The sequence below is a fragment of the Jaculus jaculus genome, chromosome 6, assembly GCF_020740685.1.
Source record: "Jaculus jaculus isolate mJacJac1 chromosome 6, mJacJac1.mat.Y.cur, whole genome shotgun sequence".
NCBI classification, from domain to species: domain Eukaryota; kingdom Metazoa; phylum Chordata; class Mammalia; order Rodentia; family Dipodidae; genus Jaculus; species Jaculus jaculus.
This window is the reverse complement of record NC_059107.1, coordinates 118,785,025-118,896,314: the sequence shown is the minus strand read 5'-3', so window position 1 is coordinate 118,896,314 and position 111,290 is coordinate 118,785,025. Positions and strand designations below refer to the sequence as shown.

The 111,290-nt window shown below is 37.4% G+C and overlaps 3 protein-coding genes and 1 non-coding gene across 8 annotated transcripts; 2 read left to right on the top strand and 2 right to left on the bottom strand.

The window, feature by feature from the left end:
• Positions 1 to 732: 732 nt before the first annotated feature.
• LOC101598926 (GLIPR1-like protein 2) lies at positions 733 to 19,086 on the bottom strand. The gene is given in 8 exon segments (XM_045152243.1): positions 733 to 1,039; positions 1,119 to 1,143; positions 8,768 to 8,815; positions 8,818 to 8,852; positions 13,926 to 14,015; positions 14,017 to 14,027; positions 16,001 to 16,246; positions 19,039 to 19,086. Coding segments are annotated over 8 exon segments (810 nt in total).
• A 21,120-nt stretch (positions 19,087 to 40,206) lies between these two features.
• Glipr1l1 (GLIPR1 like 1) lies at positions 40,207 to 57,898 on the bottom strand. The gene is made up of 5 exons (XM_004650526.2): positions 57,725 to 57,898; positions 49,891 to 50,136; positions 44,924 to 45,024; positions 42,693 to 42,781; positions 40,207 to 40,292 (listed from the first exon to the last, which is right to left on the bottom strand). Exons 1-5 carry the CDS (start codon positions 57,896 to 57,898, stop codon positions 40,207 to 40,209), a joined length of 696 nt encoding a protein of 231 aa, XP_004650583.1.
• Positions 57,899 to 63,342: 5,444 nt separating this feature from the next.
• Caps2 (calcyphosine 2) lies at positions 63,343 to 109,424 on the top strand. Of its 5 annotated transcripts, XM_045152923.1 has the most exons (18): positions 63,343 to 63,382; positions 67,998 to 68,112; positions 69,944 to 69,993; positions 72,936 to 72,981; positions 73,073 to 73,198; positions 75,152 to 75,322; positions 79,257 to 79,379; positions 82,758 to 82,825; positions 85,906 to 86,025; positions 90,381 to 90,455; positions 91,162 to 91,257; positions 91,343 to 91,436; positions 93,182 to 93,300; positions 96,051 to 96,124; positions 97,534 to 97,688; positions 103,163 to 103,288; positions 105,399 to 105,495; positions 108,672 to 109,424. In XM_045152923.1, exons 2-18 carry the CDS (start codon positions 68,032 to 68,034, stop codon positions 108,845 to 108,847), a joined length of 1,797 nt encoding a protein of 598 aa, XP_045008858.1. In that variant the 5' UTR covers positions 63,343 to 63,382; positions 67,998 to 68,031; the 3' UTR covers positions 108,848 to 109,424. The 5 variants fall into 5 exon arrangements, with proteins under 5 accessions (XP_045008858.1, XP_045008861.1, XP_045008860.1 ...); XM_045152926.1 differs by lacking the exon at positions 73,073 to 73,198 and having other exon boundaries at positions 75,155 to 75,322; XM_045152925.1 differs by lacking the exon at positions 73,073 to 73,198.
• Positions 97,065 to 97,228, top strand: LOC123461998. Its single transcript, XR_006638036.1, has one exon. It is a non-coding gene; the product is annotated as a U1 spliceosomal RNA (small nuclear RNA).
• Positions 109,425 to 111,290: the final 1,866 nt, after the last annotated feature.

Below are 111,290 nucleotides of genomic sequence, written 5' to 3'. Positions count from 1 at the left end.
CTACCTAGTTAATTCTAAGTCAGCCTGGACCAGAGTGAGACCCTACCTCAAAAAACCAAAAAAAAAAAAAAAAAAAAAAGTTCAGAAGTTAATTTTGTATTAGTCCTACACTAACCTATTTCACAAATCAGTCAACTTCTTATTTCAAAAATGGAGGTAATATTATTTCCAAACAGGGTTCTTAGTGTGAAGTAATTGTGAAAACACTGGCAAGAACTATAATAATAATTATAATAATATAAAACAACTCTCTTGAGAATCATCCCCATTTCTCATCTGACCTCAGGATGTTGGGTAGAACACAGGTGGTATAAAAACAGAACAAAGACCTTTAAACTGAAGACATCTTTTTGTTTTGTTTTGTTTTTATTTTTCGAGGTAGAGTATCACTGTAGCCCAGGCTGACCTGGAATTCACTATGTAGTCTCAGGCTGGCCTCGAACTCACAGTGATACTCCTACCTCTGCCTCTCGAGTGCTGGGATTAAAGGTATGTGCCACCATGCCTGGCTTAAACTGAAGATATATTAAGAAAAATGGCTATTCATGATCCTAACCTGATATGAATAGTTGTTTTGATACACCAGAAATTTACAAATGCATTGTAGAAAAGCAATGAAATTAAATATTGTTTTATATTTTCTTTCTTGTTAAAGCTCAGTGTTCTATCTTTATTTGATTTTTTTTTTTACTTTTTTTGTATTATACTTTTGGCTTATGTTGATGGTACATGTTACTGCTCTTCATCCTCATCTTCCTCCATTTCTTCCTCTCTCTCTTCCCCCTCATTCTCTACTTCTGATTCTTTTCTCTTCTCTATAGCCTTAGTTTCTATAGTGCTTGTGTCTAATTCAGATTCTTCATGGGTAAATATCATTTGTTTTTTCAATAAGGCATTTGGAAACTGACATTGTGTTGTGAAGACAATTATGATACACAGAATAAAACACAGTATTCTCAATAATAAAATAAACATGCACAATGGATCACACACAAGTGGGTGGGGCACTTCCCAATGTGGATACCAAAATTGGTAATATGTAAATAAAGAAGCAATTGAAAGCTGTATTTCATAGAAAGTAGTTAAATTTTTCAAGAAATAACGGGCAGTACATACATGTGGCTTGGTCATGATCTGCATCACCTAGAAAAAAATAAGGTCTATAAAGAATTACATAACCTTTATTATTTCTCAATTAGAACTTTTCTAACAATGGTGCCACCATTTATTTATTCAATTTTACTTATTTACTAATTTTTCAAGGTAGGGTCTCACTGTAGCCCAGGCTGACCTGTTCACTGTGTAGTTTCAAGCTGCCCTTGAACTCACAGTGATCCTCTTACCTTAGCCTCTCAAGTGCTAGGATTAAAGGCATGTACCACCACATTGGGTTTAAGGTCTAATTCTTTTTTTTTTTTTTGTTCATTATTTATTTATTTATTTGAGAGTGATAGACAGAGAGAAAGACAGATAGAGGGAGAGAGAGAGAATGGGTGTGCCAGGGCTTCCAGCCACTGCAAATGAACTCCAGATGCGTGCGCCCCCTTGTGCATCTGGCTAACGTGGGACCTGGGGAACCGAGCCTTGAACCGGGGTCCTTAGGCTTCACAGGCAAGCGCTTAACCGCTAAGCCATCTCTCCAGTCCTTAAGGTCTAATTCTTACAAGTATTTCCTTCACTACAGTTTTCCCATTCATTCCCATTAGAGGGTCATCTAAGGTTTTTGAGGAAATGCTCATGTGAACTATGTACTGAGTTCTATGCTTTAGAGCTCATATTTAATTGTTTATACTTGAATAACAGGTTTGTCTTTATATATATTGGTGGTTTACTCTCTATGAGTGAATGACAAATACACATCACTCTACTGTCTCTTAGGACTAACTACTGTTGTAGAGAACTTTGAGGACAGGTTGATATTTTTCCTTTTATGTGTGATTCTCAACTGCCAATGTGCCACTGTGGTGTGTCATGGCTACCACACGAGCGTAAAGTTGACTCTGTATTGTAGAGCTGAAACCAGAAGATTATAGTCCTGTGAATTGTTTCCTCTATAGAGCTTCAGGTTAGAAACTGCAAATAATTAGGACATAAGCAACATTAGGGAAGATGCGAGGGAATAGAAGCCCTAATTCTTCAGAAATGACTGCAGGTCACAGAAAGACTTGCATGCATACAAGATTTAGAACATCTCTTAGTAAAATGAAGAACGGTTGGCTTTGTTGTTACTTCTCTGCTTCTTGGTCACAGTTTGTGGATCCCTTAAATATAGTATTCATATCAAACTGTATTTCCTGTGCTAAACATTTTATTGCAAGAATACCCAGAGTGCTGGTTTTCTTATGTTGTTAAGATTGTTGGAAACATACCACTAAATGACTTTTCGCTTTAGCTTGCCTGCTTGAAGTGCTTTTAATTATTCCCCACTTAAGTCCACAAGCTCATACAGCTATGTTGACTATGTTGACCATTTTGTGTCACCTTTTCTGGAACTTCTAGTGCTTAAAGTTAAAATTTTTATTTATGTACTTTATTTTATTATTTTCTTAAATAGCTTTAATATGTACCTCTATATTTTCTGCTCTGCTATTTTGCTTCTCTTGTGCAGGGTCTATTAATACTCACATTGGATGTGGCTTGTTAGCACATACTTACAGAAAAAACATTAACATTAAAATCATTTGATTGCATTTCTGAGTCATGATCTAAATACTTGTCACTGTGTTTCCCAGCATTTTTTAATTCCTATGCTATTGCAAATGATATTTCCATTTCTACAATGGGCTTATTTATTTATTTGTTTGTTTGTTTATTTATTTATTGTGGTCTTTTCCAACTAGGATCTCGCTCTAGCCCAGGCTGACCTGCAATTCACTGTGCAGTCTCAGGGTGGCCTGAAATTTAGGACAATCTGCCTACCTGTGCTTCCTGACTTCTGGGGTTAAAGGCATACACTACCATGTCCAGTCTACAATTACTTTTTAATTAGTGAATTGTCTTTCTAAGTAAGACAATCTTTTAACATTCTTGGAAAAATTAAAAATAGAAAGCATTATTCAATCCTTTACAAGCTGCCTTCTCTTTTACTTTTCAGTGTTGAGAAAGTTGTTAGGAGTTCTTGATTCTATCCTATAAATTCTGTCCCAAGAAAAAAACTTGTTGAGTTTGTTTCTTAGGGCTTGACCTCCATAACTTGAAACTGTAAAAATTTAACTTTGAAAATGTGCTGCATGAGCTTTGTAATCTATAGCTATAAAAACCTTCTCTGAATTTGACTGCCTTTATATACATTTAGTAGAGCTGTACAAATGATTCCTACTTTTAGTGAAGGTGTAGCTTATTTTTATTTCTTATAGTTTCCATGGTTTCTGGATGATTTACAAAGAGGAAAGACTAGAGATGAATCAATATTTAAAAAATGATATTCCAGTTCTGCCTAGAGAATAGATGGCATAAACATATTTCAGCTTGTCTCTTCCACTATTGAATAAAACTATAAATCCTGCATAGAGTGCATAGACAGCTATTTGAGAACTCCAAAGAGTAAATATCTGTAGGCAGATTGAGAGAATTCCAGAATTCAAAGTGCTGCTGAAATGGTTGTTTGTTTACCAGTTTTCCATCTCTGGCACTTCCCCACCGGAATTCAGTACTGCCCCAATCTGGAGGTGAGCATTAGGGAGCAGACAGAAGGAATCTAGGAGAGCCTGATTCTGGCTGAAGAGTGGGAAACAGGTGGAGAAACCACCAAGTTAGTCTTATGATTCTTGTTCTCAGTTCTCTCATGTCCAAGCTCCAGACTACCTGGTGGCAGTGATGTGGCAATGTAAGTGGCAGCAAGAAGTAACCAAACAGCCAATCATCTGAGGAGGGAAACTGTTTTCACCATTTGCTTGATTTGTGGTTTCAATTGTGGGTCAAACTCTTTGCTTTCTTTTTCTATATGTTCTGATATTTTGGCCCTGAACATGACTCAAATATGGAAGTGGATTCCAAAAAGATCCAGGAAACTGGAAGGTATCAAATAAACTGCAGGTAAAAGAGTGGAAGAAAATAGGAGTCTTTATAAACTTGTTCACAAAAGTTGCATATACCTCTGTAACCCTAGCACTTGGAAGGTGTAGGCAGAAGGATCTTGGAGTTTAAGAGGAGAGACTGTCAAAAAAGCAAGTAAAACAATTAAAAAGAAATCCTAACTTTTCATGAACTTCTGGGCTCATCTAGCTATGTGGACTTGGCACAGATCTGAAACAAATTAGTTTGAACTGAGCCAGCTTTCTGTCCTAGAGTGACCATGGTTTTACTTACATGACAGGTCTGAGTAGCACTGAAAAGACTGTGAAAATGGAACCTTGAAATAGAAGCACACAGAAGAAGGCAGGTTGGAAATTCTGATCTGTCATCATTTTCTTGCCCATTAAGATTCTATCCTTACTATACTACTATTATCTCTTATACCCTATGTTGCAGACAGGTTGTCAATGCTTGTAGAAATCACCCAACCAAGAGCAGCATGTGGGATAAAGTGGTTTATTTTGCCTTATAGGCTTGAGAAGAAGCTCCACGATAGCAGGAGCAAATGAAGGCATGAGCAGAAGGTGGACCTCACCCCCTGGCCAACATCAGGTGGACCATACCAACAGGAAAGTGTGCCAGACACTAACAAGTGGAAACTAGCTATAACACCCATAAGCCCACCCCTCCAACAATGCACTTCTCCAGGAAGCTTTAATTTCCTATTGCCATCAGCTGGGGAACCTAACCTCCAGAACACCTAAGTTTATGGGGAACACCTGAATCAAGCCACCATACCCTACGTAAGTCACTTCTCTCCTATAAAATATAAAATAATTCCATCTGTAGGTTAATAATCCTCAAATATCACTCTAATATGTACCTTAAACTTGCTAGTCTTCTCTACTGCAGGTATTTAACAAATATTTATTTTGTATGCAGAGGGAGGTAAAGAAGAGACAGACAGAATGGGCATACAAGGGCCTCCAGCAGCTACAAACAAGTTCCAGATGCATGTGCCATTTTGTCATCAGCTTTTACACGGGTATTTAAGAATTGAGCTGGGTTGTTAGGCTTTGCAGGCAAGTGACTTAACCACTGATCCATCTGTCTAGGTCATCTACTCAGGTATTTTTTTGCATCAGAGCGTGTTTGTATGTGTGTGCATGCATGTGGAGGCCAGAGGTTGATATCAGATGTCTTCTTGAATCACTCTACTTTAAGAGATAGGTGTCAGCAGAGCTTTCCAACTGGGCTAGACAAGTCCCAGGAATCCTCTTGTCTGCCTCGCCAAAACAACAATTCCAGGTGTATGCCACCATGCCCGACATGTTACATTCCTGCTAGGGTCCTCATGCTTGTAGGACAGGCACTTCACCTAACGACCCTCCTCAGACTCTGACCTTAAACATGTGTTTAAAACTAATGATGATCCACATCAAGCGTCATGTACTTGCTACAGCTTTTTTTAAAATTAATTTTTTTGTTTAATTTATTTGAGAGTGACAGGCAGAGAAAGTGGGAGAGAGACAGAGAGAGAAAGAGAGAATGGGCGCACCAGAACCTCCAGCCACTGCAAACAAACTCCAGACACGTGCGCCCCCTTGTGCATCTGGCTAACGTGGGTCCTGGGGAATCGAGCCTTGAACCAGGTTCCTTAGGTTTCATAGGCAAGCACTTAACTGCTAAGCCATCTCTAGAACCCTGCCACAGCTTCTTTACATTTACTCCTGCCACATCACATTGCCCCACTCGTAAAACCCGACATTTACCTCTGCTTCCCACCACCAGATCAGATCTGCCAAGATTTGCTTGACAGCTGTTACCTGAATTTCGCCTCATCATCTTTTTCTCCCACAAGTACTCTAGCATGAATCTGTTTTCTTCCCTAAACTTCAACAAGAGTCTCTAAGTCTTTAGATTTTGCAAATTTTTAAAAAAGAAACTCAATAGTTTTTGAACTAACTCCAAACACATAAAAAGAAGTCTCATTATAGGCTGGACATTTACTTAGAAGCAGCTGAATGCAAGGTGCCAGTCTGACTTTTGTCGTCCCAGGGTAGGTAGTGTGCACATGTACGTTGTCATGCAGGCATCCATATCAGGAATCTGACAACTGCCTTGCTGCTGTCTGCTCAGACCACACTTGTTCACCAGCAAAATAACCCATCTCAGAAGTGTGCATTTTATTTAAATTTTAAGTCTCCTCAGGGGTGGTCTTTACACTAACTTTTATGTCCTCCACATTCTACATTTTTTAAATTTCTTTTTTTTTTTTTTGGCGGGGGTGGGGGAGAGTTTTAAGGTAGGTCTCACTACAGTCTAGGCTGACTTGGAATTCACTCTGTAGTCTCAGGGTGGCCTTGAATTCATGGTGATCCTCCTATTCCTGCCTCCTGAATTCTGGGATTTAAGTAATGTGCCATGATACCCAGCCTAAATATTTTATTGTTTGAGAGAGAGAGAGAGAGAGAGACAGTGAAAGAGAGAATGGGCATGCCAGGGCCTCCAGCTGCTACAAATGAATTCCAGACATGTGCACCACCGTGTGCATCTGGCTTATGTGGATCCTGGAGAATCAAACCTTATTATTTTGGCTTTGTAGACAAGCAACTTAATAAGACATTTCTCCAGCACGTCCACATTTTAAAAAAGAACAATTCCATTGTTTTGTGAACATCTTCAATTGAAAGATAGCATTTTGAACTTCTATTTGATGGCACTGTGTGTTTGAATTACAAGTCTTGCCAGAAAAACCAGAGAAGCAGTGCTGCGTTCTTCTTGTGCATCTTCCTGGGAGACGTGTAGTTTGCCTGACCCTCATGAGGTTCACTTTCATCATCTGATTAGGGTGGTGCCAGCTGCTCCATGGTCACTTACCCCTTTTCCCACATGGAATTAAATATTTTTATGTGGATTTACTTTTAAATTAGGTAATTACATGTCTCTCACCAAAATTTTCATTCATTCATTTTTGAATTTATAGCAATATGATTTCATCATTTTGTCATTCCCTGACTTGTAATTGATTACTATCATTACTTCTGTATTCAAATGGTTCTACTTCATGTTAGTGAAAGCCCTTAAAGATAATATCTGTCCTTTGCATTTCAGGTCTCCATCATTCTCTGTGCACTTCCTTACTTTCAAATATATATATATATATATATATATATATATATATATATATATATATATATATATATGAAATTTGAATTTGTCTTAGTCTTTCCCTGCGTGAGTCCTGGAAGCAGGTCTTCTACTATCACCACCTCTACCCTTGTCTCACGACTGTGTGTTCTCCTCTCACTGACGGGGCTAGACACCCAGCACAAAAGTAGCCAGGGTTAGCAAGCAAAAAATTCAAATTTAACTAAATGTTCTCTATTTAATCTGGTAACCTACAGGCTGACCTTCTGAACATACTTTCAGACTGTGAATACTTCAGAACATGGCTCTAGGCCTTTCCATTATAGCTCTGGCCTCACTTATGTCAGGTTACTTTCCCTACATGGAAGCCTCATTTAGACTCCAGTATCTCATGTGAGTTTTCACCTTAAGAATGGATGCCCTTGCCAGCTTAGGTCATGGTATCTGTTTGTCAGGCCAGCTGTATATGTAATTCCTTCCTTACAACGTTAGAGCATCCAATATGGATACCTTCTTCCTCTGCTCTGACGGACAGCCTATGCCAGGATTTCCTTCCTACCTTATACTGATGTTCTCTCCTTCTTCAGCACAGTATACATGCTGAGCAGATCCTGCACAGACACAACTTCATCCTGCTCTGACTTGAATATCCCAAGTAATCCTGGCCTCATGCAGGGATATACATTCACTTTGCTTAGTGAGGCTCTTACATCTCATCCTGGTCCACAACTCCATGTGCATATGAGCTTTTCCCTGCTAAATGTGCTTCTATCCCTATGCCTACTGCACTTTGATGGACCCATTTCATGTTTGGTTTCTATGATTTCAACATGTGCAGATGCTTACTTGCCAGTGATTTAATTAGTGGCTCAGAGATGGACCAAAGGAGATGAAGAAGAGAAAGATCCTGCATCTTGATTAAAGTAAAGCAAGGGCAGTGGTGTGAGGGCACTGAATCACAATACTGCTATTCCACCGAAACTCCACTGGTGTGGGTGCACTGAAGCATAATAAACTCTGAATTTGTCCTGTGCTACATTCTTTGGAGCATTGCATATTCCAAATGTAATTTTACCATAGAGTATAGCCACTTATGTTTGGAATAAAAGTTAAATCAAACATATTAGTGACACCTTGTTCTCTGAGTGTTTGGGGGATTTCATGTCTTCTTTTTCTTTCTTTCTTTCTTTTTTTGGGGGGAGTGGTTCATTGAGAAAAAGCAAATTATTTAATGTGTTAGTTTACTATTTTTCCCCCAGAAGTAATTTTTGAATTTCCTTTACTTAAAAGCAGTCATTGTGAAACTGCCCTATTTCAGGAGTTAGGTGTAAAGCTTTTTTTAGGGCATAACTGTTAGCCCTCATTCCTTATTCTGATATTCTGGTTTTATGGGGATGAAGGATGGCACAGGAAAGGATCTGGAGGTTAGAAAGGTCTATAGCCTATAGTGACTCAACTCTTTTTGATAATAAAGTGGCATCACAATCAGAGCAGCAATGTTTATGTCACAATAAGGCTAATATTCTATGAGGGCACTTTGGTTATTGTGTTATGCATTAGGGAATTTTTACTTTTCATTTTAAGGTTATTTTCTTTCTCTTACTGCACAGAAGATCTGTGTACTTGTCATGAGGACCACATTGAGTGCAAATACTCCTGCTTCATAAGGCCTTCTTGTTAAAGTTTCTCTACAAAAAAGCAGACAGTAAGAAAATACACCATTTTATATGTGATTTAAATAAATATTTTGAAGCTTAACACATTTAAGAAGATGATTTAATAAATAAAATGGTTTCAAGGAAGTATTTTAATAAGGAATGCAATTATATGCTTTCCCTATCTCAGAATCCTATGTTTTCTAAAATTAATTCTTGCATTCTTAAAATGGGGACTATAACTTAAATGTCCAAAGACTTTAACATTTCATTTTATTTTTTAAGCAAAATGTGTTTTTAAAAATGGTTAGTATAGAATGTTTCATAGATAATTGTTTCCTCATTGGCACAAATGTATAAAAAGTTCTATAATGTGTTAATTACTTGAAGAGTTGATAATATCCTTAAATGCCTATAGTCCCAAAGTCCCAGCTACAAGAATGATTTCATAGTCTACAAAAGGAATACACAGATACATGAAAAAGAAAATGAATATAAGGATGGATTTGCCAAGTTGACTTAATCTAATAGAATATGGCATAATAATTATGGATAAAGTATTGTGTCATATAATTGGTTTTTGGTTTTGTCACTTATAGTAAAGGTATAAGAGTGTGTTGTTTTGTATATTTTTTCAGTCATATTCTGTATTTCTTTTCTTTTTGGCTTGGTTTTTCTGGTTCTGGGAGTCAAACCCAGACTGGGCATGTTTGGCAAGTGCTCTACCACTGAGCAACACCTCCAGCTATATTTCATTATTTTAAAAAGCACAACTTTTCATACTTTAATATTTAGTCATAATATCTGAAAATTTGTGGTCTTAAAAAAAATCACAGCTGGCCAGACAATGAATATACATAGTTAGCACTGCATTTTTTCTTCTTTTTCTTTTTTCTTCTCTTTCTCTCTCTTTTTAAAGTTATTATTAGTTATGTACACAGTTTGTATACAGCCATGTTGGTACCATCATTAGCCTCTTCCCTGTCCTCCTCAATCCACAGGGATCCTGAATCACTGGAGAATGTTAGCTGTTCATTGTAGGGTTAGCCATCAGTTATGGGTAAGAGGCAATGTCTCTGTGCATAAGATCCCAATTTATGGCTCTAACAATCTTTCTGCCCCTGCTTCCACAAATTTCCCTGAGCCATGTTGGGTTCGTTTTAAGTCGACTTCAGTGATGAGGTCTTGGGAGCCTCTGTGTCTCTGGATATCTGGTTTGGTAGGAGTTGAGTGTTCTCTGTGTCTATCTACTTCACCCTTGTGCTGGTACCAGGTTCACCAACAAAGCAATTGCTCTTGCTAATTTCCCCAATTACTTTATGGTTTTAGCTGGAGCCCTGGTGAGGTGAGATGGGCTGATTCTCTCCTCAGGATCTGAGTCTATCTGAAAAAGAGCAGCAAATTCTCTAATGGAGAGTGAAGACAGCACCAGATAAATGGGATACCCATTATTCTTTTAGAGAGATTTTAATAGGTATAGGCCCTCTTGTAGCTCACAATTGGTGGGACCTTAATAATAGAGAGCAGGCTTGTGACAACATATGCTGTTGGTACGGAACATGGAGTGACATGCCTGGAATCTGGAAGAAAGTCAGTCCCAAGACAGCTCATCTAGTGCCAGAAGGTGCTCCATGAGTGACTGAGGGAAAATAATCAACATCTGTCCAAGCAACTCTTGGTCTAAGCTACTCAGCAACAAGCAACCTGACATGACGCTCACACAAGTGAAACAGTGGCACACAGCCATGGTGGGTAACAAACTGCTCTTGATTTGGCTAACAGATATGCTCCGTGGAATGGAACACAGAGCTGGTTCTGGGAAACAAGTCAAAACCACTGCAGTTTTTTTTTTTTTTTTTGATTGGTTAGAGTTCCTCATATTGTCCTCATTTTAAATGGTCTCTAAGAATTGTTCTCCCTTTTGTAAATGGCTATTTAAGTATGGTGTTCATTGAATCATAAATTATATAAAAGCAGAATAATATGGAAAGAGAGCAACCTTGTGTATTAAAAAAGACTGAAAGCAAGCCTATATATTATTTAAATCTCTGCCAACACATTAATGTTTTATTTCTTTCTTCACTAGGCTCTCCTCACACACTTCTGCTAGCTCCACTACCTGAGGTTGAGATATTGTAGTGGATGCAATTATTCTGAGGTATTGCTATCCTCTAGGATGTTTGAATTCTGTAACCAATCCTTTGCATGCAGCCAGATGATGAGAGATGCCCAAGAATGGGAATAATAACATGGAATGTTTTTAATGCTAGATTTGGAAAATGGCCTCTGTCTTACCAGCAAAAGCTTGACCACATGACTCTATATAAGGAAGATGGGAAATACAGTCTAGCTCTGTCTGCTCAAGTATATAAAACAATACGACCCATCAGAATGCATTCCATAACTATTAATTTCAAGTCATTGTTCTTTACTAAATATTTTTGGATCCTATAATTTACTTATTTTAACAGTTGATACTTAGATTTGAGTAGATTTTATTGCCTTCTCTTCTGGCCTCTTTCTCCTCTAAGTATGTTGTATGCACAAGGTCTACTGGATCTAAATGTGCATCTAGGTGAATTACTTCAATAATTTCATAGCAACTTTACAAAAATATCATTTTCATTTAAAAATAGTGTGTGTGTGCATGTGTGTGTGTGTGTGTGTTTGGCTCATGCAGTTTTATGTGTGTGGGGGTAGTGTTTTTACATACTTCACAACAGACTAATACTGTTTTCAGGATAGATGACCATGTAAAAATGTGGAATTCTATCACCAAGTCAGCACCTGTTACATGTACTATAAAACTATAATTAAATGAACAATCCTGTAGTAAATTGCAGATCAAGTCCAAAGTCATTTTGTTCCTATCCTATATCTCTTCATAATTCAGATAAACATGGTTTTAAAAAAATATTTTATTTATTTATTTGCAAGGAGAGAGAGGGGACATGAATATGGGTGCACCAGGGCCTTTAGCTGCTGTAAACAAACTTCAGATGAATGTGCCACTTTGTGCATCTGGCTTTATGTGGGTACTTGGGAATCAAACTCAGTCATTAGGCTTGCAGGGAAGCACTTTAACTGCTGGGCAATCTCTCAAGCCCTAAACTGATGTTTTAAATGCAGAGAGTTTTCTTTGGTTAGGTACTAAAGAGAATTCCAAGAGTTGAAGTGTGAGAATCTAACATCCCTTTGTTTAGTTGATGGTGGTTGTTTAAGGAGTACAGAGCTTAGCAGGTGAGAGCAGTACCTGGCTGACCTCCAGCAAGGAACTGGGAGCCCAATTCCCAGAACCACTTAGACCTGAACTATTCTACTAACAGCCTGAGTAATCTTGGATGCACACTTCTTCAGAGAGTCAGTTACAGAACTTAATCAACACACTAATTTTTGGCCTTTGGGGCCCCATGAATCCAGTCACTTTGTGATTGAACCTACAGAATTGTGACAATGAGTACTCTTTAAAATAACTGCAATTTTGGTAATTTAATATGCAGCCCTACTCCAAGATACCACAGTGGTTCGCTTGTTCTGGTCAAACTGTACTTCCTCTGTGACCCTTATTTCTCTGCTTTCTGGGCCATATGAGACTCAGCGTAATCTTTTTGAAAACTGTTCTTTTTTGGAAGCTTCCACCTACCTCTCCTCCTCAGTTACTCATCTGTCAAATGTGTGAAATTCTGCAAACTCAGAGATATGTTATGATATTCTTTCTTTCACATGGAATATAGTTTAGTTACTATTTGGCTTAGAGCTAAAGTGACACTACTTCTGGGACTAGGTTTTCTTCCATAACCATCTTCCCTTACTTGCTTTTCCTGCTTTATATTTATGGCATATTTTAGATAAAATATTATTATTACTATTATTATTTTGGGTTTTCAAGGTAGGGTCTCACTCTGGCCCAGGCTGACTTGGAATTCACTATGTAATCTCAGGTTGGCCTCGAACTCATGGCAATCCTCCTACCTCTGCCTCCTGAGTGCTGGGATTAAAGGCGTGCGCCACCACGCCCAGCTAGATGAAATATTACTTTTGTGTTCATGTTTTGATATGTATTTATCTCCTTGTTAGACTATATACTGTCATCAGATTTTCATAGGAAAGGGGTTTTCTGAGATTTATTCATCTTATAACACAATTCTATTGTTTTCCCCATGTAGAGAAATATAATTAGTAATTAAAGGATTTTATTTTCTTTTTGGTTTAGTTCTAAAGTCTTATTTAGCAGATTCCTCTTCAATCCTAGTAGGCAGTCTTTTGAAGTGTTGATGAGAATATTTTCTCATCTGTTGAGAAGTTATAGCATTGGTATTGATAGTAGTAATATACTGATTTAGGAATTTCCAGTAGAGGTCTTCAGAGATAAAGGCTATTTTAGAAGGCAGTTACTTCCCATAAATGGCAGATGATTACATAAGTAAGTAGAAAGAACTCAAGGTTTATATGGATATCTTGACTAAAGACTTAAAGAATGTGTTTCCATTTTTGACATTAATGAATTTTTTTTATATAACAGATTAGTCCCAATGAATATCTCCATTATGTAATCTGTTAGGTGTACTTACACTTAAAAATATTTTCCTGTATCTCTAAAACAACTGTTACTAAATATTTTTATTATAAATATGTGAATGAACTATTATAGAAATAAATCCTGAGCCGGGCGTGGTGGCGCACGCCTTTAATCCCAGCACTCGGGAGGCAGAGGTAGGAGGATTGCCATGAGTTCAAGGCCACCTTGAGATGACAGAGTTAATTCCAGGTCAGCCTGGACCAGAGTGGGAGTGGGACCCTACCTCGAAAAACAAAAACAAAAACAAAAACAAACAAACAAAAAAAAAGGAAATAAATCCTGTAATAGCTAAGCTAGATATTATGAATTATTGGTAACGTTAAGATTCTTTTAGGAGGTATCAGTCAGCTAGTATATAAGTAAAAACTATATGCCCAAGTTATAACATTTCATTATGGAACTAAAATGCATTAACATAAAATTTTATATTAAATGCTTTTATAGATCATAAAGACTCAAAATGTCAAGAAAATTTAAACATGAAGTATTCTTAATTTATTTTTATTCTTAAATTTAAGTTAATTCACCCTGGAGCATAATTGCATATGAAAAGTGCTGTATTAATGATATTTCCAATTTTTTAACATGGAGTAACAGCACAACCAACTTTGTAAGAGTTCCCAAACAAGCTAAAATAAAAGCATCAGAAAAATACAAAATTGAATTGTAAGAATCTGTTTTGCTTATATCATAAAGAATCTTTAATCAAACAATTCAAGGAAAATGAACAATTCTCATTCATTAGAGATAGTTAGAGCTTTGTCATGGATTTAGGGTAGCATTTCCAAATTTTAACCTGTTTCATTTTATGAAAAACAGTTGAGGACCATTTATCCAGAATAATGTTACAGAGCCAATGAATGTCACAAAAGATCAGTCAATTTCCAATACCTTATTGAATTTGAAAGCTCTAGTTCTTTGGCAGAGAGGAAGGAAGATTAGAGAGGAGAAAAAGTTTTACAAAAATGAAAGTTGTTAATAGAAGAGAGGAAAGCAGGGAAACTAAGGTTATAGAAGGGAAGCCAAACTGGATGCCAGCAGCATTTCTTTTTCCTTTTGTTGAGGAAATTACAAAATAAAACACAATTTGTGATTTTTACTAGAAAGACTATGGAACATTCAGGTCCCTATAAAAGGAAAAACAGGTCTTGAATTAAAATCAAAAAATGGGAATGATGAATGACATTCCAAAAATTTTCTGTATGTTCTTAGTATTTCTAATACTCCAACTAAACAAAAGGGTCTTGTTTTGTTTTATTAATCTGTGTGCAACCAGATCCATTTACTATGATTCTTAAAGAAATACAGGGTGAAATATATTAATAGCAAATAAAAAGCAAGCTATAAATCTAACTCAGTTTATAGGGCATTTGCCTACTGTTGTGAGGTTCTGAGATAAATAACTCCTACTAAAAATAAATAAAGTAATATAAAATATAAGAGTTTAAATTAAGCTCAGCAGATGGAAGGTAGGTGCAGAAAAGGGATGTAAAAAGTAAAATAGCAGGTCAGAGACATAATTTTAGTTACTTTGCAAAGAGTTTTAAAGTTATGTATGAGAATGATCATAAATTACTAGAATAAGTAACTGATAAAAGTTCTTTGAAGTATGATTCAGTAGATCGAAGAGGTGGAGTTTGAAAACATGAACACATTTCAAATTTTATGTTTTACATAAAACATTGCATCAGAGGACTAAAAAAAATCATGTTTGAAATGAACTTGTATGAATTGAAATTTTCTTGATTTTTGATACAAATATTTCTTGAAAAACTAAACAGTATTTTGTTGTCTTGAGATATTTGATTGAAAAGACAAGTTCTCTGCTTTCAGTATAGTATTCGGTATATAAGCAGAAGATAAATAAGCAACATGTTGGTGAAATAAAAAAGTCATGTATGGGAGACTCGTTTAGAATTCTTGGAGGTAGAGTGTTAGTTGGTCTGTTGCAAATGAGGCATGGGAATAGTACTATAAATCTACATTTAAACATTTTAATCAACTAACTACATATTATATACATTGACCTCGGCAAAAACATGAAGGCATTTATTTGTTTAAGGTGTAATTTATAAGTACTTTTTATTTACTTGATTAATACTTCCTTTTCCAGTTTGAACTATTCTTAGAAAAATTCGTTTGGTCTTTTGCTATACAGACCAAGATGATTATATTAAAAAGAATGTGTGGGGGCTAGAGAGAAGGCTTAGTAGTTAAGGTACTTGCTGAGAAGCCTAAAGACTTAGGTTCCATTCCCCAGTATCCACAGGTAAAGCCAGATGCACAGGTGGTGCTTTCATCTAGAGTTCGTTTCCAGCGGCTAGAGGCCCTGGCACACTCATTCTCTCTTTCTCTCCCTCTCTCTCTGTCTGTTTCTTTCTCTCTCTGTCTCTAACAAACAAATTATTTTTAAAGGAGAACGTTTGGTTGTATGATTCATATAATAGATGGAATAATGGACAATTTAAAAATATAAACCTAATTAGAATTTTTATTTTATTTGCAGTAGTAATTTCAGCATTTAGTTTAAAAACTTAAAACTTAAAACTAGGTAATGAAATTAACACTTCTATTGAACTTATAACAATATAAAGATAAATACCTTAATATAATGAGAACAGTTATCAATGCAAGTGCCATTTGCAAAATTATACTTTTTCCTCTCTTCAAACAAAATTCTGATAGCAATATTTGAAGTAAATTCTTTTTCAAGGCCAACCCACATATTTTTGCCAATACCACAAAATATGGGATGGACCATTCTTATGTCGTCTAAATAAATATTACATTCAAGCACACATTTTTTCCCTCATGCTCTTGCAGTTCATGCTAAAGCTACATCCCAAGTCTGAAAAAGAAGCATAAAAAGCAGGAAATAAAAAAACAAAATAATGAGATTTTTTTGTGCTCCAATTTATTTACCTCAGGTTTTCTACTTTAAGGAAAACCATTCTAATTTTGTATGTATAGGTCTTATCTGCAGAGTAGATGAGGTTATCATAAGTGAAATGACTGAAGTCCTGAGACAAAAGAACATGCATTATATTTTTATCTAAAGTGTTAAAATGATAACACAACTTTTTATATTACTCATGCTGATAGACCCTTTGGAATTACAGAATATGCTTATTAATGAAGCATTCTGAATATACATTTTTAACATTATGGCTTTTTGTGTCAAATCAAGCAACAATTTAAAATATTATCCATTTAAAGATATTTATTGTTCAACCATTATGCACATATGATTTTAGAAATAAAATGAGAAGTTAACATAATTTTGTCCTCAAGTTGCTCACTGCTAGAATAAGATACTATATAAATACATGTATACTTTTAGCCTATGTTGGTAAATTTATAAAATTCGTATATAAACATTAATGCTAGTTCTCAGAGATATTAGCAAATCTGAAAATTAAGTTATCTGAAAATTTCTATAGATATGTGCCTTTATCATCATAGATAAAGTTTACTGTATACTTAGGGACAATGAAAGTAACACACTACAGAAATCAAGAAAATAGCTGCCAAATCAAAGATTAATTAGCTATGGTACACTACATTTAAGAAAACGTGTTGGGCTGGAGAGATGGCTTAGCGGTTAAGTGCTTGCCTGTGAAGCCTAAGGACCCCGGTTCGAGGCTCGGTTCCCCAGGTCCCACGTTAGCTAGATGCACAAGGGGGCGCACGCGTCTGGAGTTCATTTGCAGAGGCTGGAAGCCCTGGCGCGCCCATTCTCTCTCTCTCCCTCTACCTGTCTTTCTCTCTGTGTCTGTCGCTCTCAAATAAATAAATAAAAAATTTAAAAAAAGTGTTAAAAATTTACTAAAAGGTCCTGCTTCCTTTGACTATTTCATAGATGTTTTCATAAACATTAAAGATATAAATAAATAAATTGACCTTGAGAATATCCATCTACTGTTTCTTCCCAAAGAAAACTCCCTATTTATTCATTTCTCTCTCTGGATGCACACATATATCACAATTTCAAATGAAAGTTTGGTTGTTCTAAATAGGCCTTTTGTGATTTTTTTCCTTTCTATTGGAATCAAATCATATGTGATATTATTCGCCAGCAACTTGCATTTTTCATGTAGAGATTGTGCCATACTAATACACCTAGATAGGCTTAAATTTTGTTTTGTTTTTGAGGAATTGTCTCACTCTAACACAGGCTGACCTGGAACTCACTCTGTATTCCCAGGCCAGCCTTGAACTCATAGTGATCCTTATCCTTCTACCTCTATTTCCCAAGTGTTGGAATAAAATGCATGTTCTACCATATCCAGTTAGATATGCTTAATTTTTATAAATACTTCATAGTGTTATAATACTGTGGAGAAGATTTCGTTAATGTAACCATTCCATTCCACAATTAATAGGCTTTTAGATTATTTCCTATTTTCAACATACCATGGCTATTTTCCTAATGACTTATTTTGCATGTAGTACACAGATCTCCCACATACCACTCATGTTTTAACTTCTTTAAAAAAAAAAAAACAATTTTTCGGGCTGGAAAGATGCTTAAGTGGTTAAAATGCTTGCCTGTGAAACTTAAAGACCCAGGTTCAATTTCCCAGTACCTATTTAAGCCAGATGCACATGTGTCTGGAGTTTGTTTGTAGTGGCTAGAGGCCCTGCTGTTCTTTCTCTCTCTACATACATACATACATACATACATACATACATACATACATACATATATATGTAATAAATAGTTAAATAACATATTTTAAAATTTATTTCTTTATGAATACAGAGACATATAGAGAGACACAGAGAGAATGGGTGCAACAGGGCTTCTTGTCATTGCAAATAAACTGCAGATACATATGCTACTTTGTGCATCTGTCTTTATATGCATACTGGGGAACTGAACCTGGGTGGTAGGCTTTGTAAGCAAGCACCTTTAACCACTAAGCTCTCTCCCCAGCCCCATTTAACTCCTTTATTTGTACTAGCTCATTTAATTTTCATAATAAACCTATAAGGAATACATCATTACCACCATAACCTGAACATTTAATAACCAAGACACATTTTAAGAAAAGTTATGGGAAACTTTGTTATGTGAAAGTCACAGTAATATGTACGCAAACATTGATGGGATAGCTTTGTTATATATTTAGGCAATAAGGTAAATATCACAGCATATTCAGTCTGTCACTATCTATATTTCTTTTTCCCACAGGACACAGGCAAAGCAAAAATAGGTCAAATAGATTATTCAATGTCTCACAACCAATAAAGTGTATAGCTTGCCTTTAAATTCAGAAATCAAATCCTAACTCCAAATGTGTAACCATGTTAATGCATTGCTTCACATGACTGTGAGTAAATGATAATTCTTTCAAGTTCCTTCATTCAATCATGAATAAAATTATGGTTGTAATCAGAGGCTAATTTTTTTTTGTTTTTTTTTTTCTCAATTTTCATTAACATCTTCCATGATTATAAAAAAATATCCCATGGTATTACCCTACCTCACCCCCCCACCCCACTTTCCTCTTTGAAATTCCATTCTCCATCATATCCTCTCCCCATCTCAATCATTCTACTTACATATAAACAATACCAACCTACTAAGTACCCTCCTCCCTTCCTTTCTCTTCCTTTTATATCCCCTTTTCAACTTACTGGCCTCTGATACTGAAGTTTTTCCTTCTCCTGCAGAAGCCCAATCATCGGTAGCTAAGGATCCACATATAAGGGAGAACATGTGGTGCTTGGTTTTCTAGGCCAGAGTTACCTCACTCAGTATAATCCTTTCCAGATAAGTCCATTTTTCTGCAAATTTTATAACTTCATTTTTCTTTATCACTGAGTAGAACTCCATTGTATAAATGTGCCATATCTTCATTATTCACTCCTCAGTTGAGGGACATCTAGGCTGGTTCCATTTCCCAGCTATTCTGAACTGAGCAGCAATAAACATGGTTGAGCATGTACTTCTAAGGAAATGGGATGAGTCCTTAGGATATATGCCTAGGAGTGCTATAGCTGGGCCATATGGTAGATCAATGTTTAGCTGTTTTAGGAAACTCCACACTGATTTCCACAATGGCTGGACCAGATTGCATTCTGACCAACAGTGTAGAAGGGTTCCTCTTTTTCCACATCCCCACCAACATTTATGATCATTTGTTTTCATGATGGTAGCCAATCTGACAGGAGTGAGATGGAATCACAATGTAGTTTTAATCTGCATTTCCCTTATGACTAGTGACAGAACATTTTTTTAGATGCTTATATGCCATTCATATTTCTTCCATTGAGAACTCTCTATTTAGCTCAATAGTCCATTTCTTGATTGGCTTGTTTGATTCCTTATTATTTAACTTTTTGAGTTCTTTGTATATCCTAGATATTAATCCTCCATCAGATATATAGCTGGTGAAGATTTTTCCCATTCTGTAGGTTGAGAGGCTAAATTTTTAAGAAGTAGTTAATAAGAAAATATTTTGAATGTGCTTTAAGAAAATAAAAACAAATATCCAAAATATAAGACCGTTCTAGAAACAAAGAAGACCAAATTAAAATAATCTACTAAAGCAAATTTTGAAAATGATGAATACAATTTTTAGCTTAAATCTCTGAAATTGCTTCAGTTTTCTAAGTAAAAAGTAGTTGAACAGTAACTTCATATTGTTTAATGTACATATTATAAGACTTTTAAATTCACAGCTGGGCTTAAATGAAAGATAATACTCAGGTAAAGCTAAAATATTTCATAAAAATATAAATTATGTTTAAAATTATCAAAGAAATTAGTGTAGAAATAAAAATAGTAAGAATATGACACTGGAGGAAAATAGCAAATAAGATAAAGAACAGAATGTCCAGAAGGTTGAAAATGAGCTAGTTGGAGCTGGAGAGATTGCTTAGCGGGCTTGACACTTGGCAGCAAAGACAAAGGAACCAGGCTCATTAACAGCCAATTTCAGTCTTACTGATAGACATAAGCACAGATTCTACAGGAACAAGTCCAAAACAGAATAAATGAAATCAAATAAATACTTGGAACCACTACATTAAAATTATAAAACAGCCAAGGTAAAACGGTTAAAACAGTCAAATAAGAACACCTGTCTTTAAAAGAGTAACAATAGCACCAAAGGACCTCAAACATCAGTAAATTTTAGAATCATCTGTGGACCTGTTAAAATATAGATTATTTGGTTCTAAACCAAGGTTTATCAATCAGTAGGAACAAAATAGGAGCTGAAAATTTTCATTTGTGACAAGTTTTCAATATTGATAGTGGTTGAGGGTCCATATTTTGGGCTATCTGATCATATAGCAAAAGAAATGTCACAAACAATGAGGGAAGTCAGAAGCCTATTAAGGGGAGAAAAAGAACATTATTTAAGTATATTAAATAAATGTTATGTTATATAGGAAAATACAGAGTTTACTACTTATACCCTAATTGAAGGTTTATTAATGAATATATTTTAATCACAAGAACATTAAATTCAGAAACTATGATGAATTTGCTAAAATAGCATGCCACAAAATCATTACACAAAATTTCAAACATTTCTATGCATTAACAATATAAACAGAAAAAATAAGGGAATAATTCTATCACAATGGCACTAAAAAGAAAAAATAAGGGAAGACACATTCAAACCCTCTCTCTGCTGTGAGGTGTGGCTCTCGTCCTCTCCAGGCCCCAGTCAATGGGTCTCTCCATTTGACCTTGACTGAGCTGTATGTGACAGAGGATGACCAATGTTTTTAAAATGGAGACATTGTTTTATTTCTAGAAAAATTTAAAATATTTAAAGTGAATAATGCTTCTTTAGCTGATCATGTTGGGGGTAGTGATTCCCCCTTTTGTTTTTGTAATTGTGATTTAAGTGTTTGGTTACATCTTTTAACGATAGCTTGGCCTCAAGGGTTATATGGAATGCCTGTGGCATGTATAATTTGCCACGTCTGGAGGAAACTTATAAAGTTTTGACTTACAAAGCAGGGGCCATTAGCTGTTTTTACTTGATCAGGCAGCATGAGAATGGCAAAACATTGAAGCATATGACTAATGGCATGTTAAGATTTCTCCCCAGCATGTGTAGATGCCCAACAGGCATGGGAGAAAGTATCAACTGATAAAAAAGATGTATTTAAGTTTTTTAAAGGGGGAATAATGAGTAACATCTATTTGCCAAAGATGGTTGGGGCAAAGGCCCTGAGCGTTACTCCTGGAAGTTTGGGGGGGGGGGCGACTTGGAGGAAGGGCTGGCAAGACTTGTATGTCCTAATAATCTTATTAAAATTTTTATTTGGGGGCTGGAGAGATAGCTTAGTGGTTAAGCGCTTGCCTGTGAAGCCTAAGGACCCCAGTTCTAGGCTCGGTTCCCCAGGTCCCATGTTAGCCAGATGCACAAGGGGGCACACGCGTCTGGAGTTTGTTTGCAGAGGCTGGAAGCCCTGGCGCTCCCATTCTCTCTCTTTCCCTCTATCTGTCTTTCTCTCTGTGTCTGTCGCTCTCAAATAAATAAATAAATAATTTAAAAAAAATTTAAAAAAATTTTATTTGGTGTTTGGGGGAATCTTTGTTTCAGGCCTGTCCAGTTGGTGTGGGTTAGGGAATGAAATTGGATAGCCTCTGAGACAGTGTGACAGTGAGACACAGAAGCCAATTGATCAGCCAAGCTATTTCCTTCAGACAGGAAACCTGGTAAATTTTGATGGCCTCAAAGATGTTGTATGAAGATAGGGTGGACTCTTTGTTTGAGTAGGGTGCGAGCCTGGATCTTTAGGGGGGATAAAGGGTTGGAATCAAGTCTAATGTGAGCTTTAATAAGATTGGGCAGTAGATTTACCACATAGAGGCTGCCAGAAAATAAGTTGAACAGCTCCTGAATAGTATGTAGAGCCAGAACAACTGTAAAAAGTTCTTTGTTGTGCTGATCCCTCTATTTCCGGAGAGATGGACTTGATGGGCTTAGGTTTGACCCCCAATTTAAAGGTGGGATAAACCACCAGGGAAGCCCCCAGGCATCCCCCATCTTTAAAGGCAATGAGGAAGTCAGGGTTGGGTTGAGGATGGAAAAGCCTGGGGGTCTCCACTCCAACCTGGAAAAAGAGCTTATCCACTTATGAGGGCCATAATGGCAGTTGATGGTACCCAGGAACCCTTTAAGTGCCATAGCGACCCTTACATTATTTCTTTGGAGCCAAGTGAAATCAGTTATATGGGGTAATAATGGAGTGAGGCTTAATACCAAAGAGTCAGTTTCCCTTACTTGAATAATGTAATCAGCTACTTGGTTACTTAAAGAATAGACCCTAGGGGCCCCACCAATCAAGAGGTGAATCCACTGAATAGGCTCACCCTTTTGAGCCAACAGGGCAGTGGTCAGGGTCTCCCCAGGGAAAAGATAGAGGGAAAGAGGAAGATCAGGGTCAAATTGTTTGAGATTAGAGTTACATATGGCCTCCTGGATACTATGGAAGACTTGTCTCTGCCCAGGTGTTAGGGTTACTTGGGATGAAACATCAAGGCCCCTTAGTAGGTTCAACAAGGGGGATAATTCCTCAGTGGTTATAGGTATACAGGACCTCATTCAATTACTTTCTCCCAAGAATTTCTGGAGTTGAGGCAAGGTGTAAGAATTCTGAATATAAAGTATTGGGCCCTGAAAGGCCCAGGCGTGAGGCCTAGGGGAACTTCCTGAGCCTACCTAAAGTTTGGTGACCTGTCTCTGGCCAGCTATAACTCAGCAAGATGCCTAATGGCTTCTGGCCTGCTACTTCCAAGCAGGAGTTGAAATTACCATTTCAATAGTTACAGTTTACTATTGGCCCTTACCTCCCCCATCCTTAAATCCCCACCTTCATCCCCAACATTATATAGGCAACTGCTCATAGCAATAAAGCGAGTTCCTGTGAGTTCCTGCTTAGAACAGACTCCTGACTCAGGGTGGTTTTTCTCTGGTGGCTAGGAGAGGTCTGCGTCATCCTGATGCTCATCTTCCTCCTCAACCTCTTGGGAGGAACCAGCAGGCCTGGTCCTTCCTTCAGCACTACCTGCCCCTGCCAGTGGAGCCCGGCAATAAAGTTGTGGTTTAACAGGTGAAACTGTATCTAGGGTAAGGACCAAGTCCAAGATCTTTTTTTTTTTTTTTTTTTTTTTTTTTTCAAGCCCAAGATCTTAAAGGGAGGCACAGTTTGAACTTTCTTAGGAGCTACTTTAAAGCTGTGAGTATGAAGGATAGTTAGACATTGGTGGGTAAGGTCCTGGAGTGTGGAGGAATCTAGGCACCCAAGAATAATATCATCCATCTAAATATAAAACAGGGTATTGGGGAAATTGATCAGAGAAGAGAAAATGGATGTCAGGTAATATTGACAAATGGGTGGGCTATTAGCCATGCCCTGAGGTAAGACAGTCCACTCAAATCTCCTATCTGGGCCACAAAAATTAACAGCGGGTACAGAGAATGTAAATTTTTCCATGTCTCCTGGATGGAGAGGGATAGAGAAGAAGGAAACTTTAATGTCAATGCTAGTAATATGGTATATATTGGGAATAGCTGGGATCCATGGGAGTCCCCTCTGGGGATTTCTGAAGGGGATTATGTGTTTATAGATCTTCCTTAAATCATGTAAAAATCTCCAGGACCCATTAGGCTTTTGTATGACAAAGGAAGGTTTCAGGGACTAGTGGAAGGACTGATATGTCTGGCCTCCAACTATTGATCAATAAGTATGTGGAGATGGTGTAACTTAGAAGAAGGGAGAGGCCACTGTCCAACACATATAGGATCCCCCAGTGTCCACTGGATATTAAACGGTTGGGGGGGGGGGCTGGGCAGTGGCCCTTAGAATTGGGGTGTTCATTGGAGTACTTTTGTCTGAGTTGTTTAAAGGGTCATCTTTATAATTGGGATGACATTCCCTCCCTTTCTTAAACTGTTGTTGATATTCTTTTTTTATATAACAAATTATTATAAAAGGCCTTATGGTCAGTAGTGATGAAAGCCTTGGCCTCTCCAAGGATGTCTTACACCAGTAAGTTAGCAGTGAGCCCTGTCACCACAAGAGGGTGGACTTCTCCCCTGTCCCCACCTGGGTCAGTCCAAGGGAGCCACATGGAAGTCTCACAGGAGGTGAATTGCCTGCCAACTCCCAGTAGGGGAGGGCTGGGCACAAGCTGCCAGAAAGGGGACACTTCCTCCTTTCTCAGGACCATTCAGTCTGCTCTAGTGTCAATGAGAAGTTTGAATCTTTTATTGCCAATATTTAAAATAATTTTGGTTCTAAGTCTGAGGACCAGAGGGATGGTCCAATGGGCTTTGATGGTCTCTTTTCCCTTATTTAACAGGGTTGGGGTAGCCCTGGGAGGAGTTTAAAGTCTTTCTCTGTATGTCAAACTTCTACTGACACTCCCAATGAAACCCCTTTTTGCATTTAGGGCAGTGGGTGTGAGGGGCATTGGTCATCTCCACAGAGGGCAGGGGAGGCTTTGTCTTGTTGGGGCACTCCTTTTTAAATTGGCCCTCATTCCCGCACCCAAAACATGTTGATTTTTTAGGGTTTAACTGTAATGTGCAGATCACAGTGGCCAAATCTCTCTGTTTATTTTCCTGAAGAGCAGCAGCCATGGTCCTAGCTTGATGGGAGATAGTGCCAATGTCCTTGGTGGCTACAGTCCATCTACTCATGGAGTTGTCCTTGAGACCCACACAGGTGAGGTGGTGATCAGCCGTCATCCCTTCCTAGACCAACATTGTACTAAACTGATCCTGTAATGCCCCTGGGGGGAATTTTCTTTGGAGACTTTTTTCCACCCTATCTATAAATGTAGCCATGTCCTCAGATGGTTTCTGAGTAATACCCATAAGGGGGTTTTAGAAGGTCCCTCATCAAGCCTTTTCCATGCCGCCAAGCCCACTGCCCTGACCTGGTCCCAATACAGATCAGGTATACCCTGTTGAGTGCCTGTAGCATATTGATCAGAGGTACCAGAGGGCATCCCAAAAGTTATCGACACAGGGTGCTGTTGACTTTGGTTTCATTCTGCCTGTATATGGCACTCATCTTGAAAAAAGGCATACCACTTAATGAATAGGGGACCCAATAAGATGGCCTTAACTAGATTTTTCCAATCTTGGGTTGTACAAGTTTGATGGGCAAATCCCTGTAACAGGGTCTCAGCCCAAGGAGAGTTAGGTCCATCCTCTGAGACCACCTTTTTAAGCTCCTTAAGGTCCTGAGCTTCCTATGGATACCAGGCAGCAGGGCGATTGCCCCCAGGATTTAGATTGATGGGAAATAAAAAAGTAGCTTTATTTTCTGAAGGCTTGGCGGACAAATATGAAGGAGGGTCTGAGGGGGTCCAGAAAAGGTTAGTTGATGGAGGAGGTGGAGGAGTTTCCCCAGAAGGCCAGGGAGTACTGTCAAAGGGATCGAGTGAGGGGTATAAAGATGTACCCTTTTCTGAGGTTTTTAAACTGTATCTCCAGGAGGAGTAGCCAGATCAGGGTGTATATTCTTTTCCCTCTGTCTTTTGTTCATGTTTGGTTGGCCTTGGAAGGAAGCAGCCCTTGAGGACCGAGATCATAGGGAGGACCCCTAAGGGGGTTATTTGACCCTTCTCCACATTTGCCCAACAAACAAGGGTCTCTACTCTATCCCAAGTGTTCCAGTCAAAGAGATTTCCTTCCAGCAGCTCTGGCACCAGCTTAAGAAGGCAATCCCAGGTCTGTCAACCCTGATTATCAGTTAAATTAAGCCCTCTACTCTTTAGGAGTGGCCTGAGAGATTCTAAGGCAGGATTGGATTTAGAGGTAGACTGTCCCATATTATAAAGTCGAGAGAGAAATATCCATAAAATTAGGGCTATAGTAACCCACAGACACACAAGTACAGCACAAACACAAGGATCCAAAAGATAGGTAAACATGCTGTACAAAAGCTACAGATGCAGCTTCCAATGAACCGAAAGTGAAAGGAAAGAGAAAGAGAGCAAAGAGATGTTGATAAGTAAGTACAGGTTATAGAAGCAAAGTTTAGCACATTAAATATGAAGACTGCCTCATAACTTATGAGGGTACACTCACCTGCATATGCACACCAATTGACCTCCTCAATGAGAATGCCTCACATGGGGCACCAGTTTGCTGGGTTCCTGTAGCCCACGTTGGGCACCAGATGCCGGGCTCCTCCCCCCCCCCCCCCCGGGGCAGGTAGTGCTGGGGGAGGACCAGGCCCGCTGGTTCCTCCCAAGGGGTTGAGGAGGAGGGTGGTTGTCAAAGGCCAGGAGCAAAACCACCAAGCTGGGAGTCTTGTCAAAACAGGAACTCACTTTATTGTTACCGGCAGGTGTTTATATAATGTTGAGAATGAAGGCGGTGATTTTAGGATGGGGTGAGATGTAAGGGCCGATAGCATACCGCAACCTCTGAGATGATTGGTTCTAATTCTAACTTCCTGTGCAAAATGTAAGAGCCACAGGGTGGAAAGGAATATCCAGAGACAAAACCCTCCCTGCAATGTCAGACTGCTGCTCTCACAACTCACAACCTAAAAGTACATGGTGAACACCAGCAATCCCACTAAAGAGGGCTCTCTGTGGATTGGGGGCAGGGAGAAGGAAATGATGGTACCAACATATGATGTGTCCATACAAAGTTTCTACTTAATTTAAAAAAAAAAAAAAAAGCTTTTAAGCTGGGCGTGCAGGCACACACCTTTAATCCAACACTTGGGAGGCAGAGGTAGGATCCATGAGTTTGAGGCTATCCTGAGAGTACATAGTGAGTTCCAGGTTAGCCTGAGCTAGAGTGAAACCTCGAAAAACAAAATGCTTTTAAGAAGCAAATTCTGGGCTCATAGCAAAATTGACAAGGTACAGGCATATTTTTTGGTACAGACATTTTTAATGTGCTCATACACATGCTCATATGTATGCAGCCTTCTCCATTATGAATATACCTTAGTAAAGTGTTTTGTGGTGGTGGTAATGCATCATGGTACTCATGAGTGAGAGATCAGAAGGAGAGAGACCAGTACAGGTCATCCTGTACTATACAGAAAATTCTAGGCCAACTTGGGTTAGGCAGACTGTACCTACACATACAGAAAAAAAAAAAAAAAAAACAAGGAAAACTAAAATACTCACCTTCACCTCCTCCACAATCCACTAGTTTAGTACATTTGTTACAACCAATGAATACAGAGTGACACATCCTGAATCGAGGTATTTAAGGTTCATGCTTCATATGGTACATTCTATGCATTTGGCAAATTTATAATGACATGCATACACCATACAGAGTAGTTTCATTGCTCAAAAGTTCTTCATGCTCTTCGTCTTCCCATCCCTCCTAACCCTTGGCAATCATGCCTTTTATGTCTCCAGTTTGCCTTTTCCAAATATTATATAATTGAAGTCATAAAGCCTGCAAGATTTTCAGATTAAATTCTTTAGTTAGTAATGTACACTTAAGTTTCTTCCATGTATTTTTATGATTTGATAGGTTATCTCTTTTTGTCATGGAATAATATTTCCTTTTCTAGATATACCACTGACAGACATGTTTGCTGTTTCATACTGTTGGCAATTATGGGTAAGACCACTATAAACATGTGTTAACATTTTTGGGAGGAAATAAATTGTCAATAATTTTTTGGCTAATACAAAGGTGCTTAAATGTTGATTAAATGATGAGTATGCTCAGTTTTGTAGTAAGGGACCAAACTCCTTTCTGAAAGACTGTACAATCTGAATTCCATTTAGTAATGAAGGAGAATTCCTGTTGCTTCATATCTTTGCTATTGTTGTTTTTTGACAGGAGGGTAAGGATTCACGATATGTAGCTTTCCTGGGAGAAAAATGTAAATACCACCTTAGTAATGGTCGGGGTATTTACTTCTTTCCCTTGCTGTGGGTTTAAGAGCTCACCTACATTCATAGATTACATTATCTAGTGTAGCAGTCAGCCTCACATCGTTGGGTTGAACTTCCACACTAGAAACCGTCATAGAGGAAGGGATTTATTGAAGCTTACAGATAGAGGGGAAGTTCCATAATTGCAAAAGAAGCTGGCCCACTTTCACAGATCCATGCAGAGAGAGAAACCACCATCATCACCAGGAAGCACACTTCAGAATCTCCAGTCAGAATTCTGGCACTTTGTATATTTAGGCTGGAAATTCCACATCTGTCCCCACACCTTAGGCTGGATCCACTTACTGTGATACCTTCTCCAGCAGGCTGCTGGAAATCTAATTTGCAAGCTTGAATAAAACTACTGAATCTATTGGGAGATGCCATTCAAACTACCATACTATTTGCAACTAAACTAAATCAACTTAAAATGATAGTATTGATAAGCAGATGAAACAAACTTTTATAAAGTTGCTAGTGCAAGAAAATAATATGAAAAATATCAAAACCTTCCCCTCTTTCTTTCTTTCTTTCTTTCTTTCTTTCTTTCTTTCTTTCTTTCTTTCTTTCCTTCTCTCTCTCTCTCTCTCTCTTTCTTTCTTTTTTTTCTGTCTTTCTTTCTTTCTAAATGCAGGGTCTCACTGTAGCCAAGGCTGACCTGAATGAAATTATAATCCAGATTGACCTTGAGTTTATAGTGATCCTCCTAACTCACCTTTGTAGTGCTAGATTTAAAAGTGTGCAACACTAATGCCCTACAAATGTTTCTTATCATTTTCCTGCCAGAAACACATCTACAGCACTTATTGTTTTGTTTTTATCTTCATTTTTGCTCTGTCCTCTTTAGTTTTAATTTTTTTGCATTTTACAAACTAATCTACTCAACTGTGAAAATACATCTACATAATTAAAACCACATATGTGACATTTGTTTTGAGCTTAGAGTCACCAACATACTGACTTTTTAGAGAATATCTCAGTTTTGGCATGCTTCCTTATGTTCTAGGAAACTTCTCAGTCTCAAATTTTCACTTTTCTCTAGTAGCTGTGCTTCTCTAGAGAATATTTACTAATGTAAAACCACTTGGCTTTCTTTTAAATAATATTACAACCTCCCAGTGATGTGTGAATTGAAGGCCTACTATAAGTTATAAAAGCTAACTTCTCAGTTCTGTCAAAATGTATTTGAAATGGATTACCTATACATAGTTCATGGATGGAGGCTGATGTTTGCATTAGCTGAGAGAAAGAATAATAATGAAACCATAGCATTTGTGGCTTTTAACTGAATTGAATCTTTTATTTTTGTCTTTAGACAAAAGTAGCAGAAGTGAGCAACTGTTTTGTTTGTACAGATTTTTTGTTTTTATTGTTTTTAAAAAATATTTTTATTCATTTATTTATTTGAGAGAGAGAGAGAGAGAGAGAGAGAGAGAGGGAGAGAGAGAGAGGGAGAGAGAGGGAGGGAGACAATGGGCACCCCAGGGCTTTTAGCCACTGCAAATGAACTCCAGATGCATGTGCTACCTTGTGCATCTTGCTTATGTGGGTCCTGGGGAATTGAATCAGGATTCTTTGGCTTTGCAGGCAAACACTTTAATAGCTAAGCCATCTCTCCAGCCCTATTTTCATTATTTTATTTTATTATTTTTTAGTTTTTGGTTTTTTGAAGTAGGGTCTCACTTTAGCTCAGGCTGAACTGGAATTCACTCTGTATTCTCAGGCTGTCCTTGAACCTATGGCAATCCTACTACCTCTGCCTCCAGAGTGCTGGGATTAAAAGAGTGTGCCACCATGCCCAGCAGATTTTTTTTTTAATCTGTAATATAGGTAATTTTTATAGTATGGCATGTCTTCAAATAAAATCCCCTGAAATAGTGAGATTTAGATGCTGGAGAGAGGGCTCAGAGGCTAAAGCCTTTGCCTACAAAGCCAAACAAACTGTGTTTGATTCCTCAGTACCCACCTAAAGCCAGATATATAAAATGGTGCATATATCTGGAGTTGATTAGCAGTTGCTAGAGACCCTGGTGAACCCATTTTCATTCCCTCTCTCTCTCTCTCTCATTCTCTTTCTCTCTGCCAAGTGTAGTGATTTACACCTTTAATCCATCACTCAGGAGGCTGAAGTAGCACTGTTGTGAGTTTGAGGCCAGCCTGAGACTACATAGTGAATTCCAGGTTAGCCTGGATTAGAGGTCCTCCTTCTCAAAAAAAAAAAAAAGAGAGAGAGAGAGAGAGATTGAGATTTTGGTTTTCAGAACATATTGTTCTTACATTGGTGCAGTTAGTTTATCATTGCTGGCAGAAAATACCTGACCAAGAGCAGCCTATGGGAGGAAATGATCGATTTTGGCTTACAGACTTGAGGGGAAGCTTCATGGTGGCAGAGGGAAATGATGGCCTGAGCAGAGGGGTGGACATCACCTCTGGGACAACATTACATGAACAAAACCAACAGAAAAGTGCACCAAAGACTGGCAAGGGGAAGCTGGCTATAATATCTATAAGCCTGCTCCAAATAATACACTGTCTCCAAGAGGCTCCAATTTCCAAATTGCTACCAGCTGGGATCCTAGCATTCAGAACACACAATTTATGGGAGACACCTGTATCAAATCACCACACCTTTCAACTCTTAGCAATCTAGTTGGTTTTCCTTTTTGAGTATAATCTACTGATTGAATCTATTAAATCATTCAATTGTGAGATTTCAGTATATTGGCTTATTCTACAACAATTGATTATGACCATAAAATATATTACATAGTTTCTGAAACTTTCACAAAAATCTTTTCTGAATGATACTGATGTTTTCTTTTCTTCAATTTTTATTAACATTTTCCATGATTATAAAAAGTATCCCATGGTAATACCATCCCTCACCCCGCATTTTCCCCTTTGAAATTCCATTTTCCATCATATCCCCTCCCCATCTCAATCAGTTTCTCTTTTATTTTGATGTCATGGTCTTTTTTTTCTCTTATCATGGTCTTGTGTAGGTAGTGTCAGGCACTATGAGGTCATGGATATCCAGGCCATTTTATGTCTGGAGGGAGCATGTTGTATGGAGCCCTACCCTTCCTTTGGCTCTTACATTCTTCCTGCCATCTCTTCCGCATTAGACCCTGAGCCTTGGAAGGTGTGATCAAGATGTTACTCAGTACTCCAGTCACTTCTTACAGCACTATGATACCTTCTGAGTTATCTCAAAGTCACTGCCATCTGAAAAGAGAAGATTCTTTACCCAAAGTGAGAGTAGCATTAATATAAGGGTATAAATATTAAGAGAAGTGCTTACTGGACAGATGTTTTTTATTTAAAGTTAACTGGCATATGACCGAACTAATACATGAAATATATTGAGTTTCTTTATTTTGCTGTAACTTTTAAATCTTATTTTTAGATCCAATTTCAAGTTATTTTAAATCCAATTTCAAGTCATTTTGTAACTAGAAATAAATAATGATCTACCTTATTTCCTTTACAAACTAAGCTTGAAGGGCCATGGAGGTGGCTCATTGGATAAAGTACTTTTTTTGTATATCAGTTATTTTTCATTGCTGGGACAAAATACTCGGAATCAACTTAATGAAGGCAAGGGTTTATTTTTTTGCCTTATAGTTTTGAGAGGAAGTGTCTGTTATGGTGGGGAAGGCATGACAGGTTTGAGTAGGAAGCTATATCACATCTTCATATCAGCAGGATGTAAGTAGAGTGAGCCAGTAAGGTTGGGCTGTGAACATAATGACATACTTCCTCCAACAAGAAGTCTCCATGTTCCACAACCTTCTCAATTGTGTTACTAAGTGGGGATTAGTACTCAAATACCTATGGGGAATATTTTATATTCAAACTACCATACCACGAAAGTAGAAGGCCAATGTTTAGGTAACCATTGTCCTCATGAAAAGGACAGGAATTTGTAAGCATTTATTTTTATTATATATGGACATATTTTGCATGTAAACATCACATGTTGGTACCATCCTTTCCTTCCTTCCTGCCTCTTTTCTGAAGAGGCTTTCCTTGATGGGGATACAGGTCAACCACATGAGGATTGTGGGTCATGTATTATGGGGGCAATAGTCATTTATGAGGGAGATGCAATATCTCTGTGCAATATATCCCAACTTGTGTCTCAACAATCTTTCTGCCTCATCTTCTGCAAAATTCCCTGAGTCATGTTGGGTGCATTTTAAGTCTACTTCATTGGTGGGCACTTAGGATCCTCTGGATCTCTGATTTCATGTGTGTTGAGTGCCCTTAATGTCCATCTCCTTCACCCTTGTGCTGATATTAGATTCACTATGAAATCAGCACTCTTGCTCATTTCCCCAATTCCTCTGATTTCATCTGGGGTTAGGGTGGAGTGTGCTGGGTCATTTATCTCCTCAGGTTCAGCTCCCATCTGTAAAAGGGAAGCAGATTCTCCAACAGAGAGTGAAGTCAGAACCAGTTAAATAGGATAACCATAATTAATTTAGAGAGAATGTAAAGGGTGTAGATATTCTTATGGCCCAAGATTAATGGGAGCTTGACAAGGGAAAGCAGAGTTGTTATCTGGATGTGATTCTGACTTGTTACCCAGTTCCAGCTATGGGTTCCTTTCGACTGAGCAGATTGGTTAGTCAATCCAAGAGCAGTTGGTTGCCAACCATGGTTGTGTGCCACTGTTGCCTTTGTATGGGCATCACATCGGGTTGTTTGCTTCTGAGTCACATGGACAAATGAAAAAAACTGAGTTACATGGACAAATGTTGATCACTTTCCCCCAGGACCTCATGTAGCACCTTCCAGCACTAGATGGGCTAATTGTCTGGGGACTGGCTCTCTTTTGGATTCTAACCAGATCTCTCCATGGTTTGTGCCAACAGTGTATGGTGTCTTCAGCAGTAAGGTCTTATCATTAACCTTTCTTGGGTAATCAAGTGCTCTGACAGAAGTCTGTCTTTAATCCTAGCACTCGGGAGGCAGAGGTAGGAAGATCACTGTGAGTTTGAGGTCACCTGAGACTACATAGTGAATTCCAGGTCAGACTGGACTAGAGTGAAACCCTATCTTGAAAAAGCAAAAAACAAACAAAAAAGAAGTGTGTCTTGTTTGTTTTGGGAAATCTAGTAGGTCTCTTTGATCAAAAGCTCATTTTGGATGTAATCTACATTCTGGTATAGGGAGTTATAGGCCAGTGCCAAGGGTAAAGAAAAAAAAAAAGAAAAAGAGAAGAAAGATAAGCAGGGCAAATTTAAAGTTAGGCTTCATCTCACCCTCTCCAAATCCCTTCAATTTGTGCTCCACCTAAGGTCCTCTTGAGCATCCTAGCTTTTAGTCTAACTTCTAGGATATGATACTATGGTACCAGCTCAGTTTGGGTTCAGTTTTGTGTCCCTCTGGCCCTTTCCCCGTCCCCCAAGCCCTACCTTTCCTATTGTCCAAGCCTCAAGATGCCATTCAGGTATGTCAACAACTAGGGATGATCCAGGATAGGTACTACAGATGAGTGAGACCATGCAGTGATTGTCTTTCTGTGATTGTGTGAGTTCACTTAGAATTATCAGTTCCAAGTGCAACCATTTCTCTACAAATTTCATTGTGTTTTTTCTAACTGATGAGTAAAATTCCTTTGTATAGATATACCACATCTTGATTATCCATTCATCCAGTGATGGTCACCTGGATTGATTCCAGTTCTTAGATATTATGAATTGAGCAGCTATAAACATGGTTGAGCAAATATCTCTGAACTGAGATGTAGAGCTTTTAGGGTAAATGCCAGTAAGGGAACAACAAGGTCTGTTGGTAGCTCTATATTCATCCTTTTTAGGAGTCTCCATATTGATTTCCACAGTGGTTGTACCAGCTTACATTCCCACCAATAGTGAATGGGTGTTCCTATTTCTCTGCAGCCTTGCTGAAATTTGTTTTCATTTAATTTTTTAATGTTTCCTATCCTTACTGGGGTAAGGTAGAATATAATAATTCTTTTAATTTCCCTAATGGTTAGAGGCATTGAATATTTTCTTAAGTGTGTGTTAGCCATTTGTAGCAGACAGCTTCAGGTTCACTGAGATGAACTTTCAGACCAGGCACAGTTATGGAGGAAGGGACTTATTGAAGCTTACAGATCCAGGGGAAGTTTCATAATGGCAGAAGAAGCTGGCCTGCCTTCACAGGCCCAAGCAGACAGAGAAAGAAGTACAAGCCTAAAGGTCAAAATCCAGAGCACACTTCAGGAACTCCAGCTAGGCACACTTTGCATATCTTTAGGTTGAAATCGGAAACCCATCACCACAATTTAATATCCACCCAGTGACATTGCCTCCAGCCACGTAGCCAGCAGATGCAAACTACAAACAAACAACTGAGTATATTGGGGGCCATCTATTCTATTCAAACCACCACACCATTCATAATTCTTCCTCTGAGACTCCCTATTTAGTTCTCTACCCCACTTTTGTTTATTTTTATTTATTCATTTGAGAGCGACAAACAGACAGAGAGGGAAAGTGGCAGAAAGAATGAGAGAGAGAATGGGTGCATCAGGGCCTCCAGCAACTGCAAAGGAACTCCAGATGTATGCACCACCTTGTACATCTAGCTTACATGGGTACTGTGGAGTTGAGCCTCAAACTGGGGTCATTGGCTTCACAGGCAAGTGCTTAACTGCTAAGCCATCTCTCCAGCCTTGTCTGATTTTTTTATTGCTTAGTTTTCTGAGTTCTTTGTATATTCTAGATATTAGGTTTCTTTCAGTGGTATAGCTGGCAAAGATTTCCATTCAGTGGGTAATTTATTGGCTCTACTTATGGTATGTTTGTCTGTGAAAAACTTTTTAGCTTCATGAAATCCCATTAGTTGAGTACTTGTTTAATTTCCTGAGCTACTAGGGTTTTGTTCAGGAAGTCTTTTCCAAGTCTTATCTTGTGAAGAGTACCTACTATATTTTCTTCCAATAGTTAAAGAGTTTATATGGCGAAATGAATGGGTCTAGTTTTATTTTTCTACATACGGTTACCCAATTTGTCCAACACCATTTGGTGAAGATGCTTTCTTTTCTCCAGTCTACATTATTGGCACCTTTGTCAAAGATCAAGTAGCTGTAGTTACTTGACGTAAGGTCTGGGTCTTCAATTGTGTCCCTTTGACCTATGTTTCTGTTTTTATTCCAGTACCAGGATGTTCCTGTCACTATGTCTTTGTTATATACCTTTAAATCAGGTATGGTGATACTGCCAGAGGTGAGTTTTTTGCTGAGGATATGTCTGAATATCTTCTGCCATTCCATATGAATTCTGAGATAATTTTTTCAATCTCTGTAAAGAATGATGCTGGTATTTCTATTAAATTTATGTATTGATTTTGGTAGAATTGCTGTTTTCACAATATTAAATCTACCAGGAGCATGGGAGGTCTTTCTATTTTCTCAAGTCCTCCTTGATTTCTTTCTTGAATAGGGCAGCCTCACTGATATTTGTTCTTTGCAAATAGAAAAGCTACTGATTTTTTGTGCATTGATTTTGGATCCTACCACTTTGATGAAGGAATTTGTCACCTTTAGAAGTTTTGAGATGGAAACTTTTGGGTCACTTATATATAGGGTCATGTTATCTGCACACAGGGCTAACTTGACTTCTTCCTTTACCCTTTGAATCCTTTTTATTTCCTTCTCCTACTTTATTGCTTGTGCTAGTTACTTCTAGTACTATGTTGAAGAGCAATGGTGAGAATGAGCATCCCTGTCTTGTTCCCAATCTTAGTTGGAACTCCTTGAGACTTTCACCATTAAGTATTATTTGGGCTTTAGGAGCTTTATATATAGCCTTTATTGTGTTGAGTTATAAACCCCCATGCCTATTCTTTCCAGTGTTTTTGTCATGAAGAGGTGTTGTATTTTGTCAAAGGCCTTCTCTGCATCAATTAAGATGACCATGTGTTTCTTATGGTTCAGTTTATATATGCAATGTATTAAGTTGACTGATTTCCATATGTTAAACCATCCCTGCATCCGTGAGATGAAGCCTACTTGATCAAGATGGATAATACTTTTGATTTGTTGTTGTTTTGGTTTGCAAGGATTTTGTTCAGGATCTTTGCATCTAAGTTCATTCAGGATACAGGCCTATAGTTTTATTTCCTTGTTGCATCTCTCTCTGGTTTTGGTATTTTGGTATTTGGTATTAGGATACTGCTTACTTCATAAAAGGAGTTGGGGAGGACTCCCTAGTTTCCAATTATGCAAAATAGTTTGAGAAGAACTGGTTTCAGATCTTCAAGGAAGATTTGATAGAATTCAGGCGAGAAACAATCTGGTCATTGACTTTTCTTTTTGGGGAGACTTTTGATTACCTTTTTGTCTGTTGTAATCTCTCCTTTTTCATTTCTGATCTTGTCTATTTGAGACATTTTCCCCCTTGCTTGATCAATTAGGCCATGGGTTTGTCAATTTTATGTTTTTCCAAAGAACCAGCTCTTTGTTTCATCAATTTTTAAAATTGTTTTCTTAGTTTCCAATTCATTAATTTCTGCTCTAATGTTGATTATTTCTTTCCATCTGGAGCTGTCTGGGTTGGATTCTTGTTTTTCCAGTGCATTTATGTGGACAATAAGGTTATTAATTTGGAATCTCTTTGTCTTTGTAATGAAGGCATATAGTGCTATTAATTTTCCCCTAAGGACTGCCTTCATTGTGTTCCATAAATTTTGGTTGGTTGTGTTTTCATTATCATTCAATTCTCGGAATTTCCCAATTTCTTTTTTCATTTCTTCCATGCCCTATTCACTTTTTAAAAGTGTGTTGTTTAGTTAGTTCTCCAGGAACTAGTAGAGTCCTTGATGTGTCTCTTGTTATTCATTTCTAGATTTAAAGGATTGTGATCTGACATGATGCAGGGAGTTACTTCAATTTACCTGACTTCGTATAGGCCCATTTTATGGCCTAATATATGGTCAGTTTTGGAGAAGGTTACAAGGGCTGCTGAGAAGAATGTGTACTCTGCAGAGTTGGGGTGGAGAGTTCTGTAGATATCTGTTAGGTCTAGTTGATGTTTGATGTTGTTGAGCTCTATTATTTCCCTATTGGTTTTCTGCTTGGATTATCTGTCTGTTGATGATAGTGAAGTATGGAAGTCTCTGAATATGATGGTGTTGGTGTTTATTTCTGTTTTATTGTCAAGTACATTTTGATTTAGAAAATGTGGTGCACCTGTGTTTGGTGCATATATACTTGTGATTGTGATGTGCTTGTGTTGAATCATCCCCTTGGTGAGTAAGAAGTGGCCTTCTTTGTCCTTTTTGATTACTTTTGTTCTGAACTCTATTTTATCAGATATTCATAAATATAGCAACACCTGCTTGCTTTATATTTCCATTTGCTTAGAATATTGTTTTCTAATCTCTTACCCTGAGGAGGTGTCTATCTTTCGGGGTGAGTTGTATTTCTTGAAGACAGCATATAGAAGGGCCCAGTTTTTTGATCCACCCTGATAACCTTTGTCTTTTTTTTTTAATATTTTTGTTCATTATTTATTTATTTATTTGAGAGAGACAGACACAGAGAGAAAGACAGATAGAGGGAAAGAGAGTGAATGGACGTGCAAGGGCTTCCAGCCACTGCAAACAAACTCCAGACGTGTGCGCCCCCTTGTGCATCTGGCTAACATGGGACCTGGGGAACCGAGCCTCAAACCGGGGTCCTTAGGCTTCAAAGGCAAGCGCTTAACCGCTAAGCCATCTTTCCAGCCCAACCTTTTTGTCTTTTTATGGGTGAGTTAAGCCCATTAATATTTAAGGTTATTATTGTGAGGTTTGAATTAATCCCTGCCTTGGATAGGGTGTTTTATGGGGCTTGGTGCTTTCTTGTGTTTTATACTATTTTGAGCCTGGCCTATTGTGGTTGTTGTGATCTTCTTGTTGGCTCTTGGATTGTTTGTTTGACTCTTCTGTGTGGAATATTCCCCCAAGTATTTTCTGTAGGTTTGGCTTTGTTTTAATATAATCATAGAATTGGCTTATTTTTCATGGAAAGTTTTTTTTTTTCACCATATATTATGAGGGATACTTTTACTGGGTAGCTTAGGATGGAAGCCATAGTTTTTTAGACTTTGAAGTGTTCAATTCTTGGCCCTTCTGGCTTTCAGTGTTTCTACTGAGAACTCTGACATAATTCTGATGGGATTGCCTTTGAGTCTTGTGAGTTGTTTCTCTCTTGCTACTTTTAACCCTTTCTGTTTTCATTGTTGAGAATTTTAACTATGATGTTTCTTGGATGGTTTCTTCTTTGGTCCTGTCTGTTTGGTATTCTGTGGGCTTCTTGTCTCTGGATGGGCCTCTCTTTTGAGAGATTCAGAAAATTTTCTTCAATAATTTTGTTGAATATGTTCTCTATGCCTCTGGCCTGGAATTCCTCTCCTTCTCATATACCCGTAATCCGGATATTTGGTCATTTTAGGTATCCCACAGCTCCCTTGTATTCTGTGGTTTTGAGTTTTTTGAACTTAGCAAAGTTTCTGGCCTCCCAATCAATTTTTTTGTCTTGTTTCCCAGGTCAGAGGTTCTGTCTTCAACATGAGTAACTCTCTTGGTGAGTGGTTCTAGAGAGGGTTCTATAATTTCTATTTGATTTTTGTTTTGTGTTGTGTTATTTTGTATAATGTCCATCTCTTTTTTTGAGGTACAATTTCAATTTGAGTTCTGGTTTTCTTGATGCTTCTTGGAGTTCATTGTTGAATTTGATCAAGTCTTCATTATGCTTATTCAACCAGTTGTTGAGATCTTCCATTTCTTGACTCACCTTCAGTTTATTCATATCTCTTTAGAGAGTTCTGTCATTTTCTTCCATCATGTTAAGCCTAATGTCAAAATCTGAACACTCTAGGAGATTATTCTGTTCAATTTCATTGATATGATTGTTGGTTCTTTGATGGTTTGCTTCTAGTTCAGCAATTTTTTTGATCAAGGTCTCATTGGTTGTTGTGTTTTCATTTTGGGAATGAATTTCTGTTGATTTCTCTGTAGGCTTCCATTGTAGGACTGGGCATCTTTGGTGGAGATCTCTCAGTTTTATGACTTTCGTTGGCTTCTTTGTGTTGTTGTTTACCCATTTTAGGGAGACTATTTTATTGAGGAGGAAGCAAGTTTTTGTCCTTTGGCCTATGCACCCTGAGACTCAGGAGCAGGAATGTGGCTATTCAATATACCAGAGAAAAAGTCCTGATTCCATAATTCACTCAGGAAGCAATTCTCCCCAAGCAAGGCACAGTGGAACCTACCAGGACCAGGGCACTGGGAGTAGCTGAGAAGAGCCAGGAAACAGGGGTCTGGCCAACTCAGGCTTCCCACACATAGTCCACACAGGCAACCCAGACCATGGGTCTATGAGGAGCCAGGATACTAGGGTCTGACCTACTCACTTCACACCACCACACCCATCTGGCACACAATCTGCACAGGAAACCCATACCAAGGCCATGCTAGGCATTTTTACAGGTGCGTGTCTGTACTCCTCAGCAATCTCTAAGGTTCATTGGCTAAGTTGTGTAGTCAAATAAGTGAGCTATAGTTTCAGGAAGAAACACTATCACAAGCAATAAGATGGAGAGTGATTAAGGACATACAAAATTGGTTCTGGTTCCTATATACACATGCACATGCATGGATACACACACACACACACACACACACACACATGCACATACATTCACATAAAAATGCACATACTCAAACATATCACACATGTGCAAAAAATAACCTTGAAATTATTCTACTTCTCATATCCTATACTACAAAATATATAATAAATTATAATACACATTAAATTTATGTTTTAGGTAAAAGTGTAGAAAATTTATTAGAGAACAAAACATATTTTGAGTTACAGTTAAGTGCTATCCTCTTTATAGAAGTAATAATTAAAGCATTCTCTGAAGTATAAAACATAAGCTGAGAAGATGATATGTTGTCAGCTGAGGTAATTTCCCACTGTAGATTTCTGTAACTAAAACACAATTAACAGCAAAAAGAATATCTGAATTAATATTGAAATATATTGAAATATATTGATAAGTATAGTTACATATAATTTTTGGAGCTCTTAAAATAGAAAAAAAATCTATAAAATTAAAAGCACTTACTTGTTTTCTGGCTTTTAAAGTGAGGTAACCAATTTAGAAAACTTAGTTTGACTTCTTGACTTTAGGAAATAAGTTTCTGTCTAAACTCTAACATCCTTAAAAATCTTTGGTATGGTTTCCATCAACAGAGTCATGCCACCAGAAATTTCTAAAATTCCTATTTATTAAAAGCACTGGTGCACTGACAAACTAGACTACACAATAGTTTACTTTTGGCACTGTATCTTGCCCAGTTTATATACCTAATAAAATGCAATTTTAAATTAAACCTATTTTTGTAGTGATAACTTGCTCTAAATTTTTTCCATACATTTTCCAACTCAAAAAAAATTCTCCTTAGCTTAGCATTTTCATAGATTCTAGGGTTTGTTATAATTTCAGTTTTTCAGGGCTGTAGAGATTGCTTAGTGGTCCAGGTACTTGCCTGCAAAGCCAAAGGACTTTACTTTGATTCCACAGGACCCACATAAGCCAGATGCACAAAGTGGCACATGTGTCTGGACTTCATTTGCAATGGCTAGAAGCCTTGGTGTGCCCATTCTCCTTCTCTCTTTCTCTCTCTTCTCTCTCTCTCTTACTCTGCCTCTTTCCCTGTCTCAAATAAATAAATAAAAATAAAATAAATAAAGCCAAATATTTCATTCTTTCCATTTTCTTATTTTTATCCAGATATACATATATATTTTCAACCCTGTAATAAGTATGAGTTTAGAATTTGGACATAACGATATTCACAAATATAGTCCCATTAATTATAGACAATAAAGGAGGAAAACATTAATTTTAAAATGGAATAAATAAAAGTGAATAAATGTTATCACTTCACAGTGATAAGTGTTCTTAAAAATCTACAATCTGGGTCAAATAGAAAATGACTAGGAACTTGATTAAAATAATAGGTATAATTTATTGATAACTTTATTTTATAGCCACACCACTTTTTTTTTTTTTTTTTTTGAGGTAGGGTCTCACTGTTGCTCAGGCTGACCTGGAATTCACTCTATAGTCAGGGAGGCCTTGAACTCATGGCAATCCCCCTACCTCTGCCTCCAGCATGCTGGGATTAAATGCGTGCCCACCATGTCTGGTGTCACACCCCTCTTAATTCTCTTAATCACCAGGTCAGTTAAGCTTTTTGACCTAAATAATTAAGCATCATACTATATGTCCTGTCTCTTAAAAGTAGAATTCAATCAAGTGAAATTTGGCTTTCATTAATTACTTATCAACAAAACGAAAAGAACACAAATTTATAGTCATAGGACTTAGATGGAACAAAATTACAGATAAAACAGAGATAGGAGTATGAGATTTGTTAATGTCTTCCCCAAACCTGTATGTCACATAAATATTAAAGATATTAAACTATTGAATAAATTAAAGTCACTAAAACAAAATATACCAGATCTCTATTGAGAATATCTCCCAAATATTAAAAAATGAACAAAACAGGATAATACACAACTGTAATTGAAATAGTAAAAGAAATAATGCTCCCAACTGCAAGCTTCTCTTGCAGCTACTATTGTCTTGAAGTCAAGATAAAATAAATGAGGAAGGAAAAGAGACCAATTATAATTCTAAGTTTAAATTAAGTCATTTGTAAAGGAAACTACATGGCCAAATTGATTTTGTCAGAGGAAAGAATGTACTTAGACATATTCTTACCTCACTAAAGTTGCAAAGCCTGCCAAACAGGTTTCAATTCCCAAGCCACCCATGTAAGCCAGGTACAAAAATATAGCACAATTGTCTGGCATTTGTTTGCACAATCTAGAGGCCTTGACATGCCCATGCACACACACATGCATGCATATGTGCATGCATAGACAAATAAATAAAAAATTTAAAAATGATGGAAAAGAAACATGTTAGCTTTTAATCACAACTAATATGGATATTGATTAGTGTCTACTTCTACATCTAGTAAATGCCTAGTAAAGGATGCCTAGTAAAGGATGAATGGATGTGAATACACATAAACATTATAACAGGCACTAGTTATTTTTAAGTGCAACAGTAAACTGGATCACAGTTACATAACTTTCAGTCTTGCTTGAGAGGGAACAAATCAGTGAGGAGAAGCATTATATAAGTTAAAATGTATATAAAATTTATGACAAATTATTTATATCATTACATGGGAACAATCAAATTATATTCAAAAATTATAAAGGGGTCATATCTGAAAATATGATGTATTTGTGGAAGCATTACTGTCCAAATACAATGTTCCAATTGTTATTTTTCTTTTTGTTGCTTACCGCAGAGATTTTCTATGCATCTCTCCCCTTCTAAACACAGTGAACAACTTTGTCCTTTAGTGTAAGGGCGCCTGTTTGCATAATTTCCTCTGCAAAATAAGAGAGAGCCATTTATTACCCAAATTACTGCTATTTTGAAGTTTTTTAAAAAATGATTTTAAATATTTTTATTTGTATGTGTAGATATAAGAATGGGGGTGCTAGGGTTTTTGCCACTTCAAATGAACTCCAGATGCATGCCTCACTTTATGCATCTGGCTGAATGGGAATTGAACCCATGCTGTCAGGATTTGCAAGCAATCACCTTTAACCACTAAGCAATCTCTTCTGCTCTATTTTGAATTTTTAGTGCACTTATGCAAGCTCTTTTGGTCATTCCCTAAATCGTGAGCATTAATAAGGTAAAAGTAACAATTGTTGGCTAATATAAGGCTCATTTTCTTCTTCTTCTCCTTCTTCTCCTCCTCCTCCTCCTCCTTCTCCTCCTCCTCCTCCTCCTCCTCTTCTTCTTCTTCTTCTTTTTTTGAGGTAGGGTCTCACTCTAACTCAGGCTGACCTTGAATTCACTTTGTAGTCTCAGGGTGGACTTGAACTCATGGTGATCCTCCTACCTCTGCCTCCCGAGTGCTGGGATTAAAGGCATGCACCACTATACCTGGCTAAGTCTCATTTTCTTTGTTAGGAAACATTAAAGCAGGGCTGGAGAGATGCCTTAGCAGTTAAGGCACTTTTCTGCAAAGCCATAGGACACAGGTTCAATTCCCCAGAACCCATGTAAGCCAGCTGCACAAAGGGGCACACACATCCATTTGCAGGGGCTGGAGGCCCTGGAGAACCCATTCTTTTTCTGTCTCTCTCTCTGCCTATTTTTCTCTCTCTTTCAAATAAATAAGTAAAAATAAAATATTATTTAAAAATGGGACCAGTGTGGCGGTGTATGCCTTTAATCCCAGCACTTGTGAGGCAGAGGTAGGATTACTTTGAGTTTGAGGCCAGCTTTGGGCTACATAGTGAATTCCAGGTCAGCCTGAACTAGATAGTGAGACTAATGTATGTGTTAGATCTGCACCAGCTTGCTGACTGCTTCTCTTCACAAAAGCCCAGCTTTCCTGTTTCTTTGCATGACTGCTAGTACTGCATTAGATGTCAGACATTGCCTGTGTTGACTGCTTGATGTCATGTATTTCTAGACATACTAGAGCTTATGGTTTTTTTTTTGTGTGTGTGTGTGTGTGTGTATATGCATAAGCTTGTATTTCCTGGGATGCATGAATGTTATTTGGGTACATTTGTGTTCTTTTAGTTTTTATGAATTATTGTGTATTTCTTAAGCAATCTTGTTAAATGGCAGTATCTACTGCCTTTATTTTTTCACATGGTTTTAATCTCATCCTCAGATAATTTCTTCACAAATATGTGCTGAGTATTAAGGAATCTGCTTTGCATAGCTCCAGGGTTCATTCTGTGTGTAGCTCTCTCTTTCCGTAAACTCCTGCTGTCCTGGTTTCCCTGCAGCTCAGCTTCATGTGTTCAGCTTAGCAAATTTAACAGCTTTCTCGTTAGTATTTCCCCTTCCACATGTTTCACCTCAGCACTACCAGAACTTACAACACTGATTAGAAAATTAAAAATTATTCCTTCATTTATTTTGCCCAGTTTCTTGCTTTGGTGGTGGTTTTAGTGGTAAAATACATTAGTCTCTATTAGTAGATTTCTGGAAAAGTTTGTAAGAAATCTGCTATAAAATAAATAAAAAATAACACATAGACAATGTGTTTAGATCTACAAACCTGATTCATTCAAGGAAATATTGTGGTATTATCATTTTCATCAAAACTTGAGCATGAACCTCCTATTTTTATCTTTCAAATTCAGTGAATAATCTTGAAGGAAACGTGGTTATAAATGTCAGCAGTTATGTGATTTCCTTGATACTACACAGATTGTATTCTGCCTCAACCTTTAAAGAAATGTATTTGTCATTCTTGCTTTTGCTTCCAGGTGAAATGTAATAGAGGAAAACTAAGACTAAAACACATATATTTCTATTTACCCATAGCGTTTTTGGCATGTTTCACCTCTTTGCCAATCCTATACATTTATTCGTTTTGTTTTCATCTTATAAAAATTTTATTTATTTTTTTGTTATTGAAGAGCCATATTATTACTTGCTTTAACCACTGAGTAATCTCTCCAGCCCTTGAAATATTTTCAATAGCAAAATAACTTACGCTGGCCCATAGTTACATACAAATAGTGCAGTTGAAGTTGGTCCGAGGTTAGGGCAGTTTGTAACTGCACAGCCAACTGTATATGAATTGGCCCAAACTACCTATGAGAAAAGGAAATATAAAGTGAAATATTCATAACAATCTACAAACAATTCATTATGAGAGTTTGTTGAAGTTATGCTATAAAATATACATACATGTTTATTTACTATGTTTTTTTAAAAACCTCATGTATTAAGTGATTATTTGTAAAGGCAGCTGTCATGAGCATAAGATAATCAGTTTTCCTTCAGATAATTATCATAAATCAAGAGGATAATAGTATATCCCAAATCGTAATAGTTAAGAAAATCATAATTTCTTTTAGATGATTGGGGAAACTTGTTTTCATTCTATCCATACACACACTACCATCAATTTCAAAGTCAGATGAGGAATAAAAATAGTAATTGAGTTTTTTCTTAGAAAAGATCCACTAAATTTACCATTGCCTTTCCAGTTGTGCAGTTTTAAATGTACTCTTACCTTTTCCAAGTCACAAGAGACAGGTACGGAACATGTTCAGTTTATTTAACAACATCTACCATAGATATGATGATGTTTACTTGCTATTTAGTTATAAGGAATAGTGAAATTATGGAAAAAAAACACAGGAAAAATATACAGACATGAAGATAAATGCTAGTTTCTTGTAGCAATGATAGGTAGACATAATAAAATTCTACACTTCAAAAATAAATAATCTATGGAAAAATTTTGACAACACAATTTCACGACTTTATTTTACAATTTCATTAACAAAATGTATTAAACTTTTATAATATGAAGTATCAGTCACAATTCCATGGCTGTGATATAACCATAATTCCTACTTTTTCAAAATATATCATTTTGAGCCGGGTGTGGTGGCGCACTCCTTTAATCCCAGCACTTGGGAGGCAGAGGTAGGAGGATCACCGAGAGTTCGAGGCCACCCTGAGACTACATAGTTAATTCCAGGTCAGCCTGTGCCAGAGTGAGACCCTACTTTGAAAAACCAAAAAAAAAAAAAAAATCATTTAAAATCTTTATGTGCATATGTGTATTCATGAATTAGGGACTCTTTGTCACTGCATATGGAATGCCAGCTGCTTGTAACACTTTTGGGATCCAATTTTAAGTGGATGCTTGGGGTATTGAACTGGGGACAGCAGGCTTTGCAAGCATTAAGCCTTCTCCCCAGCTACATAAAACATATCTCAAGGGATTTTTGGCTATCACAAACAGTGTAATACAACAAATACATAGTGAACTGAGGATTAAGAGATGGCTTTTGCTTCTCGTCATGTGTGACTTGGAGTGACAGATCAATTCTGAGCTAGTTTCTTATTTTATAAAAAATAAGAACAAGCTAGATCATTAAAAGATTCTTTTCATTTTGAATGTTACAAAAAGCTTTTAAAAATAACAATTGCATGTATATGTATTTTCAAGGAAGCATATTTAAAACTTTGATTCATAAATAAATTACCACAAAATTCTATTTTATTAATATACTCAGGGTGGAGAGAGGTTTAGAGGTTAAGGTGCTGGCCTGCAAAGCCTAAGGACCCAAGTTTGTTTTTCCAGGACCCATGCAAGCTGAACACAAAAGGTAGGGTAAGCATCTGGAGTTCATTTGCAGTTGCTAGAGGCCCTGGCTTGACCTCTCTCTCAAATAAATAAACAACAAATATAAATATAATTAAGTTGTGATTTTTTAAAGATGGGAATAGTGAAAATGTACACTGACAGTATAAAGTTTTAAAATACACTGCCTTCATAAAATGAACTGGATTGATATTTGTACAAATAAGTGTAATTTAATATGAATACTAGTAAATGGTAAAAGCAAGGCATTTGTAATTTCATTTTGTTTATAATGCTTATCAAGACATAGTTGAATCAATAAGAAGAATGCACATATTCCTAATTAGTTATGTTTTTTTACATACTAGCCAGTGAAGACTAAGTTCTTATGTCTAATGAACAATGCTAAGGGTCAAGGGCCATGTTTGGGATATTTTTATCGTCAGGACACTTGACATTTTATCCCTTTCTCTCAATTTTTTAAGACATAGCCAAACTATGGCTTGATAAATTTACCAAACATTGCCAACAACATCTATTTTGTTGTCATATAGAGTATATAGAATTGGAAGAGCATCTTGCTCTGAAAGATTAAATAGAAGCAAAACACAGAAATCTATAGATTTCTTTGTTTGCCAAATCTCTGATTAAAATCATGTACTTTATGTATAGATATGGCTAAATTTTGAAATGAAAGTAAGCTATTTCTTGCTTCAATAGGTTTAATACAAAGACTGGAATTAATACTTTGCTAAAATGTGATTTTTAACAACAAGGAGTATCAGGGACAAGTTTATACTTCTACCTGAAACCAAAACAACAATTAGAAATGAATATAAGAAATAATGATTATTATGATTTTCTCCATCAAGAGAAAAAGGCTAATGACCTCAACTTTTGGACAAAAGGACGTGAACTGTAAGATTACCTCCGTGTACTGTCTTTGATGTTTTCAGATCATGGGTCAGGGAGGAAGAAAATTAGAAAAGGCTTCAAGGACTCATATAGTAGAAAGGGTCTCAACTGAGAGTTGAGTGGGAACAAGGAGATGGAAGTTAACAGGACAGCACTGGAGAGCTGAAAAGTACAAAGTGACCCTGTGGTGATGAGGAAGAGGTATCCATTATTCAGCACAGTGCTAAGCAGAGCAGATGTGAAGAAAGCACCTCTAAGAACCAGGGGAAACAATGCCACGGCCAGAAACAGGGCCTTCCATTCTATCCTCAGTGTAGAACTTCATAATTCTCAGGACACTGGGTATTTAGAAGAATCTTGCTTCACGTATGAGATACAATAAGCTATCAAATAACCACTGCTGTCCTTCCAAATTAATTTTATGTCCTAGGATATAAACTCAATATGATAACTTTAAAAACGTTTATTCTTACTTATTTGAGAGAGACAGAGAGAGAAAGAGAGAGAGAGAGAGAATGGACACACCAGGGCCCCCAGCCACTGCAAACAAACTCCAGACACATGTGCCACCTTGTGCATCTGGCTTACGCGGGTTCTGGGGAATTGAGCCTTGAACTGGGGCCCTTGGGCTTTGCAGGCAAGCACTTAACCACTAAGCCACCTCTCCAACCTGAGAATATGATAACTTTTATGGAGCATGATTAGAAATAGTAAAACTCTGGGGTGGGGGAGATGGCTCGGAGGGTAAAATACTTGTTGTGCAATCCTGAGGATGAGAGGACAGATGCCTCAGCACCCACTTGAATGCTGGTTGGTTGTGTTAGGCTGCAAGTGACCCCAGTGAGCAGAACAGGGAGAGAGGGGATCCCTGGGGCAAGATGGCTAGCTGTACAAGCCAAACCAGTGAGATATGTGTTCAAGTTAGAGACCCTGTCTCAGTAAATGAAGTGGAGGGCAATTGAAGTCTTAAGACTATGAATATTATCCTTTGTCTTCCATATGTTTGTGCCCACAATCATATGAATGTGCATATGCATACACAAAGGAAAAATAAAATAAAAATAAAAATCTGATTCATAATGAAGACAAAAATCCATTAGAATGAACACAGAGATATCATCAGCTAGAACAAAGAAAACATTAAAATAATTATTTTAATAGTATACTATATGCTCAAAAAGCTAAATGAGAGATCAAACATAGTAAGTATATTTATTAAGGATACAAAATACCTGAACTTCTAGAGATGGAAATTTTAGTGTTTAGTACTGAAAATGAATGAAATGGAATTAACAGATTAAATACCACAGAAAAATATGATCAAAGTAATTGCCTAGTGTGGTGGTTTGATTCAGGTGTCCCCCATAAACTTAGTTGTTCTGAATGCTAGGTTCCCAGCTGATGGAGATTTGGGGATTAACACTTCCTGGAGGCATTGGGGGCAGGTTTATGGGTGTTATAGCCAGTTTCCCCATGCCAGTGTTTGGCACACTCTCCTGTTGCTGTTGTCCAGCTTATGTTGGCCAGGGGGTGATGTTCACCCTCTGTTCATGCCATCATTTCCCCCTGCCATCATGGAGCTTCCCCTCAAGCCTGTAAGCCAAAATAAACCTCTTTTTTTCAGAAGCTGCTCTGAGTTGGGTGATTTCTACCAGCAATGCAAACCTGACTGCAATAAAACTATCTGAAATTGATCACAGGGCTAAAAATGAAAGAAAAAATGATGACGCCACCAAATACTTCTCCTACAATTTCAAGCATTCTTTCTCTTGAGTTACAGGTCATAGAGCATAGAGAGAAATATTTTAAGAAACAGTGATCCATATCTTCCCAAATTTGCTTTAAATTTAAATTTGTTTTTCCTGGACTTGGAGGTCCAGGAAGCTCAGTGAAACGCAGCATAAGAAGCATTAAGAAAACTATGATACCTTATTAATAAGTTGACCAAGACCGATGATAAAGAAAAATGGAGACTGGGTAGATGGCTCAGTTGTTAAGGCATTTGCTTGCAAAATTTACTGGCCCAGGTTCAATTCACCAGCCACCTATGTAAAGCTAGATGGACATTTGTTTACAGTGACAAAAGACTGGCAAATACATGTGCACATGTGTACGCCCACCCCCACCCCCCACACAAATAAATAAATGATTTTTAAAAGAGAAAGAAAAATGTAAAAGCATATGGAGAAAAAAGAGTCAGTTACAGCAGTAAATCAGAGGATCACAGATTTCTTGATGGATTCAATGCAAGGAAAAAGGCACTGTAAGTAAGACTTTTAAAGGTCAAACTTAACCAAACTTATTATATAGAATTCTATCTTCAGCATAGTAACTCTCAAGTACAGGTGAGTTTTTCAGAAATGCAAAAGAAAATACTAACAAAAAAAGGTATCTTGTAATTGGTATACAAAAACAAATCTAAACAAGCCACCATAAATATTTACCTGTGTATAATGACCACAAACTTGAGAGCATGTTAGATTATCAAAATCATAGTATTTATATTCATTAAACCAATCATCTATAGCACTTTTGGGTGAAAATTGTTTTAATCCACCTAACCATATATTTTCTCCGACATAGTCAAAATCCTGATAACATCCATATCGCTGTCCAGAGCAGGGGTTGTGGGCAAACTTGCACTTGCTTGACCATGATTTAGCCAGTTTTGCTAAACCCTTATCCCAACTCTGAAAATAACAAGATTTTAAATTGATTAGTACATACTTGTTCATATTGAAACTATAAATTTTATTTAACTTTAAAATATTTTCCTCAGTGTTGTTTTGGTGTAATTCAATTAGTATTTTACTTATTTTTCTTGTCACTATGACCACTGTGACTTGTCACTATGGCAGCATAAATAAGGAACAAATTACTTATTTTGGTTCCCTGTTTCAAGGTGATTAGTGCATGGTTATGTGGTTTGTTCCATGCATCTGTGCCTATCAAGAGATAGATCATCATAGCTCAGGGAGTGTAGTAGTTCTTTATGATGGGCAGGAAGCCATAGAAAAGGGAAAATAAGAAAAAAAACAAGGTGAGGACCAGGACCACATACTCACTAACCTGTTGCTCTAAAGAGGCCATGCTTTCTATCTTTTACTACTTCTCAATAATGGTATCATATTATGAATGCATGAAATGATCAATCTGTTATAAATCCCAGCTCTCATATCTAACCTTTAATCATATAACTTTAGTAATTGAATCACCACATTGTCTCACAGTTGTCATTTTCCTATGGCCTCACTTTCTTCATCTTCCTCTTCTAAACAGACTTTTCAACCCAACATTTTCATTGTTTTTTTTTTCCCCATGAATTTATTGAGAAGTTTGTTTACACTTTGATTTCATTCAACCTTATAATCATTCTTTTGAATTGTTTAGGATTTAAACTAATTTACTGTCATTATAATTCATTACAGTTTAATTAGTAATTTTTGGCAGAATCATACTTCCTTAATATTTTTATATTTTGGGGCCTTCTGTGACTACACCTGCTTATCTGGAGGAGTAAGGCCATGGATGAATTTCTGAAAGATCCATTTCTTTCAGTTAGATTATTTTCAGTGTTATAGCAGGACTAGCACATAGAGGGGTAGATGTGCCCATATTCCTCTTTGAATTTGTGGTATAGCACAGAATTTAAACTCTGTCTACATGCCTAAAGCACTGGGCACACTCTCTAGCATCAATTTTTAGGGATTAACTGGCCATAGAAACCACCACAACTGATACATATGCCTCTACAAATATCTAGTACTAGCAAATTTAAAATATTCATTCCTTCAACTCTAAAACTTTTGGAGAATAGGCAAAAAGGATAGCACTGCCTGTATGAACCTATTAATCAGAGTAGGAATGGATAGTGAATATCCCAAGTTAGAACAGCAGTAGAGAAACTGAGAAAAGAAGCAGGGGAGAAAGCAAATAGAAGAGGGCAACAGTAAAGAATTGGAGAAGACCTTAAGCAGTAAGAAGTATGTGAAAAGAGAAAGAGCTAACAAAATAAATTCCACAAGCAAAAATGATCCCAGCATTCATTCCCAGACTAATCTATGTCTTTGGGAGAACCCATATATAAAAAAAGAAAGGATGGAAGGAAAGAAAGACAGAAGGAAAGAAGGAGAGAGAAAAATGAAATACAACACAGTTTACAAAATTAAAATTATTTATGAAACAGAACCTCTTTGTGGGTGCATACTTGAGCCCAGGGAACAGACCATGTGATCTGGCACCTGAGCACAGATGCATACTCTCTAAATGGTCACTTACACGTGGGGGGGGGCACAGAATGTGTGCAAGTGCAAATTGTTTCAGTGTGATAACTTGCATGTGTACCCTTATATCTCTGCATCATCTCTGTGTGGCCCCACTACTGAACACAGGTTCAGAGTGTTCCTATGCCATCACTTGCCTGAATGCACATGGTGATCCTGTCTCTACATCATTTTGATTTGCCTTTTCTGGAGGTTTGGGTTGGTGACATCTGATGAGAGCAGAACCTTTGTGGCAGTAAGCTTCACATGCTATCTTCATAGTTATTTTCTTCACAACCAGAAATAGTGTGTTATAGATGAGACAACAGATACTATGTCTTTCAGTCTCTAGGTACTGGAAAGAACTATCAGCACATTTTCTACTGGTGTTCCTCCTAGTACCTTACCACTACTCATCTATCTTCTAGGGAGCTAATGAGACTTACTGCAGTGTTTTCCTTAAGTCATATTTCCACTCTACTGAAGACTGTATGCTTCCGACTCAGCATTTTCTTCATCTAGCCAGAAGTATCCTCCAAGCCCCATTGGATTACCAGAGTGGGCTATAGTGGAGAGGGAGCTTTGCCTAGAGCTCCCCAGCTGCCAACTCAGCAGGGATCTTGTAAAAATGGCTTGGTTGCATGCCAAGAAGTGGATTTTTGGCAACAACTATATGGAATACAGACCTCCAAGTTACATATGTGCTTGGGCTGCAATTCTGGTCTGCAATGCATCCATCCATTGTTGGATAGACTTTTCTAACTCTGGTTTGTTTATCCTTTGGATCTTGGGTATGCATGGCTTTTCGTTGTCTGGTGCAAAGAGTAGGATGTGAATTTTCTGAAGTTCTCTCGTTGTCTTCTGCTGACTTTCTAACCATTTGCAGCTGCTGTCACTCCACATTGGAAATATGTCACTCTCCAAATGGAGCTGAGCATTCTGGAACAGATATCAGCCTCTCCTGCTCTGCTTATTAATGCTTTTTCAACAGCGTTTTGGTATCATTTAACAATTCACAGGTTGTCTGAGATCCAAGTATCACTTACCTATTTATTCCCTAGAAATTCTGCTACTATCTATATCATCATTATAAAATTTAATCTACTTCTACTGAAGCTGGTTGTTGAAAAGTACAGACTTATGCCTGTCATTTTAAATTTTCTTCTAGTTGTTTTGAATAGTCTTCGTTCTTTTTCTTTCTCACTCATTTTTGAGGGCTGATAAATTATTGTATGGATAATGTTTGATTCCAAGTTATCTTTGTGTTTAGTCTTTCAATGGAATTTATGTTTTCATGCGCTGTCCTGATGGTTGGTCATTATCTTCCTTTCAAGTCTTGATTTATAGCTTCTTTAATCCTCTTTCACAGGGATGTTTTGGTAGTCATGAGTTTCATACTTTTGCTGTTCTTGGAATGTTTTTCTTTATTTCTTTGTTTCTGGAGGATGGCTTCTCTGGGTTAGTGTAATCTCACTTGGCAGGTATTTTATTTCAGAACCTTAAACATGCCATTTTATGCTCTTCTGACCTGTTGGATTTCTGTTGAGAAATCTGATTTAGTCTAACAGGATTGCCTTTGAATGTCAGTTCGGACTTTTTCATATTTCTAACCCCTTTGCTTTGTATTTTTGACAGTTTAACAATATATTAAAATGAATATCTTCTGTGTTCATCTTTATTTGAGGTTATATAATCCTATAATATATAAAGTGTATATATTTTTTGAGATCAGGGAAGTGTTTTGCTATTATTTCCTTAAATAGACTTTTCCTTTCTATTTTTCTTCTCTTTTTTTCATTTTATTGATCCAAAAACAGCTATCAGTTCTCTGATGTGGATGTCTATTCATTTAATAGTGTCCAAAAGGTCTTGAATTATTTTTCTTTGTACTTCAGTGTATACACTGCCTATTAACCCATCTTTGAGTTTACCAATAATTTCTTATTTTTATATCCAAACTTCCATGAAGCCTATCCAATAAGTACTTAATTTCACTTTTTTTTCAATTTTAGAATTTCTATATGGGTCTTACCATTTCAATTTCTTTGGAGTTCTTCATCTTACCACTTACTATGTTTCTATGTTCCTCCTAGTTCTCTAAAATGTTGCTTAAGGAATTTGTCTACTAATTCCAAATTCTCAGCATCCTCTTTTCCATTTTCATTGATATGATGCTATGAATCACATTACTGGCTCCTTTATATTTGTTTTCCTAAGTTTTGATTGAATGCCAAAAAATGATATAGATAATCCCCCCCCCCCACTGCCTTAAAAGGTTTGTCTTTTTGTCTGTCCAGCTTAATAGAGGCTAGGATTAGGGACTAATATGCTCAGCCTAATAGTGAGATCTTTGATTGGCACTGAATTTAATTGTGGTTTCAGTTAGCCTCTAATTTCAAGTATATTGGAAGTGGGATAGAATGCCTCTTTCTTGGGCTTGAAGTACATCACAATCTGGAGACTGTCCAAAGTAAAATGCTTTCCAAGCCTAAACCCAGTTTTAAAGCACTGGCTGTTCCTCTGAAGATTTCTCTCAAACACATTGACAGGAATGGAGAACTACTGTTTTGGGGTTTCTTCTAGGATACAACCTACAGGCAAGCTGCACAGAGCCATTAGAAGAAACCGGACTTTTCATTAAGGTTGCTAATATACTTGATCTATGGCTAGCTGGGTTTTCTTGTATCTACCAATACCTCCTGTATCACAACTTTCTCAGTGATGAAAATAACCAAAGATATGTTTTGAATTGTAAAGACTCCCTTTCTCTGAAATTTAACTCATTTAGAGTACATTATATCCATAATATTTTAAGAATATATTATTTTTTCCTTCCTTCCTTTCTGGTTTTTAATTTGTTCTGGGCCAATGATGCTCACATTATCACACAATTACAGCCTTACCAGGCTCCAGTGGCATGCCTGACATGAAACCCCACTGGCCATATCATGCTGTTGAGAAAGGAAATGATGGAGGATGATCCATTGAAGCTGAAACTTTGCTCAAGTCTGGACTCAGTCTGGAGGGCCAAACCACCATGGCTGCATACATTAAACTCTCCAGATATTAGACAAAGCTACAAAAATTAGACCAGGGACCATAGACTCCTTTTTATAGTTTATAAAACACACCATTCAAGGTATTTAATAATGTCAACAGACTTAGAGATCCAGAAGGGACAAATGGGAGAAAGAAAGACATAAATAACTAACACACAAGCCTAAGAGGCAATGATTGCCTCTTCTCTGCATATCTCAAGAAATGTTAGTGCTCATTCTACTGGCCACCTGATTAAGCCCAGGAGACTAACCTAGACTATCTGAAGGAGGACTCCTTCCTGTGATTATTGTGGTAGGACAGGACATTTCAGTTGGAAGGGTCCAAGCCACTGGTCTATAAGCCTCCCTTAGGGCCATGCTATGTTCATCCAGCTGTTTCACTTGTGAGATTCCCTTGGTTACCAGTTGAGGGTGTAATCTGATCAGTTGTCAACCTCTCAGAAGTCAGAGCCTCATTTGCACTAAGGCCATTAGCCACAGGGAAGTCCATTTCTGTGCACACCCTTCCACCATGAAACATTGTTTTAGATAGGATAAAAACACACTCTCAAGCACCCCCAATTCAAGACAACATACAGATCTCACAGGCATTTCCTCTTAACACATCTGACAAAACACTTAATAAAAAGCCCCCTAAATTCAATCAAGTCAGCCAGACCACCTTGTCGGAGTTTGGAGCCGAAGCAACCACAGACACAGAAATGAGGAGTAACACCAGCATCAGCAGAGGACTCAATTTCTCATGGAGGAGGAGTGGGACATAGTGATATTTACTGTGAACTAAGACAAAGAAAAATGTTTGTGCCTATGAGGTAAAATCAAAAACAGTTCTACCTTAAGTGAGACAGGAGCTGTGCCCCTGAGCAAAACAGGGCAGATGAGTGCAATCACTGCTTTGTATGTTACTTATAATATAAAGCCATAAGGAGCTAACCCAGAAACAGTGCAGGAAGTTCAACACAAGAATGTACTTAGGTGGTATGCCACCAAGCACGTCCAATTAATCTTTTTGTTTGCATGACAATTCTTTGGTCTCCTGATTCAATGTCCTTCTTGTTCTCTGTTAATTCCTTCACCATCTACTTGCCACAGTGTGTCTCCTTGGTAATATTATGCCTCTTCTTAAAAATACTTTCAATTTTTTTTTCTTCCAGTGACTAGTGGGTCCAAATAAACCCTCAAAAGTTTTCCCTGCAGTGGGAAAATGAAACAGTCTTGGAATCCCAACATCAAATCCCTCAACTTCAGTCCCTCAATGGGATGTTCTTGGTCTCTTATTGCTTTTCTTTTGCAAATTTCCTCTTTTTCTAAAATGACTAACCATTTACTCTTCTACCTACACTTCACTGCATGCCTTTACTCCTGGAGGCCTTCTTTCTGTGTGGAACTTATCATGCCCACTGCTCTTCCAGCTAATTGGATCAGGACCTGCATTATTGACTTCATTGCTCTTGATATCCAAGTTGCCTCTAACAACCTCTCAAGCCCCCCCCACCCTTTTTGGGGTTTCTTGACCCAAGACAGATATTTAAGTCATACCGCTCTTAGTGCAGCTAGCCATTGCTACCAGAATGAGCCAGAATAAGTGGAATCATGTTAACTTCTTATGCTTCTCATAACTCATTGGCCCAATTGGCTGTGGGACTAGAGCACATTTCAGTGACCCCTGAAATGCTTCTGGCCCAGGTTTATCCCCCTGCTTTAATGATATGCAAACCATCCTGCCTTTGGCATGTTTATAGCAGCCTGGAGCACACCTGCTTGATCCTGGAAGAGAAATGCTGCACCTATGCTAATCAATCAGGGGTAGGATGAGATAAGAAGGGCACATGAAGTGGGATAGTTCTCCTTGTTTACATTGCTTAACCTTCTGGTAGGGTTGGTATCTTCTCTGGTACATGCCCTTAAGTTCAGAACAGTATTGTCTTAGGGATATCAAGCATTGAATTTACCTCCCACTACTTAACGACCACCAAGTGATGGCACATATGGGTCTTCAACCTCTTATGATACCCATCCCCTTCAACATACAGCTCACACCTTTTATGCTGATCAGGAATGCAAACCAGGGCTGACATTCCCTTTCAGTTCTGAAGCAATCCCAGATGGAAAAACCTTTCATGGCTTGTCAGTCCGTAAGAAAAAAGATCCTCAGCCCTTGTCAATGGTTTGACCTTGCTGATACATCAAGTGACAAATGTAGAGAAAAAAGGCCAAAAAAAAAAAAATAAAAATGCTTATACTTTAACAGTCAGACTCTGACTACTTGGAGACACTGACTTGTGAAGCCTTATACACACATTCAGAATCTATTAGTCATAGAACTTTACTTATCTGACCAGTCTCAGGAAGAACAAATGTTGCTAAAATTTTACTATTTTATAAAATAGTAAGATACTCCTTTTCTATGTAGACACACTGTCCACAAATGACATGGGTAAAACTTTTCGGAAGTGTTAGCAAAGGACCTCTATGCCCTCTCAGGGTTGACTCTCTCTCTCCCCAAAATTGCCTGCTATGTTTCCCTTTCTCTTGTTTTTTTTTTTTTAAATTAAATATTTTCTTTATTAAAAATTTTATATTAATTCTAGCTAGGCGTGCTCCCAGCACTGGAGGAGCTGAGGTAGGAGGATTACTGTGAGTTCAAGACCCTGCTTGGGCTACAGAGTGTGAGTTCCAGGCCAGCCTGAGCTAGAGTGAGACCCTGCTTCAAAAAAAAAAAAAAAAAAAAACAAAACACAAAAACATCCCCCCCCACAAAACCAGGGTTAGAGATGGCTTAGTGGTTAAAGTGCTTGCCTGCGATGCCTAAGGACCCACTGGTGCGTCCATGTGCTATTTGCCTTCTCTCTCTCTCTCTCTAATAAATATATAAAATATTAAAAAAAACTTTTTATTAATTCTAATCTGGTAAATAATTTTACACTGGAGCCTTCCCCTCACTGTGTCTTTCTCACCATTTCTTTCATGTTGGCCGCTGGAGGGTCCACCTTGCCGCGCCATTTGTTGTGAGTGTCCACGGTCTCCTGTATAAATTTCTTATCTGTATAAGACGGCACATTCATGGATTTGGTGGCTACCAGACATAGACCTAAGGTCCATAAGCAACCAAATTTATTCTTCAGAGCCATGAAAAGATGGAAAGGATGCTGTGAGTGTGCTGGCCGTTAACAAATGAAGTGTGAGCGATCCATCCCCCTTGGCTCCAGGCTCAGGCTGGGGCCTTGTGCCTGTGGGCGGTGTTGCTATGGAGATGGACTCTCCGTGAGGGGGCTGCTGGGCAACAGCCTCAGGCTGCCGGGGAAAACCTTGAGGTGCTCTCTGGCACAGGACTCTCTGCAGATTCAACCCAGAATCATTGCACGGGGTGTGGGTCAGGCATGAACAGGTACCCTGGCTGCTGACAATGGGCCTGTGCAAAACACTGAGTTTCATAGACAGCGTGGGTGCTTAGCCTCCTTATTATAGACTTATTATAGACTGCAGTATCCTTTTGTTCCTTTCCTCAGATACTGGGAATACAGGAGGAACAGGCAGCCCGTAAACTTGTCATGCTATTATCTTAAGTTATTACCTTGTCAAATGTTTAGTTATTTGCTTGTATTTTCTCACTGGAGACTGACTGCCAGGAAAGATAAAAATACTGGAGGCCCATGGAAAAGTATAGACAAGTAGTTTCCCTTGAAAAAATGTTCGCTTTTGATACTTTCATGTAGACGTATCATTTGGCGAGCAGTGGATTCTGGATAATTTGTATTCTGAAGCCTGGGATGATGATCAGAGAACACTGGCTTGCTTATTTTTCTGAAAAAGCTGTATAAATCAATTTCATCTGACTTAATGATTTAAATCCATTCTATCAGGCTGGAGGGATATCTTAGTGGTTAAAGAGTTGGCCTGCAAAGCCAAAGGACCCAGGTTTGATTCCCCAGGACCCACTTTAGCCAGATGCACAAGGGGGCACATGTGTATGGAGTTCCTTTGCAGTGGCTGGAGCCCCGGCAAGCCCATTCTCGCTCTCTCTCTCCCTCTTTTTCTGTCAAAGAAATAAATAAATAAACAAATAAAAATAAAATATTTAAATAAATTTATTCTATCAGTCAGAGTGTTATTTAATCATAAAGCAGAAGTTTTCTGTGACATCAAATGACATTTTTCTATGTTTTTGTCTTTTAAATAAATATCTTCAATAATCAAGTGTTTACAGTGCTGTTTAATTCAAGTGAACAGAATGTTCTGTCACCACTAACTTTGCCACTAAAATAAATGATCAAAACACCAACTTTTATGAAATTAGGTATCATTTCTTAAAAAAGAAATCAGAAATTGAGTTATAGGGAAAAGCAATAAGGATCCTAATTAAATTGCTATGGGGTAAAAGAGAAAATGTCCCCTGCTATGGGGAATTGTGGCACATGCTGTTTTAGTATCTCCCATACTCAGTTAAACTGAGCTTCTCATATCACCTATGCTCGTGTACATAGCTGTGACATATGTACATATGTATTCTTTGATTTACATGGCATGGAGGAATGCACATATATATGTAAATATACCTATGTGGTTCTATATATACTGAAGAACCTGGTTGTACAATGTGACTGTGGCTGACTCCCTGGTTCCTTTTGTGTATTCTTTCTTGGCTCAGCCTATCTCCCCTACCTGGCCACGTCTGTCAGCTTGACATGATGCTCACTCTTAGCCACTTTGCATGATGAACTTTGCAGAGTTCCTCAAGATGAAATCTCTCTTCACCACTCCACACTCTCTACCTTCGCTGATTCAGTTGTTACCTGAATTTATATTAGTGCTATAATTAGCTCTTTCTCTATGAGAAATACCATCTTTGCCAGTATACCTTTAATCCCAGCCCTCAGAAGGCAGAGAGGTAGGAGGGTCATTGTGAGTTTGAGGCCAGCCTGAAACTACATAGTTGATTCCAGGTCAGCCTGGGCCAGGTGAGACCCTACTCATAAAAACAAACAAAAAAAAAAAAAAATTGGGGGCTGGAGAGATGATTCAGTGGTCAAGGCACTTATTTACAAAGCCTAATGATTACTAGAGTTCTATTCCCCACATAAAAGTCAGATGCACAAAGTGTTACATGCATCTGGAGTTTGTTTGCAGTGGCTGGAGGCCCTGGCATGCCTATTCTCTCTGTTTCTCTTCCATCTCTCTGCTCAAAAACAAATAAATAAAAATCTTTTTTTTCAAAAAGAAGCCAGGCATGGTGGCGCACACCTTTAATCCCAGCACTTGATAGGATCACCTTGAGTTCGAGGCCACCCTGAGACTACATATTGAATTCCAGGTTAACCTGGGCTAGAGTGAAACCTTACCTTTAAAAAAAAAAAAATTAAAAATAAAAAGAAATGGTGTCTTGGTGTCCTTCACCACTTGTCTGTAGCACGTAGAGCAGAAACCTGATCTTTCCGACTCTAGTTAAATAAATTGCTGGATGAAGAGATGAGCACTCCATCTTCAACTATTTTATAATGTTGTATATATTTTAATCACTGTGACAACAGAAAAATATATCTTCACTTATATATACATCTATAATATATTATGTACATGTATATATACATGGGCCAAATAAATAAATATTATATATTTTTGGGGGGGTGGAGACTCTGATATAGGGTCTTGCCCTAGCCCAGACTGACCTAGCATTCACTAAATATTCTCAGGTTGGCCTTGAACTTACATTGATCCTCTTACCTCTGCCTCCTGAATGCAGATAATAGTAATAATAGTACCTGGCTTTAATAAATATTTTGACTCTATCAACAATTTAAAATATTTTCTAACCTAATTATTAAAAAAATTCTAACCTTAGTTATAGTGGCAGGAAACATATGTTAAATATATGTTTGTGGAATACATGAATGAGTAAAGAAGCAAATGAAGACTTCAAGTTAAAAAATATGCTTCAAAATAAAATAACACTTATTATTATTGTTAGTTTTTGGTGCTAGGAATGAATTCATGGCATTCTGCTTGCTATGTAAATTTGTTTTGGTCTTTTGAGGTAGGGTCTCGTTCTAGCCCAGGCTGATCTGGAATTCACTTTGGAGTCTCAGGGTGGCCTTGAACTCATGGCAATCCTCCTACCTCTGCCTCCCGAGTGCTGGGATTAAAGGGGTGCGCCACCATGCCCGGCAAAATTTTTAATGTTTTATTTATTTAAGAGATAGAAAGAGAAAATGAATATATGCTATATATATTTTTATTTTACTGAAATCGGAATAGAACATTAGGGATGCTTTTATTATGGGGAGAATGATAACTCTCTGAAGAGAAAGACATGCTTACTTTGATTTGAATATTATATAGTATATACAGCATTACAATGTCACAACATTCCCTGTAAATGCGTATATGTATTATTTTAAATGTTAGTTACTAATGAAGAACAAAAAGGGATTCTAATAAAATATCAGAATGACATAGACTGCTTCTAGTTGTTTGGGGAGCCATATTTAGCAAATATTGAAATAGATGTACTAAGGATAAGTGACAAGAATAAACAAATATGTCTTGATGGTATTTTCTTAAATATCTATTTGTGGGATGCATAGGAGTAGTTGGGCCATAGATTCTTTCAATATCTTTGGTACCCTCTTAGAGTTTGGATTTGTTTTTTTCAAGGTTTGATTTCCCTCTAGTCTAGGCTGACCTGAAATTCACTATGTAATCTCAGGGTGGCCTTGAACTCATGGTGATCTTCCTACCTCTGCCTACCAAGTGCTGGGATTAAAGGTGCAAGCCACCATGCCCAGCATGGTTTAGTTTTAAATTTTCTTGTGGTTTTCAGCTTATCTTTGCTTTTCTTTTTGTATATAAGTAATAAATAGATAAATTTTATGGTATGTGAAGAAGAAATGGAGTGATTCCATTATATTCATTGAGCTCAGTATTTTCTTTTTTCTTTTTTCTTCTTTTTTTTTTTTTGGTTTTTCAAGGTAGGGTCTCATTCTGGCTCAGGCTGACCTGAAATTCACTTTGTAGTCTCAGGGTGGGCTCGAACTCTCAGCAATCCTCCTACCTCGGCCTCCCTAGTGCTGGGATTAAAGGTGTGCGCCACCATGCCCGGCTGAGCTCACTATTTTCTGAAGGAGATGGGGGTGAGACAGGGTCTCATGTAGCCCAGGCTGGGCTCAAGCTTGTTATGTAGCCAAGAGGGTTATTTTGAACATCGGCTCCTCCTGTCTCCACCTCCCAAGTGTTGGAATTCTACTTGTGCACCACCACACCCAGTTTGTTATGCCGTGCTGGGGACTAAACCCAGGTCCTGGTGCGCGATAGGCAAGTACTCTACCCTCTCAGCTACATCTGCAGCTATGAGCTTACTAGTTTGATGCCCTCAAAATATACTTGTAATTGTACTCTAAACTGTCTTTGAGCTGGACATGTAGATTTTTATATTTTGAAGGGAGCTGGTTTTGAAAAAATACTGCATTTAGAAAAAAAATGTTTGTGGAAATAGAACTGGATTAGGCTTCACTTCTAATTTGTATGTCTGACACTTGGGAAGTTGCCACCTATTATTATTATTATTATTAATATTATTATTTATAAGTTTTCCATGAGAGAAAGAGAATTGGCATGTCATGCCCTTTAGCCACTGAATTCGAACTCTAGATGCAATGGCCATTTTGTGTGCGTGCATGACCTTGTGCACATGTGTCACCTTGTGCATCTGGCTTACGTGGGTTCTGGGGAGTCAAACCTGGGTCCTTAGGATCTACAGGCAGGAACCTTAACGGCTAAACCATCTCTCTAGTCTATTAAGGCTTTTTTTGTGTGTGTGTGATGTAGGGTCTCACTCTAGCCCAGGCTAACCTGGATCTCCTTCTGTAGTCCCAGACTGGTCCTGAACTCATGGTAATCCTCATACCTCTGCCTCTCAAGTGCCTGGCACATATTATTATTATTCGAATGGAATCTTCAAAGTATCTGAAACCAACCCACCTCTTTATAGATGGGGAATTGATGTCCAAACATATTGTGAAAAGAGCTAAGATTTAAAAGAAATGACAGTGGGAGCGTGGCATGGTAACGTGAGCCTTTAATCCCAGCACTTGGGAGGCAGAGGTAGGAGAGCTGTGAGTTTGAGGCCAGCCTGAGACTACATATTGAATTCCAGGCCATCCTGGGCTAGAGCAAGACCATACCTTAAAAAAAGAAAAAAATGACGGTGGGCTACAGATTCGAGTACATCTATCTACACATTGTAATCTAGATGCACAAATGTTCTAATATTTTGAAATAACATCTGTAACTATGTTTGGCATCTAAGTACCTGCAGTGTTTTTAGGTGATTGCAATTATACCGTATATTGCAACATATTTTAAAGATTTTTTTTTTATTATTAATTCTCAAACATTTACCTGGGCTCTGGGCATGCAGTCATTGCTCCATGGAATGTGTTCAAAGAAGGCAATTAAGTGAAGAATGGAGGAAGGGCTACGGATCCGTGCCGGGCTTTGGCACTCTCCCTGTGCGGGACAGTCCATTCCTTATCCGGGCCAGGGTTTGGGACACCTCGGAGCCAAGCTTTTGGTGACCAGAAAAGCTGCAGAAAACCGCTGTGTTCCCCTTGGACTTTGGGGTGAGTTTGCTGCCCAGTGGTTTCTGGGGGTGGGAGCGTGGGCTTGTCAGGCGGCAGACGCGTCCTGAGGAAGGGGTGGTGTGGAAGGAGCGGGACGTGGACTGAAGGCCTTTATTTCCCCAGAGGAGCCAGGAAGCATTTAAACAGCCTAGGGTGGAGGCAGCAGTTGCCTGGCAACCAGAGACGCTGGGACTTAAATTGTGGTTGCTGGAAAATGACCTGGGCTGCCTTTCTTAGGAAGCTGTGTGAAGAATGTCTGGGTGAAATCACCCTGGCTCTTTCCTTTTCTCACCATTCTGCTCATCCTGGTCTTTACCGAGTTGACATTGTTATATCAAGTCAGGTTAGCTGGACCTAGGGTCCCTAGCCTGCACATGAATCCTGTATCTGAAGTGATTGGGGAATTCCTTATGGTGTTTCCAGATACTTTGAACTGTAACTTAGTTGCAGGGAGCGGATTATAATGTGAGAATATGAAGTTCATACTGCTTTGTATAAAGTAGGAATTACCTTTCATTCAATCTCATGCCCCTGAGTCTGGTTTCACCAGGAAACTAAGATGGACTTAATAACTGTTTCTCATGGAACTTAAATACTAAAATGTATTCACAGATCTTTTTTTTCTCTCCTTGTGTATCAATGAGTTAGATCCATTTATTCCGTTATGTGCTGATTTGGTATAAACAGATTAACAGTCACTAATTTTACTCATGTCCTGTTATAAAGACTTCATGAAACTCTTACTACATTGGAACATAGCATTTGAAATAACCTAGATCTGTGTTCCTGGGCTGTGATAAATCACACATACTTGGCTCTAGAATAAGTACCTTTTATTTCCTCTGAGGAGAAGAGAGGCCAGAGCTCCCCCCCACCCACCCAATTAACACTACCCAGGAGGGAAATAACAACTGGAGTTGGCAATGAAGTTTGTTAAGGAAATGATGACCATGGGAAGTGAGTTCAGTTCTTTCTGGTAACAACAAAGATGTTTATTAGTCCATAATATTTACTACATGCCAACAATAACATTTTATGTTTGCAGCAGCTTGAGTGGGGATAGAGTTCATTCAGAACTGCCCTTACCGTCGATCAATCCATTGCTTGTGGATGTTCAGTGCTTTGGGACCAAGACAACCTTTGGCATGCAACTCTTACAGCCATTCGATTGAAATGCGTATCTTGGGTCAAGGAGTTTAGGTTTTTGGCGTATTTTAGTCCGTATAGCAGATTCCCTTCTAGTGCTGATGTTATGTGACTAGTGAAAGCACAGTGCTGGGGAGAGGCCTGAGCTTGTGTATGAACTAAGACTCTTCATTAACTGGCAAACAACTGGGTAGTGTAAGATTCATTTTTCTGGGCGTCAACTTACAAAGTGTAGTAATAGTCAGAAGGTGGAAGCACTGCTCAAATCTTAAGTTTCCCTAACAGGGTATTGCTGGCATTCTACAGTTTCCAGAGTGTTCCATGGCTGATGACACATCCCTTTGAATACTTCTACTATATCTGAAGGAATCAGTTTATGCGATGCGAGTCTGAATTAACACATATCTGGATTGACTCAACTCATTTATTTTCTAGGCTTTCTGCTGAGTTCTGCATTTCAGAGTAAGCAAAACCAGGAGTATTTAGCTTTATGAGGCCCTCACTCTCACTGAAGAATAATTGGTGCAATTCAGTGCTATAAGTATTTTAGCTGGTTGTTTCTTGATGGAATCTATATGTTGGCCTTGTGTCTGCTATAATTAGATGCAGAAAATGGAAACTAACAGAAAAGTATGTTCAAAATGTATACAGACATTTAGTGATGCATTAATTTATTTAGTGACTAAATGAGTATTGATAGAGGACCTGTGCTATATCAAGGGCAGGAGACAGCAACATTTATGCTTGAAATGGTTCCCTGGAAAAGAGAAGAACTAAGTACAGTGAAGAGTGGTGACTGTCATGGCTGCAGAGCTACAGAGACTAGGAGGACCTGGGCATTTGAGGGTTTATATCATACTTTTAAAATCATTTTCAAACAAAGATTAATGATTTACAATGGCATGTAGTGATGTGAAATAGCTATTGAAGTTACCAAAGCATAAAACTGGGAAGCTGGTGTGGATGTGGAGAAAACCACCATTTCCTCCACATCCCTGTCATAACATGGGCTTGTTGGCTGATAATCATCATGGGAAGCTGATTAACTTGCTGGTGTTGAACTTGGGGCCTTGTGCATGTTAGGCAAGTGCCATGCCACTGAGCTACCTGCTCAACCTGTAATAACAGTAACTTTGTAATGCAATTAAATAGTGGACCTTGGATCTATAACACAATACACACATATATGCACACACCATCTTTGAAAACTTGCTTCTACCTGTTTGAAAGGTAACTCTAAAATAAAGGCCATTTATAGTACCATTAGGAATATTGAAAATGTGATGATTTGTGCTATGTTAGAAATATGTGCTTACTTATGTTTCATAAATCTTGAATTTACTCTCTAAGTAAAATTCCTGGTTTAAGGTAAGGAACTTTTTGAGGCTCTGAGTGGAAAGAACCAAGCAGATAAAATGGAAACGGGCTGGATTATCTTCGAGGCAGTAGTGTGCACTGTACATGAAAAGGGTGTTCATTTTCATAATAATCCAGCTTAGCATTTTATTAGATGATACCTTATCCCACCAGGATGCAAAATGCACTAGCATTCACTTCATGTTACACATTAGGAGCTGGTTCAGAGAGACCAAGTTCTGACCAAGCTTAAATTATGGGTACCAACACATGATGTATCCACACTAAGTATATCCATACTTAATAAAAAAAAAAAATACCTGGGGCTGGAGAGACGGCTTAGTGGTAAGTGCTTGCCTGTGAAGCCTAATGACCCGGATTCGAGGCTTGATTCCCTAGGACCCACGTCAACCAGATGCACAAGGTGGCACATGCATCTCAAGTTCGTTTGCAGTGGCTGGAGGCCCTGGTGCACCCACTCTCTACCTATCTGCCTCTTTATGTCTGTCTGTTGCTCTCAAATAAATACATAAAAACAAACAAATAAACCTGTAGGCTAGAGCTAGGAATGGTAGCGCATGCCTTTCATCCTAGCACTTGGGAGGCAGAGGTAGGAGTTTGAGGCCAGCCTGAGACTACATTGTGAATTGCAGGTAAGGCTGGGCTAGGGTGAGACCCTACCACAATAAAAGCAAATAAAAATAAACATAAAAAACCAACCAACCAAACAAACAAACAAAACCTGTAAAAACTGTAAGCCAGGCGTGGTGGCACATGCCTTTAATCCCAGCACTCAGGAGGCAGAGGTAGGAGGATTGCTATGAGTTCGAGGCCACCCTGAGATTATATAGTGAATTCCAGGTCAGCCTGGGCTAGAGTAAGACCCTACCTTGAAAAACCAACAACAACAACAAAAAAAATACGGGGGCCTAGAACAAAACAGGATTTTATTGTAACTATATACACAATTTTGATGACAGATACATTCATTTGATTTTTATTTAGCTATTATTTGAAAGTTGATTATTTTCCATGTACTTTTCAAACATTTTATGTATATTATACTGATTTGATCATCCATTTTTATAATGATATTTGTATTAGATAAAGAATACTGTTTCTAAAAAGTATTTTGATCAGCCTTCCTTGACAATATCAAAACCCATAATACGTTAAGAAATGAGTGAAGAGATGAATGTAACTCTCATTGTTATAGAGAAGAGGGGCAATTAGATTCTTTATGTTGCTATAAAACATTAGCATAGGCTCAATGATTTTAAACAATGTAAATGTATTCTTTTGTAGTTCTTGAGGTCAGTGTAAAAAATTAGTCTTGAGTTACTAAACCAAAGCTGTTAGCAGATCTGGTTCCTTCTGAAGGCATCAAGGGAGAATCCACTCCTTGTCTCTTGTGCCTCCTGGAAAAGGCTCCTGACTGTCATCTTGAGGAAGATGCTCAGCATCTGTGCTCTTCTCTGATTTGTGCTTCCAGCCTTATGTCTCTGTATCTCCTCTGATGCTCCCAACTGCCTCTTGAAGAGCCCTGAGTCCAACAGATACTGGAAGTTAATTTTTGCAACTTAAAATTCTGAATACTATCTGAAAAGTCTTTTTTTTTTTTTTTTTTTTTTTTTTAAATCAAACCAGGGACATATTTACACAGTTTAAGGATTAAGATGTAGATCACTTAGGGACCCTATTGTTAAGACTCCTGCAGGACATAATGAATTTGCTTCACAAAAGGTTGATTTCAGCTTGATAAAAAGTAATTAAGGGGCTGGGAAGATGGCTTAGCCATTATGGCATTTGCCAGCAAAGGACCAAGGTTTGATTCCTCAATACCATATAAAGCCAGATGCACATGGTTGCTCATGTGCTTGGGTTTCACTTGCTGTGGCTAGAGGTCCATGTGCACCCATTCTCTCTCTCTCAGATAAATAAATAAATAAATAAATAAGTAAATAAATAAATAAATAAATAAATAAATTTAAAACAGTAATTAAGCATTAATCATTCATCACAACCTTTGACCACCATGACTCTCAAATAAATAAATAAATATTACAAATAAAATTAGAATGATCACTTTATATTTATTTTATCTTTTTAAAAGTGTAGCACACTGCATAAGATATACATGAACTTGAATGGATTTAGAGATTAAAGGAGTAGCTGTATCTTCTAGGAGCCAAACTCAGCTGTTCTCTCGAAGAAAGAATCCATTACATGTAAGTTAAGCTATATAATTTTCCTTTTACAGGATGACTTATTCATTTTTTTCCTGAGTCTTAGCTTCTTGTGTGTATGACTATTTACACTCACAAATAGTTAAGATCAGCATTTCCTAGATTTATAGAATGGAACCACCGAAATATTGGTAATTTGTCACCATGTGAGTCTTTCTTTTCTTTTCTTTCTTTCTTTCTTTCTTTCTTTCTTTCTTTCTTTCTCTTTCTTTCTTTTTTCCCCTCTTTCCTTCCTTCCTTTCTACACTTCTTTTTACATACATATACATATACATATACATACATATATACATACATATATATATATATATATATATATATATATATATATATATATATATATATATATGAGTGTGTGGAGTGTGTACATGTGTGTTTGTGTATTCATATGTGTGTGAGCGTGTATGTATGTGTGGATGAGTGTACCTGTGTGTGTGTACATGGAGGCTAGAGGTTGATACCATGTTTTCCTGCATGAAACATTCTCCTCTTTACTTACTGAGATAGAGTCCTTCACTTGAGCCCAGAACTCACAGATTCAGCTAGTCTGGCTAGCCAGCTTGCTCTAGGATCCTGTGACTTCACCTCCAATTACCAGTGGCTGTTGTTTCCCATGCCCGACATTTATGTGGGTGCTGGGCATCTGAACTCCGGACTTCATGCCTGCATGGCGAGTACTTTATCACTGACCTGTCACCCCAGCCCCCATTTTTTTTTTTTAAATTTAAGGTTATTGTTTAATCTACCCGGAACCCCTGCGGCCCAGTTTCCCCAAGCCTGGCTCCTCTTCCTGCCGTGCCCCCCAGGACATAGATTCCATCTCCCCACAACACAGTCTTGGCTAGCTGGGAACACAACCCGTCATGCAGGCCAGCACAGTGCCTGGAGAGGATGGAGCTGGATTCCAGAAGCTGGGACCCTGCCACACATACTCACTCTGCTGGACCCCAGAATTTGTATTCTTTATATTTTGTTTTTGTCTTTTGAGAAGGGATCTTGTGACATACTCCTGGCTGTTCTGGAGGTCTTTATGTAGACCAGGATGGCCGTGAACGTGCTGTGATCCTACTGCCTCTGCCTCCTAAGTGTGGGGTTGTAAGTGCTATCACTCCCCGCCATATAGTCTCTTACTTTCTGTTATAATAAGTGATCCAGATCACTGAACGTATTTTGAATGTAATTTCATATATGTATGTATGTATGTATTGAGAGAGAGAGAAAGGGGGGCCACACACGTGCCCTCTTATGCAGCTGGCTTACATGGGTCCTGGAGAGTTGAACCAGGATCCTTTGGCTTTGCAGGCAAACGCCTCAACTGCTAAGCCATCTCTCCAGCTCTTGAACGTAATTTCTGTGCTTGCCACCAACATTATAAACATAAAGTCATGGTAATGAAGTTCAATAACATTTTAGAGGATTAGCTTTTGGTGGAAGTAACTTCCTCCCCTTTATCTGGATAACTCCACCTCATTCTTCAAAATTTCCTTTAAAATTGCCTTTTGTTTTTGGAACCCTTCCTCAGTTTCCTGGATTTGGGTGTGCACACATGTCACGGTCACTCTCTTGTGGGTATACTTTTCCCATTCTTGTTTGAGGATGTCTCCCCAGCCTACAGTCCTGGGCAGGGGTGCTTCTCTGTCATGCAGATCACTTTATCTGTCGTGTATCCTATGGGAGGGGCTTCCTCAGTATTTTTTTTAATATAGAGATGACCAAGAAAAATTATAATTAGCTTTATTGTATTGGGTCATTGTTTATTTTTAATGTATAAAGCACATTCATAGTTTTTATTTATTTTATTTTTAAAATGAAGCAAGAATGGACTTCCAGATCATGGTCAACCCAGAATTCCTGCCCACTTGAGTAAGCCATATTTCCTCACATTTGAACTATTTGATATGAGAATATTTGTATCTTGATAATTAAGAAAAAAGCAAAATGATATATGTAGCTAAGATTATGAAATACACACAATTGTTTATAAAAGATTTGAAAATTATCATGCAACATTGGAATAAATCTTAGGATAGGATGGTAGGATTATGGGTAATAAATCTTTTGTTTTTATTTTAATATTAATCTCAATTTTTTATGAAAAAAATTAAATTGTTTCTTTGGAAAATTCAATTCTACTATGTCATTTTAAGATTTAAGCTAAATAGCATCATAAAAGTACATATTAATAAAATAGTATAGAATGTTTTTATACAATAATATATTGTGTATGTATAAGTCAGGGTAAATGTATTTACTATAACTAAATGCATTTATTAAAGAAATGTATAACATTTTTCTTGTTTAATCAAAATTATTTAATTGTAAATATACCTGTACTTATAATCTTACCTTCAAAAATGTGACAACCTAATCTTATTAAGAATTTACTTTTCGGGGCTGGAGAGATGGCTTAGTGGTTAAGCGCTTGCTTGTGAAGCCTAAGGACCCTGGTTCGAGGCTTGATTCCCCAGGACCCAGGATAGCTAGATGCATAAGGGGTCGCATGCATCTGGAGTTTGTTTGCAGTGGCTGGAGGCCCAGGAGTGCCCATTCTCTCTCTCTCTGCCTCTATCTCTCTCTGTCTGTCATTCTTAAATAAATAAATAAATATAAACAAAAACATTAAAAAAATAATTTACTTTTCATTTACAATCTTTTATATGTTATACTTTCAAATATTTGAAAAGCATAAAACACATGAGAGTGTGTTTTTTGTATAGTTTCATCTATAAAGCTTCTTTGAAATAAAAATTAAAAACAACAATTTGATAGGCTAATCCACACTATACTAATGTTTTTGTAGATTAAGAAAGAGCAAATCCAAGCTGGGCATGATGGTGCATGCCCTTAGCCCCAGCACTTGGGAGGCAGAAGTAGGAGGATCACTGTGAGGTCAAAGCCAACCTGAGACTACACAGTGAATTCCAGGTCAGCCTGGGCTAGAGTAAGACCCTAGCTTGAAAAATGAAAAACAAAACAAAACAAAAAAGAGCTAATTCAATTTTAACTGTATGGTTCTATGTGATAAATATATGTTCACCTCGACAACATATAGCGGTATAGGCTGGAGAGATGGCTTAGCGATTAAGGCACATGCCTGCGAAGCCTAAAGACCCAGGTTTGATTCTCCAGGTGCCACATAAGCCAAATGCACATGGTGGCATATACATTTGGAGTTTGTTTGCAGTGGCTAGAGGCCCTGGTGTGCCCATTCTTACTCTTTGTCCCCCCACCGTCTCTAATAAATAAATTAATAAAGATTTTTTTTTTTAAAGTATAGAGGTATGTGTAAGTAAAGAATTGCATCGTGCTTAAGTAGTAAATACAGGTATGGAGAATGTAGCCAGGGTGTCTTAACTGTGTCTTAATAAATGTTTAACACCTGATAATATGTGTTGAAAGTTTACTATAAATTTGCAAGTGGAGAGAGAAAGAGAGAGAGACATGAACCGGTGTGCCAGGGCCTCCTGCCTCTGCACATAAACTCCAATTGCATGTGCCACCCTGTGCATCTGTCTCCATATGGGCATTGGGGAAGTGAACCAGGCCAACCAATGTTGGCAGGCCTTGCAAGCAAGTGCATACAACTGCCAAATGATCTCTCTAGCACGTGCTAATAAATATTGAAATTCTTTATTTTAAAGTCCATTTTGTCAGTTGCCCCCCACAGAGAGCTTTCTTTCTTTTTTTTCTTAGAACTTTGAAATAAGCCTATGGTTGCAGTGATCAGCAAAGTTCTAATATGAATGTTGATTGCTGCATTTTTCCTATAAAATTTTACGAAATCAATAGTTTGAATACTAAAATAATATTACTGAGTATTCTTTTGTTCTATTTATCATTTGACAGCTACATATTCAATATGTCTTTAAGATTTAAAAAAAATATTTTATTTTTATTTATTTATTTGACAGAAAGAAGGAGAGAGGGAGAGAGAGAGAGAAAGAATGGGTACACAAACATCTTCAGTCACTGCAAATGAACTCCAGACACATGCTCCACTTTATGCATCTGGCTAACGTGGGTCTTGGAAAATCGAACCTGGGTGGGTCCTTTGGTTGTGCAGGCAAATGCCTTAACCACTAAGCCATTCCTCCATCCCCATCTTTAAGTTTTATCAGCATTATTTATATTTCATCTTCTTTTTATTTTTTATTTTTTTGGTTTTTCGAGGTAGGGTCTCCCTCTAGCCCAGGCTGGCCTGGAATTTACTATGTAATCTCAGGGTGGCCTCATACTCATGGCAATCTTACTATATCTGCCTCCCAAGTGCTGGGATTAAAGGCATGCCCAGCCTCATCTTCTATTTTTTTTTTAAATGTCAGAAGTCAACAAAATAGTAAATCAAATCTTGATTCACAGCATTTGTCAATTTCCATGTCAATAATCTAACTATGGCTGATTTCAAGCTGTCTGTGTAAAATCAACAAGTACAGATTGGAAAGGGAGATTCCAGTACAGATCTACCAGGTCTACTTCTGTCATACTCATTCCACAACATATCAAATACATAAACGCTAAAGCATGTACAATAGCAAAGTTCAGTGACATTAGGAAATGGTGAACTTTGTGTACATATTATTTTTTAATCTTAGTACCATTTGTTTAATTGTGAACTTGTATACCTTTATTTTTTAAAATGGCTGTGTTTAATAAGAAACTTTAAAAATTACTGGGCTTAAACAAAAAAATATGATACCAAACCATTGGCTTTAGTGTATCATTTTATAACATGCCATAACATATATGATTTTCACTTATTAATTCTCAATGAAAAAGTTATGAGATGTATAGATTATTTCTTTCAGGGTCCCACCACTTGATTTGGGAAGCCTTGTTGACTCTGATGAGGAGGTAATGTTTACTTTTTTAATGTAATTAACATTTACTATACTAGTATATTATACATATAGCTTATACTAAATATCATTATGTTATTTTTTAGGATGATTTTTCACATGCTCCAATTAGTACAGTACCTATTCATTTTGACCCACCAAAGCTGTCTCCTGCTCTTGGTTGGGCTGTACCATGTTACAAAACATATATGCAGCATCATCTCAGTGAAGTGGTTAGTATCTCTTTGTTTATCATTAGCATTAAGAATTATGGTGTACATTATTAGTACTGTACTTAGTTCAGAAATTTCACTTTGTCTGTCTTCTGTTCAGTTTAAGTATTATATGAACATCTCCCTCAATAGTGGTGATAGAATAATTTTGGTTTGCTTTATAGTTTTTCACATATTGATTGTATTTTAAATATCTCATATAAAACTGATAAAAATCAATGCATATCCAGGTATATATTCTAGATATTTGAAACAAAATTTCAAAATATTAGATCTTTTTCTTTTCTTTGTGTTTTTTTTTTTTTTTTTTTTGGCTTTTCGAGGTAGGGTCTACTCTGGCCCAGGCTGATCTGGAATTACCTATATAGTCTCAGGGTGGCCTCGAACTCATGGCAATCCTCCTACCTCTGCCTCCCGAGTGCTGGGATTAAAGGTGTGCGCCACCACACCCGGCTGTTTAGATCATTTCTTTACTAGTTTGATAACAGAAGATTTCTTTCTTGTAAATGTCAGAAGAGTGACTTCTTAGAAAGTAGTTCCCACTTTTAAAGTCCTAGAATACAATGGAGTAGGGAAAATAGCTATACTAATTCAAGATTTCTTCTTGAACATGTTTATATGTTAAACAATATATGGTGAGCACATGTTCTAACTATTGTTAGCCTGTGAGTAATGTTTACTTTTCTGTTTTTTATCTTTGTCTCATAGCTGTTTCTATATATATGTGTTCTGAGTATCTTTTCTAGAAAATTATATGAACAATATCTAAGTCTTGGTTGTAAGTGTAGCTCATTGGTCAAGTATTTGTATAACATGCACATGGCCCTGGATTTACATCTCCAGCCACACAATAATAATACGACCCAAGTCTATATGTGCGTATATGGTACATGCTTTGAAGCTCTGTCATATTATTCTTATCTGTTAGACATGAATACTCTCAACACTTCTCAAAGGTTATATGGTACTTATGTATTTCTTTCATAGTATTCATTCTTGTCTGCATCAATATGTATGCCCCTTCACCCTATTAATACTCATTCCCATCAAAATTTGGCAGGGAACCAAAAAAATGCCAGAAGATAGAAAATAACAATAATTCAGAAATCGTAACCAGGGCTTCTCAGTGTTGTTGAGCTCCAATTCCCATAATTGACATTAAGGTTATGAGACAGAAAAGAATCAAACCTTCTTAAAGCTTGTAAAAAGTAAGAAAAGATAATTTTTCTTCAAATTGTTTTAGAACCAGGACTGACCTCCAGCTGAGAACAATTGCTTCCATTTAAAGCCAAGTACCCATGTCAAGCAGTTCTGTCTGCTCTTACTGGTCATATATGCTCTACCAGATAAAGGTTTCAAATATAACCTTGTCGGGCACTGCCAGGCACAGGCTGGAGCCTTCAAAAGACAAGTCTGAGCTGCCAGCCCTGGCTAAGGATGCCTGGGGCTACAGGAGGCCACTTTCTCTCCAAGCCTGGCACACCTGAACTTAGGCTTTGTACATAGCCCTGTGGCCTTTGGCCAGTTGCCTAGGAATCTCCCTATCAGCCAGAAGCCTTCACTCAGCCCATCCCCCTAAGACCCTCTTCCCACTGCTATGTAGATTAACTGACTCCCTCCCTACCTGATGGAATGAACATCCTTAGTCATCGGCTAGCGACCTTTGAACACACAAATCCCCTTAGAACCCTCTTCCTGCTCTCAACTGCTTATAAACCCATTTCCCTGACAAATGAAACGAGCTGCAGACTGCCTCCTGAAAGTGGTTCTTTCATTGCGCTTATGGCCACTCAAGACCCTGCTCTCTGTGGTTGCCTGGACTCTTTTGGGGAACCACACCAAGGATCCAGGGACCCACATAACCTTCGTGGAGATCTCCTTTAGACATACTTCTAAGCTAAATGGTAAAGGTGCTAATTCTTTTAAGCTTACTTTTTCTTTTACCTTTAAAAGCAGGATATAATACCTGAAGATTTACCAGCACCATCAGGCAAATATAAGCTCAAATATCAGCAATATGAAACTGACATGAAAGAGGGATATAAACAGTACATTCAGAGAAATGCTGAAAAGGCAAAATCAATCAGTATACATGAGTCTTCAAGAAAACAGACTAATGAAAAGGTAAACTTTTAATAAAATTTAAAGCATACAGTGCATATGACATAGAAATGTTTTTTCTGTTAATTATGGTAAGAATAATAGTGAACACTTATTTTAGTGGGCCAGGGAATACTTAAAGTCTTGTAATTTGGGCTGGAGAGATGGCTTAGCAGTTAAGTGCTTGCCTGTGAAGCCTAAGGACCCCGGTTCGAGGCTCGGTTCCCCAGGTCCCACGTTAGCCAGATGCACAAGGGGCGCACGCGTCTGGAGTTCGTTTGCAGAGGTTGGAAGCCCTGGCGCACCCATTCTCTCTCTCTCCCTCTACCTGTCTTTCTCTCTGTGTCTGTCGCTCTCAAATAAATAAATAAATAATTTTTTAAAAAGTCTTGTAATTTATCAAGTAGTTTACACTTCACAACAAACCCAGAAGTTTGTTATCTGGGTTTTCATATGGAAAACTTTATCCCTGTGTCCTAGTCATCTTTTATATTTTATTTTTATTTATGAAAGGGAGAGAGAGAGAAAGAGAGAGAGAGAGAGAGAATAATATGGATGTCCCATAGCCTCTAGCCACTGCAAACGAAATCCAGACTCATGCACCACCTTGTGCATCTGTCTTTATTTCTTTATTTTTTTAATTTATTTATTTTTTTTGTTTTTCGAGGTAGGGTCTCACTCTAGCCCAGGCTGACCTGGAATTCACTATGGAGTCTCAGGGTGGCCTTGAACTCACAGCGATCCTCCTACCTCTGCCTCCCGAGTGCTGGGATTAAAGGCGTGTGCCACCACGCCCGGCGATGTCTTTATTTTTAAAAAACTTATTTCATACATACATTATAACAGGTTATACACTTTATAGCTTTGCCCCAACTCCTACTAACCTGGGGCCCCTCCTTAGTGGGGTTATGGTAGTCACTGTGGGGTCATGAGGCCTCAGTCATTCCCTGTGGGATAGCAGGGGGACCATGCCTCAGGATATCCCTTACTCGCTCTGTGGTTGTTGCACTCTTTCCACTCCGTCTTCCTCAGTGTTCTCTGAGTATGGCGGGCCTGTTGGCAGTTTGATTTAGTGTTGAGGTCTCTGTATCCTCTGAATTTCTGCTTTCATAGGTTTTGACACTCAAAGCAGGTGATGGATCTCTTGTTGCTCAGTTGCTTTGCTACTGGAAATGCAAACTTTGTTTGTGCATATGGGTATGTGCACATGTGCACGTGTGCATGTGTTTTGTTTTGAGGCAGTGTCTCAGTCTAGCTCAGGTGGACCTGGAACTCATTCTGTAGCCTAGGCTGCCCTTGAACTCATGACAATCTATCTGTCTCAGCCTTGTGAATGTTGAGATTAAAGGCAGAAACTATGATACCTAGTGTGTGTGTGTGTGTGTGTTTGTGTGTGTATTTGATAATGAAAAACCTTAAAATAAAGAAAATATGAAAATTATTTTAGCATTCACTTGGAAGAGGCAAGCAGTCAAGAGAAACTTTTTTACTTAATACAAAGTCATATTTTAGATCAACTTTGTGTTACAAAGTAGATGTGACCATGACATGTTTGAGGAGTACATGTGGTCAAAGGAGAAGGAAGACCTGGGAGAGATGGTAAGAACTTGCTTCTAGAGCTGAGAAGATCCTAGGAAGCCCATGGGCCAGGTGAAGACTTCCATTTTTAACTTGGAGTAGAGTTTCATATGTAGGCAACATGTGATGATGATGGATGGTCTCAAGTGGTCAATTGCAACAGACTTCATAACTGATGTTGACTGTTGCAATTATTATACATGATTTGCATAGACCAAATCATCATGCTGTGTACATTGAATATATGCATTTTCTGTTTATGAAGCTTCCATTTGCTAGAATTAGGGAAAGACTAAATTGGAAGTCTGTTTTGGGAAGGTCCATGTGATAAACCACATAGAAATTACACTATTTCCTTTTGTGAAATGTTCAAAGCAAAGTGAAGTATAAGTTCTCTTGGAAAAAAATTAACCTAAACATATTACAGAGCTTTTTTTATACTTTAATTATTAAATTAATTTCTTTAATTTATCTTAGTATTATCAAAATTTTTCTTTTTTTAAAATTATTTATTTATTTATTTGAGAGTGACAGACACAGAGAGAAAGACAGGTAGAGGGAGAGAGAGAATGGGTGTGCCAGGGCTTCCAGCCTCTGCAAACGAACTCCAGACGCGTGCGCCCCCTTGTGCATCTGGCTAACGTGGGACCTGGGGAACCGAGCCTCGAACCAGGGTCCTTAGGGTTCACAGGCAAGCGCTTAACCGCTAAGCCATCTCTCCAGCCCTCAAAATGTTTCTTGATGCTTGTTTACATAATTTTTTTTATAAAAAGGACAATATTAATAGGTAGGTAAAAAGATAAAATTATAAAGTATTCTCATACACTGATTTATAACCAACAAAATCATTTTTGGCCCCAGGGTTACAACTATGACAAAGTTCCTGCCCTCAAGGAACTTAAAGTAGAAGATGCAATCCTTAAATCATAAGCAAATACATGATAGAATTTCATCTAGTGACTAAAGATCATGGACTCAGGGAGAGTATGAAGATAATGTGTGACCGTTCATGGAAGGTCAAAAGTAAGAAGATGTCCTAAAAGAAAAAAACCTTTGAAACCTGTTGTTTCTGACAAGTTGCTATCATATTGGGACTTTTATTTTTCGGTCACTCTATTTCTAAACATAGAAAGTTTTCATGTCAAATAATTTATGTTTTATTTATTATTTATTTATTTGAGAGAGAGAGAGAGAGAAGGAATGAGTGCACCAGGTCTCCTGCCATTGAAAACAAACACCAGATGCATGTGCCCTTGTGCATGTGGCTTACAAGGGTCTTGGGAAATTGAACCTGGGTCCTTAGGCTTTGCAGGCAATTGCCTTACCACTAAGCCATATTTATAGCCCTGGCGTCAAACATTTTATGATTCCAAGAATACTTTGGTTTTTAGTACTTGTTAATTTAATTCTCTGTGTAATAGACATATCTACCTTAATTAACTTTATAAAGACTCAATATAGACAACAATAATTATGATAGTTCCTATCTTTTAATTAATGTTTACTGTATGTTGGGTAATTTTTTAGTGAATGTTAAACATGTATCATCTCATTTATCTTGTTTTTTTGCACAGTGGTTGCATTTTATGACTAAATAGGAACACTAAAGTCATTCAGACATAAAAAATGAAAGAACAGCATTCAAAAATAGGCTTATACTCTTTAGTTTCATCCAAATAATTATTGAAATATTTATCGCTTATCTGTCTATCCTATTTAAAAGTTATTGATTTCTGTGTGTGTGTGTGTGTGAGTGTGTGCTGCAGTGCATGTGTGGAGGTCAGCAGACAACTTAGAAGTGTCTCTGCTCTACCTTCTTTGATATAGGGTCTCTAGCCATTGCAAACAAACTGCCAAACTGCAAATGAACATCAGACTAGCTGGCCCAGTTTAGGATTTTCCTTGCTTCTCTCCCATTGCCATTGTTACAGACACTTTGGGATCACAGATGCATGTGCCATACTGTATCCAGATTTAAGTGGGTTCTGGGGAATTGACCCTGGTCTGGAAGATTTTACAAACAAGTACCTTTAATTGCTGAATGATTGCCCAAGACCTGGTTCCTTGTTTTGATAAAAACAAGACTTGTACGGCTGGAGAGATGGTTTAGTGCTTAAGCACTTGCCTGTGAAGCCTAAGGACCCAGGTTCAAGGCTTGATTCCCCAGGACCCACGTTAGCCAGATGCACAAGGGGGCGCACGTGTCTGGAGTTAATTTGCAGTGGCTGGAGGCCCTGGAACGCCCATTCTCTCTCTCTCTGCCTCTTTCTCTCTCTGTCACTCTCAAATAAATAAAAATAAAAATAACAAACAACAACAACAACAAAACAGGTCTTGTAAATCTGTGTATAATGACTGACTTACTATTTTCATGTGATAGTGTGATCAAGCTGAGGAAGCCAGCATGGATGACCTCATGACTTTGGATAGGAAAGCCCTCTTACAGCAAGCTTATGCAGAAAACCCTTCCCACAAACTACACTGTGCGCAGAAATCCGAGGCAGTAAGTCATCAAGATAATTTATCCTTCATGATATTATCGACTTGCGGTTGATTAAATAATTACAACAATTGAGTACTGACTAAGATGAATATTCATTAAGCTAAAAATTGAATCCTAAGTTTGTAGAAAGGATTAATTTGTATTTGATATACTTTCTGTGCAAAAAGTGTCTTGAATCGTTGGGAGCTTGTCAAAGTTAGTTTATACTGTTTAAAATGATAATTGACCACATCCGCTCTCCTCTACACAAAGTAGTCTGGTTAGATATTGAAACTGATAGTATATTAACAAAACTCCAGAGTTTCAATATTAACATAGTTTTTCAATACCAGTTATGTTGACGACTATTGCTTAGACCAGTTCCATCACACATAGATAATCACAGCATCCCTCTCATTTTCTGAGGAAGGGGAGTAAGCTGCTTGAAGGTGGAAACCACTGTGCCCCCCTCATGACCCATGGGAATTCATACTGTAGTCATTTCATAAAGGATGGTGAAATACAATGTGACAGCAGTGTGCTGTTGAATGTCCCAAGATGCAACTTGTTACATGTCTTCCTGAAGAAACACATACATATAATTTTTCTGTGCCTTATCATTCAGGTCTTTATGCTTAATTAACTAAGGAGTATTTGTCAAAGTCATCATAAAAATGAGAAAGGTGGGCTGGAGAGATGGCTTAGTGGTTAAGTGCTTGCCTGTGAAGCCTAAGGACCCCAGTTTGAGGCTCAATTCCCCAGGACCCACGTTAGCCAGATGCACAAGGGGGCCCACGTGTCTGGAGTTCGTTTGCAGTGGCTGAAAGCCCTAGTGCCCCATTCTCTCTCTCTCCCCCCATCTTTCTCTCTCTGTCTGTCGCTCTCAAATAAATAAACAAAAAAAAAAGTTTAAAGAAAAGATGGAAGATTCAAAAAAAAAAAATGAGAAAGGTACTTGTGAGGCAAAATGGCGTTCCATATAGGGGTTCCTGAAGTTATATTTAAAACAACTCCTACCAAATCAGATATCCAGAGACCCAGAGGCTCCCAACACCTCATCACTGAAGTAGACCCAAAATGAACCCAACATAGCTCAGGGAAATTTTGTGGAATTGGGGACAGAAAGAATGTCAGAGCCACATGTTGGGTCATGATATGCAGAGACATTTCTCCTACCTGTAACTGTGGGCTAACTCCACAATGCACGACCCATATACCTCAACAAGGAGGGGCCAGGGCGAAGGGGTAGGTGGTACCAACTTGACTATATTCACTGAGTACAAAACTAATTAATAAAAAAAATTAAAAAGGGATATTTCCTATACATAACTCATTGTTTACTGAACTTAGCATAACCCAGTGCATCTGGGTATTAACAGATTTCCTTTCCTTACGATGACATCATCTGGCAGTATATGCAAATTCACCACCCATTAGGTTTAAGTTTTGCTTCACTGTTAAAACATTTATCTATCTCTTTATCCCTCAGAAACATTTATTTACATGAGTAAACTTTCAGGGTATATGAAATTAACCCCAGTTGATTTTTTTAAAAAGCAGGTGGAAACTTCCTTAATTTTAACCACTTAGATGAACAACAGAAACAGTGAGCGTGATTTCTGTTTCCTTCTTCCCCTGTTCTTGTGTCAGTCTCTCCGTGTTAGATTCTTGACATCCATGTAACTTTTGCTTCTAATCTGCCTTGGTCACACAGGCCTCTAAATCACTATTGTTCGGTCTTTACCAGAAAGTATAAGCAACTATAAACCTCAGCATGCCAGGTGGGCCCTCTGCATGGACTCTGTCATAGGCATTGATCTCTTTTGCTTGCTTTTGCGTTTTACGTCTATGCTTTGGCTTGTGTCTATTTTTGCTGTACATGATTTAAATATCTTTACTTATCTGCTTTTTAACTCTCTTAGATATAATAAAGTGTACCTTGCTTTACATATATAGGTTATACAGTTTTCTTTCTCATTACTATTTTGAACTTAATACTAAATAAAAAATCATGGTTAAGTGTCATGATCTTAGAGAATAGCACACAATAGTGTTACATATTAAGTGAGGTATGTCTTGGGGATATATTTGAATGTGTAAACCAAATATCTTAGATTTCTGTTAAATAAATAATTAATTTAATTATAGATAAACATTTAAACAGTGCCCCTTTCCAGGAGAGATTTTTACTTTTTATTTTTATGATATGGCTTTGTTATCTTATTTGATATATTGTATTAACTTTAAATAAAGGTTGCAAAACTGCCATCTTCACTAGTGTTCTCTTACCTGGTTTTATTTATTTAGGGATCAATGAAGATGACAGTAACATATTAGATTACAATATAAAGAATGACTTGATTTCTAATTATTATTATTATTTGGTTTTTTGAGGTAGGGTCTCACTTTAGCTCAGGCTGATCTGGAATTCTCTATGTAGTATCAGGGTGGCCTTGAACTCATGGTGATCCTTCTACCTCTGCCTCCCAAGTTCTGGGATTAAAGGCAAGTGCCACCATGCCTGGCCGATTTCTTTTTAATTTCATTGATTCACCTTTCAAAGGAAACATTTTAAGCCTAGGCATGGTAGTACACACCTTTAGTCCCAGTACTCAGGAGACTGAGATAGGAGGATCACCACATATATAGCTTGGAGCTATAGAGTGAATTCCAGGTCAGCCTAGGCACTAGAGTGAGACCTTGCATCAATCCTCACACCCCCACAAGATTATTGTTTATAGCTTCATGATAATCTAACTGAAACTGAATGACTACAGAGCCTCCAACTTGATATGACATAAAAAATGAAAAAAATTGCCAAGTTGGAAAAATGGAAGATAGCATAAAGACAGTCTAATAAAACTAGTAATTAGGAAACACTGATTATGTATTATTAATTCATTGTATTTACAGAAATATTATCATTTTAATTATAGAAGCTTTGTTTTGTTTTAGGTTTTAGTATAAAACTGAATGATTCCAGTTCCAGTTTAGCCCTTTCTATTGTAAATTGTCTAATACTAAATGTTTGTGTGTGTGTGTGTGTGTGTGTGTGTGTGTGAGTGACAGAAAGAGAAAGAGGGTGGTATAGAGAGTGTTGATATTCTTACAGGAAGTTAAGAAGCATTTTGTAAAGGTGATGCTAGTAGAGAGGGGTATTATACTCTCCTCTTTCATTCTCACTATAAAAGGCAAGGAAACTTGGAAATATCTCATAATTTCTACTGGTTTAAGTACATTGCATTTCACAGAATGGTAATTGGAATTTAAACCTCTTATGATAGCAATTATATTTAGGAAAGAAACTGGAAATGTTTTATTTACACCTTCAGACTTGTGTACTAAGTTTTGTATTACTTTGCATTATGGACAATAAATTTTTCATTTTTATCATCTCAGGAAACTGTGGCTGTAGAAAAGATGAAGCAGACTGTTGCAGAGCAAATGATGATAGACCAATTATGTAGGTGAGAGTTATTAACTACTAAAACATTTCTAAGAAAGTTATCACTAAATACATTTTCATACAAAATGATTAATCAATGTGTAATAACCAGAGGTTCCCAAACTTTCTCTGTTATTACACTCTTAACATTATAGTAATTTTTTCAGAGTATTCAGAGACCAATAGAAATACTTTAAAATTATACTTATTGCATCTGCTACATATTTTCATTTAAGCAATTTAATAAATATTTCCTGGCAAGTTAATGGATATTTGTATTAAAACTGTATTTTATATCATCCTTAATTTTTCAAAATTACTCGTGGTCTAAGCTACCCAGCAGCAAACAACCTGACGTGATGCTCACACAAGTGCAAGAGTGGCACACAGCCATGAAGAGTGAAGTCATCACCTGATAGTTGGGATAACCATTATTGTTTTAGAGAGAATTTAATAGGTGTAGGCCCTCTTGTAGCCCATGATTGGTGGGAGCTTGATAGTGGAGAGTGGGCTCATATTTTGGATATGGTTCTGACTTGTTTCCCAGCTCCAGCTATGGGTTCCATTCCACTGAGCAGATCAATTAGCCAAATCAAGACCAGTTGGTTCCCCACCATGGCTGTGTGCCACTCTTGCACTTGTGCGAGCATCACGTCAGGTTGTTTGCTGCTGGGTAGCTTAGACCACGAGTTGCTTGGACAGATGTTAGTCATTTTTCCTCAGTTGCTCATGTAGCACATTCTGGCACTTGACAAGCTCACTGTCTGGGGACTGATTCTCTTTCAGATTCCAGCCAGGTCACTCCATATTCTGTACCAATGGCATATAGTGTCTTCATCAGTAGGGTCTTACCACTAACCTTTGGTGTGTCAAAAAATTGTAGGTCTCTCTGACCAACAGCTCATTGTAGATGTTAACGACATGCTGGTACTGGGAGTTATAGGCCAGCACCAAGGAAAAGAGGGAAGAAAAAGATAGGTAATATAAAGGATATAGAGAGGAGAGTGGGAAGAAGAGAGAGGAGAGAGAGAGGCAGGAGAAGATTAAGATTAGTCTTTATCATACCCTCTCCAGGGTCCTGTGATTCAGGTGTTCCCTCTAAGGTCCTGATGAAGGTTCAACCATTTAGTCTGTCTTTTAGGGTGTAGAATTTTATGGTACCATTGCCATTTAGGTCCTGTTTTAGGTCCCCCACCCCCGCCCTTGCCCTCCCCTCCCACCCCACCCTCATACTTTCAAAGGCTCATGACATCTTTAAAATAATGTTCACTCATTTGTTATTTAAACCAACTAGCCATTCATTCAGGCTTGTGATTTTACCAGAGAGGGAGAACAACTCAGAGGAGCAAAATTGTTACATGCATAAAGAAGCTGAGTAAGTAGGTAAGGATAAATATAAAAGGAAAATCTACCTGACATGCCATTAAAATAGTACTATAAATGACAGCAAGCCCAAACTGCAGTATGATGCCCCTGTCCCATGTATTAACTGAACTTCTTTCACCCTGTTGGGTTATTGTAGGTCTTTCTGCTTAATGACCTCAAAGCTAAGTAGTCTCCTAGCTCTGCTATCATTTCCCAAATCATTTCTCCCACGTTTTTTCTAATGCCTCCTAAGCATAGACCTTGCTACCCTTTTGTATTTTGGTGCCTTGTGAGATGCTGTCTATGCCTCTGACTTCATTCAGCTTCAGCAGAAAATGCACTGAAGGTATAGGTACAATTATTGAACACTTCCCTGATATCTACTAGATGATACTTTTCTAAACAATATGTATTATTCACTAATTTATTTAATCTTTACAATAACCAAGGGAGGTACCCATATAATCTCTTTTATAGTCAAGGAAATTTTAGTTTAGTATTGAATGAATAAAAAAAAAAAAAAAAAGCCAAGCCTGGCGTGGTGGCGCACTCCTTTAATCCCAGGACTTTGGAGGCAGAGGTAGAAGGATCGCCGAGAGTTTGAGGCCACCCTGAGACTACATAGTGAATTCCAGGTCATCCTGAGCCAGAGTGAGACCCTACCTCGAAAAACCAAAACCAAACCAAAACAACAACAACAACAAAAAGCCACAGGCCTGTTACGGGGAGAAGTAAGGCATCAACTGGGGTCATGTAGTTCTAAAGTGCGTACTCTCCACATACCGTGCAATTCCTAGGTGTGCTGTGCTGTCCCATCTCACATGTTGTCCCAACCCTCTGCTTGTGACAGTCTTGTTCTTTTTCTTCTACTTGGTCCTTTGCTCACTTTAAAACCATGTGTGTGTGTTTGGGCATTCCATGACATGGTGCATGTGTGGAGTTCTGAGGACAACTATGTGGTGTTTGTCCTCTCCCTCCACTCTACTTGTTTGTTTTTGAAGCTTTGCTTCATGTGCATCAGTCTACCTGATAGCTTCTTGATTCTCCTGTCTCCACCGCCCATTCCATAGGTGTGTTGAGATCATACACACATGCCACTTTGTGTCTGGCTTTATGTGGGTTTTTGGGAATTGAACTCAGAACAGCATACTCCCAACCAAGTACCTTTAACTGCCGAGTCTTCACCCCAGCCCCATCTCTCTCCTCAGCTATTAAGAATAAGTTCAGGGCTGGAGAGATGGTTTAGCAGCTAACACATTTGCATGTGGAACTTAAGGACCCATGTTTAACTCTCCAGGTCCCATGTACACCAGGTGCACAAGTTGATGCAAGAACTCAAGGTTGCACATGTGCTCAAGATAGAGCAAGCATCTGAAGTTTGGTTGCAGTGGTTGGGGGCCAATTCTGTCTCACTCTCTGTCATAAAAAAATTACAAAAAAGAATAAGTTCAATGGCTACTCTTCTTAGATGCCCTTGACAAACTCTTCTCTATTTTTCTTTGTAGGAATTATTTAATGCTGTTCTATGCTTCCCCATCAAAGCTCTGTTTCAGCGTTTATCACCATACTCTTATTTTACTTTACTTGTGTTCCTTTGTATTATCAGAAACCAGTAAAATGTTTGTTTAGACATGAACTTTAAATTAATATGAATTTTCCCAACTTCATGAAAAATAGGTCACTAGTAGTGGAATGTAATATTACCTTAGATATCAGATTTTGTGTTTTTCTACATAGGGCTGTAATAAGTGATCCAGAACAAAATGTGAAAATCAAGAAAGAAGAGAGTACTTGTTTCCTTCCAGATTCAAAGGGGACGCCTGTTCGATTTAGGAAAAGAACACTGCATGAAACAAAGTAAGAAAAAGTTAATTATGTGAAATGTTATAATGTATTTCTCAAATACATTTCTGTAGTTAACTGTTATTTTTTAAAACTATATAAAGAGAGAAAGAAGTTTTGGAATTCAGGCCACAGTTCTGCCTCCTTAATCTATGAAAGGCAATTCCTTATTCTGCCTCTTTGTCCTCCAGTTTTTAAATGTATAATTTTGGGGGAGGCACATGACCTTTAGGGATAAGGTATATGAAAATGCACAATACAGTAATTCAAATGCAATATGGGTATTCAGGTACTCATACATCTGCATATATGTATTATATCCTAGATAAATCTCATTTATTAAAATATCAAGTTAGTTTTGCTGAAGAATAGGCCAATAGTCCCTGAAAAAGACATGTTTCCAGTAATATAATTTATTTTTTATTCCTGGTGGCCCCCTGGGTGTCAGACCAAGTGTTTAACACATGTGTCTTTGGGGGATATTTCAGATCTAAACTGCAGCAGTTGGTATGGAATACTGAAGTTCTCTGTAGTCTACTGACATTCCTAACTGACTTCATGATAATTGACATGAAATCTCAGTTTTAGTAGACATAGAAAATCTATTAGAACCTCAAGGAGCTCTTTTATGTTTTCAGACTGCTATAATGTTTGTACTTCTGTATCACCTTTATTTTTGACTCTCTTATTTTTTTAGAAGGCTTTGCTTCCATACAATTGAATATTTGAAGTGACAATATATTACTTTTTTATTGCAGCAGTAACAAATTGTGAGGAACTGAATATTTTAAACCCACACATGTTTGGTTAATTCTTATAGTTGTAGACATAAGTCCAAAATCAGGGAGTTGATAAATCTGCATCTAGAAGTTTCATGGGAAGGATTCATCTCTTTGTATTTCACAGATTTTAGAGATTGCCATGGTTCATGGCCCCACCCTGTATCTTCAGAGCCAACAACTATGGGTCAAAACTTTCTGATGTCACACCTCTTTAATTGTTTCCTGTAGAAACAACTCTGTCTGCTTCTGTTTTATAAGAACAAATATAAATAATTAACTTCCTTGGGAAGTCTTGATAATCTCTTTATTTTAAGAAGTCCCCAATTTGATCATATATGACATTTCATTTATCATGTTTGATTAACATACTTAAATGGTCCAAGCATTAGTTATGGATAACTTGGGGGATTATCATTTATTTACCATGCATCAAAATTGTTCCCTTTTGTGACAGTTAATCTCTGGTTGCCAACTTGACAGGATTTAGACTCACCATGGACATCATTCTCTGGTCATACTTTGATGTATTTTCTATGTTAGGTTAGTTAAGGTGGGAATACCCATCCTAACTGTGGGTAGCACCTTCTCACGGGCTGGGTTCCTGGCTTGTCTATAAAGGAGGAAGCTAGGTGAGCACATAGCATTATTTATCACTCTCTGTACTTCTTCCTTGTTAATGTGAAATGTAATGCTGGCTGACTGCTCTGACATAGACTTTTCCTACTGTGATGGACTTCTTAAAACTGTAAGCTAAAAATAAACACTTTCTTTCCTTTGGTTGCTTCTGTTAAAGTATTTTGTCCCATAAATGAGAAAGTAAGTGATGTACTTTTATAGTAAAATTTCACAGAAACAAGACATACCATCACAAATTGAACACATTTTAATTGTACAACATAAGAATTATAACACATTGATCAATATTATGTGTCAAACTCCTATATCAAGAAACAGGAATGACCAAGACCCCAGGAGCCCTTCTTGTTCTGTCTCCCAGTTATACTTCTGTCCATTGCTCTATCCAGTTGCTGTCTCCCTCCCAACAGCATGGGTGAGAACTTCTTGGTTATGAATGTTATAGTAGTGAAATCACAAAATGTGGACACTAGCTTTTTTTCTCATGAACATACTCTTTCTCTTTTATGACAGGGTTTTTCATTGACCTAGAGTTCACAAATTACTCTAGGCTAGCTCTTCCATAGACCCCAGGGATCTTCTTGTCTCTGCTTCCCCAGACCTAGGATTATAGGCACATGCCTCAATGCCCAGCATTTTATACGTGTACTTGTGATTGAACTCAGGTCCTCCTGTTTTCAAATTAAGTACTTTACCAACTGAGCCATCTCCCCAGTCTCTTTTATCATTTTGAGATGACTGTGGGCTCCTTGGGGCCATTATGTGAAACTTTCACCATTAGAGTTCTGCTTGGAATACAGAGAGCAATAAAGAATGATAGTTAATGGGCTGGAGAGATGGCTTAGCGGTTTAAACGCTTGCCTGTGATGCCTAAGGACCCTGGTTCGAGGCTCGATTCTTCAGGACCAACGTTAGCCAGATGCGCAAGGGGGCGCACGCATCTAGCGTTCGTTTGCAGTGGCTGGAAGCCCTGGCACGCCAATTCTCTCTCTCTCTCTCTCTCTGCCTCTTTCTCTCTCTGTCACTCTCAAAAAATAAATAAATAAAAATGAAAAAAAATTATATATATAAAAAAAGAATGATAGTTAAGACCAAAGTTGGTGTCTAGCTCTGTATTCATTCAACATATAACATTAGGCAATATACTTAACCCATCTCTAAAGTTTATGTGTGAAATGAGGATGGTAGTGCTTACCACACAATGAAAGCAATCATTTAATACAACAATGCATAAGAGAATTATTAAAAAATGGCTAGTGTCTAGGAGGTCCTCAATGAATGGTAGCTGTTATTATTTCTATTTCTTTGCAATTAGAATTATTCTATGTACACAGAAGACATTTAATGACTGCTTTAATGGATTAAGTTAGAGATGGCTAAACCACCATAGGTCCTCTCTATGTGTTTACACACTCATTTGGATAGCAGGCTCTCTCTCTCTTTTTTATGTTTTAATTTTGTGCTCCCTCTCTGTAGATACCTAGACTTCACAGAGGAAAAGCTTTTCAAGCTCACAATGACTGACACACTTGATTACCATTTATGTAATTGATATGTCACTATACTTAGTTTTGTGGGAAGACTATAATAAGGTTACTTGAGAAGTAATGCTACATCATCAAATTTTCATGTCTCTTAGAATAAAGGATATTATAGTTGTGAGGTGCCAAAGTATGCACAATTGGGATTTTCTTTATATATCTAAACAATTTTATCAGATGTCAGGATGTCTTTCATCACTGTCTGAAGGCTAAAATGATTAAATAATGGAATGGTAAATTCCAGCACTTGAACTTCATATAACATTCTTCCCCACTGCTGTTTCAGTAATGAATTCTTCCACTGCTGATACTGAAACCTCACTGATAGGGGTGGAATGAGTTACAATTTATTTTCCTTGTATGACTTGCTGCTTAGAGATGGAAGTTGTTGGTTTGGTTCAAGGCTCAATGATGTTTTATCTCTGGGCTAATTTTGCTAGATCACCCTGGTTTTTCTGATATGGTTGCTTGATCCTACCTGACTCTAGACACATTATAATCCCTTCAGGTTAACCGGCAGGAGCTTTGCCCATTTCAATGTCTTCTCAGGACAAAGGAGTTTTCTAGAAGCTTATTGGCTAAATGTCTTTCCTTAGTCAACTTAGTGGCAAGTGCTAAGAAACAAAGTTCTGTGCAGTGCTAGGAGGTAGATGAAGGACCAGGTGAGGAATGGCTTTCAGGCTGGGTTTGGTGGCTTTCACCTGGAATCCCACAGTTGAGAGACCAGCAGAAGCTACATAGCAAGGTCCTAACAGTCAGTCAATCAATCAGTACACTAGAACAGAAAGAAAATGGCTTTGTAGTTCACCCTGCAACTTCCAGTCACACAAGTCCCACCTGTCTGTTCAGTATTCACCTTTATGGCACCTTGATATTATAATTCTAATATAAAAGCTATTTATATATTTATACTACATCTCAAGGGTTTAGGTGTTTATTTCCTTCTTGCTTTTTCTGTTAATTTTACATGTTTGTGAGTATGTCTGTGTTCATGTGTGTATGGATGTGAGTGTAGAGGCTTGAAGAGAACCTCAGATGTCTTCAGGAGAGCTGTACACTTCTTTTTGAGACAGGGTCTCTGACTGGATGGAACTCACCAATTAGGCTAGACTGCCTTGACCAGTAATCCACATGGATCCATCTGTTTCTGCCTTCCATGTTCTGGTATTATAAGCATGTACCATCATGCCTGGCATTTTTTCATGGGTACTAGATATTGAATTTAGGTCATATGTTTATGTGGCAAACAAACTCTAGCATTATATTTTTTTTTGTATCTACTTATATCTGAATGAATTTTGTACTTTTATCTTTATTTTATCTGTACTATTTCAAAAATGTGATAACATTTTGTGCATTTATCAGTTATGTAAAATGAAGGCATTAAAATACTGACATATATTTTTGACAGGATAAGAACCAACTCTACATTAACTGAGACTGTGCTTTCTCATAAATTAGAATTTGATGGTCGGATATTATCAAGGTACTTGTAATTTTATTACAGTTTAAAATTCTGTATTTACAATAATGATATATTCTATTTTCACATAGGGATAATGCAATTAGATAAATTTGTCCTAGTTAAGTGATAAATGTGAATTTGGAACATTTTTAATTATCTGTTGTAGAAAATGTGAAGCTGTACAATTTTTTAAATTAAGAATTATATTAATAGAGATTTTAAATGTCTTTGTAAAAAAATGAAAGTGGATTTCTAAAGCATATACATTATTAATGGAGGTTTCTGAGTGATTTAAAACTAACTTTTATTTAAGATGACTGGTTTAATTTTAATAGTTTGAGTTAACAGAGCATTCATTGAAAGATGGAGCAAATGACCAGCAAGATGAATTTAAATCTCTTAGTCTCATCAATCTTTCAAGCTCAACAGTTGTTTTTTTTTTAAACATCTTGGACTTAACCTTAAAAGTCTATGTTGAATTACCAACTGACATTGTGACCTAGCCATATGCACAGCAGGATGTCATAACATGGTTGTCTTCTTTCAAATTGAATTACTTTGACCTTTCAGCAAGTTGTGTCCTATTTCCCTATAAATACATCCAGTCTTCACACTCACTGCCATCTATTCAAAGGAGTTATTTGATCACTGCTCTAGATACATCATTTTATTATTTAAATTAAAATTATTGTATCTGAAAATCTTTGGTGTCATTCTGTTTTTCTAGAAATGGACGTGATGCACTCAGAGAACTGATTGGGTTTTTTTTCATTCGTGATAAATCCCTTACAGTGTATGAGTATCGAAGATTTGGGAAAAATAGGTAGGCTATGAAACATTGTTAGAACTCTAGAGAATCACTTCTGAGATGAACTAAATGACCGTACCTTTTAAACTTTAACTTCCAGAACAAACGTGCTTCCTTTTATTCAAAAGAACATTTATATTCATCAGTGTGGACGAAGAAAAGGACAGCAATACCAGCTTGGTGATTTTTATATTGTAAGTGTTTACGTGTACAAGCATTCATTGTCAGACATCATTTTAAGTAGAGTCCCTTTGTGAGGGAAGATCAGGACTTCCAAGACTTAGGTATTTCTTCTTTCCCACCCATCCCATCTGGACCAACAGCAATGTTTGTGTGAACCCAATGTTCTCCCTCCCAAACCTAAATTCCAGGAGTCTCAATGTTTTATTTTCTGTTTTCTAAAAACTTTATTGATCAACCTCCATATGTATACTCATAGATATGTATATGCACATATGTATATATGTACATACATATACATATATATTTCATGATCATAATTTTTTCCTCCTACCACCCTCACATTTCCACTCTTGTATCCCCTTCCACTGAGTCACTTTTTCTTTCCAGTTAGTTCCTCTTCTATTTTGATATAATCATTTTTCCCTCCTATTATGCAGGTCTTTTGTAGGAAGTATTTGCCACTCTGAGGTCATAAATGCCATGGCCACTTTGTGTCTGGAAGACAGTGTTGCACAGCATTGCTCCCCTTTCTCAGGCTCTCACATTCTTTCCACCACCTGTTCTGCAATGGTCACTGAGCTATGTAGTGTGTGATAGAGATGTCTTACTTAGTGCTGGACACTCCACTGTCTCTTCTCAGCACCTTGATGAGCTTGGGTGTCCCCAGTGGTCACCACATCTGAAAAGAGAAGCTTCTCTAACCAAAAGTGAGAGTAATAATATATAGGTTTAAACCTAAGTATCCAAAGGGCAGTTTCATGGGCATAATATGTCCAGTTAGCCAGACAACAGCAGGAGTTTCCCACATAGGCTTATGACCTCTCTAGCCACAGGCTTTTTACTAGGTTTTCAGTACCAGGCATGGATTCTGTCCCATGAAGTAGGCCTCAAATCCAATCAGATAGCAGATGGTTTCCCATAAAACATACCTGCCTCCAATGCACTAGTTGGCATATTTTCCTGGATGGTTGACCATGAAGCTTGCATGGTACACTGCTAGTTAAGACCTCAATGATCTGAATTTTAAGCACAACATTTATTTTTCATAATCCCCACCCCATTCCATAATGCAAGCTATATCTAAAACTGCTTATCTCTTGGTACTTTTAAAGGCTCTACAAGCACCAGGATTACAGGTAGTCACCATCCCCACTTGGCATTTACCTGAGTATAGGGGATCCAAACTCCAGTCTTCATACTTCCTCTTTTCTGTGATTCTTATTGAAAAAAAATTAGAGTTCAATTTTGTTCACATAGACTGTTCTATAGAACATTGTTCTAAAATATTTTATTCATTTATTTATTTTGAGAGAGAGAGAGGGGCAGATAGAGAGAATGGGTGCACAAGGGCCTCTACCCATTATCCACCTATGAACTCCAATGCATGTACCACTTGTGCATCTTGTTTACATGGGTACTGGGGAATCAAATCTAGGTTCTAAGTCTTCACAGGCAAGCACCTTAACCACTAAGCCATTTGTCCAACCCTAGAAAATTGTTCTTAAATAAATACAAATTCAAATAACAAGATACAAAATTACTTTTTTTGCTTAACAAGATTAGTTCCTTTAAATTTTTTGTAGTATTAGATTAACCTGTGTTGTTTCTGTATATTCTCCAACTACACTTATTCTTGGCCACTACTAGAATACATTATATCAAATACAATTAAAATCAAATATCTTAAATCAGAACTAGGTATATTTTTTTTTGAATGCATTCTAGATTTAAAAACTTCATCCACTTATTTCTTCAGGGTGCAACTTTGACATTTTTGAGCTCTGATCATCCTAGCCTTCCAGGGAGTATAAAAGAAAACACATTTCTTAGACTTCGAATAACAAGTATCAATCAAGTAGCTTTGGATTCTCTTAAGTAAGTCAAATGTATTTTTTCCCTTCTTGAAAATAGGTGACAACATCATATCAAGTTATTTCTTTTTGTTGTCGTTGTTGTGGGAAAAGGTTTATTTTGGCTTACAGGCTCGAGGAGAAGCTCTGCAATGGTAGGGGAAAACAATGCTATGAGCAGAGGGTGGACATCACCCCCGTCCCACATAAGGTGGACAACAGGAACATTAGGATGTGCCAAACACTAGCAAGGGGAAACTGGCTATAACACTCATAAGCCCGCTCCCAACAATACACTGCCTTGAAGCAGCACCCATTTCAAAATCTCCATCAGCTGGGAACCTAGCATTCAGAATACCTAAGTTTATGGGAGATATCTCATCAAACCACCACATTCTGCCCCTGGCCCCCATAAACTGTTAACCATCCATGATGTAAAATGCAATGTATTCATACAACTTTAAAAGTCCCCATACATTTTTTTTGTTGTTTTGTTTTGTTTTATTCGAGATAGGGTATCAATCTAGCTCAGACTGACCTTGAATTAGCTATGTAGTCTCAGGGTGGTCTGGAACTCATGGTGATCCTGGGATTAAAGGTGTGCATCACCATGCCCAGCTCCCTGTAATTTTTTTCTGAATCAATTCCAAAGACATTCATACATCACCCTAGTCCAAGATCTTTTAACTGAGCAATAATACCACCCTCACAAAAAAAAAAAAAAAAACATAATGGCACAGAATAAACATTCATACTGCAAAAGATGGCACTGGGCATAGCAAGGAAATTTTCAACCAATACAATATTTAAAACAACAGGGCAAACATCAAACTCTGGTTCCAATTCCAACAACTCTAGACAGTGACAAATCTCCTAGTCTGATAATTCTAACCAGTGACAAGTCTCTGGACTTCCAATTCTGTCCCTTCATTTAGGCTAATCACAGTCCTGGAAAACTTTATTGGAGCTGGGAGCTTTCCTTAGCAGCCATCTTGTGGTCCTGCATCTCCACTGGGTCTCCACTGCAATCCACTGTTCATTCTCATGGCCTCATGGGGTCTCCACGCAGGCATCCAGCAAACCTGCTTCCCACTGCCCATGGCCATATCCAAAACACAAGACGGCCTTGCAAACTCAGTGACCCTCTCTTTCTTGGTGTCTTATACCCCACAATATCAGGTAGGGTGCCAATTTGTTAATCCTGGTGGAAATAAAGCAGACTTGGAACAATAAGACTCCTTGAGCACTCAGGCCCCTTCAAAAAGTGTATGTTCTTCTTGTTGTCCCAGTGCAGACCATCTGGCCCAATCTCAAAGGTTGTAATCCCTCAAACGCAGGTGAATGGGCATCAGTACACCCAAAGATTTTCATTTTTTTCTGTGCCTTATCCCTCTGCTCACACCAGTCCATTTCTGTGCAAAGCAACCCTGCACAACTTCTCAGGACACGGGCATAACAGCAAACTTCTCACACAAACTGCCAGTCCAGTCCAAGCAAATTATCTTAAAATGAGATTACATCACCAAATGTTTAGACTTTAGTTAAAGTTTATATTTAAGAAAGTATAGTTATGAATGTCTATTTTATGTGCTGTCTCATCAATTGCAGTCCATGTATGGAAACAGTTATAATCAATTAAATATTTAAAAGTCTCATTGTGTGCTGAAAATAAATTATCAATTTGCCTCTGCTGTTTTACCAAATTCTATTAAGGTAAAAAGATTCTCATGGGGGGCTGGGAAGTTGGTTCAGTGGATAAAGTGCTTGCCTAGCAAATGTGAGGAATTGAGCCCCGTTTATGTAAATGCCAGGTGTGCATGGCCCCTGCCTGTACCTCTAGCACTAGGGAGGAAACAGGGGACCAACATGACAAGCTAGCTAGTAAGACGATCCAAATCAGTGAGCTTTGATTGCAAGAGAGAGATCCTCACTCTGTAAAGTGGACAGTGATGACCTGTGGTCAACCTCTAGCCTCATCTACATGCCCACGGGTGTACTCATACCCATGTACATGTCCACCCACATCCATGTGTCTGCATGTACACACGACCCATATACCTCAGCAAGGAGGGGCCAATGGGAAGGGGGTAGGTCACGGACGAGCCTAAAAATGGTACCAAACTGCCTATATTTGCTGAATACAAAACTAATAAAAATATGTGTGGACATCACACACACATACTCATGCAAACAATAGTATAACGACTTTCCTATATTTTAGTGATTTCTTTTTTTAGCATAAAAATCTATGGTTGAATCATCATTTATATTGAAAAATAATGCTACAAACAAAAATATATTCTAAGTTATATTAGACTTAAAAAAAATCACAGAAAGATACATTCTTAATGTCCTGGTACTAGATATGATTCAAAATGACAGTAATTGCTACACTGTGTTGCATTATGGGCCATACCTCACAAACTGGTTAAAAGAAACTTTGTTATTTATGAACAGATTTAGGGGACTGTTAAAAATGCTCTCACCTTTTATACTTTACACGACAAAATTACCTTTCCACTTTAATAGATTCAATTAAATTTTTAAAGGGGCGTTGCAAATAGCTACCGAAATATGTATGTTCATAGACAGTGGTCTTTCTAGCTCTGGACTTTACTCTCCTGGAAGCTAGACAACAAGCAATGTTGACTGACCTCCAGCACTTTTTCACATGTCTGAGGGTTTCTTTGAGTCCAAAGTAGGGAAGAGCTTTCAGCTTTTCGACTGAAGACTGGGCCTAGAATGTACTTGTCATTGTGAACATGTCCATTGCAGGGCTTTTTCTGGTGGTGCCGAAGATGTCATCTGTGAAGAGGCCAATGACAGGCTGTTATTCAGGGCCATTCAAGGTATGTCCTTACTCCACTAAAATGATTTTTACTGTCACAAGTTAAAGCAACACTTTTTAGATATTTCTGAGTTTTATAGCACTTGATTTATACATCCTATTTATTTTTTTAGGAAGTTAGTATGTATGTTCATTTATTAAAAATATTTCTGTCAGGTGTAGTGGCGCACGCCTTTAATCCTAGCACTCAAGAGGCAGAGGTAGGAGGATGGCCGTGAGTTCAAGGTCACCCTGAGACTACATAGTGAATTCCAGGTCAGCCTGAGCTCGAGTGAGACCCTACCTGGAAAAATCAAACAAAAACAAACAAGCAAACAAGCAAACAAAAAAAATTCTTATGCTTTCCCTTATATTAATGATACTAAGATATATCATTTGAATTATAACAACTTTAGAAAGTATTTAGATAACATGCATTTTTCTTATAAACTCAAATATATAACTGATTTTTTTTTTTTTTTCCTTTTAAGACAGGGTCTTGTACTGTAGTTCAAGCTGGCCTGAATTTCACTAGATAGCCCTGGCTGGCCTGGAATCATGGTGATTCTCCTGTCTTAGCCTCCTGAGTTCCAGGATTACAGGAAGGAGCCACTATCTACTTGTATTATGTATGAAAGGATGTCCTGGCGAGACTTGTGGTCTAGTGTGAAAAACAAAAACCTGGGCTGGGTGACTCCCCTTCACATTCTATTGTCTGCTGGACAGATTCTGCGGTGACTCCCACGCACCACTGTCTTCAGCTCTGAATTCAGGATAATAATGCCTCTTTCATTAACTTTTCAGTGTGGCTCTAGGGAATAAAATGGATGTAGGTAGGTTTTGAACATACAACATTTTCCAGATTTTGTTTTAGAGTCCAGCCTAACCAGCAGTGATTGATAGTATTTAACATTGTAAGTTGCAATTTTGCAAATTTTAAATTATTTAAAAATAAACATCATATATTTACCTGGCAGCAGAGATGCCATGATCACAGAGGTAGTTTTCCCAGGGTGAGGCTTATCCACTGCACTCCGGATGTGCTGACCCCTGCGATTTCGCCAAATGCGGGAAACTCGACTGCATAATTTGTGGTAGTGTGGGACTGCGCTCATGCTCTCCCCTGGAGAAAAAAGAAAAGAAGATAAAACATTATTCTTTCTGTATTTTAGTTTTACCCCTTTCACCACACAGTGGTGCTATAGTGCTGGTGTATTATATACAAGCGATGTGTGCATAATCCTTTTTTTTTTTTTTGGAAGGCCCTGTGCCTTCCAAAGTGTTTTGTCGTTGTGCATATGATTTAGGTGAATATTCCCATGTTCTATTTCCACTATATCAACTTGCATTTTTCTTACAAGAGAATCAATTGCACTGTAATAGCTTTGTGCACAGGAACAATTAGCTTCCATATCTCTTTGTACTAAACAGATGGACTCAAGAAACAGCTACATAAAAGTGGTGTTCGTATTTTGACTGGATTGGGAAAATATTTTCATCATTTGGACAAAGAAGGAAATGGACTTTTAGATAAGGCAGACTTTAAGCAAGCTCTGGAAATATTTCACTTAGAAGTTTCGGAAAAGGTATGTGCCATACACCATTTTCTGAAGCATCATACAATATTGTTGAGTAGCATTATTAACTTTTTCAAAAATTTAGTTTACTTGGGCATGTGTCTGTTGGGGTGTATGTAGGTATGTAAACCAGGGTCTCTTGCCACTGCATCAAGCCCCTTTGTATATGGCTTTATATAGGTACTTAGGAATTGAACTAAAGCCAGCAGGCTTTGCAAGCAGCCACCTTTAACCACTGAGTCATCTCTGCCCTGTCTTTAGCACTTTGAATAAAATGTGCCATGGAGCCAGCTTAAAACTAGAAGAAATTAGTTTGAATGGATATATGAAAGTATGGAAGCACAAGAAGAATGGAGAGAAGTTGGTACTAGTACATGAAAGTTTTGCATGCCACGATAAGTTTTGATTTCATTATAAAGCCATTCCATATCCTCTGTTATTTTTCCACCTTATTTCTCTGACATAGAGCCTGTCAGGAAACCTGAAGCTCTTTGTCTCCTCCCACCTCATTACACTGGATGACCCAGGAACTCCAGCAATCATCCTGTCTCTGGCCCCTTAGTGCTAGGGTTACGAATGTAATCATGCCCTGCTTCTTCCTCTTAGACATTGAGCCATTGCCCTAGCCGCTTGATTGAAATATTTTTTTGTTGTCTTTTTTTTTTTTTTTTTGGTTTTTCGAGGTAGGGTCTCACTTTAGCTCAGGCTGACCTGGAATTCATTCTGTAGTCCCAGGGTGGCGTTGAACTCACAGCTATCCTCCTACCTTTGCCTCCCGAGTGCTGGGATTAAAGGCGTGTGCCCCCATGCCTGGCTATTTTTGTTTTTATGAGGTAGGGTCTCGCTGTAGACCAGGCTGACCTGGAATTCACTATAGTAGTCTTAGGGTGGCCTCGAACTCATGGTGATCCTCCCAAGTTTTGGGATTAAAGGCATGCGCCACCATGCCTGGCACCCTTGATTGAATTTTTTTAAATTTAATTTAATTTAATTTTTACTAGTTTTCTATTCAGCAAATGCAGGCAGTTTGGTACCATTATTAGGCTCATCCGTGGCCTGCCACCTCCCCATTGGCCCCTCTTTGTTGATGTATATGGGTCATGCATTGTGGAGTTAGCCCACAGTTATTGGTATGATAAATGTCTCTGCATATCAAGACCCAACATGTGGCTCTGACATTCTTTCTGCCCCTCTTCCGCAAAATTTCCCTGAGCCATGTTGGGTTCATTTTTGGTCTGCTTCAGTGATAAGATGTTGGGGGCCTCTGAGGCTCTGGCTTGTTTGAATTTTAAAAGTACATTAATTTGATTCATATCAAGTATTACTGATACAGGATCAAGTATTTCAGGTAGAGGATTCATTGGCATTGTTGGCTTTTGCTTCAAACTGCCTTGTCACATGATATTGTGTATTTTGTGGAAAGGGCACTGTCAATTGTATTTATGCACTTTTGGTTCATGTTATAGCCTAAGTACATTGTATGATCTTGGACATGTCTTTTGACTTTCTGATTGACAGCCAGGCTCTGCCTGAGCATTTCTTAGATAATTGTCATATTTAGAGTTGTGCAGAAGCTCATAGGAGAAAATTATACAGGAAGTTACTTCATCAGCTATAAAGTTTGTGTCAGTGTGCTATAGCTTATCACTGTTCAGACATACTTGTCTTTTGGGATTTTTATTATATTTAATCTTGGGGCTTGTCTAGGAATACACACAATGGATCATCTACCTTGATAACTTTCATATAGGAAAATAATACAGCAATAGTAAATTAGAACAGCATTGTGTATTTTTATTGATCAACCAAAAACTCAGTATCAGATAGAGTATATAGCCCAGATAATCTGGCTGTATCTAATATGGGAAAAGTACTGTATTACCACAGTGCTTCTCTTATTGATTGCTAAGTGTTACGCATAAAACCATGAGAAATCTAGCATTAAGCAAATGGCGTAGTGGGAGAAGTACTTGCCATGTAAGCATGAGGACCCGAGTTCAGAACCCCAGCACCCATATACATGCCAGCTGGGGGTGGTGTCTGATCATAATTCTAACACTCAGTAGCTGAAAATAGGGAATCCCTCCAGAGGCAACATGAATTGAGGAAGTCTGGGTTCAAATGTGGGGTCCAGGGCTCAACTGAAAAGCAAATGCCAGGCGTGGTGGTGCATGCTTTTATTCCTAGCACTTGGGAGGCAGAGGTAGGAGGATTACTGTGAGTTTGAGGCCAGCCTCAGACTACAGATTGAATTTCAGGTCAGTCTGGCTAGAGTGAGACCCAACCTCATTAGAACCAAAAATCAAATACAAAAAAAAAAAAAAAAATAGGGCTGGAGAGATGGTTTAGCAGTTAAGCGCTTGCCTGTGAAGCCTAAGGACCCCCGGTTTGAGGCTCGATTCCCCAGGACCTACATTAGCCAGATGCACAAAGGGGTGCACACATCTGGAGTTCGTTTGCAGTGGGTGGAGGCCCTGGCGCACCCATTCTCTCTCTCTCTCTGTGTCTGTTGCTCTCAAATAAATAAATAAAAAATGAACCAAAAAAAATAAAATAATGACACTAGTTAGGCATGGTGGCACACACCTTTAACCCAGAACTTGGGAGGCAGAAGTAGGAGGATCACTGTGAGTTGAAGGCCAGCCTGGGTCTGCAGACTGAATTCCAGGTGAGCCTGGCCCAGAGTGAGGTGCTACCTCAAAAACAAACAAGCCAAAAAAGATACATGGATGTCAACCTTTGGCCTCCACCCTCATAGGCGTGTGTACTCACAGGTGTACCCAAGGCATACAAACATACACACATGTATAACACACACACATACACACACACACACTCAAACATGAAGTGAAAATAATGTGAGTAAGCTTCTTTCCTTTTCACATAGCTAATTAATTCATTACAGTTTTGTGAGGCTGGGAATTGAACTTAGGGCCCCTGGCACTCCAGTTGTTCTACCACTGAGCTGAATCTCCACAATTTTACCATTTTGAGTAAGTTCTCATTTTCTCTCCAGTGACAGCACTAGAAATTGCTCATTCAATGGTAGTAATCAGGGGACCTGAGAATAAGGCATAAGAATCACCAGTCTGAGTCTCACTGTGGAAATCAAAAATGTCTATGAGAAGGCATAATCATCCTCCTTGATTTAAAATAAAAAATATACCCCTCTAAAGAGCCCAGTATACAGAGTTATACTACCAGTGAATTTAATTTTCTTATAACAACTGAATTATTTTTCATTCTTTAACATATCTAGGCATTTTTTTGTCATTTATATTAAATTACTTAATTACATTTCTTTTAAGCTTAAGAATCTTTTGATTCTGTCCTGTGAGTTAAGTGAGCTAATGTGTTTTCTGTCCATATTACTCATGATTTTAAAGGTCAAACTCATTTTCAATTCAACTGTAGAGACACTTATAATCTTTGACATATAAAAGGCATTCTGTCAGGAGAAAAGTATGAATTGTTGAATGTTGTAGGAAGGCAGGGTATCTTGAAACTTAGAAATTATTAATATTTTATTTGAAGAAACTATGAAGTGGAAGAGAATTCTTTGAGTACTTATTGCTAAGCACTTTTCTAGGTGTTTTATTTACATGCTTTTTAAAAAACCTGAGAACTTGATTGAAACATTGATAATATATTTATCTGAACTTAAGATATGAAATGCTATAATTATTTTCTTGTCAAGAATGCTGAATAGATCCATCTATTAAATGGTACATTTGCCAAAAAAGTACATGGTAATGGTAGAGTGAACAAACTGACATAAGGTGTTTATTGAAAATTATACCTTTCAGCACAAATTATGGAATAGCAAGGGAGTCATTCAAACCTTCTATACTGTCAAGTAAGAAGACTAGCAGAAATATAGTTAATAGTCACAATGCTGTTGGAGGCATTTCAGAAGCTGAATACATTGGAATTATCACAGATGCAGTACTTTAAAGAATAATGAAATGTTCACAACTGAGTGCATGATAACCATGATATTTTTATATATAAAAAGGAATTAAAAGAAAAAAAAGGCATCACTTGAACATGGCAAGCATGTATATGCAGGGAGTGTAGAAAGAGGAAGGGGAGATGTTGGTCAAAAGATACATACTTTCAGTTAAAGGAGATGAGTGCTAGTGAATAGATAATAATAATTTGCACAGTATATTTGAAAATAGCTGAAACAATTTTTATTTTTATTTTTTATTTTTTGGTTTTTCGAGGTACAGTCTCACTCTAGCCCAGGCTGACCTGGAATTCACTATGGAGTATCAAGGTGGCCTCGAATTTACAGCAATCCTCTACCTCTGCCTCCCAGGTGCTGGGATTAAAGGCGTGCACCACCACACCCGGCTTTGAAACAAATTTTGAATATTTTACCACAAATGATAAGTATTTGAAGTGATGAATATTTTATTTATCCTGATTTGATCATTCTGCCATGCATATGTGCATTGAGATATCACATTATGGTCCATTATTTTTTAAGACTTTATTTTTATTTATTTATTAGAGACAGAAAGAGGGAGAGAGAGAGAGAAAGAGAGTGAGAATGGGCATGCCAGGGCCTCTAGCCACTGCAAACGAACTCCAGATGCATGTGCCCCCATGTACATTTGGCTTAGGTGGGACCTGGAGAATCGAACTGGGGTCCTTAGGCTTCACAGGCATGCACCTTAACTGCTAAGCCATCTCTTCAGTCCTTATGCTCCATAAGTTGTTAATAAGAGTAACACAATTAGGGCTGGGCATGTAGCTCAGTATAAGTGCTTGCCTAGTATTACAGAGGCCCTGGGTTCAGCCTCAAAAATCTTCCATCCACAAATAATATATATTTAACAGTTCTTTAAAAGATATTTGTATTCATTTATTTTTTATTTTTAACTTCATACATATATATGATGTATTTTGATCCCTCTCACTTACCTTCTTTCTCTTCCCCTTACCATTAAACACATTCTTCCTATTAGACTCATTCTACTTACATGCCTTGTTTATCTTATTTAGTCACATGCTGATTTAAATTAGGATCACTTAAATTATTATGGGTGGGAGGTTATTGACTGAAGAATGGACGGTCTTTCAGTGGCTATACCACTAAAGGAAACAGCACCCCTCTCCCTAGCCATCATCAGTTTCCACTATTTACTCTGAAGGTTGTAGTATCTCATGTGCTGTTCCCTCATTTCTGATGAGCTTTAGATAGGCTCAAATAAGATAATGTTTTTCAAGATTATATATATATATATATATATAATTTTTTGCTCCCTTAAAATGTACTCTTTACATAAGTGTTCACCTCAGAATTCTTTTAAGTAGTTTTCATAGCAGTATTTATTGGGTCTATAGGTAACTTGCTGAATTTTCTTACTAACTGAGGTGCCTTGTATAAGGCTAAGAAGACCTACAAAATATGTCTGTGACTATTTTATGACCATATGTAACTTAAAGATGTGGCAATGAACCCTGAATATTTCTAGGATTTTGAGTCTTCCTGGCTCATTCTGAAAGGCAATGGGAGTGACAAGGACAGAGTTGATTACGGAGAATTCAAGCGTGCCATTATTGGTGAAATGAATGAATACAGAAAATCATTTGTTCGAAAGGTAATTACTAAGTGATTTTTAAAACTATCTCTGTAGTAAAATTGTTCAATTTATTAAGAACTTTAATGAATTATCCTTAAAAGGTGTTAGATCATTTTATCTGTAATGCATGTTAAGCTTAGTAAATCAAAAAGTAATCATACAAATGTACCATAATAAAGCAAAATAATTGATGGCAGAGATTTTAGAAAAAAACTTGATAGAAGCAATATAAAATTTGAAATCAAATTGTGCTCATCAATTCTTGGCTATGTAAACTGTTGCTTCTGTAAAGTGCTGTCTGTATGACTGCATGTGTTATGACACATTGCTGAGCCTCAGCGTGTTATGCTATGGAGTTAATGGAAAGAATGCATGTGACATAGCATTCTCAGCACTATGACCCTTCCACTGTCAAGTATCAACATATGTTATTTTAAGAGCTAGTTAAAAATAGTTCTCTTGGGCTGGAGCGATGGCTTAGGAGTTAAGACACTTGCTGGCAAAGGCAAAGAACCCAATCCAGTTCTTCAGTACTCACATAAAGCCAGATACACATGGAGAAGCACACGTCTGGAATTCATTTGCAGTGGCCAGAAGCTCTGGCCTGTCCACTCTCCTTCTTTCTCTTTATCTGCCTTTCTCCCTCTCTCAAATAAAAGAGAATAAAACAAAACAAAATAAAATAATAATTCTTTTATGAAGGATGCATGCAAATGTTAAAATGATTATTACAAAGATCATGCTAAATTGGAATTAAAATAGGATTCTTGATCTTTATAGGAAATGCATATTATTCCCTTTCTGGTGGCCAGTTTTAGGCTATAATTTGAAGTAGTGGAGTTGTTTTCTTTTTCTTTTGTGCTTATACATGGAGCAAGATATATGCACATCTCATATTGAAACAAAGTATTCTTATGCACAGTGTCATGAACAATGCATCAAGTATGAATCTCAAGTAGAAAAGTTAAAATCTTTATTTTTAATAACCCAGAGATATAACAGAAACCTTAAATAAACAAGTTTTTCACATAATGCTTATAAAATTGCACTTTTTTGTACTTTCTTGTCTTGATGATGAGTTCAAGTGTCAGGAATAGAAGTTGAGTGGTTGCTTTATTAATGTTGGTACTGGCACTAGAGGACAAAAGGAAAGGAAAAAAAAAAACAACCAAAAATAGTGTTATTGTACCGGAGTATTGAACCACTTAATTATTTTCTAGTAGTTTAAGTAAGCCCAAGAAGGGCCCAGAAGATTTAGTGTCTCCTGGGACTTCTCCTTTGGCCTGCAGGTGGCTGTACATCACTGTGTCATCTTGGGGCTGTACATGTGCTTTTGTGGGTGCTGTACGTGTGTTCTACCCCCTTTTGTAGGAATAGTAGCCATACTGGACTTAGGTAGACCCTAATAATTTCATTTTATCACTACCTTAAGGACTGTGTCACTAAATATACTTATATTCTAAGGTGCTAGGTGTTAGCATTCAACATATGAATGGGAAGGGTTTAATTAATTGAATCTAGCAGAAAGTATCAGATAGATGAGAATGCAAAATTGTGAATAAACAAATTAGGTTCTAGTTTTAGCTCTTTGGCTAGCACATGAGAAGTGCTACTTTGTATACTCTGTGTGTCTCTGTGTATCTAATCCCACTTCCTAGTGAAATATTATCACATTCAGAGCTACACTGAGTTTGAAGAACAAGAAGCTGGCAGCATTTCCAAAGGTACAGTTGAGTTTTAAGGAATAAGCATGTCACTTTTTTCCATTAGTTTTAGTGACAAGGTATTTGTAGGTTTACTTTTTAACTTAAAATAGTCTTTCTGGCCGTTTGCTTTGGCTGTATGTTATTTTCATGAGATCTACAGATGGAAGTCAACTCTTTAGTTCACAGACAAGGAACACCAAGTCAGTAGAGGCTAGGCTACTTTCTCATGATCAGGACACTAGAAAGTGGAAGAACTAAATATGTGAGTGTGGTTTTTTGAGACCTTGTTATAGATTCATACTTTTTCATATTCAAATTTAGTTCTTTCAGACTAAATTTTTGTTTATAGCTCAGGTATACACTACTGAAAAATAAATTCTCATGTTTGATGACTTCATAGTAAAATGCATTTCTCTATTTAGGCCTTTATGAAACTCGATTTCAACAAAACAGGCACTGTACCCATCATAGACATAAGAAAATGTTATTGTGCAAAGAAGCATCCTCAAGTGATCTCAGGTAATTACTGAGTTGATTTCTTAGTTTCTAAAATGTTCATTAATAAAAGTAGTATCTTTACACTAAAATATCAATTTAAGATTAAATAACTTGATTAAATAAATTATTTTTGTTTGAATCAATAACTTCAGAGTTATTTACCCTTCTGCATTTAAAATTTCTTAGGCCTATTATCTGTATTTACTGATTTCCTTGGTATTTATAATCAAGACAGAACTCTTATTTCTTGTTTAGAAGAATAAGGAATTTGAGTTGAAAATTAAATAATAGATTAGGTAAATTGGTAGTAACCTTTATAGGTTCTGAAATAGTTTTATTCTATCTTATTATACACTTATCCATACTTGAGGATTTGTAACATTTCTAAAAATTGCCATATATTTTTTAGTTCTTAATTGTCATAGGTGTATATATCACATAACTATAAAAATTTTTAAAGATTTTTTTTTATGACAAGAAATTGAGATGTATAAACACAATACCATTGGCTCTGAAAATTAATGCTAATCATTATTGGCCTCTAAACTTCTAGTATTGACTTAGGTCAAAATAGTTGTATCTGCTTATCAGTGACCATAAATTAACTACAGTTACTATAGAACATTTCTAGTGCTACTTAATAGTATGCTCACAGATATTATTTTCACTCTTTAAACACATGCCATTTCATACTTATTTCTCTTTAGTTAGCCATACCAAATACAAGAACAGAATAATTTACTTATTTCAGAAGTATAGCTTATATATTTCAAAACATGATTTACTTTTCCTTTTCTCTTTATGTATTCTTTTAACCCGTTTCTTTTCCTCTTAAACAATATGTCATTATCATAACCTCCTCCCATCACCCTCCTTCCCAAACCTCCCCTCCACTGAATCCCATATTTCTGGCTAGTGGCTCTTCTATTTTGATGTCATCATTTTTCCTATTATGTATATCTCTATCTAATAATCTTAATTATGATTTTTTTTGTTATTTTTATTTTATTTGAGAGCGACAGAGAGAGAGAAAGAGGCAGATAGATAGAGGAAGAGAGAATGGGCACACCAGGGCTTCCAGCCACTGCAAACGAACTCCAGACGCGTGCGCCCCCTTGTGCATCTGGCTAACGTGGGACCTGGGGAACCGAGCCTCGAACCGGGGTCCTCAGGCTTCACAGGCAAGCGCTTAACCGCTAAGCCATCTCTCCAGCCCCTCTGTCTAATAATCTTAATTGAGTTGCTGACATAGCTTTAGTTTCATTTTGTGTCCTTGGTTGTGGACCAAGGAAAATGTTGCATTTATTGTTGTTGGGTAAGCCTTTGTTAGTTTCAGATATCTGCTTTGTTGTTTTGCTTTCTGAAGAAGGCAAGCTAGCAAGCTATACTTCTTAAAAAGAGAGCGAGTGAGAAAAAGCTATTACTACTTGTATCTCTCTCTGACTCTTTTGGGTATGTCCTCATGTGTGTAGTATGTATGTGGAGGCCAGAAATTCATAACATCATCCTTGATCACTGTCTTGTTTTTTGAGGTAGGGTCTGTCACTGAACCCACAGAATACTGATTCAGCTAACTAGCAAACCAGTAAGCTTTGGGGAGCCTCCCATTTCTGCCTCCCCAACACTGGCATTGTTTCATGGGTACTGGGGATCTTAACTTGTGCAAGAAACACTTTGCCAACTGAGCCTTCTCATAAGCCCCATGCTACTTTTTATAAGAAAACTATCTAATAACATTACAAATTGTAATCTATTTACATGCCCATTTTAGAATAAAAATTACTTAAAATTTTAAATGAAGACTCTTAAGCCATATATAATTTAATTTTAGCTATAGAAAATAGTCTCTCTTGGGGGCTGGGAGAAGTAATTGCTACACAACTCTGAGTACCTGATTTCAGATCCCTGACCCCACATAAAAGCCAGAAGTTGTGGTAGGCTTGTGAAATCTCAGTGTACCTATGGCAAGAAGGGAGGTACAGGCAAAAGAATTTTCCAGAACGGTGCTAATGGTGCAGTGATCAATGAACAACTTTGCCTCAAAAGACCTGGGAGGTGAGGACTGAGCTAAAATTTGTCCTCTGGTCTTTACACAAACCCATGGTATGTGGGCACTACTGTGGGCACACACACACACACACACACACACACACACTAAATATCTTAAGAGTTAATAGAGTATCTCATATGTACTTGTGTATAATGACATTAGTAATCTGATATTTTTGTGGAAATAATTTCTGGGCTATTAGTGGAAGAAAATTCAACTACAGATGATAAAAGGTAGGTATTTCTTAGTTGGAAGATTTTAAGGAAGTATAGAAGTCTTAGGTATTTGAAACATAAGTTTACAGAGTAAATGTTTTTATTAGAAAATTTCTGTTAAAGCTTATCTGTTGAAAAATTACGGCAAACACAAAGCTAAATTTCTTTTGCCCAAATCTGTTTCATATAGATTAGCACTTGTTCATTCTTAGCCTTGGCTAATAACCACAATTTCACTATATTGTTTCATATTAATCTTTCTGTAGCACCATATCTAGTCTTTTTATTGAAACTGGTTTTATTTTCATAAAATGACCAGTATGTTCTCTATTTATCATGCATGCTTTTAAAAGATAGCAAACTTTTAATATCCTAGAACCAGATTACATTTATTTTGATATGTATTTTCCAATGCATTATTATCTAAGTCTATTAGAGACCATTGAGTTTATTGTAGTTTGTGCACTGCCTTAGATAAATATTTAGGGTGGTATTGCTGTTTAAGTCAGTTAGTCAACAATATAGCTGAACTTTAAATGTTTTAAAGGGCCACAGAGACTATTTTTGTCCTTTTGTTGCCTTTTAAATACATGCCTTTGTCTATTCTCCTTTAACTACTATTTGTCCAAATTATGCAGCTTTCATCTTTGAATTCCCTTCTTGCTAAAAGTTTTGAATCACTTTTTGCTTCTATGTTCTATGCTAAATTCCTGGGAACAGATCAGTGTAAGACAGGGGATGGGTAGGGATGACAAGGTAAATTATGAGGCAAATTGATTCTAGTTCATGTTTAAATAAGTTACAGCATGATTTAACATGTACTTTTAAGTTATCAAAAGTATTTTTAAGAAGAATGACTATTCCTTTATCATCATTAGTCATTTTGCTGAACTTTTACAGAGAATATTTCACGGTTAGTTCTATTTTTACAGGCCATTCTACAGAAGAAGAAATCAAATCATCTTTTCTAGAAACATTAAAAGATGCCTGCAACAAGTCTGATGAAGTGTCATATGGTGAATTTGAAGACTACTATGAAGGTCTAAGCATAGGGATAGCAGAAGATGAAGATTTTGTTAGGATCTTATGTACCCCGTGGGGAATTTAGTATATAGTAAGGTGCAACTCATCAGCTCTAACAATTTTATAGAAGAGATGAGTTTTGTGTAAAATATGATTGAATCTTGGAATGTGTTTCTTTAATGTTCCCTTTATAATTTTTTTCTTTAAAAAACTGTATCTGAAAGAAATTTTCAGAAAGATAGATGCAAGTGTGTGCGTGTGTGTGTGTGTGTGTGTGTGTGTGTCTGTGTATGCTTAACTGTGAGTTTGTAAAGATGTGTCTTTTTGGTTAATTGCCCATCTTGGGTAAACTTTAGAGGACTTTTAAAAAATAGACTCAGTAGGAGAGTTCCATCTTTATCAAACTATATGAAGGATTTTATATATTAAGTTACCAAGTTTCCTGTGTTTTCACATTTTTGGTAACCTTTCCCTAAAATGAAATGAAATGAAATAAAACAAAATTGTTACCATTCTTAGGTTAGTTAATTGAGATAGAGCTCAAGGTCTATAAAGCCAAAATATTTCAATTTGTTTAAACATGTGAAAGTATTAAAGTATATGCAAAAGAGAATTTCAAAACAGTATGATCTTAGATACTTGCCTTGATAGAATGGTTGTAATTTACCCCTACAATGCTCATTTAAATAGACTTGTCTTATATAGTACTTCCATTTGCTACTATTTTTTCAGTAGAGCAAATTTAAATTATATTTTTATTCTGCTTTGAATTGCTTTACATATTACCTGTATACAGATATTAATTATCTATAAAAATGAAATATAGGAGAGGAAGTATTCCCCTATGTTATTACATAATCATTTCAAAAAGTATTTAGGTATAAATAGATCTAAAAGATGATTCAGTAGATTTTTTCCAAAAAGTACAAGCAAATTTTTGGCACAAAATGGACTTGTGGCAGTACAAAAATTTTAGGTATACTAAATGACCAAAACTTTTCCTTTTAAATATATGCTATTTCATTGTTAAATATACTGTAATCATTTCTTCTGATTTTCAAGTTCTTCACTTTTTCATGAAAAGAGAGAACAGCTTAATAGCATTGTTTCTAAGTTCATATTTTAATTATATGTTAACATCAAATAAGTTTGAAAAATAAATGTTTACCAAAATAAATGGTTCAAAAATGAAGGCATACTTTAAGGAATGTGATTTTAGTTACATAACTTATTCACCTATATTTGGTAACATTATCATGAAAGTGACACAAGTGAACTCAGTAAATATGTCTTTCAAGTTTGAAATGATACTAAAGATTGCTACTGAAATATTCTAAATATTATTTTAAGTTCTATAAGTTGTTATTATGCTAAAATAACAAACATTAGGGGTTCTTAGTATGCATAATATTTTCATTGATCAAATTTTAGTTAGCTGTCCTTAACAAATCTATTTGTAATGTATCAATAAGATTTCCTTTGACTATAAGCAGAAAATATATAGCCTTGTTATGTTGTAAAAATGGAGGAGGAATTTTTGGAATTTAATGATTTAATATGACAGTATACCCTCTATATACTTGTATACTCAATATAATTATTCATATGTGGCTATTTGTACCGTCCACACTTATGCAACATCACTTTCTGTGGTTAATTTCTTACATGCTTGTTTTCATGTAGATTTAGAAAGTAATTTTTTGATGTTTTTTTTTTTTGCTGTGTTTTGTTAATTTAGAGTTGGTGCTGTAATAAATCATTCACATTTTGATTTTGCCTTGCTGTCAACATTCTTCTTTGACTTTGGAATATTAAAATGTTATTTAGTATTCAAGTTAGCTGAATACCATTTAATAGATGTGACATTTTCAAATAGTCACAACATGGTAATTGACTATTATTAATAGTGTTCAAGGTCTTGAATCACTTTTTGAATAACTTTAAAATATTAAATTATATGAAGTGATTTTGTCACATGAATTTGCTTTAAACATATTTGTGTATATCTAGATAATTTCAGATAACTTGCTTAATGTTTATAGAAGTACTTTCTGAGCTATTGTCACTTAACTGATTGTTATTTGTTGATTTTACTGTTTCTAGTCTTATAAATTTTATAGAATTTTCAGGAAAAGCTCATATTTTATTGGGAAAACAGACCATAATATAGAAATTTTAGATTGTGTTTTACTGAGCAGTTATAGGATAATTAAAAATATATGTTCATATTATAACTTTTATAATATATAAGTATCTGAGCTTACTTACCCAATAACTATATGCAGCCACAATAATTCATAACTTTGATTGAGATATAAACTATATCTTATTTTACTCATTACTTTTGACTTCTGTCTGTGGTCAATTACTTTGGAATAGATGAAAGCCTACAATAAAGTAGCTGCTTTCATTGAGATAATTGTTGTGCTTGCAGAAATAAAAATAGGTGCTATAATAAACTATAATCACTGCTTGATTGACTAGGAAAACCAAACATCCCCAGTGTAGCCATGTGAATTAGAGGAAGG

Excerpts from the sequence above, each read along its gene's own strand:
- Glipr1l1 (XM_004650526.2), bottom strand. The coding sequence starts at position 57,898 with ATGGCTCTGAAGAATAAATTTGGTTGCTTATGGACCTTAGGTCTATGT. Across the intron at positions 50,137-57,724 it reads CGGCCAACATGAAAGAAATG|AGTTGGGATAAGGGTTTAGC; the intron begins GTGAGAAAGACA and ends TGTTATTTTCAG. Across the intron at positions 45,025-49,890 it reads TTTGTGGTCATTATACACAG|GTAGTTTGGGCCAATTCATA; the intron begins GTAAATATTTAT and ends CTTTTCTCATAG.
- Caps2 (XM_045152923.1), top strand. The coding sequence starts at position 68,032 with ATGGATTTAGAGATTAAAGGAGTAGCTGTATCTTCTAGGAGCCAAACT. Across the intron at positions 86,026-90,380 it reads AGAACACTGCATGAAACAAA|GATAAGAACCAACTCTACAT; the intron begins GTAAGAAAAAGT and ends TATTTTTGACAG. Across the intron at positions 103,289-105,398 it reads GAAAATCATTTGTTCGAAAG|GCCTTTATGAAACTCGATTT; the intron begins GTAATTACTAAG and ends TTCTCTATTTAG.